The 144179-nt window shown below is 38.2% G+C and overlaps 3 protein-coding genes and 1 long non-coding RNA gene across 6 annotated transcripts; 2 read left to right on the forward strand and 2 right to left on the reverse strand.

Annotated features, from left to right (window-relative positions):
- The first annotated feature begins 29046 nt into the window (after window positions 1-29046).
- Window positions 29047-108102, forward strand: LOC100888624. Of its 3 annotated transcripts, none has more exons than XM_030982679.1 (16): window positions 29047-29708; window positions 30013-32591; window positions 63561-63621; window positions 69028-69114; window positions 72070-72275; window positions 77885-77948; window positions 95963-96058; window positions 96832-96938; window positions 99107-99238; window positions 101330-101421; window positions 102219-102300; window positions 102715-102777; window positions 103241-103337; window positions 103840-103920; window positions 104794-106206; window positions 106789-108102. In XM_030982679.1, exons 2-16 carry the CDS (start codon window positions 32571-32573, stop codon window positions 107136-107138), a joined length of 2952 nt encoding a protein of 983 aa, XP_030838539.1. In that variant the 5' UTR covers window positions 29047-29708; window positions 30013-32570; the 3' UTR covers window positions 107139-108102. The 3 variants fall into 3 exon arrangements, with proteins under 3 accessions (XP_030838539.1, XP_030838540.1, XP_030838538.1); XM_030982680.1 differs by having other exon boundaries at window positions 29047-29703; XM_030982678.1 differs by lacking the exons at window positions 29047-29708; window positions 30013-32591 and adding an exon at window positions 53555-54079.
- LOC105441297 lies at window positions 33301-38169 on the forward strand. Its single transcript, XR_004063685.1, has 5 exons — window positions 33301-33481; window positions 34916-35024; window positions 35260-35396; window positions 35652-35788; window positions 36464-38169. It is a non-coding gene; the product is annotated as an uncharacterized LOC105441297 (long non-coding RNA).
- A 7387-nt stretch (window positions 108103-115489) lies between the features above and the next one.
- Window positions 115490-121833, reverse strand: LOC115918581 (mitochondrial fission regulator 2-like). The gene is made up of 8 exons (XM_030983817.1): window positions 121759-121833; window positions 121164-121274; window positions 120329-120462; window positions 119471-119784; window positions 118745-118944; window positions 117626-117735; window positions 116565-116766; window positions 115490-115696 (listed from the first exon to the last, which is right to left on the reverse strand). Exons 1-8 carry the CDS (start codon window positions 121831-121833, stop codon window positions 115613-115615), a joined length of 1230 nt encoding a protein of 409 aa, XP_030839677.1. The 3' UTR covers window positions 115490-115612.
- A 6123-nt stretch (window positions 121834-127956) lies between these two features.
- Window positions 127957-133913, reverse strand: LOC115923303 (A-kinase anchor protein 7-like). The gene is made up of 4 exons (XM_030983751.1): window positions 133803-133913; window positions 131641-131777; window positions 130746-130918; window positions 127957-128340 (listed from the first exon to the last, which is right to left on the reverse strand). The coding sequence occupies exons 1-4, from the start codon at window positions 133884-133886 to the stop codon at window positions 128081-128083; spliced, it is 654 nt and encodes a 217-aa protein (XP_030839611.1). The 5' UTR covers window positions 133887-133913; the 3' UTR covers window positions 127957-128080.
- Between the last annotated feature and the right edge of the window lie 10266 nt (window positions 133914-144179).

The following is a 144179-nucleotide window of genomic DNA, read 5'->3' on the forward strand; positions in this document are numbered from 1 at the left end:
TGATGAATGCACATTATATGAACAACTTTGACAATTCCCAGTTTATTTCTTGGAAGAACTCCATGGATCAAATCAATTAAAAAAGATGAAGCTTAAAATGTTATAGTTAAAAAAACAGCACATGTTTGAAATTCTAAAAATTCTTTGGTGTCCACCCATAACATGCGTTACCGTATATGAAAAATACAAAATACAATTTTGTTAAGAAAACTTCATTTATAATCGTTCTAATCTTTCACAAGAAAGGCTTTCTACATTGTAAAATTCATTGAATTGTTCAATTTTTAATCAAATAGATATTTTAAAAAAAATTATGAAACTTTGGTGTCCACCCTAGAGGGCTGGGTTTACCAGTTTAACCCTGAGGTCGCCACGAGCTCCCGAGTTTACCCCCGAGTTCGCCACGAGCTCCCCAGTTTAACCCGAGCTCGCCACGAACTCCCCCTTTTACCCACGAGCTCGCCACGAGCTCCCCCTTTTACCCACGAGCTCGCCACGAGCTCCCCAGTTTACCCCCGAGCTCCCCAGTTTACGCCCGAGCTCGCCACGAGCTCCCCATTTTACCAACGAGCTCGTCACGAACTCCCCCTTTTACCCACGAGCTCGCCACGAGCTCCCCCTTTTACCCACAAACTCGCCACGAGCTCCCCCTTTTACCAACGAGCTCGTCACGAGCTCGCTACGAGCTCGCCCTTTTACCCACGAGCTCGCCACGAGCTGCCCAGTTTACCCGCGAGTTCGCCACGAGCTCGTGACGAACTCGTTCACGAGCTCGTGAAGATTTTGTAAGATCGTTACTAGCGTCCTGGAAGCGTGTTACGAGCTTAAAGCCTAAAAAACGATCTTATTAAGCTTACCACAAGCATAATACGAGTTCGCGACGAACTTAAATTTGTATAGGGGCATACTGTTGAAAGTACATCCACATCACGTTTTGTTTCTGTATGAAATGCACATGATATTCCCCTGAAGATGGTATGCTAACAACCCTTATTCACCTAATCCCTGGAAAGGTTAAGATAAGTTTTGGAGTTGCAATTGCATTTTAAAGAAACCTCCTTGAAACCGCACTTGCGTATGTGATGTGCATTAAGTTAAGAGAGAGGGAGCAGTGTTACTGCCATTTCCCCCTAGATCTAAGAGAATTTCATTTTAGATTCATATTTTAATGGAAATCTTGGCCATAATCATGAGATATGTAACTGCTCATTTAGAATGCATGCATAGTGTCAAGGGAAGGGAAATGCACTGATGCATTGAAACTCTATGGTAAGGAAAAAGTGCTGCATTTGTTAAACCAACGCTGAAATCTGTAAATTATTTCATAGAGAACTTGTTGAATGATGTGTAGAGTTTTGGTTGTTTTTATGTTTTCTCTTCAACTCTGCTTTAAGTACAATGCTAATATAACCTACATTTTTCATAGACTCTAACCAAGTTATCTTTTGTTTAATAATCACTTTGTTAAAGAAGTTTAGAAGGAGCTATCCCTTTTATGATAATGCTGAAATTAGTACATTGAACTTTCTAGAGAACATGTCAAAAGATGTGCTGTTTTTGTGTTCTTTTCTTAAAGGGATCGTTTAACAATGTTAAACCTGAAATTCACGGCCATACGTGTTATCAGTGTCTGTGATATGGTGTAATATTGAAACCCTAAAAAAAATTGCGCTTCAAAATGATCAAGAAGTGCCTCAAAAAAGTTTTTTTTTTTTGAGTGACCGGTTTTACCATACTCGTTTTCCCCAATAGACTGTAGTGTTATGAAAACCGTTTAGCAAACGGTTTTCAAAATTTGTAATTCCAATCATAAATAACTTGATAATCAGACAGGCGATCGGCATGTAAAAGTCATGGAGTTCCTGACTGACCTAAAGGTTTATAATTATCATTGCAGCATGAGCTAAATCCAGGATTTTGTTTTATAATCTGAGACAAAGTTACCGGATTCCTTTAACCCTTGTACTCGATTAGATTTATATATATATAGGCTATATGTCCCATGAAATCCAGCCCAAGTTATCATAGGCTTAACATTCAATTAGTTATAGGAGTTTAGAATGCTTAGACTAGGTGCATGATGAAATGATCACATGTGCTACAATGTTAATTGACTAATCAAGGCTACAAATTGATGGAATTTATGATCGACGATAGGCAAGCAGGCTCACGTGTATATGCAACAGGATACAAAAAGGGAAATGACATATGGAAGTAGCTGTCACCCCCCCCCCCCCCAACCCGCCCCCCCCCCCCCCCCCCTCTCTCTCTCTCTTTCTGCTCTGTCTATCTCTCTGTCTATCTCTCTCTCTCTATCCCTCCCTCTCTCTATCCCTCTCTCTATCCCTCTCTCTCAATCCCTCTCTCTCAATCTCTTCTTCTGCCTCTTATTTTAAATATATATTTATCATATTTTGGGTCTTTCCTGTATTTTAGTTACATTTGATAGCAAGAGAGGAATTCAAAAGACAGCAAGTATAGCATTTCATGGCAAATCTTTGAATAGCACAATTCCAATGACCTTACTATTACTTATCCTCAACATAAATATATGGTTTCAATTGAAATAACTTTTTGTCCTTTATGGCTTCTAAGAATATTTCCTGGAAACCTTCCAAATAAATGATTACTTGCTATTAATCAGGTGTGGGTGTGAAACCTTTGAAGATTCCAGTCACGGATGATGACGCTTAATTGACAAATTAATCTTATTTGCCGGCACCTAGAGCTTACGCTTGTAAGTCTTCATCTTGTAATAACATAGACAGCGTGTGAAAACTCTATGGATTAATAACCTTGATCGATCATGCAGAAATAATTATCCCATTACATCTCACCTACAAGGTTTTCTTGCTCTGAATTTCAGAGATATATTACAAACTCCAAACAGATATTGATCCGCTTTGATATGATTCGGCATGGTTTAATTGATTGAATAAGTTTTGAAAAACTAATTTGTGATTTTTCCTTTTTCTTCTTCACAGTAAATGAGATTGAAAAGACAAACATACTCGTAATAAATGTGAATAAATACAATAATGATGAATGTCTGAACTGATATAGATTACAGACTTGCAGAATTGTTGATATAAATATGTGTGTTCTATTTTTTTGTTTAGGGGGGGGGGGGGGGTGTGTGTATTGGGTTTTTACAGTGTGTACCAATCAGAGATGATTATTTACGTCTGGGGACCGACCTTTGAACATCACCATCCGAAAGACGTGACTCGGTTTGGAACCTGCGTGCTTGGCTGAATCAGTTTGTAACTTCCAATGTTAGCTGGATCCCAAGCTTACACCACAACGCCTAGGGATGCTCATCATCCTTTTTATTTCCTTTACCAAGAACACTTCTGTAATACCTCATACAAACAATACGCATTTGAGTTATTGTTTAATACATCTCAAATACTTTGTTGTTTAAGAGTTTAAGATTTATGCATTCAATTTGATTACATAATGAAAATTGTCGTATTTTATCCATCCTGAATGTAAACTAATTTATTTTCTCTCTTCTCATGTTCTCTTTTCATATACCGGTATTGATCATCCATCCATCTTCAATCACGCTAAATGTACGCCCACAGGTAAGTCTGATCATGTTTGTTTGTAGAGCAGCTCACTTAAAGCACTAGCTGCATCTAGAGAGACATGCTTTGCATATGATGAGTAATAATCTTACAAAATGTGCAAGGCAAAGAAAGAAACTCACATGTATTTCACATGCTTATGGTATGGAAACTGTGCACTGCCATAAAAAGCACAAATTTTGATGGTATAGTTACAGACAGATGAAAGAGACAGACCCGGACCCCATTTCACAAAACTTGTCATCAATGACAAATGACAATTTTTGTTATAAGCTAGTGAAATTCTTGCTTCTGATTGGTTATCAGCAGAATTGTCACTGATTTTTGTCATTTGTCATTGAAAAATGGCTTTGTGAAACGGGTCCCTGGGCATCATTTCACGTAACCGTCATAACTACAAGTTCACCGACATCCCATTGTATTGCATCTTACATTTAGTACACACGTTTCAATGAGCTGTCACCGAACTGGTATTTATGACAGTTTTGTGAAACTGTTTTTCCCCAAAACTGGTAAATTCAAACTATTTTAAACCAGCATATGGTTGCAGTTTTATAAAATAAATAGACTAGCTTAGCTTACAGCTGAGTTTTGAATTTATTGGTGTTTTTTTTTCCTGACTGTTAATTCATCGGCTCTCGGCAGACAATGTGATATCTCATCCCTGTGGATAGAATCCAACAGGTGGACACGTTGCTATGCCTGGCAGGCCTTAAAGGTAATACAAAGTTTTGGAAAATTTTGAAAATTGGGTGGATAGTGAATCTTTACAATTTTGATATATTTGGATGCCCCTGTGGATGTATTATAAGCACTAAAAAAATTAGCCCCTAAAACACTTATGTTTTCGAGAAAAATTGAATATAAAAATTTACCGGTGCTCCCGGTAAATTTTGATAAATTTCAAATAGCGCCTATGGCCGTACAATGGTAGCTGCGACCATGAAAATCTCAGAATATGTAGTTGGGATATATATTTTCCGAACAGGAATAGCTAATCGGTCGATTTTAGTCAAGAAACATTGTTTCATAGCTAAATTAATATCTTGACCTTGAGAGGGGGCTATACAACATTAAGAGTTTATTATTTATAATTTCATAACTTTAGACTCGATTTCAACCGCGACAACGATCAATGTATATTGTAGGAACGCATATGCTTCCAATATGTTAATTTGAACCAAATTCATGACCCCATACCAAAACTTTGTAATACCTTTAAGTTAGGATTGTACCTGGAAGTTAAATGTATTAGTAAACTTACAGTTAACAACTAAATTGTTCATACCCTCACTGAGTTTGTCATTTCTTAAGTAGGGCCCATGCAAAAATAGATTTGTCCTGATTAATGTATCTTGAGAATGTGACCTATGTTTATATAAGCAAGTATTCAACAAAGGCCCTAATTCAATTATTCCACCGTTCATTCTTGAGTCACGAAAAACACGAAAAATATTGAATTTACAAGAGCTATGAATAATTCAGTTGTTACCTGTATTTAATAGTTTCTTGACTCCAATAGACACTGACTATAAGCCATTTTCTACATAGTACTGCAGATACATGTAGACATGTGACGTTCTACAGTGTACATCCAATCATTTTGGTTGTGTTTTTAGCCTATTCCAGTAATTCAATGAAACCTATTTATCCCAAGAGCTTTGTTTTAAAAAGGCTAATGATTGTAAGGTTATTGCATTGAATCTCTACATGTTTCAAGATGTATCTGTGAAGTCCTACAATGTTGAAAAATCCTAGTTCATAAAAACACCCTCTGTGGTTGATATTATATTATGCAGAAAATTAATCCCCCTTTATAAGGAGAAAGCTTATTTATTTAGGTTAAATTCTACTATTTTCGGTGTATGAATCTACAGTTTGACACAGAAGATTTACTCCTGCAGCTAGCATCCATGGGAGGAAGATGGAATGGGGGATGAGATGAGAGGGAGAGATTGCGTGAGAAAGACGCAGCTATAATTGAACGGGAGATGTAAAAGAGACGAGGGTGAGAAAAAACAGATCCTGTGAACTTCTTTGAAGAAGCGATAGAAATATATGAGATGGAGATGGCTTATAAGGGCTTCTGGTAGCATGTTCAGACAAGTCGTATAAAGAATCGTCGTACAGGGAAAGGAGGGTTTAGACTAAATATCAAATGTTGTATAATGAACCAAGTTTTGTAGAGGGCAATGGACAAGACAGCTAGCCAATCATCAGTACCTTCTCAAGATAAGTTCCGCCCAGTTATATACAACTTTTGTATGATACGATCTTCAGGCTAGACCAGGAAGGTGATTCTTTATCAAGCTTTTGTTTGAAACAATGCCAAAACGTGCGTTTATTTTATATAACAATTCATTATACAGTCAAACCCGCTTTAGTGACCACCTGTCTACAGAGACCACATTTATTGTTTCCCTTGAAAATGGTTTCTCATTAAAACATGTACTAAAGGAACCTGTACTTAAAGACCACTTTCTTGTCTCCCTTGGGTAGTCTTTATTGACAGGTTTCACTGTACAATACTTCTTTGTACAGACTACAATAAAAATGTATTTTTCTTATCGTATAGGTATACAATTCTCATATAGCTTAGCTATACGATGAACTCGGGTCGTCTGAATGCAGCTTAATCGAGCATGCCATGGCACGACACCCTATCATCCATTTCCATTTGTAATGAAGCAGAGAGTAGAATTTGGTGGTGTGAATCTGATCAAAATCTGGTCGGACACGAGAAAGTAATTTGCGGATGAGCTGATCGAGGCCGAAGAAGAGAATCGTGAAACTCTTATTCGCTTATTTGTAACTGTTGCTCTCTTTTTGCGATTGGTGATACTATATGTTGATGTCTTTTTCCGGGAATTCAGTGAGCATTTTATATTGTTTTGAAGGGAAACATTAAAAGGAATTTGTGCTTTACAAAATATCACTTCTAGAACTCTAATGGATCGTAGATGTTGAACAAATATATAATTGAAGACATTTTAAGAGATACAAGAGAGAGAGAGAGAGAGAGAGAGAGAGAGAGAGGAGGGGGAAGGAATTGAGAGAAGATGAGGCAATTGGGGGTAGAGATAGATAGACAGACAGAGAAAGAGAGGGAGTGAGGGAAAGGAGAAGAGAGAGAGAGATAGAGAGAGAAAGAGAGGAGAGAGAGAAAGAGAGAGAGAATGAATATGAATGGGATTAGAATGGGAAATACCCTAATGCTGAGGAGAAAAGAAAGAAAGAGGAAGAACAGATGGAGAAGAAAGAGAGATTGAGGAAGAAAGCAGAGAGGAGGATAGAGGAAGTTGGAGGTCGGGGGAACATGGGAAACAATTGAAAGAGGAAGAAGGATATAGAAACCAGACAAATATTATGAAAAATGACCAAGTGCAGCACTTGACATTGCAACTCAAGTACACTTCTACACAAATAGTTGTATGATTCAAGAAAATCCCCTAGATTTTCCCTATTCCGTCATTGGAGTTCCTCCTTGATCCGGTCGAGGAGTGGTCAATGCATGTAATACAGACGGAAATGGTTTAAGCGTAGTCTCATTAAATTGTGCTGAGCACTATGAAAACCATTTAATTCTCATTATAAAATATACAGATATTAGATGTGATGAAATTGTTTTGAGAGACTGCGTAATAATTGAGTGGGAACCAGTGTGAGAAAAGGAAGGAAATGGAGTGGATCAAGCCCAGTTATTGAAGTTCATAGTCCCACATGTTCATAACTGTTTACATCCTGATGAATACGAGCGCTATACAAGTGGCCATTATTAATTCTACCATTTTACATAGAGTAACGTAATCTTAATCGGTGTCATTTAGAAATACATTGTTTACTTTCATTACTATCTCAACATGTGACAGGGGTTAAAATGGAAATGAAGAAAAAAGAAGTTATGGGGGAAAAAGGGTGTTATGGAATTGATGGAAACACCAAAGGTGATTTATGTTTCATTTTGCACCTCTGCATTCTGATAATGTTTTCACCTTGAACATGTATTTGATTGTAAGTCTACTTCAGAAAAGAAAATGAACATTTCCTTTGAGAAACTAAGAATAATTCAGCTATTTTGAGCAACTCTTGTGTTACTCATGAAGGGTAAAATTGTCAGACAATAGATAAACCAATTAGCATCTCGAAGAGAAGCAAGGCTCCTGAAAGGTTCCTTTTTCAGATACACCTTTCTAACTGAACAGGAAAGGACGGATTATCTTATATTAATGAATACAGGAGGAATTATGAAGTTATACACACCTTTAAAAGATCCATGAGATTACACAATATCCTTGTACTTTTTTTAGTTAATCTATTGGCTCACGTATCGTGTAATTTATAATCTCTTCTCTAGACTGTGACACCTCTGCCTCGATAGCACTGCCCCCCTCTCCTTTCTGTCTCTTCTTGTCTCTCCATCTCTCTCTCTCTCTCTCTCTCCCCCTCCCTCCCCCTCTCTCTCCCTCCCTCCCTCCCTCTCTCTCTCTAACCCTCTCTCTCTCTCTGTTTCTCCCTTAAGATTCAAGATTCAAGATTCAAGATTCAAGATTATTTTATTGGTCCATGCATGCAAACATTACATAGAAATGTTGCTTCCAATGGCTTTTTTGACAGTGAAAATACAAATGATAGAAAATACAATATAACATTAACAATAGAAAACTATGTACATAAATATGGATAACTATTTATAGTGTGCATATGCCCCTCAATTTCCTATTGCCTACATTTAACATGCGTCATAAATTAAAATGTCTCATAATATAATATAGTATTTCTCGTCACCACCACCCCCCCCCCCATCCGCTAGCTAGCTTCCGATCCACAGATGGTTTTGGATTTGCAGAAAAATAACAGGAATAAATACATTTACATTTAGATTTCATAATTATAAATGCATGACATAATTACGCAATTAACACTTCTACAGTAAAATGAACTCTTAACGATTGAAGAAATCAAGTTAACAATTTACTGGCACAATCGTATGAATAAATAACATGCGTCATAAATTAAAATGTCTCATAATATGATATTTCATTTCCCGTCAGCTCCCCCCCCCCCCCCCCCCCCATCCGCTAGCTCCCGATCCACAGTCTCCAGCTATCCGTTTAATTGCACTTCAATATCAGCTATTGAAGTGCAATCAAACGGACAGCTTTCAAAATCAACAATAGCAGTTTCAAATCCAGTAGGAAATATATTTCGAATCCAGTAGGAAATATACGATTATAAGGATAGGTAGGTAGCCTTATGTATACATTTATCGCGTCACAGTTGAATTATACACATGTATGGAATTAGGGATGAATGAATTACAAGAACGTGAAAGGCGAGTACGGGGAGGGCACAGTCTTATTCCAGAACGGTTGAACCTGAAACAATCATTGAGAAGATGAGTGTTGTCTGTCATTATAACTTTAACTTTTGCAAGTAAGTGTTTTTCATAAAGTGCTGGAACAGGGGGCAGATCTGATCCTATAACCCTCTGTGCGACTCTTCGAGTTCGGTCTACTCTTCCCTTATGCTCGTGTTACCAAAAGTGCAGACCAGATTGAATGTCATTACGCTTTGTTATTGTATGACTTTGACATGTGTAGATTTGTTAGATATTTTGTTTTTGTGATTTTTCTTTGTAAACTCCATAGGATTTTGTAATAAATTCTGTTTCAATTCAATCCAATTCAAATGATTAATTTGTAAAAGTATCAGTATGCAAATAAAGATTGATATTTATGTACATTTACCTGAGCTCTGAAAGGAACTTTTGTTTGAAAAAAATAAAATAAAATAAATTAATGTTCAGATAGATATGAAATGCCTCATTTTTGGGGGCATGGGGAGGGGGGGGGGGGGGGGGTAAAGAAATATTGTATTTGATTTAGCTTTGTCATTGTTTAGCTGAATCATAATTCTCATGTTTTGTTACAGGATTATAATATTATTCTTGGGTAACCTTGGCCATGTCTGGTTTCATAATCTAGACAACTAGTAATTGATCTCATTGTTATCCAGTGAGGCAAGGTTTAGGGGAAAGAACGAGGAAGGGGGGGGGGGGAGGGAGAGAGGAAGGGTAAAAGAACACAAGAAAGAGAGAGAGAGAGAGATACAGGAAGACAGGGGTAAGAGGAAGGTACATGTAGAGAGGGGGGAAGAGGGAGAGAGGTGAGTGTATAAGCATGGACGTACTTCGAAGGTCCATGGTATAAGAGAGAAGGAGAGAGAGCTCTAGTGAAATAAGGGCGCGTTCATGCTTGATTTTGAAGGCAGAATGAGCGATTTGTAATGCTCATCGTAAACGCTCATCGTAATCGCAGTTCCACGGTGCACTGTTCATGCTCACTTCTCCAGGCAATTCTCCTTGGGTGGCCTTCAGCTGGATTCGCAAACCTGTGTGCGCATGCTACGTAGACCCACTAGAGGTCAGTGCGTTGACCCCATTTAAACGCGTTTACAAATTGTAAACGCATCTTTTTGTGAGTTTACGATCGGCGATCGTGATCGCCGTTTTTCGGTGATTCTACAAAAGTGAGCATGAACGCAATCATGTTTTAAACTAAACGCGTAACTGATGCCTGATTCTGGCCATCAAAATCAAGCATGAACGCGCCCTAAGAGAGATAGAGAGGGGTGTTAGGGGAAGGGGTGAGGGATAGAGACAAGCAAGTGGAAGAGAAAGATAGAAGGGGATGGGGGGGGGGCACATAATAAAGAGAAGGAGGATTTGAGGCAGATAGAAGGATCTGTAAGTCCACTTTATTTGCTCATTTTGAAACTGGATATCAAAAAAGTTTTTGACCTTTGCTGATCAGTTTTGGCAATACCGGTAGTCCTGCTAGCCTCCATTCCAATATCCCCTCCCCTTGAAAGTATTCCCATGACTTGACATCTTATTCCTATAAATATTTTTGATAACACTCCTTTCTCAGTGTCATTAAGGAGGGGCCTTTATGATGACTAAATTGAAAGAGGGGGGGAAGGTGGGGGGTATGGGGTGGGGTGCGACCTGGGGTGGGGTGCGACATGCCTAATCAGGTTCTCTACCAAACATCACATAACCAACTCTAGTAGTCCTTGTCATGTAAGTTCTGTTGACATTGACAATGGAATTGAAGGGGTCCTTCACAGCTGCCATCCCGTCGTTGATCAAGAGAAGGTGTCATCGTTTAATCATGGCCACATGAGCACCATCAATACCTGATTCAGAGGCACCAGTGATATGAGTGTTTATGCAACTCCATCCCTTGTTTTTAAATGTCCGCAGGTACATTTTATCTGTTATAGATGTTGTATAGGTGTGTGGCCATTTATGTTAAAACCTCTCTTAAGTGTTGGGAGCCCCTAATTTGCATGCAGAAAACCTATTTTTTTTGCATTCTTTCATCAATATTCGACTTCAAACACATTTGTTTTTGAAAATCTTTGCAGAAATGTGTCTTAAATGACATCCTGTTTCACATTATGAAATTTTGCCATCAAACTTATGGGGCTCCCAACACTTTAGAGGGGCTTTAAGGTAAAAATTGAACCTTTTGGATGAATTGATAGCGGAGCAACAAAGAACTGTAGCTATCTTCCCCAATACTAGCTGTCTGGATGTAATATCGTTCTTGTTTTCACGAAGTGACGGTATAGTGAGGAAAATCGTAACGCAAAGTGAATGCAATTTTTTTTCACTACCGTCACTTCGTGAAAACAGCGACGATATAATGCCTTCTCTTGGAGCAAGAAGGGCATTAGCTCAGAGTGTTTAAAGTCACCACTTTCTCTACAAATTGTATGCAGCTTACTAAGTATAAGCAGGACAAAAGTTATTTTGAATCTGATTTGGCATTTTAGAAATAAATTTCAATATTCATTAATACTCTGTTTTAAGTAAATTCTATGAAGTAAAATTTCTGTATTAAGTATACTTCACAACCATGTTTAAACACTAGGACTTTCCGCTGTTCGAAATACTGAAAAATAAAACGTAGTCTTCAAAATGAAATGACTAGTTCCCATGACAATGAATTATCCTTAACTGTAAACAGTCATCAGAAGGGGTTGTCTCTTTCCAATCAGATTCGTTCTAATTATTTGTAACACCTAGATATTGTAATGGAAAAGGATTCCAAGCCCAGATATTGTATACGGTATTCTAATTCCCACACGATGATCATACGCATGATACTGCAGAGCTGGTCATATTCATATTACTATGATCATATTTATGCCTCTGTCAATACAAGCATTTAATTATACCCCTATTAAGTTGTGGAAGACTATATAGAGCCACATGTTGCTGTATACGATAAGTGATTTATTGTGTAAATATGATGAGTTTAAGTAGAATAAATAATTTCTTGTGTGTCATTATTATCCCATTATAATGGTTCTATGGCAAAAATATATACGTTGTGGTCAGTTCCAAACTATTAAACCTGAAGTCATAATGTTAACACTGGACCTAGCACTTTACCTAGCCTAAGCCCTAACCCTTACCCTGGTCCTAACCTCAAGCTTATTAAATCCTAATCCATAAACCCCAACCCCAAGCCTAACCCTAACCTAAGGCTCAAACTCAAACTCAATTACGACCTCCTAACCCTAACCTAAGGCTCAAACTCAAACTCAATTACGACCTCCTAACCCTAACAAAAGGCTCAAACTCAAACTCAATTACGACCTCCTAACCCTAACCTAAGGCTCAAACTCAAACTCAATTACGACCTCCTAACCCTAACCTAAGGCTCAAACTCAAACTCAAACTCAATTACGACCTCCTAACCCTAACCTAAGGCTCAAACTCAAACTCAAACTCAATTACGACCTTTTAACCCTCACCCTGCCCTGGCCCTTACCACAAGCCAAAGCCTAACCCTAACCCTGACCCTAAACCTAACCTACAAATCAAACTCAATTACGACCTCCTAACCCTAGCCCTAACCCTAACTCTTGAGGAAATGATACTTGAAGAAACTGTTGCCGGTGAATAAATGTGGATTGAGCTGGTATCGGTTCACCTTAGAAGTGACTGGACACCATGAAGATTTCATGGAAACACATGACATCAAGGTTTATTTCCTTGAATCCTTTGTGATGTCATCACTTTCGATCACGTCCCATTGAACATACTTCCATAGTTCTGAAACTGTATTAGTCTACAAAGGAAAGGGGGAAATCCCTCTTTTATCATACCGTCTGTTTGGAGCCAGAAGGGTCTTAAAGGTAAAGACCAGTTTTGGAAACGCCCCCCTCTCAAAAAATGAAATGGAAGCTCTTATTACCAATCATGTGAAAGAATATGTTTTGACTAATACGTAATGATAGAAATTTTGCCGAGAAACCGCCTACTAATTGATATACAGTGTGTATTTGGTAAAATATTATATCTATTTGGACCTGATTGATATTGCGCATGTGTCGCGCACATGTCACATAGTCCCATAAACATCTTTCTGTGTACAGTGCTAGTAACTTTACCAAGACTGGGCTAAATTTCTTATCATTTTGATGATTCCAGAACCTTGCAGCACACACCAATACTTCTATGCTAGATGATCAACCTTTTCTGATCGATTCCACAGCATTTCTTTCACAATGCAATTGCATGACCATAAATGGTCTTTATCTTTAACTCAAATCGTTATAAACAAATGAAATGCCCTTCTGACTGTACACAGATGATACTTACCTCTTTGTTGTATGATTTGGTGACCAAAGTTTGTGAAGATTTTAAAAATATTAGGATATGTAATATTCTATCCATTATTTCTCATATTCTGCACAACTTTATTGATTTCAATTATTACCAAATGGACTGCAAGATTTTGCACTACAATTAGAAAATTTAGGAAATTCTGGGGATATCCTATCTAAAGAAATCTGATGTCGGATCGGAATGCGCTGCAACTTTTAAAAAAAGTCATTAAAAAACAAGACCTTAATTTGTGCACATGAGTTTACAGCCGATTCATCACAAAAAGCGATCAATTGAATATAAAATAATTGCTTAATTTGCTAGGTCAAATATCATACAATCACTTGGTACCACTTTTTATAACAATTTTGATGACATCTGCTCTCCAAATAAATAAAGACAGTTTAAACACGTATATCCGTTCACACCCAAAATGTCTTGCTCTCTATCTGCAGCCTGCTTTGAACGGCATATGAATCGCGACTTTGTATCTGTCCGAACATCGTATAAACGACGTTCACACGGAAAATTTACTTTAAAGCTGTTTAATAAGCTGTTCAGTTAATCAGCTCTAAATACAATAAATTTTAACCGTGTGTGAAAAGGCTGCATAGCGAACTAAGGTCATGCACAAACTATGGTCACACAACCATACTTGTGTCTTTGAAACTAAAACAAGGAATTGAAAGTTCTTCAGATTTGTATAGAATGACTGAATAAGCCATTGATGCTTAATTAATTAACCTGTATGAGGTACTTCGGTTTTCATTTAAGATGCAATACTCATGAGTATACAAATAGAAGTGGATAGATCAAGAGAAAGACAGAGAGAGAGAGAGAGAGAGAGAGAGAATCCATAAATAGACAGGCAGCAAATAGACTGACAGAGGGACAGATAATAAGAAAGACAGACGGAGACAAAGAAGAAAAAAAACCTAAGATACAAATATTGAAGTGAAAGAGAGAGAGAGAGAGAGAGAGAAAGAGAGAGAGATAGATAGATAGATAGATATATATATCTATCTATCTATCTCTCTCTCTTTCTCTCTCTCTTTCTCTCTCTCTCTCTCTCTCTCTCTCTCTCTATATATATATATATATATATATATATATATAAATAGATAAATAGAGAGAGAAAGAAGAGAGAGAGAGAGAGAGAGAGAGAGAGAAAGAGAGAGAGATAGATAGATAGATCGATATATATATATAGATAAATAGATAAATAGAGAGAGAGAGAAGAGAGAGAGAGAGATAGATAGATAGATCGATATATAGATAGATAAATAGATAAATAGAGAGAGAGAGAAGAGAGAGAGAGAGAGAGAGAGAGGGGAGAGAGTAATGGAGAGGATATGATAAGAATATGATTAAAGCCTCGGAGAGGCCAGCTGAGAGGAAGCTCAGATAATAAGGTAGAGACGGTGACTGAGAAAAGGAGGGCGAGAAAGGAGACAGAGAAATGGAAAACAAACCATGACCATCCTGTCCAAATTCATAAAAACGAGTGGTGCATAGGGAAATCTGCAAACGGAAAATTTAATTAGAATGAAAGGAGTGCTTACTCTGGCATATTTCCCAAACGGCTGAATTTCATCATTACCCAGCTGAGAGAAAGTGAACCCTCCCTCAATCGAGGACCCCAAATCTAACATTGAACTAAATTATTCCTGGAAGAGAAAGAGTCTCCCTCCCCCTAAGGGAGGTTGACCAAATATTTAAGGCACCCTCAAACATTTTATGGAGTCAAAATCCAAGCATTAAATACTTTGCAGAAATGATGTATCTTTTAAGGGGTATTTTGACAGTGCTGTTGAATTATAACCATTTATATGTTACAGAGTCATTATCCTAAATGTAAGTTATTTCTAGTCCTCTTTCAAATGAGAAGGCATTCAAGAGCAATCCATTTTTAGGTAGTATTACTGTGATGTTCCTCCGTATTAAAAAAAAAGAATGATAAATCTCATGAATTATTTCTCACATTTCTGAGAATAGGACCTTTATTTATTTATTCATTTATTCGTTTTTATTCAAACAGGGTAACTCTATCAGTAACATGACTGTTACCCTGAGAGGCCTTATACAAAATAATTATAGGTTACAAATATAGATGATATTGAACACAGTCTAAATACATGTACATACTTTATCTTTAAAGGTATAGACCAGTTCTAGCTGGTCATGCCATTGCATTGTTAAAGAAACGTTGTGGAATCGATCAGAAAAGGTCAATCATCTAGCATATAAGTATTGGTGTGTACTGCAAGGTTCTGGAATCATCAAAATGATAAGAAATTTGGCCCAGTCTTGGTAAAGTAACAAGCACTGTGCACAGAAAGATGTATATGGGACTATCCTATATCTATCCAGTCCGGATAGATATAACAATTTATTAAATATATCAATTAGTAGGCAGTTTCTCGGCAAGATTTGTATCATCACATATTAGTCGAAACATATTCTTCACATTATTGGTAATATGAGCTTCCATTTCATTTTTTTGAGAGGGGGGCGTTTCCAGAACTGGTCTTTACCTTTAACCTACACAGTTTATGAAGTGTTGATCTGTACTGAGTGTGATAGCCATATAGCCAGCTGCAGTTTTGATAGCTTCTCATGCACCATGCAAGTAAAAGGTGCTCCAATCGATTTCCAATAGAGTTTCATCTGCTCCCGATATTATGAAAAATTACCCTTTTTTGCACAGGAGCTCCTTTAGAATTTTTATTAGAAAAATGGATTTTTGAGAATGTCACTGGAAATGTCAGCGGCCAGAGGCAGGTTTACGCACATAAACCCATCGACTAATGAGTTCTCTCAACCCCATAGACTCAATAACAGGTCCACAGGTTTCTGTGTCCAAAGGGTTAACAACAATTTTTTTTTAAAGTATTTGCTGGGTTTAGATACATAAAATACTGACTTTAGTCCAGTTTGGGCAAGTAAGTGGCTGTGAGAAATAACATTGTGTTTTTGTTGTTATTTTAGCTGGTGTAGTGTTCTCTGTGAACTGTTTATAAATTGTCCACCTGGGAATGGGAAGAGGAACAGGAACACCTCTTCCAAAAGACAGATCGTTGAGGAACTCTTGCCCTGGAGTCTGCATGTTGGGTTAGCAGAGCTGGGGGGTGTTTCACAAAGATCCTAAGTTGGACTTATCTCTAAGTTGGACTTAAAAATTATGGAAAGCCATTAGCATCTTTGAAAATATTTTGTAAAAGTTATTTTACAAGGCAAAAATGTTGATTCAAATCATTCATATTTTCTATTATCGAGGAGATTTCATGTTCTTAATGTAGAATTTATAAAAAGTCTAAAATACTTGAATTTTTATTTTTTTAATATAGTTAATTTAAGGCTACAAATGGCTCTCCATAATATTTAAGTCCAACTTAGAGTTATGCTCGACTTGGGATCTTTGTGAAACACCCCCCAGGACTTGTGCTTGGTGAATTATTGATAAACATATCTCCACGTGAACTAGGTCAGGGCTTTGACCTCTGAAGAGTTTCCATCTTTCAATAGTGCCAACATGATATATTATACAGTATCAAAAAGACTGTCAGTAATCTTTCTTTCTTGAGTGTATTTGTGTAGTCCTGAAAAAGGATTGTTGGTAATCTTTCTTGAGCTTATAGTTCTAAAGAGAACTATAGTGGCGCCTGTTGTTGAAGAGGATGGGTAGTAGGAGGGGTTCGACGTTTCAAACAGGTTGACTATCCGTTGTCGGTCCTTTTCAGGACTCCCCAATCCTCCCCTTCTCTCACATGGTGCAACTGTAAGCCTACTGTATATCTTGTTTGTCCCTCAAACCAAAGTCCTAACTTCAACCCTGGACCTAACACTAACCCTAACCCTAACCCTAAGTGTAAACCTACAATAGAACCCAGCTGCAATCCAGCCTATAAGTTCAAACCCAATATCCGTTATAAAAATGACACTCATTTGATGCAGTTGTCATATTATCTCCATAAAACCATCTTCATAAATTCTTCATCATTATCATAATAGTAGTGTGCCCCTGAAGTATTGAGCCGTTGTCTAAAGTTCACGGCTAAAGTCAACACTACCTGATCATGTGGTCAGTTGGTTTGAGTCGCACGAGTCGCAAGGGAAGTTTGTGTGGTGATCTTACTCTAGAAACCAATCCCTGTCATATCCTGGGCTCGACGATGAAGGATCGTCAAGGCCTTTATCAACGATCCTCTCCATGACAGTATCCAAGTGCCAGCTGGCCGTTTCCTTCTTTACCCCGGTCTTGTGTTTTTGAATGGATAACCTGGTTTTGGTGAGTCAAAGTGAGAGAGGATCGCTGTCAGCGATCTGATCTGTAAGATGTGCAAATTGGCAACTGTCCTGACAAAGCCTTTTTTTTACCAGTGTTGTACAAAATTGACTTATTTTTTCAGTTAATAGAAACATTAGGGCCCATACATCGTGTTTTAAACCCACTTTAAAGACCATCAATACTACTGGGCCAGAAGGGATTAGACCACACAGTGAGGTCACTGACAGGTGGCTATCTCATTAACTCAGCTCTCAACTAACATAATAAAAAGAGGATCATGGGGGACCAACAGGCACCGATTGGGGAAGTTTTCTAAATAGAGGGAGCAAGTAGCTACAAGTTGGACAGTGTGCCTTTAAGAATTAAGGACGATAGTAGAGGTCCCTTGCCTCAAGAGGTTTTTATATTGTAAGAAAATTCAAAACAAATTCAAAACACACTGAAGACATTTTAGTAGCTGGGTAGCTGGCTTATCGTAGTTATAAGGAGTGTTAAAGTTAGTGCAAATGATTATTTCTATAATCATCTGAATGGCACTAAAAGGGCTCTCACAGACAAAGAGATATTACACAGTGCATTTTATCTACCTATCTCAACTCAGGGATGGGGGGGGGGGGGAGGCTATAATGTCTTCTAAGCGAATGTAGATTTGTGTGACTGCATCATTCCAAAAGTGTTCTGTTATTGGTGTGTATGAATCGACCAATGTGATGCAGGGTACTTTAACAACTAAATTATCCATACCCCTTGTAAATTTGATGTTATTGTGTTTTTCATAACTCAGGAATGAAAAGTGAACTGGTTGAAATAGAGCCTTTGTTGAATACTTTTAGATCTAAGCTTTAATCTGTCAAATTCTCAAGAAACATTAATCAGGACAAATCTAATGTCAAAATTTGGTAAGGGTTATATGAATAATTTAATTGTTATATGTATCTGGCCTTGACTTTTCTGCATCGTTCCAAAACGTTTGATGTATGATGAGTATGAATCAACTCATGTATACAACATGATGCTGTTCACATTAATAGCTGACCTTGGATTTGGCAAGAAGTCAAACAGGAAGACATTAAGAACTGAGTAAGAATGACAAAATCATCACAAGGACTATAAAGATATCATTGTGAGTGAATAGTATCAAGGGAGTGTTAGTCTACATCTCGCAGACCTGATAATGAATCTTGATGTGGTGTTGGGCATTTACTACAACTGGGTGGAGAGTGGCAAATGTTGATGTCTGGCCAACAGTGGTGGTGCCACGGCCAAGACTCAAACCTTTTACCATTTTAATTACAGTATGGTAACATATTAGACCAGGCTTCCCCTCTACATCTGTCACTTTTTACGGTTATTTTGCTATATGTTTCCAAAGGGCTTTGGATATCATTATTCTGGCTTTTAGTGCTGACAACCATAGCGCTCAGTGTGTTCAGTGTCGTAACAGGGAATTGAACCCCATACCTTGTTCAAGGAAAAGAAATCCTACCAGGTACCTACTTAGCTGCACCTGGGTCGAGTGTGGCAAAAGTAGATTGATGTCTTGCCAATGGACATCATTGTCGTAACAGGGAATTGAACCCCATACCTTGTGATCTCCAGTGCATTGACTCATCCACGACACCACAATACCCTTATATATTTAGAAACTAGTTCCTTAACGTTGGGGCATGAATTTGGAACAGTCACCAAAGTTTGATGTCAATGGGAGACTGACACAAAGAGTCAACTCCATGCTGACACTGACAATACCTGTACATGTATCTAGATGTAGGACAGACAATGATGGAACCATACACAGAGTAAATGAATATGAGGCCAAAGGCATTGATAGTTGAGTCATTTGATTTTGACCTTTTGAGCAAAATGTGTGTCAATTCTAGGGATATTATAAGGGTCCTGCCATGTGAGCCCTGGTAGAGATTATGTGTGACACCCATCTTGTCATTAGTCTAAATTCAGACCTATTTGACATTTGAAAGACAATGAATAATGTGAATTCTGTTTTTAATGTTGTTTAAGAATTTAAGCAGGAGATTACAAATTTGCTGGTAAAGGAGATATAATGGTGTGAACAGTGATCATGATATTGTTTAATAACTATATTTACACCAACTTTGATTGGTATTTGAATGATGGCAAGAGTTTCGCTATAGAGAAAACACTATAAAAATGAAAGGAAATCAAAATTATGGAAGGGGCACTTTGAAAGAAAAAGATTGGGGGGGGGGGGAGGGGGTCTGTAACATAGTACAGAGGGATAGTTAAAGTATAAAAACCTGTGTTGGTTTTGTGTACACAGCATAGACTAACTACTGTTCTGTTTTCCAAGATGAACTTTGCTATGCCTGACCTACTTCTTCTGGTGCTTTTGATTAGGTTCAAGGGTTGGGATAGTGTAGCCTGCAGTCCAGGCTTTATTGAATAAGTTCAATGAAAGGGGTCATGTACGTTTGGGGAAGGCCAGAATGTTCCATGTCACCATTTCCTTAAAATCATCTGTTTGGAGGCAGACTCTTCCACAACATTTCTACATATTTCCGATCCACAGTCATAAGTGAGGCTGGAGATCGAACAGAGTCTGAAAATGCAGACTACAAAGTTCTAACGAACTTTCAAGTAGCGACCTGCTATCATGTTTCTGCTTAGGTTTTGGGGTTCTAGTTCGGAAGGGAAGGTAGTCATAAACTAGTGCCCCTCGTTCACAAAGTCATATCGTGTGTAAATTGGAAATTGCAATAGCCACACTGTCAAAATGCGGAAATTATAACAACATTTATGAATGAGACAAGTACTTAAATTGATCTTTGAACACTGTGTATTATGTGAATTGGAAATAGCAATTATGTTTGAAAACATGAGACAAGCCTCGACATTAGCCTTTTCTGGAAGGGGGTCTGATGTGAAGTTTTTACAGTCTGTATGCATGGATGAACCCTATGCAAAATATTCCACAATTTTGGCGTTCCTGACTTAGATTTTGGCCGCCCATGTGTCCTACGAGGTACATGGCATATGTATTTCAAAATGGAGAATATTCATTAAACGGTATGCACAAGGGCAAGGATATAGATTCCTTTTTCATTTCATAGTATTATAATCGATAAACCTTCTCAACCAACAAACATTGCACATGAGAAGGGCTCTGATGGACAAATGTGTCGATCAATATTCACGTTGAGTAGGCCTGATATTGAGTGTTAGCTGACTCCTAAGAGAGTGTATTTCCACTTTAAAGAGAAGGTTGAGTTCTGGGAAGAGGTGACAAATTATTTGTGAGCGTTATCATTGTTATTATGCAAGTGTGGAACAACATCAGATAAGACATGTTCCCTGAAAAGCATGGCTCTTCAAATGCCTTCATATTGTAAATATGGCATGTAACATCGTAAAAATCGGGACGGATTTTTACGCCACGTGTGCGTGTATTGTCCCGTATACATCTTTCTGTGTACAGTGTTTGTAACTTTACCAAGACTGCCAAATTTCTTATCATTTTGATGATTCCAGAACCTTGCAATACACACAAAGTCTTATATGCTAGATGATCAACCTTTTATGATCGATTCCACACCGTTTCTTTCACAATGCAATCGCATGACCAGAACTCAACTTCATCTTTACAAAGAAAAGATCCCCATTATACATATATAACTCTGACAAGAGTGGATTTTCACTTCAAAAAGTAGTTCGACTCCAAAGAGCTTGGATCTCCACTTTTCTTGAGTTGAAAGAGCAGATCCTTGCATTGAACGGCACTACCCATCATACCTTCATCATCTTGCATACACATGACAGCCCTCCTGAGCCAAGACAATGGAAGTGCCATGCGATGATGGACGTGATGATCGATCCCGTCACACCTAGCGTTTTTGACCTAGACCGAATGTAGGCTTTCCCAAGGACTCATGATCCTGTGACGTAAACTATTCATGATCTTACATCCATGTATACCTTCCCCTTGTGAACAAGGCCAAGGTTATTCATGTATTTTTATGTATTGCCTTGGAGGTGTGTTCATACTGTAATGGGTTTAGGAAGTGCTCATTTAATTGTCTTCTCAATTAGTTATCCTGACACAGATTTTGCCCTGTCACTTCATTTTTTTTAATTTTTTTTTTTTTTTTTTTTTTTGGGGGGGGGGGGGGGCTTATAATCATAAAATTATACATGTATTTTCCTATAGATGCATATTCCGTAGGATTTGTTAATATTTCTTGGAGTCAGTGAGAGCATGATATTGTTCATCATTTACTATAACACAAGATTAGCAGATTGTAGTACAATGAAACAGGCTTCAGGGACTGCCTGTATAACCAACTACCTATCATGACCACTCTTTTGTATCCCTAAAACTGTTTCTCAAAGAAACGTGTTTTGAAAGAATCTTAACCCATCCATTGCTTACTGGAACCATGTGTCCACTGTATTAAGCCTATGGCAAAAAAAAAATGATTTCAGTAGTCCATGTGTTAATATAGATTATCTGCCTGTAGAGACCATTTTCATTTTTTCCTTGTAATAATGTAATAATGATTAGAAATCATTGCATTGCAGCTAGGAGGCTGAACTGTTGAGTGGTCTATATGTATATATATATACAGGTTTAGAAAAAGTTTGAGAAAAATCTGATAAATAGTAAGAAAGTTATGAAATTTTGATGACATGAAAAACTTTGAAAATCATTTGAATGTCATTGCCTCACTATCCACTAATTGTTTTCTTTATATTGATAATACAAATTTCCTATTTTCCCCCTAAGAATCTTATTTCTTCACACCAGCATCAAGGTTAGATTGATAGTAATATGTTTTTGTGTGGATGCACTAATATAGAGGGTTTTTTTCTCTAGTAAAATCATGAAAAAATATGAATTTTGATATATATATATAAAAATCAATAATTATGAATACACAATATTCAGGAAATATGTCAATAGTATTTTCTGCTTCTATTGAAAGTAAGTAAGAGTTTACCTGAATTTACAGTAGATTTAACCATTCAGCGAGAATCATGTAAGGAAGTGATATCAGTCTCACGTTTTGACCTGGACAGAGAAAATTAGTGGTTTCCGTGGAAACGCTTGTCAGAATCGTTAAAGTTCTAAATTGAGAAATAAGAGGAGCCCACATTGGTCATTCATATGAAACTAATAACAATATTTCCTGCATTGTTTCACACTGAAATGTAAAAAAAAAAAATACATATGGGGGGAAAGGTGCAGGGAATCTTATCTTATGTTTTAATCATGTAAGTGTTCCTCAGATGAACTATCTCAATGGATCTCAGCAGACCTGCTATTTCTCTTGACCTTTTATTCAAAGTACAAGGGACATTTATTTATTAGGGAGTTATAAATCATGCCATGCATGCACCTAGAGTCTGCTCTAGGCCTGTTTTCACTATCTCAAGATTGCCAAATATCCAGCTATTTGTCCCGTGCGTCTTCCCTATAGACCGAAGATTCGCAATACGCGCTATAACGCTGAGCAAAATATCTTGAGCTAATTTCCCAAGGTCGAGTTTCAGTTTCGAGGTCGAATCTTGAGATAGTGAAGACGCAGTTTGTTACTTCTGGATTATTTCCCAAATCAGAAATAGCGGTTATTTGGCAATCTCAAGATGATGAAAACGCTCCTTTTGTGACTGGATAGATGTTCGAATCACTCCTTTATCTCAGGGGGTTGTGTAATGTTTATTGCTTAATAGCTCATTGAGGCACCAATGATTACGCACCGATAAATTCAGACCAATAAATCTATCCCGGAGGATAGCTCAGTACCTAGCCTCGCATCCAGGATGAGAAGGTCTTTCCTGTGATGATCCTCCAGCCAAAGTGGAAGGAATCTCTAAGAACAGAAAGACACATGATTTGTGAATATGCCAGTTCATAGTTCATGCAGTCTGAGCATGACCAGATAAAGGTCATTGCAGACCAAATTGTGAAATACACGGACACGAAATACTTGATACGTGCTCATGAAAGTTATGTAATCATTATTCATTTATGCACAAGCAGTGCACTCCATGATACACAGGTGGAAGTATTCTTTGAAAAGGGGAAACAAAGGTTATTTATGTAGCACCTCCATCACTGTAGGAGTGGTTATTTCAAAATGTACAAAGTGGGCCCTCTTCATGTTTTGAAGATCGGTGGATATTCAGGGTCATTTGGGACATGTGCTAACCGTGAACTTGTCTATTCGGAGAAGCTTCAAAAGAGCTTTGGTAAAAGAAAACAGTTAACACATGATCGCAACTACTTTCTATGGATCAACTTAAGAATTTCAATATCACCGACCATCACCTTTAGAACCTTACAAATATTATGACGAGGTATTACGTATTGAGTTGATTTTTCTAAAGTAGTTTCAATTGTGATTGAAATATTTCAAAATCACAACAAGGAAGTGTTACTTTTATCCAAATTAGCTCCGATAAACAAAACTGAACACTTTTTTGTTTTGCTCCATTCATGATCTCTAACTCCACCCCAAAAAATGAAATTTCAGAGAAGTATCATTTGCATATTCATACAAATATGAAATGTACTTCTTTAATTCTTTAACATTGAACTTCCTATTTCATCACTTGAATAGAAGTCTTTGTAGATCTTGATAATGATAATAATCAGGGGAAAGAATATTTAAAACATTTCAGTAGTTAAAGTGCTTGCATTTTTAGAGCATTCTAATACTTTATTTTTTATATTTTTCTCTCTTGTTTTCTTAGTATCATTATGCACCTTTGAACAGTTTTAATAGAAAGATGGTGCAACGTGAATGAACTGGGCCATGATGCATGTGATGTATCATGCAAAGCCAAGAAGGGCTGTTCACATTTGAAATATAAGCCAAAGTGCAGATAAACGTTAGAAGGGTTTAACAGATATTCAATGATTTCTGCTTTGTATATGCCTATGATGGCAATGATATAACAATGAGAGATCTAATTTAAAATCACTTTTAAAAGGCCTGCAGTTAAGAAAAATACATTTCATTCATGACTGAAGGATGCAACTGCATAGCAGAAATAAACCTAGAAATATATCTAATTGTAATAAAACAATTTTTTTTAAAGCTAAGAAATATAGGAATACAATTTACATGTGTGTGCATAAAATACCATTAGAGGTTGTGCACAGGAGAAAGGTGGTATGAGATGAATACAAGAGAAATACATATACTCAATGTATGTGTAGACATTTCCAAGGGAAATTTGAATTGTTTTATGCAAATAGTTGTCAGAAGTGTGAATTGGATCACAATATTGATTCCTTAATCCCACGTATTGATTTTGATAGTGCTGTGTTCTTGAGATGCAGCAATTACCTTCAGACCTCTCTCTATAGCATCTGCGCTCGACGACGCCTTCACGATAAACTTAATCCCCAGATAGATTTCTGGTTAGCTCTCTTTCAGTAGCATACCACCTTGATCAATCAAATTAGTTTTATAATTAACGTCCAGGTTTATTATTTGTCTTTGAAAATCGTCATAGTAATGCTAATTTCATTGAAATCATAAAATTGGATGAAAATCGTAGAATTGAGAGGGATATTAAGATTACTCATTCTTTTAAGTTGACATGTAAGGTTTGAATACCAGGAGGAGTCGAGTCGCTGGTTGGTCTGTCCATGGACCTACTACGAACAGGGAAAGAATCATAACTCCTTGTAAGGAGCCTATGTGGGATTAATGATTTCTATAGAACATTGTAGCACAGACATAGACAATGGGAATAGAATTTCATATAATTATAACATACAGAGTTGCAGTGTTAGGATGTATGCAAGATACCGGTGCTGTACACTTTATTAGAATGTATTGAAGCAACCATGTGATGAAAGCCATAGGAAACGGTTTACTTGATCAATTAACTCAGTATTTGATTGTGTCGTGTGAAATAGATATAAGGATGCAACATAATGGATGTTACACGTTTTTTAGCAGTTTTGGAATTTGGTAATTTGGTAAGTCTCATTGTTTTTGATACTTAATTATCTATGATCAATCACAAGTATTGCCAAGTTTTGTTATACCAAAAGCAACCTTTGAAGTTCCAAGCTTTCTTATTTCCTTTTTAACTGAATTTTTGCCAAAGGTTCTCCGAGCTGTTTCTTTCATTTCTTTTGTTTTATATTAATAACAATCTTGATGCTAGATTAAACCTCCCACTTACAAATCTGAGATGCATGGCCCTACGTGTTATCAGTGTCTGTGATATGGTGTAAAATTGAAGCCCCCCAAAAAGCCTATCTGCACTAGTTTGGCCAGGAGGGATTAGACCTCCCTGCATGGTCACTGACATCAAATCAACTCTCAATTTACATAAGAAAAAGGGGACCATGGGGGACCAATGGTCACCGCTTGTAGGCATTGTTTGCTATATAGAGGGCGCAAGTAGCTATAACTAAGTAGTGCAGTGGGGCTTTGGGGATCGTGAAGTGCTTCAGAAAAGTAAAAAACGTTAGTAAAACGGTTATGAAATTTCAAATTCCAATCATAAATATCTTGATAATCTAACATGCGATTGGCTTGTAAAAGTCATGGGATTCCTGACTGACCTAAAGGTTTATAATCATGATTGCAGCATGAGCTAGATCCTGGATTTTGTTTAGAATCTGAGGCAAAGTTACCCAATCCCTTTAAACATAGTTTTATTAAGAGTTGATTAGACCACTGCCATAGCCTGACTCACCCCATGCAAGATTGAAATTAATTATGCTCCGCAGACTCTCAAGCTTAGCCTAATTTTGTCAGCCACTGGCAGCATACATCATGAGCCTATCAAGTTCGTCTAGAGCAATCGTGCAAACCTTGAAGGGAATGTAAAGTTTGTGTTTTTTGTGCTAAAAATGTTTCAGCAATGCCCTGTATGAAAGTATGGAAAGACCACCTGTATATGGGGATCACAATTTCTTTTTTCTTGTTATAATGTTTCCCATGAAAATCTTAACTTACATGTAACCCTTTCGGAACAATCTTTCTACATTAGGCCATTAAAAAAAATATACATGTTTAGCGTCCCCGCCCGCTTTCTTTTTGGGGGCCGCCTCCTATTTTTTTAAATATTTTTTTTAAAATTAAAAAACAAAACATGAAAAAACACTGCCAAAATGGCTCTATTTCTGATAAAAATAAAAAAAATTGTCGGCGGCCATCTTGAAAAAAAAATAGCCCCGACTGTCAGGGAAAATGTACCGAGTGGCCATTTTGAGCGGCCATTTTGAAACAAAAAATAAAAAATAAAAAGGGCCTCCTCCTTCCTATTTTTCGAAAAAAAACAGGACGCTAAACATGTTTTGTTTTTTTATTTGGCCTTATGTGGTACGGCTCACTAAGTTTTTATTCGGAGCCCTGAAAAATATACCAGATGCATGCAAAGAAGGGGCATTATTTCTGCATGCGCTTTGTGTTCATCATTGTTATATGACCACATTGTGTTTGATATGAGAAACATTGAAAAGAAAGTTAAGCCTTAAAATCCTGAAATTGGCAACACATCGAGAGGTTCAAAATGTTTGTAAAATCATACTCTATACTATTGTCAGAGACATTACATATTTATTTGAACAATGTAGCATAAAAAGAAAAAGATTACTATTGCCAATTTCAAGAACCATTTGTGATTAATTTAGTGTTGGATTAGATCCCCACCCGCCTGTAAAAGGCGTATTTCTTGTCTCCCTTTAATCAGGTCTTGCTGTATCTAGCAAATGTTGCGATAGCTTTGAAGTGTTTGTGTATACTACTCCTACTACCTGACCCAGAAGTCTGGGCGGCTTTGATCACATACAATAGAGGAAACCTCAGGACCTTTGATCTACCTAGTCTAGCAATACAGACCTCTTTAGAAATATATCAGTTAGTGATTAGGGTCGGAAGATGTTATCGTGTGTAACAAGCGAGAAGGGCGTTCACTCTATCGATACAGCTACTACTACTTGACCCAGAAGTCTTAGTAGCTTTGATCACATACGATAGAGGAAATTTTGAAACAGATTAATGGCGCCATCCACGTGCTGTAGATCGTCGTCATCGCCATCATCATCATCATCATCATCATCATCATCATCATAATCATCTTCATCATCATCATCATCATCATCATCATCATCACCATCATTATCATCATCATCATCATCATCATAATCATCTTCATCATCATCATCATCATCATCATCATCATCATCATCATCATCATCGCCATCATCATCATCATCATCATCATCATCATCATCGCCATCATCATCATCATCATCGCCATCATCGCCATCATTATCATCATCATCATCGCCATCATCATCATCATCATCATCATCATCATCATCATCATCATCATCATCATCATCATCATCATCATCATCATCTGTCAAGAGCCAGAGGGGCGTTGTTACAGTATGAGATTTGGCTTTCTAGCTCTCAGCAGGAGATATGTCCATTTGCATTTAACGAAAGCTTTGTGAACATTTGTCTAGTTTTCTTTCATTTGTATAATGTAGAAAGAAATATTAATAAATTGTAAATAAGAATAGATATTTGTACAAGAGGTATAATGCTGTGGCGGTTCTAGGGTGCACAGGTGGTTCATACCCCCCCCCCCCCCCTTCTCTGTTAAAACCCAGATTGGCATACAGCACTGTTAATATGCCCCCTATTGGTTTTTGTGCCATTTACCAGATTTTTGACCTGGCCAACAGGCACCTGAAAATGCGATGTACTTTTTTCGTTAGTTTGTCAGAGATCTTTGATGTTTACGCCCTGTTCTGTGGAATCCTTGATGTGCCCAAGTTATAATTTGCTTATGTGCCAGTATATTTTGTTTTATAGCGTAGGTTTAAATTTGTACTGTAAAAAACAAAAACTGATTTAGTTTTTTTAATTTTTTGAAAACTCATTTTCATAGCAAATTTAAATGCTTACACAAGTGCTCTACCATGGACCTACATCCATGCTCGAACATTCAAAGTCTAGCTGCAGTAGAAGAGTAAGATTGCGTTAGGGATAGTTTGTGTTGAAACACTTTATGGTCTGGAATAGGGAGACTACAAACTTCAAGTAGTCAAGTGTCACTCAGCAAGAGAGACAGAGAAAGAAAGAAAAAAAAAGACAGAGAAATAGACAGCTAGATGGATGGAAAATAGAGCATGATACTGTACAGGACTAAATGTATTATATATGACTAGTTGTTACTAAAGTAATGAAAGAGGGATAGAAATAGCTATGGATAGAGAAGGAGAAAAAAGAGAAACAGCCAAACAGAAAGAGAAAGAAAGAGAGAGAGAGGGGGGGGGGGGGGGGGGGAGAGTGGGAAATAGCTAGATGGACGGCAAATGATAGCATGATATTGTATATGATTAAATAATGAAAGAGTAATAGAAAGAGCATAGGAGAATGAGAGAAGAGAGAAATGGCAAAACAGAAGAGAATATAAGCAGAGGGAAAGAGAGAGAGAAAGAGAGAGAATTGGGCTCTTTATGGACATGGTCTCTTTGGTAGAAAGGGGGATAAAATAATTGTGTAGATCCATGGTATGGTAAAGCAGGGTGATTGTGACCTCGTGAAACAGTGCATTGTGGCTAGCCAGGGAACGATTCCCATTGTGTACATCCTTCCACCGCCTAGCTCAACGCTTGAGTTTCACCATTGGTAGGTGGTGGTGGTAGTGGTGTTGGTATTATGGGGAGATTAGTGCGCTGAAGCTCAGTACATGAGCTGTAAACTACACTCTGTGTGTTATCGTGGGCTAACCCTTTGATAGCTCGTTGGTTCTACGTACAGTCCGTCTGGTTGTGGAGTGGGAGGCCTTCTATCCGTCGGAGCCATACAACTTCAAGCCCTGTTGGTATATCGACTTGATTGTTCCACTGGGGTATTAATGCACCAGTGTGTTGGATATGGGAGGCAGTGCAGTTGTTGTATAATCGACGCACATGGGCGATTACGTGGACTGTTGAATCGTGAGCTGAATGTAGTTGCGATTTTCTATCACTTGTGGATTCCAAGACAATAATAGCAACCGTGTTTGGGGTTTTGCTCTTACGAAGGTTTCACTTTCCATGCTGCTATCGATGATGACATTCATAACATCGTGGATGATTGCAGATCGGGGTTGACCTCGAAAAGATTCAATAGACCATTTTCGTAATGTAACCAAATTTAATGCATAGGTCTTTGTGAAGTGCCTCAATACAAATTATTTCATTCACCTGATAAGAATAATAATAATTCAATAGTCATAATGCAAACTGCATATATCAAGTGTTGCTAGGTAGGTCAAGCCATAATGTTTGTCCAACCTGGCAACAACTAATGTATGCAGTTTGGATTATGTCTATTGAAATACTATTATTCTTACCAGGTGAATGAAATAAATTGTATTGAGGCACTTTACAAAGACTTATGCGTTAAATTTGGTTACATTACTAACTAAAATGGCCTATTAAATTCAAGGTTTTTGATAGATGGCAAGGAATCGAGAAGCCGGGTCGCGGGGTCGGTCGGTGGAGATACCAGCACGCAGGATTAATAGCCTGGGATAAATGAGGCAATAAATTGAAGTTCACATAGTTCACCAAGCAAAACAAGCGGATGACATGCCAACAACCTTTTTCTGACAGCGAGGCATGTGTTGAAGAAGCACTGGTTGCTTGTGTTTAGGAGACATGGAAGATATTTGATCGGTAGACTTTGGTCTTACAGCCTTACAGTTACAGGAGAGATAATCTACATGCAGCTCAGCTCTGACTGGCCTGGCTTGTGCCTGGGATGTTAGTTTGGGAAAACACACAGATTATTAAATAGACAATTCAGACAGAGGTGGAGATAGATAAGGAGGAAAAAGATAGTGGGAATAGTGGTCTTGAAGGATTGATATTATTCTCTGGAACACCATTCGACCTCTGCTGTGTATTATTAACCCCTGGTGCCAAGGGTTATGTTTGTTGGAACTATAAGATAGGCCTACATGTCACCCTGGAATGCATCCTAACTTAGTTCAGGCTTTGAATGCTGTAAGTGAGGAGTACTGGTAGTTGATTTAGCGAACTATCCTGCAAGCTTTGGAATACCCCTAGGAACTTTTAGTCAAACAAACTTTATGTTTAACCTGTATGAACTCATCAAGCAAACTGTCCCTACAGCTTTGTGGCTTAAAGTTTGTAGCTCGAACCCTAGCTATTTCACTCATGCTTCGGATTTATTATAGGGCCACCGTTTGGCATCGTCTAAGCATTTTAGAAGGAGGGAAGGTAAACGAAGCCAGATTAATCCTCCAACTCGGTTGCAGCAACGGGACCCACCTCATATCATCAACCCGCGGGTCATTAATTATCCCGAGTAGGCATATGATTTGATTATGAGTGTTAGTTGTCATATGCCATGCTGGAGTGCACCGATTAAGGATTTAAACCAACGATGCGTGGAGGATTCTGACGCCGCATCCAGCCGAGAACTGTAATCTATCGTAATATAGCCGCATCCGTCAGCAGGGGATACAATCGCCGCCGAACAACATCCCATAACTCTCCCATCAAGATCGGCAGGAGGATCGAGTCCTCTCCATCCTAGCTCTCTCAGTTTAACGACGGATGACTTTAAACGACGGGGTGTCGGGAGGAATGCGCAAACGACTCTTATGGTCCCGTTGATCATCAGTGATACAGATACGCAAGGCCAGGCTCGGTGTTAATTGAGAAGTGTTCAGGTGGAGTATCGGTAGTGTGCAACACAGATGCCTATCTACCATTTCGATCATCGGTAAGGAATTCTGGATCTGTAAACTGACGTTTTTGTACTACAGTTTTATTTGGATATATCTCAGATTGGAATTCTGCATTGCATCTTGTTTTGTGTTTCACAATATCATGAACTTGACATTTTCAACTAATCTGAAGACAACTTACTCTTCGTAAACTCATTTTGAGGATGAGCTTCTAGCTGGTCTTACTCCCGCTTGTTTGGATGTGCAACCTGTGAGACACAACTAGATCTTTGGATGTCATCTGCTTGGAGAAAGGAATAAGGAAGCTGTAAGTGGAATAACATTGGAGCTTCTGTGTAATATAATAACATCACCTAGTGGCCGTATGGGATTGGAATATGAAGGATTTTTAAATTCAACATTTATGGAATTTGAAACCCTCAATTTCCAAAAAGGTCTGTTCTGCATATGATTATTTGTTTGTTTTGACTTAGCATTGCCGTTAACAATAGTGCTGGTAGCCTGGGAAGTGCATGTAGGTCACAGCATTCACACTTCGGAGAAATCATTGAAGTTTTTATTATTTGACGTACATGAAGTTAGCGCAAGAGGAACCCTCATATTTCTCCTATTTACCTGTAGCAGTCAAGGATCCTTAACAGAGTATTAGAATTCTGGTGCAAATATTATTCCACCGACATTTCTTGTCATTTTGTAGTGAGCTGTGGTCTCAGCTAGACAGAAATTTGATGAGTTGACCCTCAACATTTCTGACCAGAATGCAGAGTTCTTCCTCTTTTTTTTCTTGGATTACACCTAAAATGATAATTAATCAACATTCCTCCATTGGACATTTCCGGAAGGTTTTAGCGTGAAACGTTGGCTCAAGAAAGATTGATTTGTCCATTGCTTTGATTCATTGATGTATCAAAAGTAAAATCTTGTGATTATCGTTTTAAGACCTGGTATCGATCACTTGATTGAGTTCTAATTACTCTAATGGAAGCGACGGAATCCCCTATCTGAGTTGAAGCCGCAGACAAGAGCGTTTACAACCTTTCTATTTCCTCTTTCGCAACGAGATTGGTTACTTCTCATTTAGACAGACTGGTAGGAATCCCAAGGAGTGAGTGAGCGTATGGTGATTATTACATGCCGAGACTTTGGAGGAACTAAACTGAAAGTCTTGATTGGGTACCGGTAGGGATTTTAGGGGGAGTTACACGGTAAGCACAAGGGATGGTGAAAGAGTAGCCTACCGACTGAACGGTGATAGTCAAGTTCTTCCAGACGAGAGTCCGAGACCCTCATGGGTACATGCATCATTCCTGTGAGTATATCAAAATCTGTTTAACCTACTTCTTCTTATTCTTCTTCCAGTATAGTACAGACCGCCGTTTGCGTATTATATCGTACCTTGTGCTTGTCAAGTGCCGAGTGTACAGTTCAAGCACTTTCATTTCTTTCACACAAATTCTAACTTACTACAAGATATTTAGAGCACTTTGTCTTTGAATATAATATATCAAGAATATGGCTGTGATAAAATCATTAAATTGAAATTGTTTGATATTTGGTGAAACAGCATTTGCCGCATAAAACGACATCCCCTAGGGGTCTGACTAGGGGACTGACTAGGGGTCTGACGAGGGTCTGACTAGGGTCTGACTAGGGGTCTGACTCTCATTCTCACCAGACTGTATCATTTGGAGCCAGAAGAGTGTTAACTCATATACTTTCAATTAACACAAAGTTAATGCCTTTCGGGCTCTGAACTCTGTATTCAAGTTTCAATGGGCAAGGTGGTTGTATATATCCTCCCTATTTTCACGAAGTGACGGTAGTGAATGAAAATCGCATACAATTTGCGTGCAGATTTTCCTCACTACCGTCACTTCGAGAAAACATGAACGATATGTTGCAGCTATGACAGGTTTCTTCTGTGAATGTGAAAATGTAATTCATTGTCTGCTAAGAGCGAGAAGGATGTTAACTCTATGTAAAAGTGAAAGAGCTAACGCCCTTCTTCCATTGAGGAGACCAGTCAGCCCGCTGCACGCTCGCTAATGAGCATATCGTGCGAGCGTTATCGTGCGATGGAAACAGCTCGATGAATAATATCCACAAACGAGAAGTTACGAGATCGTGCGAGAATACTGGAAGGGATGACGTAGACTCTATTTTCTCGCGCATGCTCAGTTTTTGAGCAGCCATGTTTGGGTAAGTCGATCTCCAGAAAATTTCCTTTCGAATGATATGAAATGTTGATATATTTCCGCAAAATTTACGGTTTTACAGCATCATGCAATGAAGCCTAATTTTGAGAAGTTTTCGTTCCTAGTTTTGTAACTAAAATTTGTTTTCGTGAACCTGACCCGTTCGAAACTAGAAAAAGATCATTTGATGTCGATATGTGTTCAGCAATGTCTGAAATTGCCAAATCTGTTGTCCAATTTGAGGTTCCTCAACAGGAAATTAGTGAATTCTGCTTCCCAAATTCACGAGAAAATCATGTTTTCACCGGAAATACGTACTCGAAGTTGGGTGAACTGGCGCGAAATGGTCTAAAAATAGTAAAACGCGCGAATGGGCGTAGTGCTTACCGATTGTATAGTGTTGTCCCACATATAGATTTTCATGGAGTCTTCAGTGCAATTGTTGGCTCAAAGACCGAAACTATTTCATTTTCTGTTGAATTTCAGTTTCCTCATGTGTTCAGGCATCAAATGGGACTGGGATTATTAGTAATAACGTTTTTAGATTGAATTCCAAATAGGATTTGATCTAGACTTCTATTAAAAGTCAAGATGAGTCAATGCTATTGCGTATTGACCAGTAGCACTGCACTGCATAGGCAGGATTGGAATAGATCTACATGAATAGTCGATACACTCGTAACACACAGAGATGCACACAATCATGCCGATGCGGCTGATCGAAAGTTTGACAGTGGACTCACAATTTGAATTTTTAAATAATTCTTTCTAACATCGGAAAGTTGAAAAAATTGTATTTTAATGCTATGTAGGTGTCATCAATCGTCACGAAAGTACCGATTTTGAGTGAAATCAGTTGAGTGTTGTACAGTGGTGTTTGAAATGTTGAGAATCAATAGCACAGCTTTTAATATACAGCCAGGATAGTAATGCACATATATGTGTGGTCTAGACTCTAGTCAGTCTAGACTTACATGGCTGCATTAGCCATTACGACCTTGGCTGTGTATTAAAAGCTGTTCTTTTGAATCTCAACATTTCAAACACCACTGTACAAAACTCAACTGATTTCACTTAAAATCGGTGTCTTTAGTGACAATTGATAAATAGCAATAAAAAATTAAAAAATTCAACTCACCGATGTTAGAAAAATAATTTAAAAATTCAAATGGCATGTCTACCGTCAAACTTGCCGGTCAGCCACATCGTATTCATTGTGTGCATTTGTGTATATTGACTTTTACACAGACACATATTTCCCTAAATAAAAGTTAATGATAATCTGATTTGTGAAATGGGATTCCATGTTTTGCCCAGGGGTAGAGAACTAGTTCTTGCTAGCTTTTTTATTTGTTGAGGAAATCACTCTTGAATGTTTGATTTATTTCTTGTGTTCATTCTGTGTTAATTGTTTTTGTTTTTGTTTTTTTGGTTCCAGGTGCTGAGATGTACACAGGCCCTCATAGAAGTTGTGACCCCGAGCCCTCCTCTTCCAATTGACCCCCCCCCCCCTGATCTTGACCTCAAGGATGCATCCTAGAAACAAGGTAAGTTGTGATTTAATTTATTCTATTCACATGGGAATTTGTTTCCCTAAATAGCAGTCAGTGAAACTATAAAAAAATACACATACATGTATGTTCTCCCATAGAATACAGTAGTGATTTCTTACATGATAAGGAAATCTTGATGCATAACTGTTTAATGTCATGTAGATTACTTTGTATATTCAAACAACCTGCGTTGTTCATTCACTGTCTAATGTTGATAATTTTGTTCCAGGTGCGGAGCTGTACACAGTCCTTCCTACAACTTGTAGAAGATCCCGCACAGGCTTCGCAACCAGTCATGTGACCCCTAGCCCTCTTCCAACTGATCACCCCCTTGATCTTGACCTCAAGATGCCACCTGGAAACAAAGTAAGTTGTGATTTCATTTATTGCATTTACATGGAAATTTGTATCCCTAAAGAGCAGTCAGTGAAATTTCTGATTGGTGAAAAAAGTTCATTTATGTTCTCCCATAGGATAATATAGTAATTGCTCTCATTTCCTCTTCTAATACATGATTAGGAAATCTTGATGCATAACTGTTTAATGTCATGTAGATTGCTTTGTATATTAAAACAACCTGCGTTGTTCATTCACTGTCTAATGTTGATAATTTTGTTCCAGGTGCGGAGCTGTACACAGTCCTTCCTACAACTTGTAGAAGATCTCCCATAGGCTTCACAACCAGTCATGTGACCCCTAGCCCTCTTCCAACTGATTGCCCCCTTGATCTTGACCTCAAGATGCAACCTGGAAACAAAGTAAGTTGTGATTTCATTTATTTTATGTACATGGAAATTATAAAGTGCTTTCTCAAAGTAAATTCAAATTAAACTCATTTTGAATCACATTTTATTGTTTATTCTCGGAAAAAAACAAGATCCTGTTCATTAAAGTTACCATTTATTCAGTAATTATCTCCTCAATGAATGCTAACCACCATGGTAACATTATGGACTTCACGATAGCGTGTTGTTTTGTGAATGTTGACATGACATGGGCGGAGCGAGGGACTGCACAACGGCTCAGCTGTCGACTTCCCTAGAGGGCAACATGGATTTCCCCAAATGGTGTCGTTCTCGAGGGTAGTAGATGGCTGAGCTGTTTTCATGCATCGCAGCATCTCACTCCACCTGAGTGACATTATTAAATAGAAATCTTCTTCCTCAAAAACTAATAAGTGAATTCATAAAATAAAAAATCTTCATTTTGTTTCCATTACTGGTATATAAACAGTGTTCCTAGGTTGTAATCTAACCAAAGCATTGTGAAAATACAGGAAAATTATTTTTATTTGAACTAATATTATTAATCTTGCTCCTTAACTTATGAATGTCAACCGTTTGTCAAGTAAACTTTTGAAGTTGCAAGATGATCAATTAACGTTTTAATGATATATTAAGTCAGTTTTTCTTTGACTCTTATCTTATTTTCAGATTAAGCATTGTGATTTTATCACCATGAGGGATGAAGTAGAAAATTCAGCCTGTACATCACATCAATCGTTCTTGCTGCTGGGGTGAAGGATAAGTTGGCTCCTTGGCCCCATTTATGTACTATGAAATCTAATGCCCTTGTAGCTATCATTACGGAACGTAATACCGATATCTAAATGACAGACTGTATTTGTAGTGGTTGCAGAAAAAAATATGTTAGAAAATTGAAAAACCCAAAAGACACGTAAAAAAGAAATATTTATTTTATTTCTATTCCATTATGACTGTTGTGTTGATAAATTATTAAGAGATTGTGAATGTGAATTAGAATAATTCAATGCTGCATTTTCTGAAGAATGCACTTCAATTCCACCTACTATACCTTTATGCATGAAACATAGATTTGAATTGGCACATTTTGAGCAATCTAGAAGTTATCGTTCCTGTTCTGTTTGTGAAGCATTACTGACTTCTGATGACAAAACATATTTCTGTAAAGATATTCCTGAAAGTGAATTGAAAAGATTGGGTGATATAAATGAAGACTTTTCAGGAACACAAGGTCACCATATATGTAGACCATGCTACATGTATTGTATAAAGAAAAGTAGTGCTAATAAAATGTCACTTAGAAGTATGGAAAATTCGCATCAGAGCTGTGTGCTTGCATCAGATTCGGACGAAGACTTTTTACTCAAAATTCTAAATGTTTATTTGTATATATGTAGACTGTGTCTTGAGGATGGTTATTTTTATTCATAACTGTTTATGAATATTTTTCTGATCTTGTCTCAAAAAGATGTTGTGATGCGCTACAGAATGACCGTGTAAATGAAAGTCCATTATTTGTAAAGGATAAGATTATATACCAGTTCGGTGAGCTTTTGATTGTACATAGAGATGCTGGTAGGAGGGGAATATCTTTTTACAGTGCAGAGATGTATCATGATTATGTTATACGTTCATGGCATATTTCAGTTTCTAAATTGAGATCATTACAAATTGACAAGAATAGTGCCCAAGATGTGCCCAATAGACCATCCTTTTCCTCACAGTTTAGTTCACCTTCAGAGGTGAACATGCAGTTCCGAAATGTTGTCAATAACGGAAATGAATTTCTCTGTAAACAGGCGAAACACTTTAGTTGGAATATTTAACTAATCCTTTATCTGTCACTGATTTTAACTTTGACAATGTATGTTGCTTCTACCGGTAGTGATCATGTTCACCTTGCAGCCTGTGTTCTTTCAGCATTTCTTTCTTTTGCTAAATATAGAAAACCACTTACCAGTATGTATTCATCACATGTATGAATGCAAACATGTGTTATGCACAATACTCTTTATCTGATTTAATGCTCCATTTTGTTTGTATTACATATTATATTCTTTTTTGTTATAATAGTTTATGTTGCACACTTACCGTATTCCTTGTACAGTCTTCTAATATATATATTATGGCAGAATGTAGCATGTACACATGAGCAACTTAAGTTATTTGTGTTATAACATTATTAATTTAACTTAGGATTTTTGTATTTTCCGTGCTTTAGTGCCTTAAACTAGCCAGTACTGTGTGTGTGTCCCAGCTGGACTAGCTTATGAATAATAATAATATCTGCCAAAACATGTATTTTTTTAACCTTGCCAAGTTGTCTCTTGTATTCAAAGAGAAATAAAAAAATAAAAACAATTGTTCAAAAGAAACATCCCGTTTGTGTATATGCGTGAACTGTATGACTGATCAGAGGACTGTGTTTCTTTATTGAAGGCGTTACTTTGTTAACGGGAATGTCAACCTCAATCCTTTGCAGGACCAAATTCATGAGTGACTTCAGTTCGCCTTGTAAACAGAATGACTTGAATATTGCTTTGCCCTCCGAATTTCAAAGGTTTGAAGGGAAAATTGCCCCCGTGTATTTTTAACTTATTTATTTGTGTGTAGTGTCAATCACTGCATTGGACACCGACATGTTCACATATCATTTCTTGGGAAGAAAAAAACAACAATTAAGCAGAGAGATGTTGGACTTTACATTCCTGGCGTATAGTCTATAGTATAAAGTGCAATATTATGTTTTGCAACTTTGTACTAACAACTGTGAACTTCACCATGCCACTAATAACCGTGAATAATAATGGGATTTTTATTTATTTTTTCTTTAGGTGATAAATTCGATGACAATTGCATTTTGCTCAAAATCGCCTACCCACACTGCACAGCTGAACTCGCTGATTCAGACATCGGTGAAGTCGTATAATTTCGTTACACAAATTTGTATGGGTGGGCGCATACTATTCTTCAAATTGAAATTTCTTGAAACGAACACTAAATTTTCCAAAATCAATCGTATCACTACCCATAGTTAATCTTAGTAATCGATAAATACCAAGATAATTACATGAAATAGGGTTAAAATGTTGAAATAACGCCATTATTCGTGCCTAGAAAACAAACCGCGAAGTCACAAGTTCGTTCACCTTTGACGAGTGGTCGTTCGGTAGGTGATCGGAAATCTTCGTATTCATGTATCTTCTTAATGTGGAACTATTTTTTAAAACCGTGAACTTGACCCGTTCGAATCATCAAATAACCTGATCTTCACACCATACAAAGAATGATGTCTAAACTCTCCAAAAATATAAAGATTGATGAGGTTCCTACTCGTTTTATACGTTTTTTATGCATTCACTTTCATCATAAACTCGATGAAAATACGGAAAAAGTAAGCTTGTACTTGACAGGAAATATTTCATAGGGTAATGGAGTTCAGTTTATTTCTAATTCAGATAAATGAAAGAGCAGTTTCTTGTCTTCAATTTGACATATCGTTCATGCTAAATGATTAGCAAGAAACCATTTTGTGTAGGTGGAAACAAGTCGGTGTTTTCAAGCTCGTGTGCTCATTACGTATTCATATTGACCGCTGGGCTTGCATACGAGTACGATAAATACGGGCGGTTTTCGTGCAGCGGCGTACTGACTGAGACAGCATATAAGTACTTACATTGTATCCCTCATCTGTGACTACTTCTCTCAATTACATTCACCATTTATCATTAAAACAACTCTCCTTTCACAATAGCCTCTTAAATGTTGCTTTTATAGCATCAGTATATACTCTGCAGTTCAAAACCAAAATGTCAAAATATGATTATTTTGCTTTCTATAGAAAAAAAGGAATTCCCTCTGTGACTCTGTGGTTTTAAAGAATAAAAAATGTTGTGTGTAATATTAGATGGTAGCTCTGCCAACGTAGTAATGAACCATATAAACGACACATGCACATGATGGTATGCAGAGTACTATAAAACCAAGCATATAGCAGCGCTGAGGGGGTATATAGCGTGTGCCATTCAATATTTCAACTGCGTTGGAACCTGGTTTCGTATTTTTTCCCCCCGCTGGGGTCAAAGGTCGTGGGGGTAAAGAGTGTGAATTGGATGACATAGTTCTGGGCTCTGTCAACAAGACTTTACTTCCGAGTCCTCTCTATCTTTGTTTGTTGACGAATTGATAGTCTCGACTCCTGGCTTTTGCCATGACTGAAGTAGCAATTCTCATCTTCTTTTTAAATATATTTTTCCTGCACATATTGTTCTTTGTGTTTAGAGTTATTTCTTAGCTTTTGTAGAAGTTCTCCTTTTCAGATTAGTGTGAGTTTCTATCACTGCATGGAAGTAGAGATATTCCAATTCTTTGAAAAGTGTAAAAGATATTTCCTTATCCTTATAGCCTACTGATATGGAAGAGCCTATATCATATATAAATTAAGGGCATCACAAATAAAGGGCAGCATAAATTAAGGGCAACCTAAAGTTGCAGAATAAATAATTTTCACTTTTCAATCCTAAATAAGCCCCAAACCACCTTTTTTAGTGTTGAAAATTGTAGGATTATGTTTTTTTCCAATCCATCCTTATTGACGGATATTCTATTTCCCTGCTTGAGTTGTTTTGATACTCCCACCTCAGTCACAAGTAGACATTTTGCAAAACCAACCACAAAACGGTTGCTATCACTTTACACTATGGTTGAGAAACTGAGAATAATGTAGACAATGTTTGCTTAATCGGTGGGAAAGAAAGAAAGAAAGGGAAAACCACCTTTCAAATACCACTTCAATAGATGACTCATACTGCGTGGTATTCATCCATGTTGAAACTGAGTAATGGCTGGCATGTGGTTTAGTATCGTGTGTGGAGTAATGTTCATCGATTAGCCAAATAGAATTCAGGCACGTGTAGAAGGGGATTTTGATGTTTAGATTATTTTCTAAGTGGTAATCACAAGATCTTATCTCTCTTCACATTCACAACCTACTAGAATACAGACAACATATTAAAAAAGGAAATGAACAGTGGCCTGGCATCAAATAGAAATTGTAATATAGATGATTTACAATGATGATTTGTGTGCAGATATTCATCTTGGTAATGAGAGAACTTTGAATGTGAGCATAACGTGCTGTTGTTTATAAGAATTCTTTTCCTGTTTTCTTTTGAATGATGATTTTTCATGATGGGGGTATTTCTTTTTTTTTAATTTAATTTATTTATTTATTCATTTATTTATTTATTTTTATTTTTTATTTATTTATTTATTTATTTTATTTTTTTTTTTTTGGGGGGGCTTCTTACCTAATAGAATCCAACTCGTAAAATTATAAGTGTCATTTTTATTGGTCCATGTGCATTGCGAAATGATGCTTGTGAAGGGGATTATGCGCTCTGTGTTTTAGAGATAAATTTGTTTACATTGTCCTCCGGGTGTGTCGAAGATGTCCATTGAAGGCATTTAAGATTAATTGAACGCTATACCGGTAATTAATAATACCAGACAAAGAAGAATGAAGCAAAATTATGACTTAACTCCTGCACAGCACTGCCTGGTTTCAGTAAAAGATACAAATACACACGCGAACACGATTCTGAATGAAATCAGTAGCGTAACTCGTTTTGGAATTTGGAGTGGATCGAGTTTAAACTTTCATAGTACTTACAAATTTTCTGGAAAAATGTAGTACATGGCCAGCAAAATATTTGATGTTTCCTTTTTAAGCTGAAAATGATTTTTTCCAGTCTTTCTTCAAACATTTCAAAATAATTTTCATGGCTTTGTTTTCCTACATTCTAAGATTAATCTTGAAACAGTTCAAATACTCTTACGACCTTGTCAAAATAATTGATACATTCAAGTTCATTTGATGAAAAGAATTTTTTATCCCATCATGTTTTACTTGCAATTTTCATAACTAAATATAAGTAAGCCTTAATGGGTCACTTGCCAGTGGCTTGACCATTGCTCAGTGCATCAGTTGATGGTGGCAGGGAGGTTGTCATTAAAATGACCCCTGCTGTTCGGATACAGTAGGCTTGTCCCCATCAGCTTGAGTTTTCCAAATAGCCCGCTATTTCTGATTCTGACAATTAGCCTGAAGTTACAAATTGCGTCTTCATCAGCTCCAAACTCGAGCTCAAGAAAGTTTGCTCAGTGTTTGCGCATAGTGCAAGTCTTCGGGCTGGTGAAGATGGACCGGACATATAACGGGCTATTTCGCAAACTAGTCCAAGATATCTTGGGAAGATTTCCCAAGCCCGCTATTTGCGTCTTCACCGGCCAAATAGCCTGCTATATCGTGATCGGGTTAATTTCCAGAATCGGAAATAGCAGGCTATTCGGCAAACTCTTCAGCGAACTGAAGCTGATGATGACGGACCTAGTGAAAAGAAAGTGTTCAGCCGTGAAAGAATGTATTGATGAATTGCAATCAATGACCTCGAAAGGTCAAACTGTGTAGAGTTTGTATTGATTGATATCGTTTTTAATCTAGTCAGATCACCTCACACCAGACATACTGAAAGGTCTAGGTATGTTACTGCTTAAAATAAGCTTTAAAAGAATTATGGATCCTGTAATACTATTGTGCACCCAGCAGAAAGCATTCGTACAGCTACCAAATATATATATTTGGGGGGGGGGGGATTAGGGTCTACAGATTCCTTTTGGGGGCTTTACATTATTATAAACCCTTGAAGAGATTCTTCCATTCTTTTTTAATTTTTGTGTAAGAGCATTTTAAAAATGCACTGTATCCCCTTTAGCTTTTTGAGAGATTCTTAGTTTTTGCAAGTATGAGCAGGACACCAAAATGAATTTGAGTACCGGTAATACTTATTTTTTTAGTTACATGCTGTGTGGAGGGAATTAACTTCAATGTCATGCCAGCATGTACGGTGTAGTCGAAATGACTGCTTGTACATGAAGTTGAAAACTTGTAATTCTCGTTGTTTTGGTCCCATGTGAACCCTCATCAACCATGATCATTGTTTTTAAAGAGAAGGTTGAGTTTTGGGAAGAGGTGAAAAATAATTTGTGAGCGTTATCATTCTTATTATGTAAGTGTGGAAGAACATCAGATAAGACATGTTCCCTGAAAAGCATGGCTCTTCAAATGCCTTCATATTCTAAATATGTCATGTAACATCGTAAAACTCGGGGGTGGGATTTTTACGCCACGTGCTCATGTAGTCCCATATACATCTTTCTGTGTACAGTGTTTGTAACTTTACCAAGACTGGGCCAAATTTCTTAGTATTTTGATGATTCCAGAACCTTGCAATACACACAAATTCTTATATGCTAGATGATCAACCTTTTCTGGTCGATTCCACACCGTTTCTTTCACAATGCAATTGCATGACCAGAACTCAACTTCATCTTTAACTTCAAGGTTTTGCAAAATTCATGTTAAAAACTACCACTCTTCCGTGTGAACATGCCTAATAAGTTAGTAACACATTCCTGAAGTGTCCATGTGGAATTGCTCCTATGGCTGAACCCCATCGGGACGTATCCAGGTGAATAGAACGTAAAGTGTATCACTCCAAGTGGTCAATGGGATTTATTGATCACGATCTATCCACTCTAATCCTGAGCCATCCCTTCTTTGCCAGTTTAAGCGAATCGTTTCGTCAGGTGATGTTTCTGATACCCAATAAGCGTAGGTCCCATGACACTGCACCAACATCGTTCAGGGCTGTATTTTCTCAAAAGTATACAGGATTAGGGTTAGTGTTTCTTGGTTTTAGGTACTTAAAGGTAGGCCTGTAACTGATCCGATGATCGGGGCCGATCTTGAGCCGATCAGGGGCGATCAGATAATAATTCCCGATCGCCGATCAATAAAAATGATCAGAAAAAATCAGCAGAATCAGCATGCCTATACCTACATTATAATCCAAGATGGCGGCCCGCATGTTTTGCCTCTTCTCTTAGACCAATATCATTAATTTCAAAGTCATGAAAAGGCACTAAATATCAACGAACATGGTCTACAACAACTCCAAATGACAAAATTATCCCAGCCATGAATTTTATTGAGCATTTGATAGCCCAAAACTTGACAATTTTCGCTGATTATTTTTGCCGTTACCGATCACAGGTGCGAGGGTTTCGCTCCGATCTTCCGATCCGATCAAAGCCCCAACTTACAGGGTTACTTAAAGGCATTGTTAAACAATGTTTCCAGTTTTAATAATTTGAGATGCATGGCCCTACGTGTTATCAATGTCTGTTATATGGTGTAACATTGAAGCCCTAAACAAAATTCGTCCTCAAAATGATCATGAAGTACTTCAAAAAAGTAAAAATCTTGAGTGATCGTTTTTTTACCATACTGATTTTCCCCAATAGACTGTAGTGTTTTAAAAAACAGTTAGGAAAATGGTTATTGAAATTTCGAATTCCAATCGTAAACATCTTGATAATCAAACATACGATTGGCTTGTAAAAAGTCATGGGATTCATGTATGACCTAGTAAACGTTGTTTATAATTAAGATTGCAGCATGAGTTTATTAAATCCAAGATTTTGTTATTTTGTTTGGAATCAGAGGCAAAGTTACCTATACCTTCAAACGAACCTCAACCAAACTCAAACCCTATGAACTTTAACTGTAATCCTAATCCCCTATAACAACCAAACAATGCATACCGGTATATGTCTGGTCACCAACCATGGACTTCGGGCATCATTACATCTTGACCAGTTAGGGAATTCTTAGGATTACACAGTGACTGACTTGTGATTATTATTGTTTAGATACCCTTCACTTGTTTTTCCTCTTAATCTTTTAACACCGAAAACTATGTATTGATTTTGTATCATTTGAGCCTGACTCTCCTAAAGAAGTCTTTAGGTACAGCCATTGTTAGCTAATCCCCTCTGATAGGATGGAGAAGAATTAGGCTAATCCTGTGTATAGATTGTATTCATGGCATGACTCCAGGCCCCCTTCCTCCAGGATTCTCTCAAGCATAGCCCCCATAGAGTGGAAGCTTTTTGTTCAGATGTTATGTCAGAGATCAGGAGTAAGAAAAAGTGACTGCTTGTGTAACACTTACAAAGTCACATGTATGACACTCCTGGCATTCTAGTATTGGACATATAGTTGACCCAGTTTTAGTGACCCCTGGGCGATAGAGACCACTTATTTTGTTTCCCTTTGTTATTATTTCATATTGAAACCTGTACAAAACTAAAACAGAGTGTCTATATAGAGACGATAGAGAACCTGCCCGTAAAGACCACTTTGCATATCTCCCTTGACTGAGAGTAGTGTTTAAACAAAAGTATAATGTAGGTATTAATATTAATGTGAAACCTGTGTAAGATCGACCACCCAGGGGAGACACAAAAGTGGTCTTTACAGAATGGAAGGCAGGTGGTCTCTGTACACAGATTTCCATTAATCTATGTTTCAAAAAGAAACAAGCGCATCAACAAAGACGGATGGTCTTTCTACAGGTTTTCTGCTATAGAAAGGCAGGTTCCACAGAATAAACGATGGTGAGCCATCAAATTAGGAACAGTTTTGTTTAAATCCTCATTATTTTGTAAAGCAGGAGCCCTTGACAGGAGCCCTAGGTATTGACCTAGAATCTGTTTTTAGAAGGGGTCCGTATTTAATTTTACTTTGTTTAACTCTGCAGAATTCCTGTTTTCATTTAGAGTGCGAATGACATCTTCCTAAACACATTAGTGACAGTACCTGTTTAATATAAACTCTGTTGTGACATACCCGGTAATATTGAATGATAGCTTGAAGATAACTCTCTTGGGTAAATTGTTATCAAGTTCTGAAGGAGAATATTGACGTAAATACTTGTCCTTCATCTTTGCATTTTGACAAAAGTTTGTTTACCGTACCTATTGCCTTAGGCTTGTCTGACATATTATTTTTACATAATTTATGAAATAGTTGACAAGCATAATCCCTAAACACATGTATTTTGTTGTTTGGAGAACTGTTTTCCAACTAGTTAAATGCAGAAACACTCATGATTTTGAAAACATCAGAAAACTGGTCTGTTTAAATAATTAACGCTTTTTTAAACTCCAAGAAATGTCAACAATTTTAGAGCGACAATTGAATTGGAAGGTAGCATACTTGTATGTTTGGGGTGTCCACTGTCCAGCCAAAAAAAGGTCAGAAAATATTATTTTTGTTTTGTTTGAGCTGATGACTCCAGACTATTTGTAGACATGTGTTTTTGGAAAGTATTAAGTGTTGGCACCACCCACTCGACTAGTGATGAGGCGTAGAACTGAAGAGAATCCATCGGATGGTTAGAACCTGAAGCGAGGAACACATTCTCTCTTCTTCCAGGGCTTAGAGAGGATTAATTTGTTGTCAATATTACCCCCATCTTCCTGACTAAATTGCCTTTGAGCTAGACAAGGGGGATGATGTGGCGTAGAAGGGATGACGTACGGTTATTGTCTAGGATGGTTAGAGGGTATTTACGTCATCTTCGTAGGTGCGAGGGAGTAGCATCTTCGGGCAAAAGTGTTGAACTCTCGATGCCAAAACTCCAATATTAGGCCTTGTATTTTTTCTGTATTATCGACATGCTTGGACAGTATTATGAGGTAATCCCCCAAAGTTGTTATGTTGGGATGAAAGGGCTCCTAAAATTCTATGAGTCAAGTGTTTGTACAAAATGTGTTTAACATAATTTGCATGTACTTGTACATGTATGCTGATTGAAGAGAATTTTGTGTGAGACAGATAGGTAGGTAGGTAGGTAGGGAGAAATCAAAATAGAGAGAGAGAGAGAGAGAGAGAGAGGGGGGGGGGGGATAGAAGGAAGTAGAGGGGCACAATTTGTTAGAATTTTGTCTGCTATATTGAGGGCACTCTTTCAATTGACGAACAATCCCCCCCCCCCTCTCCCACATGGTGCACCCGCAAGCCTACTGTATATCTACATCACCATGCAAGCAGATACTTATAAGCAGCATCTAACAACTTAGAACTAATTGAACAGGTCCCACACCCCACACAAGAACAAAATAGGGGCTACATGGAAGGCTAGAGTACAGCCTACACTAGCTACAGTGATTATTGAAGTAGCTGGGTGGGGGAGGGGGTCACCCCTAGTCCCTGTTTAATGTGTAGAGCCGAGGGTTATTGAACAACCTCCCTTACAAGCTTCAAGGTTACTGATCTGTTTCTACTGATCTATTTTTCAAGCGTGAAAGAAAAGGGAAGTTGTACAATAGACATCATGAAAGGAATGTTAATAAAACATGGCTTGACAAAATGGGTCGCAATACAACGATCTTCGATGCCCATTCAGGGTCCCTGTGAGATGTAATAGGATTAATCGATCTTTAGCCCATCATATAAAATGTCCTTGTTTAATTATTCAAAATGAGAAGGAAGAGAGGAGAACGTGGAGGGATTACATTGGTGTCTTTTCAAAAAGATTCTTGTAATGTTATGTCTAATATTGTAGTCTGTTGGAATATATTAGCACAAGGACAGATCTTCTGAATATATTATGTCTGTAGGGATTCAGTTCAGTTCAGTTCATTTTATTCAAAACCACACAAAGCATGATATAATCTGTTACATAAAAAAGAGACTGGTAATAGTACACAATCAACATATTCTAACTTGATTACAGTGAAAGATTAAAGAGATTATAACTGCATTTACGCTGCAAACAAAAATCATTGACTTTTCTCACATTTTGGTGTTTCATTGGAAGCTTCTATTAAGCAACTACTAGTAAACATGACAAACCCAAATTGAATTTTTTTATTTAAACGTCAGCAGAATTTCACCAGTTTTTGCAGTGTAAATGCTTGCTCTCAAAATGATTAAAATTAATGCTTTTTTTTTGGTCAAGTGACTCTCCTTGCTTCCGTGTTAACGCATGCAGAGCAGCTGATTTTCTGCTTTCATTATATTCCCCTTTAAAAGCGCTCAGAGCAATTGTCATCTGATCCAATGTTAGAGCACTTATGAGATATGTTCCTCTTTAATGTTTGTTTTCAAGGTGATGTTATTCCCTAGCAACTAAGAGTCCACTTGCTCCAGCGAAGAATACATGGCAACAGAATAATTCAGTTGTATTTTAATGATTTATGAGAATATTGAGTAAGACTCATGCACACTTCGCATAGTTTTTCATGCAATTCGCAGTCAGAACCCTTGATCTTTGTTGTGTGTAATTGTGTCTGCACGGTGAGACTATGCGAACATCATACTGCATAGGCTCTGTACTATACCGTAGCTGCTCCAGACACAGCTAGCTAGACTGACAGAGCTAGGCTCTGCTCAGGGCTTTAGGAAATATTTTGTTGCTGAGTGTAGTATATGAATATATGCCTACAGACTAGTTTTCATGGCTGTCTTTAAATCCAACAGATTTTAGATATCTAATGACACCAGATTTGCCATGCAAATTTGAATTGCAATACATGTATTGTAGCATAATTTGTCTTTGAAACAGTGCTGGGCTTTTTTGTGCTTCATATTATGGAAAGTCTACAGGTATTCAGATTGTCTGCTGACATACGTTACATAGGTCATAAACTACACTCAGCAAAAAAAGAAAGTGGATACTTCATAAAGTTAATATTTTCAAATAAATATTTAATATAAAATCTTCTTTTATATTTCAAAATAAACATATTAATCCTCTTTAAGATGATATGCTATTGGAATCGTATCATTCACGCATGAGTAAGCATAACCATTTGAAATAAATGAGTCTCTGAAAGAAAATTGCCCGAAATGGGGCATCTGGGCTTTCAAATGTTGATGAGCATTGGCAATTTTCTCCATTTCTATACCTCCTGTAGCCCTCCCCTACCCCTCCCCTACCCCTTCCCCTCCACTACCCCTTCCCCTCCCCTCCCCTCCCCTCCCCTCCCCTCCTCTTCTATAACATCTTAATTAGAGGAAAAGACTTTTATTACTTAATTGGATTTCATTTGCGAATCATGTGGATGTGGTTTAGGTGATAAATATATCCCTGGATTCAGCAGCGGTTAACTGATACTCGGTCACATTTTATTGTAGAACTTTTTTCTTTTTGATGAATTTCTGCAGTAATGTTTAAAAGAAACACTCTGTTAAGTCTGGCAGCTAATCAGAGCCCTTCTGTTCATTCTTGCAATTTACCCTGATGAGTGTGATGAGTGCAAGACGAAAAATGTCAGTAGTATCTTCAACGCTGTTTTGATGTCATGTTTACATCTATTTTTCCATTCATACTCTTAAAATAAGTATTATCTTTTCAGTGATGAGATGTTTGTGCTTATACCATCATACAGATGTACAGGAGATCTATAAATACCTACACCTGTAGATACATTAGACGTGACTATGGTAAATAATGCGAAGAGTGAATATGATTTTGATTAATACTTATTTTTTGTGGAAATGAAAGTAAAACAGGATTACAGTTCAATCAATCGATCTTATTTACTGGGTGTATAAGCCACAAATATGTTTAAATAATTGAAATTTCTCCCAGGAAGCATTACATTTATCAAAGGAGACCTAGCTGTCGAACATGGAAATTACAATCAAACAGGAGGCTTGTATAGTGAGGAAATGACATTGAATAATAAATAGCCCCCTCATTGAAATCACATAAAGAAAGCCATCTGCAGGGAGATCCGATATGCAGTCTTTATATCTAGCAGGTGGGCTCTATAAAAGCAATACATGTTTGAATGAGAAAGACAATTTAATGGAAAAATGTATGTGCCCTGTGTAGAATAATAGTAGTCTCCCTATACATGTTGACTGTAATATTAACGTGGAAAGAGGAAAAGAAAAAAACTGATTGAGACAAATTTTAACAAAAATTTTTTCTGAATCAAAAAATGAATATTGAGATCATGCAAACATAAAAACTGAGAATTTCACCAGAACCCCCCCCCCCCCTCCCCTCAAACAAAAGCAAACAAATACTACCAATCATTATGAAGATTGTTAAATGTATAGGCTTAGGTTTGTATTGTCTGAACTTAATTTGTATATTTTTTCAATTTATTATGCATGTTTTGAATTCAATATAATTGTGAATTATTTATTATATCCCTGTTGTTGTTTGTGTTATGCCAATGACTATAACCATATGCTGGTACCAGCATATTGCCCATAAAAACATTTGTGTAAAACTGTAAATGTAGGCCATAGAGGTCACACATTTGAATCAGCATTCTACAGAATCGGCTGTACAGCACATGCTTCAGCAAGAGAATTGCTCTGCAGTCAATTCAACAAATGCTTAATTTTCACTCTTGGAAAAGACTATACCTACCCCACCCCCCCCCCCCCCCTTCCAACAATAAAATATAGCCACTACTTGGCTATTCACTGATCTGCCTCCAACCATGGACCTACTATAAGGCCCATGGTCCAACTTCCGGTCTATCCCACATGAGGACCTTGAGCGATTGATGCGTTGACTCAGTAATGTCACTCAGACTACGCATTACTTGAGGGATACGCTACGTGACCCTGAGCAATCATCCCTTTAGCAGTGCATGACCATCAAGATCTGAACAAGGCCTGTGATCTGTGAGGTTTCACCTGGATGGCCACAGGACAGGAGGCCATCTGGACATGACTCCTATTATTACCAATCGGGTGTAATAACAGCAACAAGAAGAATATTATATTATCATCTAATTAATTATGCATATGAAGATATTCCAAGAAATTGTTCTTTGAAATCTACTTTCCACATTCATTCATGAACAAAAAATCAAAAGGAAAACACAAAAATATAGTAACAAGATCTTTCTTAGAAATCTGTGCCATTACAAAATTTACAATGGCCTATGAAACCTAAAGTATACAAAGGGTTACATTAAAATATGTGAACGATCGTAACTTTCCTTTGAGCAATGAAATACAGGAATGTATATATCATGTTAATCTGTTTCTTTTGTTCTAGCAGCTATTTCTTAGAAATAGCCAGGCTGTATGTCTCCCTTCACTATACAAGGTTACAGGAATGTTGTTGTTGATTGCATCATTAAGAAGTTTCTCCCAGTAATTTCCAAACGAGGTATCGTATAACATGGACGAATGCTGGTTCGTGCAAATAGATGTTTTAAGAGTTTCAGATCGCATAAGGGGTAAGACATGAGGGGTATTCTTTTTTAGATCTGTCTTAATTGACCAGTGATTGTGAATGAATTTTTATTGCTGAGCTAGTTCTGTCCTTGGATTGAGATCATGTAGCCATGGTAGAGGGTTTCCCTAGGATTTTCAAAACCTTCTCAAATCGGAGGGTTAGTTGGAGCATCATTTTGTTCAGTTTTTTTCAAACTTTTTTCGTTTGAAAGAGAATGAAACCTGTTTGCTTATCACTGTGACATTTTACCAGTAATGATACTGAACGCAGTTAATGTAACAGAATCAATACACATGGGTTAAATCAAACCTAAGCCAACTCATTGTCTAGAAACTTCATATTTGGATTTCACCCTGTTTTCAATAACTAGAAATGGCTATTAATTTCCTCTTCCCTCCCCTCCAGAATTCCACATTCGTAGAACGAAGTTCATGAAATTGCATGTTTTTCTTGCGGGGTTTTGTTAATGGATTACTTGATAAGACTCTGTGAAGATGGAGACCTTTGACTGCTATCCTTCTATAGGCTCTATCTTCAAGGCATACAGTCCAAGCCATAGCAAACAGCGTTATCTTCCGAGCTCTGACGCACTTTAATGGATTATCAATCGGGTCAATGACGTGTGTCATGTGCTAATGAAACGAGAAATCGCTGATACTGGCTAATAGTGGTGGAAATTGTTAACACAGGTAGTTGATCTGCGCAGTTGCACTGTTAAGTAGCAGTTGACGTAACCCTCTTTTGTTCTGAGTAGGCAGTTGAGACAAAGAATTAATTTGATGATGTTCTCATCTCTTTCATCTCTCTGTAATGAGCTTCCACGCAACGTGCTTTCAGTCAACGTGAGTGTGGAAATGTGACTTTGAAACGTGATCGGTGAAAGAGCAGAAGAGAGAGAGAGGGAGATAGAGAAATCAAGAGGCCTTAACACTAAGTTTGTTCGCTAACGACTTCAAGGAGAGTATGCTCATCTGGTTGTATAGCCACGTGATAACTAGTGATGTTGTTGTTTAGGAGCTCATTAGCAGCCTACCTGTTCGGCCTTTAAGCTTACGTCATTAGCGATAGCGAAGGTGGATGTGGATTAACTGTTTCGTACTGGACTCAGCGGGGGAGTGTCGTCGTTTCCGTCTCGTCATTGGTATTAATTTCTTTGCATCCATCGCTGACTACATCTGTTATGATTTGATATTTTCTTTGAAATCTAACATTTTCGGTTGTTACCTTATGGTAGCCTTAGCGAAAAAATTAAGTATTTTCTTTTGTGAAGACCACGGACTATTCACTATAGACGGCTGATTTGTTAGGATGTGATTTCATTTGATTGTGTGCATTGTAGTTACCTGTGGATAACACATTGAAGAAACTGTATTTGCTAATAAAGTGAGATCCTGCTTTAGTGACAACCTGTATATAGAAAGACCACCTGTGTATGAACTTCACGTTTTCGTTCCTATTGAGTAGTGTTTCTCAATGAAGTATGTACTAAAAGAACCTGCCTAGAAAGACCACTGTTCTTGTCTCCCTTGGGCGGTCTTTATATACAGGTTTCACTGTACAGATCCAAGTATATAATGATTCTGATTCTCTCCATGTCTGAATAATGGATCACTGAACATATGCAAGTTGATTTGTTTGAGGCTTCTTGATCTATGCAAGGAACTTGATAAGAAACGGTGAGGAATCGAAGCCGATACATCAAGGCCAGTCTTGCTCCCTGTACGTGTATCGCTGTGTGAGGGAGAAGAGGCAGCTAGTGCAAGCAGATATATGTGAAAGCTGAAGTTCTGCAGAGCCAGGAGAGAGGATATGCACAATTATATTGCTGTACGTGAGGCATGTCCCGTGATTGTCACATATCGTTGCGATTTTGTTGACTTGGACACAATCTGTCTAGGACAGACAGCGACCCCCTCCTCCCTTTTTTGGTCAAAAAATAGTAAAATCAATATTTTTTTAACATATACATTTATGTAGCTGTGCAAGCTATTAGATTTGATACTTAAATAGTTCACTGTTTATGAGACTTGCATCAAAAAGCTTTGTTGCTTTGTAGTTTGGAGACTACCGCTGGGAATTCGTTGACTGACCTGTCATTTTGGGGATTTTAGTCCCATTTGGCCAGGATTTCTCTTTGTGAGGTCATCGTGTGTAGGAGAGAACCCATGACAGTAGGCTGACTCAAGCTACAACTCAACTTCCCTTTTGTTTCCCCTCCGTTCCTGTATCCCCCTGCAAAATAAACAACCTTGCCAGAGCTTACAGTTCCTGTACACTAGCTAGCTTCCCCCTGTCCCCCTTCCCCCGTAACTTCGTGCCAGACCCCCTTCCCCCCTCCCTCCTGACAATCATCTCTAGGCTAACAGTGACGATTGAAACGACTCGTCGCTGAGTAAAGCGCCGGCTATCACTTTCTCTCCGTTGCTGGCTGCATAGCTGATAGTCTGTTGTGCTTGCTTGCTCAGTTGTCGGGTGCTAGCTGCCAGGCAAACTCCGTACACCAGCAAGCTCTCCAAGAACTCTCTTTGGGGTTGCTCTGCCGCTTGGCAGACGGACGGACGGACGGAGGGCTTGCAGAAACAAAGATCTTCTCTTGGAAAGACAACTCTTTATTGCCTCTTTTGCTGCTCCTTGTTTTTAAAAATGCTGCATTGAATAGTACTGATGAACTTTGTGGAGCTTGAAATTGAACTACATTTACAACGAAGATCTGTACTAAAATGTCTGTCATTGGTGAACTTAGCAATTCTTGATGAATCTCTGTCATCATCAGAAACTGGATTTTCTTGCATATAAGATTCTTATTCAAACATTTTCAAGATTCAAGACATCATTGGAACTTAAGGAATTCAGATACAACTGAAAACGTTCTGCAGATTCACTTCTATCTAAAAAGAATGCCAAGTTACAACAAGCACAAAAGCTGCTTTACTACCTGTGCAACATAACTTAAGGCAACATCGAAAATTTAACAAAAAAACTTATGACAGCCATTACCAATCCACGCTTTGGATCGCCCGATTCTGGGCGCTATACGTCGGGTATGAACAGCCTCAACTATTTGAGTTCTAATAACTGGTGCGCTCTCGCTGGCTTCGGGAAAGGACAGAAGACCAAAATGTATGACAAGTTCATGCACGAGAGGATCTTGAATCTCCTCCTGGAGGTAAGTCCTTCTTGCGCTTAGAATGTTCAGCAGCTGTGTGTAAAGTCTATATGCTCTGTTAATATCCAACTGCATAAGATCTTATCTTACTTGTTGATAAATGAAGGAAATCCGTTGAGAATCAATCGGGCTTGTGTGAAATGTTGCTAGGAGCAGAAAACAAATGTATTTCGATAGAGAGCTTAAATGCCGTACAGTGATCAGAACCTTTTCACTTTCTCTAGTAGCCTTTTGATCTTTCTTCTGTCATCTTCCAATTTTTAAGTGAAAAAAAAAATATGGAGAATTAAAGAAGGCACATATGAAATTGAATGCAAGAGACAGTACTTTGATGTAGTATGGATAGCTGATTTCTATCATTAGTGTCTTGTAGTAATTGTTGTAACATCAATCTATAGTGTCAAAGCAAGGAGGATATGGTCAAACATTTGTGCCACATACTGGTATATCGTTTCCCTAATAAAAAAAAAAGAATAGTCTCAAACTAACCGAAGAATAGTGAATACAGCCCCCCAAATATGTTTTCATCTATCTTTTGTCCCAAACCATTATCCTAAAAATATATTTGTTGTCTTTTTTCATTTTTTTCATTTTTTTCTCCATAAGAACATAAGAAGAGTAGTTTAAGTTTCAGGAAATACTATAAAAATGTAGAGAAAATAGCCAAAACTTTTTATATTTCATATGTGAAAAACAATCAGGTTTGCCTTTTTATATTGATTTTAATTCTTAACTGAAAAGAAAACCTACAAATTGTTATCATACCAAAATAGTATTGAAGCAGAGTATATTAAAGAGGCCACATGTGCACACAAACCTTGTGTGACTCGTAAAGTGATAGTCAAGTTTTATTAACCAGGGTTAGGTAAGAATTATTGTTTGTATAAGAGGTAAAGCTTAAATAGATTAGACTGATCTTATTTTGTGGCTGCTGATTCAATTGCGAAGCTTTCAATCGCAGGAATGATGGTTCTTGCAAGGTTTCTATGCGATGTAGTTGATATTGCTGCCATTATATTGATGCATCAGAAAAATTTGGAACGCTTCACGATTGCAAGTGGGTTTCAGACTAGGTTTATGGTTAGGGTTAGGACTAGTCAGTGTTTTTTTAACTCAGGGTAAATTCACTTAATGTTAATGTACGAAATGGACTTTGAGGCAGTTGTAAATTTAGGCATGTGCCACACACACATGTCTGCTTCAGTACATGTGCAGGTGAGACGAATGTGCCTCTCTTCTTCCTTGTCTTTTCCCTTGACAATTTCATGATTACATTATTACTTTAATAACAATGGGGCTGGTAAATGACATACATAAATAATGCTTTGATCTGACCTAATGGCTCTTGTGGCTGAAAAACAGACTAAATTAGATGTTGATGAGATACGATACAGGCATAAAACTTAAGAACAATGTCCATGAAATTTGCAAAGGTGTTATGTACAGAATGTCTGTAGGAATGACAAGTTCGTAGTTGTGTAAGTGAGGGTTTTTTTTGGCAGTTTTATTCAGCTGAAGTGTGTACAAGTTCGTAGTAAGGTAAGTGAATTTTTTTTTAATTTGTCAGTTTTTTGAAGCCAAAGCGTGTTAATACCTGTACCTGCTTTATTGATAAGCTGCATAGAAAGACCGTTTATACAATTATTAGAACAGACCTTTGTTTTCCTCAAATGTTACTCATTGAATAGTCTTTTAAAGTCAGCCTGCATGCTCTTCTATTTCCTTTTTAATGGTCTTTATATGTAATAAAGATAATAATGAATTCTTGAATAACTCATATGACTTTCAAAGTGTGTAAAAATAATTTTCTTGATGTGCTTCTAAATAATGAGCTTATGATTACCACCCCAGCATAAGGTCGTGAAGCATTCAAGGAATTTCTTTGTAACAAGCCCATTTATTTCGCCTGGGTAGAGTGTGGCAAATATTTATCTCTTGCCTGAGGACATTAACGCTATGGCAGGGATTTAAACCCGGTACCTTATGGTCCACAAGCTCATGACTTATCAACAAGACCTCAGCACCATGACCACGTACAGATTTGATTGTACAAAGACACAGGATGTTGAATCCGACGTGACTTGAAGAACCGATACTGTCGGCAAGCAATGGGGATAAGAACAGATACTTTGGGGAGGCAGTGGGTGGATAAAGTAATAGAATATGACCCGGGCGGGGTGAGCCTACATACATGACCTTGGAGTCTAAGTGGCCGTGACTTCATATTTCCACTCATGATGCTCTGACACTCTTGTGGAGTCATCTTTGGTGAATGACAAGTTTTACCGTAATTCACATTTTCACATAGGTGAAAGCAGTTGGATTGTTGATCAGTTTGGTTTAAATGATTAAATCTCTGTCAAGACTCACAATAGACCAACTGAAAATGAAAAAAGATACCCTTTTAAGAACAATAATAAGAACAGTTTTAAAAAGTGCAAGATCACACCAGATCTTGTCTGTTTCATATTGGTTTATATGAGGCAGCTATGCCATGCTTTGCAATGAATGTCATATAATTAACAAGTTTTTCATAAAGTAGTTTTATTGAATATGCTGGTCCAAATTATCCATCTACTGGATGATACGCAATTCAGAATCAATTTAAGTCATTTGTTTTTGACAGAATACCATTCTACTACCAGAACTCTAGATTAGCTCTAAAGAAGCAAACCTCTTGCGGAAGATTTATTGGTGATGTCAAGTCTTCTGTAAAGTGGGATTGAAGCTTAAATGTCAAGTAGCGGTAGATGTAAAGGAATCTTGAGGGCAATCAAAGCCAACCGACCAACCTGCAGAATGATGGGTAGTGGAAAGTGCTACTAGTGTATCATCTTATATCAATTAACCAACCCTATCATCTAACAAGCGCTTCAAGTGTTTCACGTCGCGGATCCCAACCGGCATTAGCGGTTCCAAGAATGCAGAGGGGGTACGGGAGACATGTTGCAGTTGCGCATCCAATGTCGTTTGAGCCGCGTCAAAGCGTAGTTAATCTCTCCAACTTAAGCTGGGGGGATCCGTGAGAGCCTGGATGGGGGTAATACATACCGATGGAGGACTACGCAGAGTCTGTCAGCTGGGATCACGTGGAGGGCAAGCCAAACGTGACTTCTGTATTTCACGTTGTGCAGGCGAACGTTGGGGGGGGGGGCTGTCCCGGGCTCGGCTCTGTCGTTGCACTTCTCGAATTCAATCTTGGGCGATTAGGAGCAATTGAGAGCTGATGTGTGAAGACTTCTGAAGTGCATTGGATCCCTTTTTTTTCTTCTTCCTCCGCCTGAAGTTTTTTGTCTTCTTTATTCTACTCTACGGCTCTCTTTATCCTCTTTTTTCCCTCTCTTTTCGATCTCTTTCTCTTTCTTTTTCTCTTTCTTTTTTCTGTTTGATATTCTTTATCATGACCTCTTTCTATCCTATCAGATGTTCTTTTCAAGCGGTTCTTTCTTCTATGTATTTCGCTGACAGTCAGAAGTATGTTAAATCATAAGGAAATACTGCCTTTCTGGCTATCAACAGACAATGTAACTGTGTTTTTTTTTAACCTTCTTCCCCCCCCCCCCCCATATATTTTTCCATGTGCTAATTTCATTTCATTGAAGTCTTTTCATTTCCCCCTTTTTGATAATTCATTTTGTTCCCTTCGTCAATCAACCCATCCCCCTCCTCCACAGTCAACCTTCAACGTGTAAACCACTGTCTGCATGAAAATCAAAGCTCATAATACACAATGCTCACTCCCGTTTAAATCATAATGTGCTGTCACGTTCTCGACAACATTCGGTATGTGCTAATGAAGTCCTCTCTCATTAGCAAACTCCCAGACTCTCGCTCGTCCTCTCTCTCTCTCTCTCTCTCTCTCTCTCTCTCTCTCTCTCTCTCTTTCTCTCCCTTTCTCTCTCTTTCTCTCTCTTTCTCTCTCTCTCATACTATGCGTATATTAGCTCTCACATTCTCTACAACATTCAGTATGTGCTAATGAAGTCCTCTCTCATTAGCTAACTCCCAGACTCTCTCTCTCTCTCTCTCTCTCTTTTTCTCTCTTTCTCTCTCTTTCTTTCTCTCTCTTTCTCTTTCTCTCTCTCTTTCTCTCTCTTTCTCTCTCTCTTTCTCTCTCTTTCTCTCTCTCTCTCTCTCTCTCTCTCTCTCATACTATGCATATTTAGCTCTCACATTCTCTACAACATTCAGTAGGTTCCAATGAAGTTATCTCATTAGTGAACTCCCTGACTTAATCCTAGCCGCTCAAATGACTGATTTTTTTTAATGCAATTACGCAGCAAATTTGTTTAATGCATGAGTAGGAGACAGATGGGTCGATGGAGAGAGTAAATGAGGAGGGTAAAAGAGATAGAGAGAAAGAGAGGGAATGAGTCAGACAGGGTATACAACAGAAAGTGTAAAAGATACATGATTATAGTTTCATAAGGAAACGAATTGCTGTATTGCTATAAATCAGTAATTAAATCTAAATGGTAATGATAACTAAAATGAATATACAGATATTAAATATTCGGGGGGGGGGGGGGGTGGGTATGCAATGACAGAAAATTGTAAAAGAATTTCTCTAATCCAAAAAGAAATAAGTGACTTTATAATGTTGTGAATCATTAATTGAATCTAAACAGTAGTGACGAATAAAAGTTGCCCCATATTCACCGGGAGGGTGAGGGGCAAATAGAAAGTGTGAATGAGAGAATCATTTATAAATCAAAATAAATAAGTGACTTTATTGCTATGAATCAGTAATTAAATCTCAATACTTCTGGTTATAGATTAATAGGGAGATGATTTCCGTCATGCGTACATGACGCGTCTTGTGATGGTGGCCAGCAAGGAAATTCTCATTAAATCCTGAACCACTTGATATCACATGGAGTTCCCCTTCATGTTATGAATTCATGACTAGTGTTATTCATGTCATGTCGGCTACCTCGGGGGAAAATGTAATCTACTATCCTGACCGCCAGAAGAATAATTGTCCTTAGAAGCTAGAATTTATATTACTTTCCTTCAAATAATGGTTGAGATGACACGGTATAGTGGTTCATTCACTTGACTCTGAATCCAAGGGTTGAGGGTTCCAATTCCAACCTCCAGCATTAACGTCCTTTAGCAAGACATTAAAGCACATTTGCCACTCTCCACCCAGGTGTAAATGGGTACCTGATATGCCAGAGCACTACCAATGTGGCCACCAAGCTATGACCGGGGTAATAATGCAGGACAGCCAGGGGCATCAGCAGGATAAACATGGATGCTATATCAGAATCCACCATTATTATTATTATTACTAGAATTTAGGAATACGACGTATGTATAGATGAAGGCATACCTACATCTATGTTGTCTGCACAAACCTAGAAGGGGTATAAATCATTCAATTAATGCAGACTTGAGACCTTTTGACTCTAAAACAGACAGCTAGTTTATGGGTTGAGATTCAGAATGGAGAACTTGTTTAGTTTTACACAGACTCAATGAATTGAATTAAATTGATTTATTGTCCATACAAAATGGAAATTTGTTGTTCACTGGTACAGGTGTGTTACAAACAATGTACATAATTATACAGATTAATAAACATAATAACAACATACATGTAATAGCAATGGCGTTACATCCAACAATACAATGTGATTACTTGCCTAGGAATGGAGGAAAGCAATAAAATAATACAATGTCTACAAAACTTGCCCTCGATCGTTTTACCCTACTGTTGTAAATGTGAATCAAATCCGGCACAAATGAACGTCTGAAGCGTTGCTTCCAACTGCAAACATTTTCATTTTTCTAAATTACAACACACAGACACAGAAAGGCAATGACATTCATATGCACATGTGGGACTACATACATGTCGTTAATACGTAGGCTACTGACATAACAGCTTAGATCCCTCGTTTTTCTTTCATCATTTCTCAGCTTTGAGTATTCTTTACAAACTGTATTCTTGAGCTTTCATCTCAAATTGTTTGATTGTTAGAGAATGTTATTTGTTTTTAGTGCCAGAACATGAAACAGTCTTTAAGCTGTATTTGAAGGGTTTAATCAGTTTGCCGGGGAATTCAGAGAGCTGGCTGCCGATCGAGCTTCGTTTATTTGTCATAATCTTCCCGCTCCCCGCAGAATAGATCCTCGGATCTGTCGGCATTAAAAGCGCTGTAATCCGTAAACTTTTAACCTCCCGGGAAAAGTACAGCCTTGATAGAGCGAAAGAGAGAGAGAGAGCGGAATATCATTGCCGGCTCATTATTCTGCCTCAATTACACCACATGTTTAGCGTTGTGGAAGTGTCTCTTGCTCCAAAACAATGCTCTCTATTCCATTTTGATTAGTTTTTAATGTGTTGTTGCTCCAATGTGTGTAACCTAGCTTCACTTTCATGTGTTGCAATTTTTTTCTTACAACACATTTTATTTCAAATTTGTTAGTAAGCAAAATGTATTTAAGTTTATCGATCATGAAAGATTATTTTGCTGATGTGAAGAGAGAGATTATATATGTTGTTTTTGTGAGTTGAGAAATATTTGAGTTGCTGTCAGTAAGTAAAATTCCAGAAAATGCTGGGTGAATCTGTTTTTCTTTCAAAGATACATATATCAGCATCATGATAAGCTAAAAAAAGTCAATTGTGATTTGAAGTGAGGCTATTACCCTGCTCTGAAGGAATACAAACACAAAACAGGAGATGTTATTGCGCACTTGTGAAGAGATTGAAGTGAAAGCTGGCTTCATCACAATAGGAAGTTATTTCTTAAGCAATCTTTTGATTGATGCAGATCCTAAAGTGTCACATAGAAGCCAAGATATTTGTTTGATTGCTTGACTGGCACAGGATATTCATCGTTAGCTGTTTTCATGAATTAATAGAGGATCTGTTTGTGCCAGCAGTTCAAGATTCAAGTTTATTGTCCAGAATAAAATAGAAATTTCTTTTCCTTTGGTGTTACATACAATATAAACACAGGTATAGACGTGATTTTGTATGTTGAGAGACAGAAATGTGTTAAATTTTGATAAATTTCAAATAGGTCCTACAATGGTAGCTGCGACCATGAAAATCACAGAGTATGTAGTTGTGGCATATAATTTCGGAACGAGAATAGCTAATCGGTCGATTTTAGTCAATAGACATTGTTTTATAGCTTAATTAATATCTTGACCTTGAGAGGGAGCTATTCAACATGAAGTGCTTATTATTTACAATTTCATAACTTTAGAGTCGATTTCGACCGCGACAACGATCACTGAATATTATAGGATCTTATATGCTTCCAATATGTTCAATTGAACCAAATTCATGACCCCATACCAAAACTTTGTATTACCTTTAATGTTGTGCAAGAATGATTCAACACCATGCCAAGCTCTCACCAGAGGGGGGTATATCATAACAAGAACATTATTCTGAGTCACATCATAAATGCATTCGCACATGAAGAGCGAACTGATATATATATTAAAAAATACTGATACAAGTAACTTCCTCCGAGCAAAAAAGAAGAGGAGAGAGACAGCTAGAGGGAATGAGAGAGAAAGAGAAAAAAGAGGGACAAAGACAGAAAGAAAGAGAGAATGATCGAGAGAGAGAGAGAGAGAGAGAGTGAGAGTTAACACAATTAATGCTGAGTTTTTTAAATGAGACTTGATCATGCTTGGACACGTAGGCCTCCATGTATTGGTGAATAATGGAGTTCAGTCAAACCTGCTTTAGTAAAAGACCACCTTATCTGTCTCATTTGAGTGGTCTTTATATACAGGTGTCACTGTACTGCTAGGAAGGCATGTGATTGCAACTTGTCTTCAGAAAAATTATTGAACTATATTGACACTTTTGGCATTCAATACTTAAATGGGCAGTCCTGTGGTACTGGGCAAGAACATTTAGAATCATGTAATTAGGATGATTATAATTCCATTTGACAAAACAATCAATCATTTTTATAGCTTGGATGCTACACTGTTTCCCATTTTGCAAACTCTTAATACACAAAGTTCTACTCAACTAAGGTGAATTATCTGAAACATCGTCATTTATTGAACAAATTCCAAATTTTTGATGACGTAGTCAACAGACGACACACCTCCATTCCCGATTCCTAGCATCTCTCGCCAACTTTGCTTTGTTTGATTTTCTGTTTTACGAAGTATGGTGAACCATTCGGAGAAGTAAAGTTCAATTAATTGTCGCTGTGTCCGTTTGGCTATCTCGTAGTTGAAGGTTTGCCAACTTTGAAACATGTTTACAACTGTTTTTGAAGTGTTTTAAGTCCAAATCTCTTAGTAGATCAAGAGCATGATAATATTTGTTTTGAAACAGATGTGGGTGATTTTGCACGAATCTGGTTGGATTCATTGCAGGATTGCTGTAGATTTATAAGATGATACGTTATCATTTCAGTTTGCCTACCCGCTAGGACATCAGGACCAAATGTTCAAATGGACAAGCAAAAATTAATAGAACTTTGTCGTACTGTAATCCAATTAAATGCACAAATCTTTTTTAAGTGCCTTGACATTACAAATCATCTCATTCACTTCTTACAAATAAATGAATTTCAATAATCAGAACGCAAATTGCATACATTAGTTGTTGCTAGGTAGGGCAATCATTATGGCTTGTCCTTTTTTACAACACGTATGCCATCATACTTAACAGATCAATAAAACAGTTTGTAAGTTAGGTTTTGTGGAAGCAATACATCGTGGTAATAGTGGTAAGAGAAGTGCTTTGCACAAACTGGACATGACTTTAAACCACAGCAGGATTATTATGACGTCCGTTAACTTCCGTACTCCAAAAACCTTCCCCGGCGCCATTACGGTATTCCTTGTAAAACATTGCCAACCAGCTATGGGGCAGGAAGGAAGTGGCTCAATTAATTGAGACATTATCTGTAATGATATTAACCTTTTTGTTTCGGGGAAGCCCTGAATAGTTATTGTTTAATGTGACATCATTTCTGAAGGATGGTTGAGGAGGAGATGTAGAGACTGTCATTATTATTCTTTTTGTTGTAAGGCCTGCTGAGTTTAATTTGCTCTTTTCTTCTAGCACCTTTTCTGACAGTGGATGTAGATATTGCACTCCACTGTAAACAACAAGTCAACGATACACCTGAGATATTGCCTAGTCTAATATTTATATTGGCATTCGATTGAATATATTTCCACAAATACACCATGTATGTCTTAATATCCTCCTTGAATATTTCTCTGCAGTTGAACTTGGCAACCTTGAAAATTGTGCTTAAGGCTTTCCTGACATAGCAACAATTGATCTATTTGTATGCATTAACTCTCCTTGATCAACAATAATTATTTTTAAAGTGAATACCAAAGAAAATCACTGACCACTTGAGAAAGAAATTGTTTATGAATTTAAAGATATTGGTATATTTTCTTGTTTTGAGCGGAATTAATGAATTTCATAGCATTTGTTTGATAAAGTTTTTCTTTCTTTCTTTGTTTGTTTCAGCGGAGAGGTGGGATATCTTTTGACCGTGCGGATAAGACAGCTCTTTATGTTCGAATGCTTGGTGAGTAGAGAGGGTGCACATATTACACCCACAGTCTTTTCTTATGTATTTCCTCTTTCCCCTTTTCTCCCTCCAAAAAAAAGCTAGACTCATCGGTCCAAATTCACAAAGGAGGTTAAACATAATCCATGGTTTAAAAATTAGTGTTAAATAAGCGTATCTTGTCTCTGACTGTGTCGCGCTTATTTTGCGCTAATTTTAAACCATGGGTTATGTAAATGAAGATTTAAACTATGGGTTAAATGTAACCTCCTTTGTGAATTCATGCCATTTATATGTAGACTCTAGACCATATCTATACCCTGGTTCTTATCATATTGTCTGACACATCTTTTTCTGCCTCTTCCTCTTCTCGTAAATCAATGATTATAAAGCTAAGAATGACATGGTGACCTGACAAACTTGACCTAGTAGAGGGGCAAGCAAATTGACATTAATTAGCTCAAGGGTATACCTCTTCCTGCCCCTGATCAACTGTCTGTCTATAGACCCAGTTAGGATGACCCCCCTGACTCCTACCCCCAATAGACATTAGCCCAGGGTGCGTTCAAGCGACACTTTTTCACTTTAGAAACACGGATTTCAAAGACGTTTAGTTTAAAACACGGTTGCGGTCAGGTGATTTCAATTGATTTTTCGTCAGTCGTTCAAATAAACGTGTTTTAAAAACGCAAACATGAAACGCTGAAAAAGATGCATTTTGTAATATGATTCTACAGAATCACGGTCACTAAAAATCGCTTAACAGCACCCTAAGTTTTCAACCAACACTCCAAATTTGTCCTCCTCCTCCTCATTGGGTCTAATACCAGTTTTCTCAAACCTGCCATGTTAAGCATGCTTAAGAATACTTTCGCCCCTTCTTGGGATGATTTGTCTGTTTGGAGCCAGAAGGGCATTAACTTAATGCCCTTCTGGCTCCAAATAGATGAATTAAGACTGGCCCCTGCTCATACAGTTTATTTCTGTATGGAAGTCAACATTTATTTATATTTTTGTTTAATTAAAGGGGGACATTTTCAATGGTTGTAATTATTTTCAACACAGAAACCCAATTTACGTTACCAAGTTAATCACATCATCTGCTGAAAGCCAGACGCAGATAAATGTAAAATAAGTAAAAAAAAAAAAAAAACTGAATCGCTTTTGGCTCCTACTCCTAGCTGACATTTATGATGTCAGTAATTTCAGCTAGCAAGTGAGAAATGTGCCAAATCCTTGTTGTCTTAATTGTTTGTACAAGGCTTAACAGTCTTTTGGTCCCACTAATAGCCCCCCCCCCCCTGAACCCCTACCCTTCTGGTCCCTATTCCACATATTAACTAGGAACATATTAATTAATATTCCACTTCACACAATGGCATCTCAAACAAATGTGTGAGTAATTTATAGTGTGGCCCACAAACCGAGCGCCTGTTTGAAACATGACCCAGAATCATTAACAGAAGAATGAGCCCAAATTGGCAGCCTTTCCTCTGCTTTAAAGGTACTTGAAATATCTTTGTGACATAAAACTATCATCCATTGTAAATGATAGCCAATAATATACAATAAATGTTTGCAAGTGTAAATATCCAGTGTTGTTTTTTAATGCCACAAAATTCAGACAAATTTGGAACACTTGCAAATTTCTCACAGACTCATTCACAAAAATTTCTAGTTTGACAATACTAAGTGGCATGTTAAAAAATCTTTGTTGGCTGTTGAATTGATCTAGGATTTGTATAACCATGTCAGACAAAACAAATAAGAATAATAGCATATTAAGAGAAATGTAAGAAGAAGACCTTGATTATTATTTTTCCTGAACCTCGTTTGCAAACTTAAGTTAGCATAAAGTATGAGGAAAACGATCTAATGATCTTATTCTTTCAGAAATACTTCACCTTTAGACATTTCTTTGTTAGCTATGATATTTCAAAGTGATTCTGTGTCTTTATAGATATTCAGGGCCAAATTTCATGATGTTTAAAAAATGTTATCAAGAGGACTACTCAATCTTTTAAGCAATAAGCGTGTTTGTGTGAGAGCGATACAAAACTACCTTGCGCAACGCATCCCCATCAAGCTTTGTGAAGACTGTTTGAAAAGGGTTCCACTTGTGAAATAGTAGACTGGATATATAGGAACTGAAAGTAACATGATGCAAAAATCAAAATATGTTTTCCTATTTTAAGCAATCTTGTGGCAATAGTTGTTTCTGATCGAGGGATACTGATTCTAATATTACTTGTGAAGAAACTGAAATTTGAAACGAGTTTCACTGTTGCGGCTTGTTCAGACATGGCCCAGTAACCACTGCACACAACAATGGACTTGTTATAGATTTTATGTTGTTAGGACGTTTTCTGAACATGTAATAACGTCATCATATAACGAACGCAAGGGTTTGCCGTGTCATGTCCGAACAAGCCTTAAAGGGGAAGTCCACCCTGAAATTAAGTTAGTTTTAATAGGAGTAGAAAAATGAGAGAAACAAGTCAGTGAAAGTTTGAGCAAATTCCGATTAAAAATAAGGAAGTTAGGATTTTTTAAGTTGTGATCAATCAAACACAAATTGGCAACTCTATGACGTATCATGCGAGCTCAACTTCCATTTGCTCAGTACTAAAAAAATCTAAAATTTTCATTTTCCCTTAAGAAAAATTTCAACCATACATGCACCCTAAATATAATAATTGCAAATATGTTTCTATACTCCCCCTGCAAGGAACAAATATATATTCCGTCATCAATAACGAAGAAAACATGATTCTATGGAATATTATGCACAAAGCAAATGAAGGAGAGCTCGTATAATAAGTCACAGAGTTGCCAATTTGTATTTGATTGATCACAACTTCAATAATTCATAACTTTCTTATTTTCATTCAGAATTTGCTCAAACTTTCACTCACCTGATTTTCTTATTATTCTGCCTCTATCGAAACAAACTTATTTTGGGGGTGGACTTTCCCTTTAAGTAGTTTTGGCAAAAGTATGAAAAAAAAGATGCTTTGTACATGCTCCTGAAGTCATATCAGAATTAATATACTTGAGTAAATTACCGTAGTAAGTTATCAAATAAAATGGATGGTTTAATGTTGAACATTGGACAGATTTACAGAGAAGTTGAAAGAAGGGCAGGAAAGAAATTTACCTGCGTAAGACAAGTTTCACTTTAGATTGTGTACGGGAATTTCCTTTTACATGTATGTAGATGATGGCGGGTTTTGTAAAATATTGATATTGAGAATTCAATGCCTTCAAGTTGATTAGAAGTGAAAGGAAAGGAAAGAATTTACTTTTGTGGGGGATGACTTTCATATTCATAGCATTGTTTTTATTGAATCAGTTTAGATTGATGCACTTGAATTCCTTTTGTGATGGTTGTGGTCGGAAGTTGAACATTCAATGTGAAGCATGCAAAGTACTTACGGAAATAACCTATTTCAATTTAGCAGGGGACAAGTTCACCATGTCCGGAAGTTTATAGGGGAAAGAGTCTGAATTAATGCTTGTAAATTCCCTTTTTGTGCTAGATATCGGTAAACTACTGGTCATCATAAATTCATAATAATCAATTATTACTTGCTCAAAGATCAACTGTTCTCCTCAAAATCCCCTCGCACATGACACTTGCTCAAATCAGCTAGTATATAAACCTGTCTTCTTCATATACATTCACAATTGTATGGAATAGTTTATTATACAGAATACTGAACGAATCATTTATTCAACAGATTCCCCCCCCCCCCCCTAAAAAGAATTAATGAATAAATAAATTCAAAATTGGTAATCCCTTGCATGCAACAAATTGGTCGATGGTTGCCATGGTTATAATGCTTTGACAGTGACAACCACTTTGACAGCAACTGCTCTGAGCTTCGTACTGTCAAAGATGTAGGATTAGGATTAGGATTAGGGTTTTGATACAGTCTTGGTTTAGCTTTAGGATTAGTGTTAGTGTTAGGTCCTGGGTTGAAATAAGGAATTTGGTTATTGTAGGATTCTGCCACAGAGCAATTTCCACTAAAGCATTAGTCGTACAACCCATGCACCTCGTATTTCCAAGGTTCAAACACGAGACTGCAATGTGGAAGTTGTGTGACCTCATTCTTTCACTAACCCAAGAACCGTCGGTAGCTTCCTATACATGGAACTTAATTATGACTTTGATGTTAGCGAAGGATTATCTCGGTCCTGTTTGGGTTCGGAGCATGACAGACGCAGGATTTAGATAGGCCGTCGGGGCTATGTCAGGCCGAGACACAAGGTCATAAACAAGGTCAGGGGCGGAAGGCGTTTTGAAGGAATAAGGAAGGGAAGGCATTACATGAGTGATGCTTGTTGGTTTGCATGAGTTTAAAGGGGCATTTCGTAGTAGTTGCCCCTAAATTATCCGGTAGGAATGTCGAAGATAAGACCTACATTATTCTCTAAAGGTTTGCATTTTGGGAGTTAAGGTTATGAATTGCATTTCTACATTGTACTACCACTGAATGTATGCCTACCACTGCACTGCCATACCACTATATGCCACAACTAATCAGTATCCTCTGTCATTACCCCTACCACTACCACAACCAGCTACAACTATCCACTTTTATCATCACTACCACTATCCACTACAACCATCTGCTACCACTTGCACTACCACTACTGCTACCATTTCTATGGCTACTCCAACCACTTGTACAAGTCCTACTAACATTATGACCACTTGTGCTCTTCTAGTTTCTATCTTTCTTCTAAAGCTAGTATTTAAATTGCAACAACCTCTAGTTTTTTTCTTCAAATTCTACAATTGTTTCTACAACCAATGACCCTTCTGCCTCTTGACTATCATAAGTAAATTTCTTTTATGTTGCATGTACTTGTAACTCCCACTACACAAAACATGTGATGATGAGACTCAAAGCTACTGACACTAATGACTCACAAGCACCATAGGCCTGTCTTCATCAGCTCAAGTTTGCCAAATAACCCGCTATTTTCAGACCCGTGATATTATCCCAAAGCTCGAAATTGCGTCTTCACCAGAATGTTACGTTCATCACTAACTAGCTCGGACGGGCGCAAATTAGCCCACTATTCCCCAAATAGCGCGATATTTTGGGAATAAGACCAAGATTTCTCAGCATATTTTCTCGACAAATATCTCGCTAATTGGAACTGCAGGCTGATGGAGACTCAAATTAACTGGTTAATTTGCGATCGGGTTAGTTAAAATGGCGGGTTATTTGGCAAACTCGAGCTGATGAAAGCAGGCCTCATGTGAAGAGCTTCCTCAACATAAATGCACCAACCATTCAGCGTACGCTCTAATTAGTTTGTGATTCAGTCATAACCAGAAGTGCATTATTAATTGCAGCAATCACTATCATCATTATTATTATTTGAATGTTCACTTTTTTGTCTTTTCAGGTGATGTGATAGTTCACGGCAAACTGGTGACAACGGAACCTATACCGTTTCCCCGGGTCCCCGAAAATGTATATAAGGCACCAGAGAGTAAGTAGACATGTAACACGCTTTCACTTTTTTTTTAAATCAGCAGTTTCTTCTTCCTCTTAAAAGCCCCACTGCACTACTTATAGCTACTTGCGCCCTCTATAGGTGAACAATGCCTAATTGGTGCCTGTTTGTCCCCCATAGTTCCTTTTTTCTTATGTTAATTGAGAGCTGATTTGGTGAGATAACCACCTGTCAGTGACCATTCAGGGAGGTCTAATCCCTCCTGGCCAAACTAGTGTAAAGGGGCTTTAACAGCCGGTCTCATATCACTCATACTAGTAACTGCACCTTTAAAATCAGTTTCCTGACTTATTTGGAAAGGTTATGGGTATTGATACTAGACCTCCCCCCTCACCCCTCCCCAATCTTTTTTTTTAGTAACTATCTTACTACGCCGATTTGTCTGGATACGCCCCCATGATGCCCCCTGTCGTGCCTCATAAGCACCGGTGCGGCAGAGGTTCATGCACGGCTTCATCTCGCATCCAGTTTCCGTCTTTTTTTGTTTTCCAAACATATTGGTCTCTTGCTTCAATGAATAATAGAATGATGCAGTGGGTCAAAGCTGCATGTTCAATACAGCATAACTAGAGAGAGCCTTACCCAGACAAGAGGATGCAAGGAACATCTTGCATGATTTCTCCCTGTATTTCCACCATTTTTTGCATTAGCTACCCTCCCCCCCCCCCCCCCCCCCCCCCCCCCCCCTCTGTCTCTCTCTCTCTCTCACTATATCTTGCTCGCTCTTTCTCTCTGCATTCTTTCTTTAATTTGTGTTTGTATGTCTATTTCCAGATCCTCTCTCTCTCTCTCTCTCTCTCTCTCCCTCTCTTTCTCACACACACACACTCACTCTCTCTATCTTTGCTATCTCTCGACCTCTCTCTGTATTTTTTCTTTAATTTGTATTTGTATGTCATTTCTTTTCTTTTTCTTCATAATCTGATCTGATCTCATCGGTTTTACTCCTCTCCCATTCCCCCATCTCAATATCTCTCTTCTCTATCTCTTCTTGTAAAATTCAGTTGACTGTTTGATTGCACCCCCATAGACTTTCTGTGTAGTTATCAATGAAGATATCAGTTAGGGTTAGATTCATGTAGGGGCCTCTCATCATGGTCCATAAACATCACGCCTAGAAACATAACAGACTAACTCTTTTCATTGCAATAAACAGAAGATAGATATCTCAAATAGTCTACTGCTATCAATATTTTAACTGTGAATTCGCAGAAATTGTTTTGTCATTGACAGAGATAATATCTGACCACATCTATTTCCTATTGTGCAATGAAGGCAATAGTTTTTGCCATATCATTGATCAATATTATATGACGTAGTCATGTGGAGATATATAGTATTTATGTTTTATCTTCACAACTGGATTACTTTTACCACTGTTATGTAAGGTAACTGAAAAACAAAAACAATAATTAAATACCTGAAAATCTTGATTTGTATACCTGGGCCCCGTCTTACAAAGAGTTACGATCGATCCAAATCAATCGTAAGTCCTCCAATCAATCGCAAGTTTGCACTCTCCTATCTCTTATGTACATAGTTACGATTGATATCAATCGCAAATAAGTTACGATTGATATCAACTCTTTGTAAGACGGGGCCCGGGTATGTATATTGACTTCAGAACTTTGTCAGTCCTGCATAACATGAGGTTCTTTTATTCATTTTGAAAATGTGAAATTGCATAATCTCCCTTAGCAAACAAGCAAAGCCGCTGCTTGTCGGGCATTAGGTGGTATAATCTTACTGTATTTAGTGAAATGAGTGTATTTTCCTGTTCGTTCGTGTGGCCCAAGCGCTGCGCCCCCTGCAAACCATCGAAACCGAATCCGAGTCGGGTTACTGTGTACACTCGTCGCATTACAAAGTTTCCAGAAATTCAAGAACGGGAGGAAATCCCGAGCTATCTTTCCTGATCCCTAATATTCCATCTTGTCCTGCAAGCTTTTTTCCCCTCTCTCTAATGCCCTTCACCCAGGCCATGTTTCAAGAGTGCATATATTTGCTCTCGACTCATAGGCCATACGTAGAATCGAATGACAGGGACTAGAGCGAAGTAATCAGGCTCTTAGTGACATGCGGGAGCTGTCAAAATAGTTGTAAATAGTGGTCAATGTTCATGATGGTCTTGTAAAAGTGAAAATGTATAAGATGTATGAAGAAGAAGAAGAAAGAGGATGATGGAAAATAATATGAAATATGAAGGATGGAACAAGATGGGAAGAAAGAAGAGGAGAAGGAGGAGAAGAAGAAGGATGATAAAAAGAACAAGGAGGAGAACGAAAAGAAGAAGAAGAAAAAGGAGGAGAATAAGAAGGAAAAGAAAAGGAAAGAATCTACAATAGAAGAACAAGAAAGGAATTAGTAAAGAAGAACTGAAAGAAAAGACAAAGACAAAGACATATAAAACACAAAATGCATAATTGTTGAAATTCATAATTTTATCACATTCTTAGGAATATGGAACTGGGAAATACATTATATCTCGATTACTCTCAATGTTACCTACAATTTTTCTTTAGATATGTATTTAAACAAACTTAATTAACAGACATCACTAATTATTATGCCTTTTGCATTCTGGGCATGTCTTTTGGTGCCATTACATTTCACAAAGCTACCTAGTCCTGTTTCTTCCTCATTTATGATCCAAATTTACAATGAAATTCATACTAGAATTAGATTGTCTTATTTATGAAGAAAATACCTTATTGCAGATTAAGCAAACAATGACCCAAGCAAACATGTTTTGAATGTTTAAGTACTCTAGACTTAAATGTCTTCTAATTGTTTAATACTCATTTTAGCATAATTCATACAAAAAACTCATCAATACTTTTGCCTTACAACTCAATGTAGCTTTGATGCTCAAATGACTACATATAACATTTTGTATGACCCATTTTTAAACTCTCTTTTTTTAATCTACAGTTTTGCCCTGCAACAAGATTCGGCGGACCAGCCTACAGACGCCCACGGTGGCGGCCATTGAACCCTCCCCGCCATCAACGTCAGCTTCGCAGGCGAAGCAGGCGAAGAATGATGACGGTAGCGACGACCGGGCGAAGTTGTCTACTGTCCAACAGCGCACACACCCTACAGTACTCCTCGATGCTGCCTATCACGGAAATGCACATGTAAGAAACCTTGCCATTCCAATGCTCTTTTTTAATAAGAAATTGATTCCAGGGCCCTGCGTTACAAAGAGTTGATATTCATCGCAACTTCTTTCAATTGATATCAATCGCAACCATATACATAAGAGATAGGAGATTGCAAACTTGTGATTGATTGGAGGACTTGCTTTATATATGTATACAGTGTATGATTGTTTATATTTTTGAAAAGGCAGTGTGGTTTTCGCTAGATTCTGTTAAAATTGTTTTACGTCATTTCAAGAGCTGATCATTACCTTTAATGTCCACTGTGGAAGGGTCTCAAATGGAGGGCATCTAGGGCATCTAATCTAGATCAGTGGTTCCTTATAAGATAGCCAATATTGACACCTACCCGTCTTTGTGTTGTCTGATGGCTATCAAGGCAGATAATGGAAGCGTTTTGTTGACGTCAATGCAGGCCTTGCCAAACCAAAGACCTGTTCAACAATGTGAGGATTTGTCACAAATTTCTGCATTTGTGGTTTGATTAGATAGGTTTAGTCAGACCTCGTGTCCGGCTTTGTAATTTTTTAATCATAAATTGTTTGTATGTGTTTCGTATTTTTAATTAATTTTCTTACACAGACCAGAAATCTTGTTGGCCTTATTGTTTTTTAAATGGGTATTTCTGAATATTGAAATATTCATCAAATTCAAAAATAACAAATTAGATGGTCTACATGTATATTCACATTTGAATATGCTAGATCCTTTAAACAAGGGCTGTGTGTGTGGGGGTGGGGGTGGGGGTGGGGGAGGGGGGGTCACCTTTCCTCCCACCCGCCCAACCCTCTTTTTTTTTCTTTGTCATCAGAGATATCAAGTGCAAATCAACATCCCTAATTCTGATGACCTAAAAAAGATATTTGATGTTGGCAGTTGCAAGAATCCCCCCCCCCACAAATTTATGCTCAATAACAATGCTGGAGTAGCAAATGTTTAAACACCTACATCTAATGGGTATGTTTTCAATTTCAAAGCTAATGTACCATGCAATTAAATATAGTTAAAATGATGAAAAGTTGAAATATTCCATAGAATAAGAAGGAAAAAATAATTAACAAAGTTGAATGCAGGGCATTAGACTCATGATTGCTATTTTTCCTGGTTATCACTCTATAAGTTTGTTTTACCTTGGTATCTGAATATGTGGTGTACAACCTTGGGGGTTTGAAGGAAATTCATCTCTGACTCACTTCGGCGTCACTCCCATGTCGATGAAAAGTGAACTGCTGTGGTTTAATGAACTACACATGTAACAAAGTAAAAACATTCCTGGTCCATTTGTAACTTGAACCACTTATACACAAGAGAGGAAATCAATATACAAACTTTGGATTTAGAAAGAAAGAAATTATTAGCTGTACAGACTACAGATGGCATAGGCCACAGTAAGTGTAGTAAGGAAGAACATGATTTGTCTCTATAAGTTTACAAAGAAAATTAAGAAATGTATAATTCCTACAGATATGATCTGTTTCATACGTTTAAATAAATTTAATGTTAATTGTTATTGTATAATTGTTTAAAATTGGGCATGCTACAAGAGTCCTATCTCGCACCCCAGGGCAACGTGTCTGACACGGCCGGTTGTAGCAACTACTCCGAAGATCAAGATTTAATCTTGATCTAAGGAGACACGAACGAACGAACAGATATGATTAACTGTGACTTGTTGAGATATATAAAGATCATAATAAATGTCAATTTAAAGAAATTTGTTTGGAGATTAGTGCAAAGGTGTGTTTACATAAATACACTTTTTATTATGATGAAGTCAATCCTGATTTTATAATCAGGAAAAGTTTCGTCGGATACATATGTAGAATGATGATGTAGAATCTAAATCCAGTGTCAAGTAAGACATTACACCATTGAAGGTGCTATGTAACAAAACCGGAACTGTTTGAAAGAGAATAAATGAAAAATACCAATTAGTTAGGAGCTGCAACAAAGCTATTTCCAAATGTTCTTTATTGTTTCCAAGCTGCCTGTCCTTATTAATCAAATCACTGGCCTACATTGTAGTATGCTAGCATTGTAAACTTTTACAATAGCATTATGGAGAAAATCAGCATGAGATTTCTGCTTTGCTCTACTCATTAAAATAACTTACGTATGCTACCTAGACATCACAATATTTGTTATTGTATTCATATTTATAAACAAACCATTAGGAACTAAAACATAAAAAGGGCTAATATACAGCCCCAAATGGAATGTGCATACAATAGCACAACCAAAAATAGTGTATTTGATTTGAAGCATAATGGTGTTTGGCATTCTTATTTTCTTAGAAAAAAAGGGTCTAGATTGCATTTATTTATTAACAATGGGATATGACCTTATATACAGCTGTGATGCTTTAGAATTTAAATGAAATTTAATAAAGTGATTAAGAGATAGGTGGAGCGTTTGTTATGTTTCTGCTGCAGTCAAGCTGCATACATCAATTCCCTTATACTTGTTTCAATCATACTTAGGGCATAATAATAATAATAACAATGGGTTCTTGTATAGCGCTCATGTCAGTCAGATTTGATCCTCCTGGCGCTCCTGATTGCCATGTTGCCATAAAAGTCAAGAACTGCTTTGCTACTACTTAGCCGTGGGCTCAATAACCTACCTATGTGTATGCAAGACAGAATTAAGGATCTCAAAAATGTATATCGACCCTGACATTTAATCATATCTGTTTATTATTATTTGTTGATTGCACATTGAGAAAACAATGCAAACTCACATACGACATGAATTTGAACATGGACTTTGTGAAGTAACCCCTAAAAGTTGTGAAAATTCTGGATTAACGCAACAAAAATATTAAAGCCGTAATTAATTACTGTCTAAACCAAGTTTTAAACAAAATAAAAAATCTACCTTCTAGAATATAAAACAGTTTTTGATTGGTGATTAAAGTGTTAAGAAATGTAAAGAAGTTGATGATATTTTTTTCTTCAAAGTACTTTGCACCATTTTAGTGCATGCACTCTGGAAGTTTGGTATGACAGTTAACCTGGTTCCAAAATTGGTGAACTCTCCCGGATGAGGAGCGGAAATAGGTCCAATTCTTCCTGTTCATGGTTCCCTGGCTCGAGGGACTTCCTATATGAAACACAAATACCAGAAGGTTTTTAGCCATTCTTCTTGAGCAAAGAAGTTTGTCTTTTTTGTGGTTGTTCTTTTATTTTATAAGAGGGTAAAAGAAGTAAGATTTTCTTTTCTTTGGAAAAAAAGAAGACAATTAAGCTAGCTTTTTCTTGTGCACCTATGAATAGAAATTTGAGACTGATGGGACGATACAAAGTCTTCATACTACTACTATTATCACCACATCATCGTTATCATTATCATCATCTTTATCATTTTTTGTGTCAATAAGAAATGTAATATAAATGAAAAGGATTAAAGATGTTGCCTACTTCCCTATCAAGTTCAAGTAGATCATTTCATTTAATAAGTGATAAAAAAAAGTAAGATATGTTTTCCTTAGGAAAAAAAACAAGACAAGCTATATTTCTTTTATGCACCTATGAAAAGAAATTTGAGACAGATGGGACGATAATAATTTCTCTTATTACTATAATTATCATCATCATCATCATCATCATCATCATTATGTAATTTCATATGTAATTAAAAAATCAGTCTACCCATCTTCAAATTGATGCATAACATTCCATAGCTTTTTAGAACAAGAAGAAAATCACCATACAAAAATTTAGGGATTCATGATCAAGAATTAAAGAATTGCGAAAGCTTATCATATCTCTGAAAACAACAGATGTTTGTTATTCAGGTGAACATGTAGATGTATAAGTAGGATGCCCCTACCTGTACTTTTCTAAGGCTACCCTCGTCCTTCGACTCAACCATGATATAGTTTGCTTTTCGATAGATCGGCCACGGAGGGAAAGGTCAAAAGCAAGTGACCGATTAATGAGACGGTGAGCAGGGATTGACCAAGATGGGTCATTTGAAGTCAGACCGCTTGGTTATAATCAGTATCTCCTTGAACTATCTCAGCAAACAATTGAAAATCAATCGCAAGATCTAGTTCTTAGTTATAGTTCCCATTGTCTCTGGCTTTAAAAACGTTTATTGATCTCAAGTGGTGCCCCACATACTAACATCCATGTATGTATGCAAGCAGGAATGTTTGACTGCTAGTTTGCTGTAATACTGGAAAAGATGCACAAGGGCAGTGAGCTTGAATTAAATATATGGAAATTATTGCGAGAAAGTTTAGTCCTTTAAGATTTCCAGTGAACAAAAAGTGATCTTTTCACTGATTTTAGGCATGTGTTTGGACAAAGTTTATGGAGTAGTAGGTATCTCAATAGTAATGTTGTGTAGTTCTGTACAGTAGCACGCTATGAAAATAATTTAATAATATGTTGAAGCTATTGGTCGATTATATTTCTCCTAGAACTCTTACATATTATCTATTTAGATCCAGAAGGCTGTTGAATCATATACTTTAACACAGTGTTTATAACTTTCTGGTTCTCAACAAAAAACATAACTTTAATCACTCACATCTCCTGCGATTATATTTTGTTTGCTCTGCTCAATTAATCATCTATCCCTTACAATTTGGATTGGTTTTGTCTCTCAAAAAAAGAATGTGTTATCCTGGATACGGCTCTAAGAGAAGAGCTGATTGGTTGCCTATATACATTGATTGAACAACCTACCTTTTTATTGATTTCTGTTTTCCATGAATTTTTTCTCCATACTCTATCCTAGCTATATCGAGCCTCAGTTTTAGTCAGGAAACTTCCTGAGCGATCATGAAATATTCATTTCTTGACGACAGGTGTTTTGAAATGCCTAGAGCCCTCGCTTGATTTGTGATGGACAGTCAAAGTCAAAATCTAGCTTCCATTGAATGCTTAGTCTGAATAAAGATGATGTCATTGATTTGAATTCTAGAGAAAATGTGATAAGCATGACTGGAAGCAAGAGGAACACTTAAAAATTCAAAATTAGTTTTAAAATAGAAAATGTTCAAATTTCATGAGTTGTTCAGTTCCACAAACAGCCGTGCCACAAAATAACTGAATCACATCTGAAACAACACCTGATTTTTACAAGTTGCATATAAGGCCCATTTACACAGCCCGAACATCATTGTGAAAATCATCAATGTTTTTGACTGCCATTTATACTGCTGGAAAAACTTGTGACAACCCGCCGGTGTGGGCTCATTCCGATAATTTGTTGAGTAGTATGCATACAAAACCTGTTGCTATAGAAGTGAGGAGAGTCACGTGACAAAAAACAGAATAATTTACTTATTTTTCAAGAGCAGGCATTTACACTGCAAAAATTGGTGAAATTAACAAATAAAAAATAAATTATTTTGACTTTTTTTGTGTTTGCTAAAACTCTGGAATGTGAGAAAAATCAACTTTGCTTGCAGTGTTTCTTGCCATGAGAATCATTGTCATTAACGATTCATGAAACTATTGAAAGTTCCATGTCAAAAATGTTTCCAATCTCACAGTACTCGGTTTAGGAATTTGGATTATTCTTGTTCTCCTTGATTAATCATTGCATCTCTGTTTCTTCTTTCTTTATTTCAGCACATGCTTCAGAAGATCGGGCACTGGGACTTCAATATTTTCAAGTTTGATGAAATGTCCAAAGGTAAGAGCATCTTCATGTTCTTGTGATAATTGAGAAGTTAATTGCATTTTTAAATGATGGAGAGATGGAAGAATGATTGGCAGGTGGATGGGCATGTGAAGTGGAGGAGAAAGGAGAGGATATATGAGATTAGACGATGAGACATGCGATTGAGGGAACGAGCGACAGAAGGGAAGAATGATTGAGGGAAAGATTGAGTGAGGGATCCAGTGATGGAAGGGTAGAATGATTGAAGGTTGGATTGATTGAGGGATGGAACGGTTGAGGGAAAGATTGAGTGAAGGATAGAGTGACGGAGGGGTACAGTGATTGAGGGATAGAACGATTGATAAATAGAGCGATGAATTAGTCTTTGATTGAATGATAGTCATGATTGGACGATGGCTGAAGTGAATTAAAGCTGATTTGGAAATTTGTGATGGCTTGACGAAGCGATGAATGAAAGAATAAGTAAATGGATGACTTAGCAGAATGAAATATGCCGTAACCAAAACTCATAAATGTTATCTACTTGTAATTAACATGAATGTGGAAATATGCATCATAATAATGAGCGTAGAAATATAACTTTATATTGAATAACTAAATCTATGCAATAATTGTCAGCATTTTCCTATGTTAAGAAAAGAGCCTTGCATATTCTGGCTGAATGAAGCAGAGGAAAGAAATGTGTTGTAATCTGCTGATGATCAAACGTTGAAGGAAGACGTCGTGTTGTAGATGTTCTTGGTAGATAGTGTGAGGAAGCAATCCAGAGCTAGGATCCATGTTTATAAGATGCGATCGTTCTCATAGATAATAAGCATAGCCAAGAGGGAAGAGGGATGCATTGTTATCACAGTGGCATGTTGACATGGACGGCTCATGAAGAATTACTCGCAAATGAAAGTTTCGATTGTACTATTCAACATTACTGCAGGCCTCCCCCCTCCCCCAACAAAGAGTTTAAAATGAAATTAAACTGTTGGAGACTGTTGAAGCATCAAATATAGTGGATAGCCATAAGCATATTGCCAAGGGGGGGAAAGATGTTAGTAGTGTTTTTTGCTGGTTATCTTCAGAGATCAAAATCCTCTCGTCCCCCGCCTACAGTTTTGTAACGGGATTTCAACTGAATATGAGTTTGGTCCTACGAGCATAGAGATTGAATATGATGAAGAAATGTTCATCAATAATGGAATAGGGTGGTAATTAATTTCCATACTTATCTAAAATTTAATTCATCTTCAATTATGCTATAAAATCAGTATTAATGGAAGGATTAAAAATAGTTGAAAGTGGAGTGACATGTTCACTTAGTGTATGCAAATGTTTTTCCATGGTGCCCCTTCTTATTTCAGAATCCTGGATACACCACTGCATGTATCCTTATATTTCAATGCCGTATCGGGCTCAGGTGCTCCTCGTTCATTCTCACCTTGCCAGCGTATTGAATGCATTTTTGTGTCGTTGTTGCCATCAGCGTATTATCATCATCGGTAATTTTTCACTCTTCATGCAGCCCGGTGCAACAACCCCCTCTATTTCTCTTCCCTTCTTCGTCTCCTTTCGTCGGTTTGTTTTTGGCCAGTTTGCCCCGGAGCTGTGCGCTTCCCATCGCGACTGTCAGACGGTGAAATGGATGAGGGGATAACAGGAATATGAGCGAGTTCCCAGTTGCTATGGCAACCACGGTGATGAATTTTGCTACCGTCAATAACAAGCTCACTTTTGCAGGTGTTTTTTAGACTAGTGTTATCTCTTGATGAGTTTATTGTGTTACAGTGTGTCCTGGCATTTCTCTCCCTCTCTCTGTCCTTCTACTTTCTCTGTATGTTTTTCTGAAGATGATCATAATGGTGCATCCATGTGCTGTCGTGCCGTGACGCTCCTGGCGCTCGATCCAACATTAATACCCCGGTCATAGCCGAGCAGCTAAATATGTAGCACTCTTGCACATTGGGTATCCATTTACACCTGGGTGGAGAGTGGCAAATGATGATCAATGTCTTGCCAAAGGATGTTAGTGCTGGGCTGGGATTTGAACCCTCAACCCTTGGATTAAGAGTCAAGTGAATGAACCACTATACCACACACACCACAACACCTCTTGATCTTTCTCTCTCTTTCTCTCTCTTTCTCCCTCTTTTTTTTCCTCTTTCTCTCTCTCTCTCTCTCTCTCTCTCTCTCTCTTTTCTCTCTTTTTTTCTCTCTCTCTCTCTTTGCTCTCTCTCTCTTTTCTCTCTCTCTTTTTTCTCTCTCTTTTATCTCTCTCCCTCTTATTTCTCTCTCTCCCTCTCTCTCTCTTTCTTTCCAATTCTTTTTCTCTGTTGTAAATTTGTTTTTGAAGTGATGTAATGGCTCTATTTATGATAACCTTCTATATAAACCAAAGAGTCATGCCTCATCTTCAGTCTGTGCACAGCTAAGTCAGGAGAACCTTATCCTGTGGTTATATTGACAAAATATTTAATTGTGTCTTTAAAGTTGGGAACTTTATAAAAGAAAAACTGAAAATATAGACATACTTACTGATGTCAACCCAGGAACAAACGTAGACGATCCAAAGTTTGATTTGCTATTATTGAATCTAGGGTTTGCCAATTTGACCCATAAGCAGGTTAAACGCAGGCAGCGGTAATTTGTATTCTTTTGTTTTGCTTTGATAGATGATATTGCTCTTCCAATTTAGAACACCCTCCGGTCATCCTAGAGAACACTTGTTTAGACGTTTCAGTCTGACCTGTAATTCAGTTTTTCTGATTTCGCTTTCATAATTCTTTTTTTTTTACTTGATGATTCATTCTTCCCTAAGCCTATTTTAGGTGAAGCAAATCTTTCATTATTGGCATTTTGTCATTTTTTATTTTGATATATTATTATAAGGCATTTAGGATTGTTTTACAATTATATATTAATCAGAGTTTTGACCTGTGAGTAATGTTAAGATAGAGCAAGATAGATATCGGCAAGTCAGTGATTTCTTGATAGAAGCATAAAAGTCTTTTAGATTAAAACCGTGGGACATGCATGCAGGGAGATGGAGAAAGAGAACTTATTTCTTTCTTTCTTTAACTAGTGTAATTTTTGCCAAGGTGCACGGCTACATTTAAAGAAGGAAGAGAAAAAGAGAGAATAGATAGATAAGAGAAGACCTACTTGGGAGAAAATAAGAACCGGGTGAAGGAGATTGAGGAGAAAATGGAAATGCAGGGAAAAGAAACAGATATTGTCAGGGATAAGAATATATAAAGAATGTTTAGAGAGAAAGAGAGAGAGAGATAGAAAGAGATAGAGAAATAGAGAGAAAGAGAGAGAAAAAGAGAGAGATAACAAGAGAGAGACAGAGATGAGAGAGAAAAGGAAAACATGCGCAGATGAAGACCGCTTTGTGAAAAAACTTCAGTTTCAGTGTCAACAACTAGGCACGCTCGTTTTGACCGCTACCAAAATATTGAAGTCGAGTAACGTTATACTGTCTCCAAATCGATATCTTGTATCGCTGCGTTTAAACGTGACCACAGTTTAGAAAAGTGTCAGCCTGTAAATAGTCCGTCTTAGAAATCTCTGAGTTTGTAATTACACGCGAAAGCTTTACCACAAAGTAATTTCTACTTCAAGCAAAGCTGCCCCTCGACCATGTTTATTTCCTTCCTAACAATCCTGTAGCGCAAGTAGTCATGTGGCTCTATAGACGATGTACATGTAGATCTACAGTGTAGGAACACTGAGGTGAATCACTTTTCCAGAGTGTTGCAGATTTGCAGTTGATATATCAAGCCCATGCTTTTACAAACGCATTAAAGAAAGAAGGAGATATGACCCTCAATTAAATCTTCAAAATCCCTTTTATAATATGGAATATATACAGACTCAAATACTGATTTGATTTTCACTGCCGTTTATGCGGCAGCATAGCATGTGATAAATAATGATAGCTGTTCACTCAAAACCACATTACTGTTTGTTCTAATATATTTATTCATACTGTACATGAAATAATTGAAATTTGGAATATCAGATCACAGATCAAAAATCAGTTTTTCACCTACCTCCTCTATTGTTTTGTATCTGTGAACGATCATGATGTGAAGCTGTGAACATGCAAACAAGAAAGTCACGTTGAAGGACATCTATAAACATCTCCTTCCTAAACGTCCTTGCTATTGTCTGTGTCGATTCAAAATATCAGCCCTTCATGTGAGGACACCATCCCCCATGTGATCAAGAGGGGCACATCCAGAGGGGCAGTTTGCGAAACCTGTCGCCTCCCCCTGTAAAGAGAGGGGAAATTAATGGTGAAGGCATGCCCCTAGCTGAGCCCCTGTATGATCAGGTGTTTGTTTGCAATGGGGGTCCTGCCGACCCCTTCCCCATTTTCATCATGATTACTATGGATCCCTTGCCAACTTATGATTGGACGGGACTTGCTGCTATTATAGTTTATGGTTTATGTATGGACCTACTTCGTAGTAGGTTCATGGTATATGTAGGTTGGTCATTTGTTTGGAAAGTGCTTGGGTACATTAGAGGCGTTAAAAGGATGGGTGTAAGTCTATTTTGAAATTTGAAGCAGATTAGAAATTCTTATGAAAATTTCTCTGAGATCAAATGCTCTGCATAGTGCAATGATTTTTTAAATCTAACATTGAAGGTTGTTACTCATTTCAAACAATCATTTGATATGTTGTGAGAGAGTTGAAGAAAGACTCCTGCATTAGGAAGCGTGGGCTTACAGGGGATTATTTACACATTTGTTTTAAAGATTCATGACAGTTAAATCTATCCAATATATCTTTGTAAAGGATGCCAAAATGTAACCACATTCATAACAATGTTATAAAATCCCCCTTGCTTTGAGACAGTAAAAGTGTGATTATCCATAAGTAAAGAAACCTACGTGTAGCGTCTCACCCCCCCCCTGGATCCCTAAACTGAAGTGTGTGTGCCTGTCATGCAACATACCACGTGGAATCTACAATACGCATGTTCACCGATGTTTATCAATCGGTGAGGGACAATATCACGGAGTGTAGACCGGGATACAGAAATTAAGAGACGGCGGGGGAAGGGTATCAGATTAGGGTCGATTCGAGGGACCTACCTGTCTGCCGTAAAAAAAGATACGTAGAGTGAGTCAACTTGTAGAAGGGGCATCACCATCTCAGGGTCTCCCTCTCTCTCTGGGTCTCTCTCTCTCTCTCTCTCTCTCTCTCTCTCTGGGTCTCTCTCGCTGGGTCTCTTTCTCTCTCTCTCTCTCTCTCTCTCTCTGGGTTTCTCTCGCTGGGTCTCTTTCTCTCTCTCTCTCTCTCTCTCTCTCTCTGGGTCTCTCTCGCTGGGTCTCTTTCTCTCTCTCTCTCTCTCTCTCTCTGGGTCTCTCTGGGTCTCTCTCTCTCTCTTGGGTCTCTAACTTTCTCTTTTTCTCTCTCTGGCTCTCTCTCTCACTCTCTCTCTCTCTGAGTCTCTCTCTCTCTCTCTCTCTCTCTCTGGGTCTCTCTCTCTCTCTCTCTCTCTCTCTCTCTCTCTCTCTCTCTCTCTCTCTCTCTGGGGGGGCAATCCTCACGGGGAAGGGGTGTCATTCATCCTCCTTCATGAAACGTAGTCTGTGTTTATACTATCATAATTCATCTTATGATATACATTGTAGGAGTATCGTATATATAGCTTGACAATAAGATGAATGTCGTATAAAGAAACATTGTATAACGAAAAGCCTGTTTGGGCACAGTTTTGAACAAAAAATTAGATAAAGAGTAAGGACCCGCTCTACTCTGAAGATTGGAGTTTGGTTAGGGTTAGGGTTAGGGTTAGGATTAGGTCATTTATAGCGTTTAGTCTAGGATTGAAGTTTAGGATTCATTTAGGCTTACAAAATGATCGTTGGAGCTGGAGTCCTACTAAGAAATTTAATTTTCCCTAGAGGGCTTTGATAAAGAATGTGAAGAAACATGAAGGGAATGTAGGATGGGAGATGTAACGGAACAAATATAAAGAGAGAGAGAGATATAGAAGTAGGACAGACAATGACATCGTGGGACTATTCTGCCTATAATCAATGGAAAAAAATTAAATGTTTAGTAGAAGTTTGTTAGAAACATAATTGTGTGTATACTCATGAATGATGAATTTATTAATTGATACACAGTTTGATTTAAATCAAGATGGTTGGTCTGTTTTAAGCATCATTTCAAGTTATATATGTTCTGCTTATCATGGTTTAAGTTGTCACATTTTGAAAAAGATCTTTGGTTAAATGTCTTCATCAAGAGTCTGGTTACATGAGACTAGAGGCCGGGTCTTGTGACACGGAGTGTACTGGAGGAAGCTAATCGTTCTGAATTTGTTTTGATCATCGTCATGGGGATAACTGTCATTTGGAAAGACTATCCTTGCGAAAGATGGGATGTGACATATGCGTAGTGTGATTCTGTGTCCTCAGGTTGGGATGCGACCCCCCCCCCCCCCCCCCCCCCCCTCCCGTGAATCCTCATTCATCCTGTTTTGGCTTATTTCATGAGAGCTCACAAACTGTTTTGTAATAGCTCAAATGGTAGCAAACCTAATTGTCAATCTTATTGAAAAGAATTTTAATTTTCCTTTACTTAGATTTTCCAATTTCTCTTAAAACATGAAGCGATGATTTTCATCTAATTTTCATACCAAATTGATCAAACAATTTGTACTTTCATAAATGCCTTATGAAGGACAGCTTGGGGGAAAGTGTTCTTCCATGTGTCTGCTTCAAAACCAGAATGTTTTTGCAAAAAGTGAACAACTGTTTTCACAGCAAGAAAGTCTCATGAATGTTTCATGATATTCAATTCTATGTTTCAATTATTTTACAGCTTGAAACGATTTTGTTGGATGTTTGGTTGAATTTTTTAGTTGCATTGAATAACTTTCTTTTGAACATGAGGCTTTATATTCAAGCAAAAAAAGTTTGCAACTTAAATTTTTGACCTTCTCAAAGTACTAGTCATTGATGAGATACACCAGATGGAAATTGGGTCGAGAGACGGCTGTCCAGAAACCTCAATATCAACCAAGATATCTGTGTCCAGGTTTGAGACATAAATAGCCCTGGTGATGACAAGCAAACTAGTGGAGAAAGACGGTAGAGGATGAGTCAAAATCAGTGCGGCCCTAGGTACAGTCCACGCCAAGATTTCATTTGGTCTCTTTGTGTCCTCTTTAAGGACAGTAGGGCGCTTTAGTAACGAGACGGTACGCACAGGAGACGGTAATGCGAGCGAAAAAAACAAACTGCGCATGCGCGATTCTGAATTATCTCCGTCCCGTCGATTTTCGGAACGGTACTCGGCCAACATAGCGTTCGTTCCCTAAACACGACGTAAGAGAGAGAGAGCTGACAAATAATTTGTATCTAGATCTAACAATGCAGGGCCTACTGAAGATAAAAACAGGGAATCTACTAGTGTTTCCAAAGCTGTTCGGTATCTATACCTCAATCTACAATAAATTGATGGTTTGGCCGTTTAGGCCTACTTTGGGGGCCCTTTTTCATCGTTATGCATGACGTGCCTGCACGCTGCGCACTACAGCCCACCGCCGGGTCTATTGCCCCGGCGCTCCGGCCAAGCCTCGAGGCCCAAGAGCACTAGCACCAAAATGCAGCAGGTGTGCAGTTCAGCGCGGCTTTGCGTCCCCGTCGCCTTTAGCAGACAGCGAAAGCGCTTAAACATCACGACGGTAACAAGAGTGCGAGACCCGTCACAGTTGGTTAAACACTCCGTCTCCTGTGCGTACCGTCTCGTTACTAAAGCGCCCTAGTGGCATTTTGGAAGCGAACCCTGGGGCTAGTTTCTTGAAACCGTCACAAGACTAAGGGCGCGTTTATCGGGGCTTGCCACTAGATATGTACATATCGTACCCCACTATGGAACCCCACTATCATACCCCACTATATGATCGTGATTTGCGGGATGTCGCGTTTATCGTCCCTTCATGATTCAAAATAAAGTCCTTGTGTCTGCCCAGCTGTTTTGACCCGGGGAAGCAGACAGTTTCTCGGAGGTCAACTTGACACGCATGCTTGTACACAACACCTGGGTGGTCCTATTTGTATGTGAGGTTCAAAACAGCTTTGCGTTTATCGATCTCTCAGAAACGTGATTCTGGCTGTATGTCACATATAAAACACACCTTTTTGCGTCTTTAGATATGCCCATATCTAAAGCCCTTTAAAAAAGGCTTTGCGTTTATCACCTTCTAAATTTGCCTGAAAGACGTTTGAGAAACCTGATTCTATCCAAAAATCTGGTCGATAAACGCAACCTAAGTTTGTAGACACCTCATTGAAATGCAGAAACATTGTTACATGAACATTATGAAACCTTTTCAGAAAGGCCACCATGTTTATAATGTTCACTCTGTCTGTTATCCTAGGTGGCGTTAATCCCGTTGGATACAATTAGATTTTGTCAAAGCACACATTTTCCAACGGGTTAAAAGGCAGGTTTCAATCTATCAGGATTAGTCTGGGCTAATGGGAACACAGCATGTTGTGTGCAGTGTCTCAGTGATGGCCCTGTTATGACAGGTCTAGTGACATTGATCTCATGGGACTCTTGCATATAAAAAAAAGAGGCATTAGACGATGGGAACAGTGCTCCTATATCATGTGCTGTTATGACAGGTCTAGCAACATTGATCTTACAAACTGCTCACCAATTGGTGGCTATCCGCAAGAAGGTAGTAAGAGCTTTTCTGAGGCTCACCTGACAAAGTAACAAGTAATGTATGCCGAATGGATTCCAAGTATTGAAGTTAATTGATTAATAACAGGTTAAAGGTACTATGTCCCTTTTGCAGCCAACCTCAAATGCTGTAGAACTTTGCAGGAATTATGAATATGTCATGTATGTCCTATCTGTGATATTTAAACGTTAGCAGTGTCCTCATATTCAAATTATGCAAGGAAACCCGTTTACTTGCTAGACTTCACTGTCAGACACTATTGAGTGACTGACTGGCTTTTTTTCTTCTTTGGTAATAACATACATGAAAAAAGTTGTAAAGGGTACATGAGCATTTGTCTACATCAATAACACACTTCTTGTGATGGCCAAGATTAAACTGATTGAATCTTTGCGCAGCATAAAACATATGACCATTGGGTACAATTGTCTGAAAATCAAGACTATTACTTTTGGGCTCTATAGCCCTAAAGTCGATTTGACAACTAATAGTCGTTATTTTTCCACTTGAAGACATTTTCAAGCCCCACCTTTTTTAGGGAAGTTCTAAATTAGTATTATCTTTCAAATGCAGTTGGAATTTAACTTTTTCATTTTTTTGGGCCTGCAAATGGGACATAGTACCTTTAGTGGAATACCTCATCGCTGGGTCCCCAGGAAAGAAACATCCATAAATTTGAATATGTTTGTCAACCGGCCTCTTGGAGCAGTGCCTCAGTGTAATGTGCTGTTATGACAAGCCTAACAACATTGATCTTGTGAGACTGCACACAAAGCTAGTAACCCCCTTTTTGCGAGCGGCCGATCGCATGGAAGAGGAATATGATCAGTAGCTTTGCAGTAAGAACAGTGTCTTGTTATCACATGCTGTTATATCAAGTCTTGCAATGTGTCTCTCATGATTCTCATGTATATGAAGAAGGTTGGACGGTATGAACAGTGCCTCGTTCTATTATATTAAGTATTGCAATGTATCTCTCACGATTCTCTTGCATATGAAGAAGGTACTGAAACTCTGATGGTATGAACAGTGCCTCGTTCTGTTATATCAAGTCTTGCAATGTATCTCTCACGATTCTCTTGCATATGAAGAAGGTATCTGAAATCCTGATGGTATGAACAGTGCCTCGTTCTGTTATATAAAGTATTGCAATGTATCTCTCATGATTCTCATGCATATGAAGAAGGTATGATGGTATGAACAGTGCCTCGTTCTGTTCTATCAAGTATTGCAATGTATCTCTCATGATTCTCATGCATATAAAGAAGGTATCTGAAATCCTGATGGTATGAACAGTGCCTCGTTCTGTTATATCAAGTCTTGCAATGTATCTCTCGTGATTCTCATGCATATGAAGAAGATATCTGAAATCCTGTCGGTGTGAACACTGCCCCTCATGCTGGTCAGTGCAGCTTTGATATGCCCTGCTTGTGAATCACGTTTCCTGATCAAACTCCGACACGGAGGAAGCAAGGTGACAGTTCCTAACGGCGCTGATAGTCAGTAGCTAGGGGTGCAATGCGCTCCTCTTAAAGGGATCGTTTAACAATGTTAAATCTGAGATACACGGCCCTACGTGTTACCAGTGTCTGTGATTTGGTGTAATATTGAAGCCCTAAAAAAATTACGCTTCAAAATGATCAAGAAGTGCCTCAAAAAGTAAAAATCTTTGAGTGAACGGTTTTACCATACTCGTTTTCCCCAATAGACTGTAGTGTTATGAAACGGGAGACCGTTTAGCAAACGGTTTTCAAAACTTGTAATTCCAATCATCAGAATCAGAATCAATCAGACTGGCGATCGGCTTGTAAAAGTCATGGGGTTCCTGTATAATTATCACAGCAGCATGAGCTAAATCCAGAATTTTGTTTCAGAATCTGAGACAAAGTTACCGGATCCCTTTAAAGCATTTTAGGCATTCAGTCAGGGGTGATATGTTTCTTATATCAAATACAGTTACACCTGTCTATGGAGGCAATCCGAGGGAAACAGAGAGAGTGGCCTCTATAGACAGGTGGCCTGTTTAGAAAGGTTCTACAATACACATTTCATTCTTGAGGGAGACAAAATACATGGCCACTATAGACAGGTTTGACTTCTATTATTTTGTGAAATAATATACACCTGTATGATATAACCTGATCATACTGAAAAGTCAGTAGAGTTGACAATGAAACTAAATCCTTGCATTCATTTGGCAACACGATTAAGTCTATCAGTAATTTTAACAATGTCTAGTCATATTTACAATATGAGGGCATTTTAAGAGTAATCTCCTTTTTTGTGAAATTTGGTTTATATGATATTCTTCCTCATGGGAATAAAAATAAAATAAAATTCCTCTCAGATTATTATTATCCTTGACCAGAACTCGACCATCTCTCTTTAAAAAAATGAGGAAATACTTCACAATTTTGAATGCCCATTGTGACATTTACATTGAAACCGAAGATCATATCCTTTTCCTTTGCATGCAATAAAGATACTTTAAAAAATGATGCCATACATAAAATGGAATCAAAATATTATTCTAACATGATGACGTCATTGAATTATCATGTAACAACCCACAATCTCAATGCACTATCTAAAATTTATACTTCCTTCCTGCAAAGGCCATTGCATTGCCAATTTAATGACAGGCATATATGTAACATACTGAATCGCTGTATACTACCAGTATGCATGCATATTGTGTTTATAGGCCTATAGCTATTGTGAGAAAAAAAACTTTTTGTGCAGCAGGTCAAACTTTTGTTTTCAATTGTGAGGCCTGATAAAAACCTAATTTATCATCAGGCCTGATAAAAACCTGATTTAATTCGGTTTCCCGATTTCCCCCTTATTTTCTCTATTCCCTATTTTTTCCCAATTTTCTCATTCGAAAGGGGGGAATATTGTTAGATGTCATTTTTCCCTGCGAATCCTCTTCTTTTTTTTTTCTAGTGCTCACTATCACCCCTGTATCATATTCATAATTCAAATTCAAATTCAATGCATTTATTTGTCCAAAGTATGTCTAACATGGCTATTTGTTTCGCTCAGACATAGTTTACAAAGAATATAAAAATGATACAAAATATAGATACATTTTGGTGATCTTTTTTTTGGTATTTATTATTTAAATATATATTTATATTCATTTATATTGTGCATTAAGTGAAGACTTCAGCACGCCTTATAATATATGCTATTATCACTACCTGTGTTCATTGGATATCAAGACCGCAAACATGTGCACCATCTCCACTCCTTCGGGGAGGAGCATTAAAACCCTTTTTTAGTTGCTTTTTAAAGATTTGATTTGCCCTTAGCCCTGGCTATGCATTTTTTTTCTTCAAAATTTTAAGCCCACTGTCAGGTTTAAATTTAGTGAATATAAATGGTAGTCATGCTTATGGTAATGATTTGGAGGCTAGGTACATATAAGCGATACAGAATATTCTTTTTCAGGCACTGGTTTAACATGTGGCTGTGCACTGTCGGATCAAAGAGATTACTAAACGCTCTCTCTCTCTCTGTATTCCCACAAGCGGAGGTAAACCAGTCAGATAACGCATGTGTGTCTGGCCTGGCCTGGCGCATATGGAGATGAGATAATTTGATCCCCTTGGGATTAAATAATTAATGAACAGTGATTTGCACGGACAAAACTCACCTGTCTGTGCTCCTAATTAGCGCTAATCTGTATCAAAGCCTATTCAGACTGGATGGCAAAATGTATGTGCAACTTGTATAGGGTATTATAACGAATCATAATAATAATGGGAGCGTACGTGTATATGAGAAGGAATATTGTATCAAGAAACAATGTGTGAATATACGGGGTTTTAAGAGGTCAGTGGACTGTAAAATGAAAGTTGAACACAATTCTGTAAAGCCTTGAGTTGAGCCTAGCTCTGTGAGTGTCTGTCTGAGTCAGGAGCAGCTATAGTGCAGAGCCTATGGGGTGCAGTAGAACAACGAGTCTTCATAGTCTCACTGCTCAGACACTATGTTTAGCATTTCTACTGACAAGGGTATATGTGCCTGCATGCACACTACTTGTTGTAATATATCGATGATTGTATTATTGTATGACTCAGATAAACATCCTTTCTGGTTGACCTTCAAGCGTGAAATAATCTAAACTAAATGTACTTTCATTTCCTGGAATTATGAATTACGATATTATTTATATTTCTCTTGTCTGTACTCTACTGTATGGAATGAATTGGGACCGAAAATAGCTTTTTTCATTCATTTTGTATTCATTGCGGATTTCTTGCTATTCTTTCCTTTTTTGTGTCACGCAATCATCGCAATGCTGTTATTATAATGATTAAAATGATTACATACCTATTACAGTGTAATATACTTTACATTTCTGTATTTGATAATACAGGGGGGTGTTTCATAAAGCTGTTCGTAAAGTTACGCATGACTTTACAAACGACTTGTATATGAAAAGCCAAATGTGATGCTCAATCATTATTCATTATTATTTATTAAGTTGAACTGTGCAGATGTAGATTAACATTCTGATTATAACAACCATTTTTAATGCAAAGTATATTTTTTGCCATAATTTAATTGAGGTTATTGGAATATCAGAAAAAAGTTTGGGCATCCTATCTGGCACTTCATATACAAGTCGTTCGTAAAGTCATGCGTAACTTTACAAGCTCTTTATGAAACACCCCCCAGAGCTCAGTGAATATGTTTAGGACCTTTGTTGTGCGTAGTATCCACTCATTTACACGTTAACAAACATGACATATGTGGCGGCTGGTTAACCCGGCATTTCTGAAGAAAACCTTCACCTTCATGAAAAAAGTTTGTTGACCTCAAGGTTGAGGATCGTCGAGAGTATGACATTTCCATCTCATGAATCATGCATGTAGATAACACATTCAGATAGCAGAGTTAAAATTGAAATTGAAATCGATATAAGAGACATCTTAAAGCCCACTTAGTCTGGATGGAACCTGGCCAGATGGAATACAGAATCAGTGGGAGGTTATACCTTTGAGGGGCTTGCTCCCTCCCACCCCTCTCCCAGAGATCGAGGGTTGTCCCATGACAGAGCAACTTCTACATGTCAGCAGCCGGTTGGAATACAGTATCACTATCAAAGGCTATCATCATAAGTGAAATGGTATGATGACTGAGCTCTGTATGCTACTATGCTGGTCATGCCACTCAAGAACAAAGAAGCATATCTTAGATGATCATTTAAAGCCTATCTACACAACAAATCAGCTCTCAATTAACATACAAAAAAGGGCATCATGGGAGATCAACGGGTACCGCTTAGAGGGCGCAAGTAGCTACAAGTAGTGCAGTCCCCCTTTAAAGATTTCATTCATTGCTAACCTGTTCCATTAGTAAACACAGCATAAATGCTGTTAGAGATATCAAATCTTATTAATACTGTATTTCAACATTTGTACTTCTTTTGTTTTCGGTGCACAAAGAGTAGCTACAGGTACAGTTTCACTTCATTTATGTTGAGATAACTGTGATGTGCTGGCCATGACAAGGAAAGTGTTTTATTTTATCAATATCAAAAGATTGTCAAAAGTTTGCATCTTCTGATATTTAGCTGAGAGGTTTTAATTCTTATGACATTATGTCCAAGGAAAAAGAGCATGCCATACATTTCCAATTGATATTTAGAGTATACCAATTTCACACAATCCATTTCATCCCAGTATAGCTTCCTGAGTAAGCTGCCAAAGGGATTACCCAACCAAGTACCAAATGATAAACTAAAAATGAAAACTTTTCTGAATGGATATGATTTGGAAAAGTAACATCCAATTGGTTCCGATTTATGCAATATGACGTTGCTTTTATTTCACAAAGAAAATGCTAAATTTCTAGTAATGCTCATTGTAACAGGATTTGACTGTAATTCCCAGGGACTAGCTAGCACCCCCATCCAGGGCAGTGGATATACTCAGACTGCTGGGTAGAGAGAGAGGGAGGGGGGTAGAATGACTGAATAGCTAGCTAGCTAGCTAGTCAGCCCGCCTGCGCCTGTGGAGAGAGATTGAATCCAAAATCAGCAATCCAGGGTCAGAAATGAAATTATGCGCGGGGAGCACCTGGGTTTTTTTTCTTCTCACCTCCAATGATTCTCAGAAAATGGCAGATCATTCTTATGTCATGGTGTGTTAAAGCATCAGGGAGCAAGCAGTTATTAGTAACTGTTGCAAGTTGTCACAGATAAATATACATGGAGGTCCCAGTCTCCTCTTTCTATTGATTCCTTGTATGTTTTGTTCATGTTTTATAGCCATGAAGGCCTATACTTTTAAGTACATGTAAATGTATTTGATCTAGATTGATGATTCATTTCTCAATCAGGGTGCATGCAGTCTATAAGCAAAGATTCAACATGTAAAATTGGAACGTGGGAGGAACTGATGTATTGTATGCAAAGCACAAGGTCCCTTGTGGCCAGGCTCTGTTTAGATGCACTCTGCTGCAATCTGAAACATATTTTAAGACTATAATATCATGAATAATTTTGGTTGAGATTCAATATTATCCTGTCGCTGATTATCAAATCTGTCAAATAAAAATTGAAAGCCGTCGCTGATTGTCAAACCTGAAAATCGAAATTCAAAACCGTTGCTGTTTCATGTTGACTCCCTTTGTGGACCATGCAACCTGCTGTATGCAAATGTTTGTCTTATAGTATGGCAAGCTGACGTTAGTTCTGGCATCGTGATGCTTCCGGACTTTGTTTTGTCAAAGAAATGAAGAAATGGGATTAGAGCTTGTATTGCTTTGGGGTTTTAAATCAGGGCCCCATATAGCACAAAGGTTTGGGAGGATCAGCTGCACATTTGAAAGAATGAGTCTGATTGGTTGATGGTCAGCCTTGTTAACAGTATGTTCATGCAACGAGTATCTTGATTGGCCATTGCCATCTTGCAATTGATTGGGAATGGATTGCACAATATTGTGTTGGCTCAATGCAAGATGAAATTTACAAATTTCATAAGGTCAGACATCACAGGAGCAGGTGTCATAAAATTGTATCATTTTCTCTCTCTCTCTCTCTCTCTCTCTCTCTCTCTCTCTCTCATGTGCTGCCTGTATATATGAAACATCTTCTTTGATAATTATTTAGGCCAATATGTCTATCTCCCAACAAACCCTTCTCTTGAATCTTCCTAATTATGAATAAAATGTGGGTGATTTTTAAATTGTTGTTTGTACATTCTTTATCCTTCAAAAGTATACAAAGTGATTAGGCCTACATTGTAATATTTGAGTGTTGTCCTCGTAATGTACTTTAATTTGAGGGTATTCAACTTTCAGTCTCTTCACTTGAAGTGGAGTAGGGTTCCCCTGAAATTGTATCGAAAGGCTAGGCTAGGAGACTTCAACAACGTTCTAGAGTAATACACGGGGGAGGGGCTTTTATGGGGCTTAGAGCTCTTGCATTCTTTTTATGTATGTGCCTCACTTGAATTCATTTATAGTCATGAAAAGTTGGGGGAAGGGGGTCTCAAAGAAATTTTTGAGGGGTTTGAGCCCCCAGGCCCACTTATGTAACGGAACGCTACTGATAACATGTGACAGTTAATATTGAAAAAAGAAAATGTTAAGACAGAGCTGAGTAAAGCAGATGTCGAAGTCTGAAGTTGACTTGGGTTGACATATGACTCTGTATCGAGGGGTTGGGCAAGGAGATCGAGCTTCAGAACGTTGGATTACCTGTGAAAGTGGTTTTGAGGAAAGCCAGAACTGAGTTAGGCAGATGTCAAAGGAAGTCACAAGCTGCGGGAGGAAATGACCCCAAGGTTGGTCCTGATCCGTGGAACTTCCTTAGTTCAACCGGCTGTGACACTCAGAGAGGGAGGGTTGTGGGAATGGTCAATCCAACAGCCATCTGGCTGATGATTTCTGGTTCTAACATAGAGGGGGCTGTTGTGGTGGCGACTCCTCCAGGGAAACGGTGGGTTGGGAGTTTGAGGGCAGGATGATTTATTTTGTTGTGGAGGTTTGGGTGGCTAAATGGGGGGGGGGGGGGAGAGAGGAAGAGGTGATGATGAGAAGGAGGAGGTGAGGAAAGAGAAAGAGGATGTTGATGATGGTAGTGGTGGAGATGAGGAGGAGGAGGAAGGGGGGAGGAGAAGGAGGATTTTGATGATGATAGTGGTGGTGATGATGAGGAGGAAGAGGAGGAGGAGAAGGAGAAGGATGACTGATAAACTGTGATGTTATGAAAGAGTAGGAGAAGGTATATGAAGGAAATGGAACAATGAGGAGGATAATAGTTCTAAGGAAGACGATGGTGAAGATGACTGTTGTAGTAAAATCAGACATTGCAACAGAAGGAGTTTGAAGATGGAGGCATGGATGGTGATCCTGTGCTGTAGGGCAGGCAGGTAATTCATCCCTCAAAGTGAGTTTGTCACAAGAATGGCCTACACCAACAGGCATCTGCCAGGTGAGCCCTGCTCCTGCCCAGGTGATGATCGTTACCATAGCAACCCATCCTGAATGCAAGCCAGTTGACACGTCTAGCATTTCCTAGAGAGAAAGAACGCAAGCTGGTTATTCTGGAGAGGAAGAGTAGAGACAGGGAGTGAGACGTCAGTGATGATATCAGAGAATACAAAGAGGAAATTAGTCATGGTGTGTGCGAGAATGATAATATTATGAACGAGGATGATGGTATCGCTGACGATGATGATGATGATTAATCGATTACTAAGAGGATGTTGCACACATGGATGATGGTACTACAAGTAGATCATATTGATGTTGACATAGACAGCCCCTGGGCGATCCTATCTGCAATGATATTTGCAATGACTCCCGGGACAGAACTCCTAAAAATCATGATGAAGATGATTGATGATATCTAGATGATAGGATAGACATGATGTTAATGGATGACATTGATGAGGATGATCTGTTTGACATTTGATATTATGGCAAGAACAAAAATAACAAAAATGAACATAATAATGTCAATGATTACAAAGAAGTAATGAACATTACATGGCTGTCATACAGCAGAAGGAATTTCAACAGGAACGATTTTCAGAAGTCTATCTCACAGGTTTTCTTGCTATTGATCAAAATCTTGCAAGTTGTCTTTAAAATTTGATGCAGTGAAGAAAACTGACATGGACTATGTGGAGCACTAAGAGATTAAGCACTGGTGAAAAAAAGACTTCAAACTATATGAAAATGATGGCATAGAAATTTCAACAGAAAAAGAGATAAGAGCTCCTGTGTAACAATAATAATAATAATAATAAAATAATATATGATGGCTAATCTTGTGTTTATCTTTCCTCTGTTTTCAGGCCACTCATTAAAGATGGTTCTCTTTCATTTGTTTGAGCAATACGGCCTGACCAGACACTTCAAGCTGGACGGCTGTAAGCTCATGAAGAGTTTTGGTAAGTATACCGCCCTCTCCATCTAATCAGTAAACCAATCACCAAGATCTATTTCTACTCTGTGCGCTGGAGTGCCATATTACAATCCCCTATGCTTTGATGACGAAAATATTGATAATTTTCTTGTATACCGTAGATACATATTAAGTGTAAGGGGAGCAGTGCTTGGTCCTTCTTTTGTTTAAGATACTATGTCCCTTTTGCAATAACCCAATTCTTGTAATGGCGAAAATTAATCTGATTGAATCTTTGCGCAGCATTAGACGTACGACCATTCGGTACAATGGTCTGAAAATCAAGACTATCACTTACTGGCTCTATAGCTCTTAAGTCGATTCGACAACTAATGGTCGTTATTTTCCCACTTAAAGACATTTTCAAACCCCCTTTGTTTTAGGGAAGTTCTAAATTAGTATTATCTTTCAAATGCCGTTGGAATTTAACCTTTTCATTTTTTGGGCCTGCAAATTGGACATAGTACCTTAAACATGTATCGACTTGACCCTATTACATTGTGTAATACCCAAATAGGTAAGGGGGAGCATCTTATATGAACCTAGATTAGCATTGTGCAGGTGCTGATCATTTATTGTCTTGGATTATCTTATCCTAATGGGGAGTTCTTTTGAATTTGGACAGATTGTATTATGATCATACCATACCTGTACATGTACATTCAATTTGTCAAATTAACTTATTGTGTTTAACATACATATATAGCTTGTTTATCAAGTGAGTCTTGACAATTTTGCATTGAAAATTCTTTTTCACAGAATTGATTGAGGAAGCATACTACAATAAAAGCAAGAACCCGTACCACAATTCTATGCATGCAGCAGATGTTTGCCAAGCTATGCACTGCTATCTACAGGAAGAGAAGGTAAGAACACCACTCCTGATACCATTTAATGTGTTTATACTTGGTGAGGAGGAGGAGGAGGAGGAGGAGGAGGAGGAGGAGGAGGAGGAGGAGGAGGAGGAGGAGGAGGAGGAGGAGGAGGAGGAGGAGGAGGAGGAGGAGGAGGAGGAGGAGGAGGAGGAGGAGGAGGAGGAGGAGGAGGAGGAGGAGGAGGAGGAGGAGGAGGAGGAGGAGGAGGAGGAGGAGGAGGAGGAGGAGGAGGAGGTGGAGGAGGAGGAGGAGAGGAGGAGGAGGAGGAGGAGGAGGAGGAGGAGGGAGGATGAAGGATGAAGAAGAGGAGGGAGGGAGGAGGAGGAAGAGCATGATGAATTGATGATGAGGAGGAGGAGGAAGAATTAAGGATTGTAGTGCCAATGTTCCTCCTTACTCCAAACAAGTGTTACAAGCTTTTAGTTGCTAAGTTTCCACCATCATAAATTGAAGAACAAGCAGACACATAATCTTCTTCATTAACATCCTCATCACTAGTATCATCATCAACATCATGGCTTTCATCTGGTCTGATGAAAAAAAAGCATCTCATAGCTAGTGATGATAGTGATGATGCTCTCTTGTTCATCTCTCTCTGGTTCATCAGAGTTCTTCGTGGGCACACATGAAGATTAACTAAAAGTAAAGTAAGGTGAAAAGCACTCGAGGTGTTGAGAGAGATTACTGCAATAAGACGTGTGGTGACCCTCCGTTTCCTAATGAGTATATGGATCATTTGGAAACAAGAGACGGCTTTATCCGCCATCAGAGCAGCTTTGATGTTTTTCAGCTCCGTCTAATCCTGCCAAATCTAGAACATCCAATTTGCTAGTTTGCCTGGAGATATTTTTCTGTGATATCTGGATTGTATCTTCCATCTCCCATCTCTCTCTCCCTCTCTCTCTGACCATCTCTTGCTCTCACTCGCTCTCTCTCTCTCTCTCTCTCTCTCTGTCTCTTTCTCTCTGTCTCTCTCTCTCCATCTCTCTCTCACTCTCTCTCTCTCTCTCTGCCTCTCTGTCTGTTTCCCTCCCTCTCTCTCTGCCTCTCTGTCTGTTCCTCCCCCTCTCTCTCTCTGTCCGTCATTCTTTCCTCACTTTCTACCTGTATTTTGTGTTTGCCCCTCTCCTCGCTACTCAAGCGGCGTCTTGTTTTTGTAATGAGAATCTACCTGATGACCGTGAATCATGGATGGTGATTTGAAGGCACGTGGTTGGGTTGGGAAGACCCTCTTGACTCACATCCCTTATTGTATTTGATCTGCGAGACTCGGCTGTCATCAAAGATCTCCTCTTGCTCAGTGATGAGATGGGCGTGGGAGGGTGGGAAGGGTGGGTCAAGATGGGTGAGGGCAGGGGGAGGGCGAGGGGAGAGGGCAGGGGAGAGGGCAGGGGGTAAAGGCAGGGGGTGAGGGCAGGGGGGCAGGGGAAGAGGGGTCTACAAGGAAGGTCCTCTTATTGCACTTGATCCATGAGACTTGGCTCTCTTCATGCATCTCCACTTGCCCAGTGATAAGATGGGTAAAGGATGAGTGGGTGATGATGGTGATCATGGGAGGGGGTAAGGAAATCGGAGGGCAGTACTGGAAAGGGGATTAAGAGGGGCACGGTAGGGGTGGGTAAGGATGGTTAAGCAAGATTCCGTCAAATTAGATCACATATAACAATAATATAGTAGGTTCTTGTATAGCACTCATGTCCGCAGTTATTACCCCGGCATTAGCACGGCTGCCATCGTGGCGCTCTAGCAAATCAAGGAATTAATTCCTGCCAGGTACCCATTAACCTCACCTAGATTAATGTAGATTAATGTCTTGCCAAAGGACATTAGTTTTGTTGCAGGGATTCGAACCCCGTTCCCTTTGATTCACTGTCCAGCAACTTATCCACCAGACCACATCACCCCTTTATCAGTAAAACTCTGCTGTGTTTCATTGTAACCCTGAAGGCGACGGGCAATATAAAAAAATAAGCTAATACAATCTAAATTAATCTATCATCTCCTAGTTACATGTATGTCACTGAATTGTTAAATATCAAGTCTCAAACTCAAACATTTATGTTGCAAATACCCATATATAAAATCAAGTGCAGTAGAATATATCCACATAGTTATTGCGCTTTACAAATGAATGTATTATTATTATTATTATCTTTCAGTTGCGAGAAGCCTTGAAACCGATTGAGATCATGGGGGCGCTGTTAGGGTCAGCCATGCATGACCTGGATCATCCTGGTGTAAATCAGAAGTACCTCATCAACTCCAAACACCATCTCGCTGAGCTCTATCAGGTTAGTATTACACTCCTCTTCATAATCCTTAAAGTGTGTAGTCCCGTACATGCTCTTTTGACGATTGTTTGGCCATTGCTACCCTACACTAACCACATTCATATCTCCAACTCTGAACCAAAGGTTATACCTACTATGTAACCCTATCCCTACACTTCACATAAAACCGTATCACAACCCCTACCTTAACCTAATATTTTTTGATAAACATACAATAGGGAAAATGAGGGTTTGAATAACCCTAACACTTAACCTAACCTGAAACCCTATAACAACCTGACCATGGCCCGACCGAACCTTATACCTTTGACAAAAGAAAGCCTGTAGCAAATGATCCCTGTGTAAATGTCAATACACCATTTAGCATACCGGTATACAATCAAACCTGCTCTAGCAGCCACCTGTCTATAATGGTCACCTATATTGCCTCCCTCTAGAAGGAAATGTGTGTTGAAGAACCTGTCCAGAAAGGCCACCTGTCTACAGTGGCCACTTATCATATTTCCCTTGAGAGGCCTTAAAGGTACTATGTCCCTTTTGCAGCCAACCTCAAATTCTGTAGAACTTTGCAGGAATTATGAATATGTCATGTATGTCCTATCTGAAATTTAAACATTAGCAGTGTCCTTATATTCAAATTATGCAAGGAAACCTGTTTACTTGCTAGACTTAACTGTCAGACACTATTGTCAGTATTGAGTGACTGACTGGCTTTTTCTTCTTCTTTGGTAATAACATACATAAAATGAGCTGTAAAGGATTTGTCTACATCAATAAACCACTTCTTGTAATGGCCAAAATTAAACTGATTGAATCTTTGTGCAGCATAAAACGTACGAACATGCGGTACAACGGTCTGAAAATCAAGACTATTACTTATTGGCTCTATAGCTCCTAAGTCAATTTGACAACTAATAGTCGTTATTTTCCCACTTAAAGACATTTTCAAGCCCCATTTTTTTAAGGGGAGTTCTAAATTAGTATTATCTTTCAAATGCCATTGGAATGTTATGTAACCTTTTCATTTTTTGGCCTGCAAAAGGGACAGAGTACCTTTAATGGACAGATTTGACTGTCTTTTCTTTTTTTCTTGTCAGATATAATCAAAGTTTTCATTCCATCAATTGCTTTATCGTTGAGCTTGTATATTAATCAGGTTTCTGTTTCTGGTAGAGAGGACCAGTATACCGTAATAGAAATTCCCAAGCCAACTCCCAATCTTCCCCTGATGATCATAACAAATATGATGTTATGATGTTACTTCCCTATTAAAGTTTACTTTCTTTTCTGTGAAGGTTACTATGTTTATTCAGCATGCAGGAAATGATGTGGCAAAATAATAAATTTGCAGTTTCATATGCCTTGGCTTCACATGACTGTATGTATTGCCCTCTTCAAAAGGTAGCGGCTCTCATAGCATTCAAGCATAAACTATGCTCCATTCTTGCTGCTATTACATTGCCCATCGTTATACAGCACTGAACGATTTAAATTGAAGTCATTCCTATGAAGTACCCATTATCTACACCTGGATTGAGACAGATAAATGTATATAGAATGCCTTATTTATGACTCTACATATTAAAGCTAGAATGCTCAGTCTTGTTATATACTTTGCTGAAATTAATGGATTTTTGGTTTACCTGATGGGTAAGAATGAAAGTAGAGTCAAACCTGTTTATCATGGCTACCCAATGAAAACACGATAAGTGGCCACTTTAGACAGGTGGCCTTTCTAGACAGGTTCTACAACACACATTTCCTTCTAGAGGGGGGCAATTACATGGGGTACCACTATAGACAGGTGGCCATTATATAGAGGTGGCTGCTAAAGGAGGTTTGACGGTATATGCCCAAAGATGAGCATTTTGGGGGGGTAATAAAGATTTATTTACAATGTGCTGTATGAAAAGTGTCAGGAGTCACGAGACTCATGAAGGCTTTAATAGTAGTAGGTAACTGGTCTTTGATCATGTAATTGTGAGCGAATTCATCCAATGACAAATGACATTAATAGACACATCATAATTGTTTTGTTTTATTATTAAATGTCACATTCAAATTTTCCCTCTCCATATTTTTCTTTTTTAGAATTCCTCAATTCTTGAGAACCACCACTGGCGGGTGGGCATCTCAGTTCTAACAGAAACAGGCCTTCTAGACCATCTACCCCCTGAACAATGGTAAGTCGCCTCTCATTGGCTGTTTTTATGATGATCCCAAGTGGTAACCAATCGCTACTGCTGTTACAATGTACATAAGGAATGTTTGGATTTGTTTATATATCTATTATTTGGGGGGAACTTGTTCAGTTGTTATGATTACTTCTTTTATGAACCGAATCTTGTTGATAGCTGGTTTGAAAGAAGAAAAAAAAGGTGTCTTTTTGTGATTAATCATGAAACCATGTACAATGGTAGGCCTTCTCTTATTGGCAGTTTCAGAAGGTGTTCTTAACTTTTTACCAATCATGAGTGTTTTTACATAAATAATGTTTTATCGATTGAAACCTTGTAGGTTTAGTGCACATACTTTTATCAAACATACATTTTGGAATGGATGCGACTTCAGCATCAGTTTCATTTGCTGCAATGGTTAGCCTTTTCTGAAAGTTCCTCTACCGTAATCTCTGTTACTTGAACTCCTAGTCCGATAGATGCACATTTGTGTTTGTTATTTCCACCAAGGCTAATTTGATCTTTTACTATAATATGCTTGTCCAGCCCCTTATTTCAATTGAAATTATTTGTTTAGTACATGGTGAACATTTTAAAATAACTTCAAATGGTTCCCTCTCAAAAATCAATTTACTCTTAGTAGCCTCCACTATTTTGAAATTATTCTCTCTCGATCTCTATGACAATTCACATAGATTGTGTTGGGGTTTTCTTTTTTAGTTTTATGTTTTACTTTGTTATATCCAGAAGAAATGCAAGTCATAAGTGTCTCATGATTGAACTTCTCTTATCTCTCCACACAGGAAAATGTTTGTGGATCATATACGATCGCTTATCCTGGCGACTGATATTGCCAGGCAACAAGAGTTCCTTTCTGAATTTCAGGTGAGTTGATTTCTACTGACTTCTCAATCTCAGAGCATTCCCCAAAGGAAGCCATTGTTGTAATGCATTCCAAAAACAGCTATTTTAAAGATAAACAGTTCACCTGAAACAAGGTATTGTAGTTTAAAGTCAAACTGATCATAATTTTACGGCCTTCATTTCTTTTTACATTGGTAAAGAGTTGGTGCCACATTAACATTTGAATTGTTCATTTTTAATATCATTTCTCATTTCGAGAGTACTGTATCTGTCTGCAGTCCATTTAACCAAACTACATTCACCAATCACTTTCTTTCAGTTTTCTGATTATTACTTTGATGTTTGCTATACATGCTGTTGGGAAAAGGGTCCACCATTTTGTGCTTTGATATGGAAAAAGAAAGTTATTTATGATTCTTCTTTTCTATTCTACAGAATATACTAGAAAGGAGTGACCTGAATCTTAAGAGTCATGAAACTAGGAAATTTATCTTACAAGTAAGTTACCATGGGGATCTACTAAAGGGCATGATGGTGGTGATGATGATGATGGTTATGATGGTGGTGATGATGATGATGATGTTGGTGGTGATGATGATGATGGTGATGATGATGATGATGATGATGATGATGATGATGATGATGATGATGATGATGATGGTGGTGGTGATGATGACCATGATGGTAATGATGATGATAGTGATGATGATGATGGTGGTGATGATGATGGTGATGATGATGACGATGATGATGGTGATGATGGTGGTGATGAAGATGATGGTGGTGGTGATAGTGATGGTGGTGAATCTTAATACACTGTTCTAAATTATAGAAAAGTAGGATTTATCCATCAACTTCAATATAGGTACTTCCTTTTTCTGTCATTCAGATCTTCATCACTCATTAACTCTCTCTCTCTCTCTCTCTCTCTCTCTCTCTCTCTCTCTCATCCCTGCTTTAGATTGCTCTGAAGTGTGCTGATATCTGTAACCCCTGCCGACCATGGCAGATCACTGAGAAGTGGGGCAATGTGGTGTCCGAAGAGTTCTTCAGACAAGGTAAGAGCTAGCATGAACAGCGCCCTCTTGAGTCTTGATTCACTGGTCAGAAGGACGAGTGAACCACTGCCCCAAATGTGCATGTCCAAATGAATTTACAAAACTTGAATTTGATGTTGAACGTTGAACAATTTAAAAAAAAAAAAATTTGTCTAGATGAACAATTGAAAAATTCAACCATGATATTGAACTTTTCTCATGATATTTAAGTTGGATACATGCCTTGTAAACTTGTTAGCACCGTGATGGATAAAATGATAGAACTTGATTTCTTGTTTTCCAGACCTCCTTGATAATCCACTTTACTTACAAAAGCACTGCGATAATCCCATCTGAAGGATTCAAAACATAATCAAAGATGTTTCATAATGTTAGGCATTTTTCACAAGGGCCTGACCTCAACTTTAGAGGAAGCAAAAACACCCTCAAAAAGTTTCCTTTTTAAACATTTTTATATTTTTAAATAAAAATGGTGTAATATTCTTTTTGATCTCCCTTTAAGGTGACAGAGAAAAGGCTGATGACCTGCCAATCTCCATGAACTGCAATCGACACACAACAACAATTCCACAAATACAATGCGGTAAGTTTGATTGTATTTTATTCTCCCAAGGGTTGTATATATCATCGGTGGGGTAACAAAACCTTGTATCTCAAAAATCATGAAATTTCAGGAGAGCACAAAAACCTTTCCTGTCTCAACAGATTTAGTGCTGTGACACCGTCCTTTGTTTGGAATTTGTGAAAAAACCGAGACAGGAGGCGTTCCATGGATTTATCAGGTGGTGTCGTAGGCCATTAGGTACAAAATTATGCAAAAAAATAAATATCTCAAAAAATTGAGATATGAGGTTTTGTCACCCCACCGACGATATGTGTCTCGATCCTTAACAGGCTCCGGCAAAAATTTTGGACGGCCACAGTGAACTTTTGTCACAAGTTCAGTGTGGCTACCTTCATGGACGCCTGTATCATTCACTTTAAATGAATCTGGCAGTTCTGGGGTCTGCATCCTAGTGATTTGAGAGTTCATGAAACTGAAAAATTCTACGATTGATGTTGTTGTCCTCATACCAATGTGCATCTTGGGTTCATTTTCTCAATTGTACAAGAAATGTTGATATCTCAATATTTACATGTAATATTCAAAACAACTTAGTTACTCACATCCCTTGTAAATTAGATGTGTTCTGTGTTTTTCATGAATTAAAAATGAAAGATGAATTGGTTGAATTAGGGCCTTTGTTGAATACTTTGTTGAATAATTTAATCACATCCTCAAGAAACTTATATGGGGACAATTGAATTTGTTTACATACTGCAAAAGTTACAAAACTTGGTAAGGGTATGAACAATTTTAATAGTTGTTTGGGATACATTTTAATGTTGTTTACATGGGGATTTCTCTTGGCAAGAGTTTAATTGTAGACGTATTGTTTTTGTGTTTGCCTTCCAGGGTTCATAGGCTTTGTGGTTGAGCCTCTGTTCAAGAATTGGGCTCGTTTCATGCCCTCGGCCCTCTCTCAGTCAATGCTTCACAACATGAGGGAGAACAAGAAGGTTTGGACGGGAAAGAGAGAGAAAGAGCAGGCAGCTAGCTCAGCCCAAGCCACAGCCCAAGTCCCAGCCCAAGCCACAGCCAAACCAAACAGTGCAATTCAAAGTTCCTTGAGTGAGACGAAGAACTGTCAAGCAGAAGAGAAGGTAACGGAGAGCTCGGTGAAGAGCGCAGATCTTAGAGAACCTGAGCCCAAGACCTTGAAGCTCAGTCCGGCAGCAGAGGAGAAAGTAACAAGTAAAGCAATGGAGAGTGGGAATGTATCACTCACTGGGAAACACAAACATAGTGCAATGCGGGAACCTCGTCACATGGTCCAGGTGCATGCGCATCAGGGACAAGAACGCCCTCACTCTGCAGTGCTTTCACCACCAACGCATCGTGCTCTGAACGTGCACAGAGCGGTCGATGTGACGCTATCAGACTCAAACACAATGGGTGTTCATTCTCACAGCGCAGACAATCTACGTAGTGCCAGTTCGACCACCGCTGTCTCGATGCATTCAGCGTTGGAGGCGAAGCAGAGAGACATTAGGTCACCTAAGGTCAACAAGCGTGTCAAAAGTGCAACGGAGAACATGCTGCAACCTTTTAGTTTACGACTGTCACGCTCTCCGAACACGTTAAGAAAGGAGCTACACTTTGAAGACCCATGGAAAAAGATTGAAAAGTCACCAAAAAGCCCCGTACAAAGCCCGCCACCGTGCATCGAATCGCCTTTACTCCAACGTGCCAGTCACCCCCTCAAAATTAGCCACACATCGCCGGGATTATCGGACAGTAGCGTACGCAATGTGGACACTCATGGCAATAACGCAATAACAAAGCCAGGACACGGCTTCAACAACAACCTGGATTTCTCTATGCCTGTGGATGTGAGATCCACATCGCTTCATCATAACATGTCGCACAACAAGCAGCACGACGGCTCTGAGCCACTATACTGGCAGGAGAGAGGTCTGCTCATGTACTCTGAACAGAATAGCGTTCCTCAAGGCAACTCCAAGCACTTTATGAAAGCTGCTACGTCGCCCTCTAGCTCGCACCGCCACACCACCAGCAGCAGCAGCATGTTAGAACATAGAACTAAAGCCACACCCTCAAGTCTCTTGGTGAGACCTACGGAAGGGAGAGGGGCTTCCCCCTCGCTGACCCCTTCCACTTCACAGCATGCTAGGATAGAAGGGTATTCATCATCTCTCTTGGTACCTAGTGATTCATCAGGGAAGGATAGACCGAGGGAGAAAGGATCACCATTCATCAGGAAACGCATTGTGGAGAATAAAAGAAAGAAAGACTTGCAAGTGCCAGGTAGGTTTATGTTATGTCAGTCTCAGGTTATGTCATGTTCTAAAGGACATTGTCGGCTTGTCAAGGCCCTTTCTTCCACTGTAACAGGGCAAAATAAAGTCTAAAGTCTAGAGGTGTACACAGTACAAGTAAAACACTCTTGGGAGCAAAGGCTCCATGTCTGTAGCTGACACTTCATTTTTACAACTTATTGACTGCAGTTGTGATTTGTTTTATATTGAGACAAGTTTCATTCAATGATAATAATTATGCTAACGATTTTCAATTGGATTATTTAATTTTCTTTCTTTGTATGGTAGGAACATTCTGTATTTGATGTGATTTTTTGTAAAGACCATATTCCCTCATCTCAATATGCTCTACACACTACACCGGGTAGGATTCATTCCTTGAATGCACTGAGCGCTACTGGTGCCGTAGCTAAAGCCGAGGTAATAATATCCAAAGTCCTTTGGAAGCACATAGAGACATTGTATCGAAATGTAATTTGCACTATACAAGAAAGGCATATTATTTTTGATATTACACTTATCATAGAGTTTCAATGATTCATAGCATACTCATATTTGATTTTGTTTGCAGTAATCAGTTCTGGGAGTCTATCACCACGGGTGCCGCCGAGAGGCATGCTGAACATCTACGCTCCCACATCACCTCCCTCAGACCACACCCCTACATCCCCATCGGCCTACTCCGTACCCTCCGCCCTGAGCCCCCTACTCCAGGACTTCACCAGTAATCAACTAGCCTCCATCGCCCGCCGCAGGCAACACATGCAGGAGGGGGACCAACCATCCCCCTCCTCATCCACCGCCTCCATGGGCGTCGCCCCTCTTGGGGACCGGAGTCCACGGCTGCAGCGCCACAGGGGGGAGCCCAAGTCTGGTCAGAGCACTAGCAGCACCCATGACAGTACCGACCTCTCCAGGTGATCGCTGATGATTGGTAGAGAGCGCCGACACCCCCCCCCCCCCCCCACTCTTCATTTATTTTATGTCCTTAGAGGGTTTCGAAGTTCCTAGTGCCAAAAATAATGTTGGATGTAGGAGAATGTGATGAGTTAAGGTATACAGCTCATTATATAAACGACCAAACCAACTCGGTTTATAAGGATGTAGCACATATTTGCAGGCTTTGGGATTGGATCATCATTTCTTATCAGGTTCAGATCATCAAGATTGTTTTATTTGGGGAACTGTTCCTGTGTTGTAGTGAAGTGGGGTACAATAGGAGGAGATGGCTTAGCCTGTGCTATAAGAGAAGAGAAGGAAGGTATCTTACATGTGGCAAGATGTTGCTTCCTGTTTGACAGTCAGCCTGTATATAAAGACTACATGTACACAAGACAGGTAGCAAAGAGAGACTGCTTCATTCACATACCAGTGGTCTTTATTCACAAGCTCATTTTGATTTAGATTCGAGCAGTTATTACACCAACTCCATGCCGTGTGCAGCAATTCCAACCTAATTTCTGAGAGGGTTGCAATTTGTTTGGACAAGAATTGCATAGTTTATCATCCTTCATGGACCTTCATTTTAAAGTTATACTCATCAAGGATTTTCTCTACCAAATGAGTGAAATGAATGAAGCATTATGGGTCAAAAATTGTGCTTGAACGTTCATTTATAGACTTGGGTGCTCAGAAGCTGACAAGTCATGTAGTCTTTATATACAGGAGGTTTGTTGGTTAGTTTATGACTGGATGATGCATGTTTTGTTTTGTTATGTTTTTGTGGCGTGCGGGTCAACCACGAGTCTGAAGAAGGATTGGTTTGTTCAAAATTTGTTGAATTTGTTTATTATCCATGAAATATTGTTTGATGTTAGGTAAAATGTAAAGTGAACTTCTCCTTGTTTTATTCCTTAAAGGAAGGAGTATTGAGTTACAGGAAGAACATGTTAGTTTGGTCGTCAAAGTTGGATTAATGTGCCTGTTTAACTATAGAGATAAGTGATAAATATGTGACCGAGTTTGACTGTATTAAAGCGACTAGTATTGTGCCGTGTTTTCAGTGTGTTCAATTTTAATGTGTGAGATAGGTAGCAGAGAGTAGAGGTGATTGAGAGGTTTGCTGAGAATGCTATCCCATAAAAGGGAAAGTAAAGATGTACAGTATTTGAATTTGCAAAAGAAGAAATGATAACATTCTGGCCCTTGGTAGGATTAACATGAATGTGTCAGAGCAATGCTAGACTGAGATGTAAACGATCTGAACATTGCAATAACAACGGTTGAAATTGAAGAAGGTTTTCATCGGGTCAGTTAATTTATTGATACTTTAAGTTTGTAACGCCACAAAGCATACATCCACCTTTGTTATTATCATATCTCCAAGTCATTTATATTAAATTGGCTTGTTTGTATGTGTGTTCTCAGGAGCACATTTCTTCAGGGAACCTTCACATTGTTGTCTGAATTAATTGACAAGTGCTAGAATTTCAGACTTGCTGCAGCTAGCACAAAGCCCATATTTTCACTTTGCAAGTATTGGACTTGTGTCTTTTGAAGATTGAAATTAACATATATGTGACAAGAATGGGTATTAGAGAAGTATAAGTTTAGTGTAAAAACAGTATGATTGTTTATTAGTCACTGGCAATTGAAAATGCCCTTGGTGGTGAGTAATACCTTTTGTTAAAATGAACGAGCTATCAAAGTGAGGAATTTTATTTGTTTTTTCCTTATTTACATAAGGGATAAAAGCAATGGATAAGACCACTTGGTGGGAATAAGTGTGACCTCAGTAAAAGAACTACCGGTAAGATATTGAGCCTGGTTGTTCTTTGTATGTACATGACATGAAACGAAAGGGTTTGTGCGATTTTCGGGGTTCAAAAAAAGGGTATTAAAGCAAGCAAGTGTGAAATATGCGGCTCGCGTAAGTTGCTCTGCGTTTTTTCGTCTTCGTGACAAAGCTTTTAGGTGTTAGTGTAGACCGAAGGTTAACGCTCTGGTGCCAATGCAAGCATATAGTATCGTAGTTGCTTCCACTAAGCTCCATACATGTAGATCCATCAATTTAGATAGTCTACCAATATATTTTATGTAAGAAACCTGTAAAGAAGTCTTCTTTTTTAAACCTATAACATCTAAGAGAGAGTTTAGAGATGGTTGAATTAGTTGCTTCTGTGAATGAATTTGCTCTGCTTTTTCTCCCCTCTTTTCTTCCATTGTATTTTTACTCTGTATACTCTTCAAACAAATTATGCTTCCCCTTACATGTATGTCTGTTTGTTTGTGCGTGCATGTATGTTTGTATCTACATTTGTACTCATCATGATTGTTCTCCTGATGTTTGGTTGTTTCTGTTTGCTTCTCACCCGCACTCACACTTTCTTTCTTTCTCTCTCTCTTTCTTTTTGTCTCTCTCGCACATTTTTGCTCTCTTTCTCACCTTTCTCTTCTTCATATTTTCTTACTCTTTACATCTCACTCTCTATATGTATCTCTCTCTCTCTCTCTCTCTCTTTCTTTCTCTCTCTCTCTCTCTCTCTCTCTCTCTCTCTCTCTCTCTCTCTCTCTCTCTCTCTCTCTCTCTCTCTCTCTCTCTCTCTCTCTCTCTCTCTCTCTCTCTCTCTCTCTCTCTCTCTCTCTCTCTCTCTCTCTCTCTCTCTCTCTCTCTCTCTCTCTCTCTCTCTCTCTGCAGACTTGTTTTGCCCTATCTCTCCTGCCCCCGTCTCTTCCCTCACCCTCTTCTACTCTCCCTACTTTCATTTTGTCAGCTCTCTTTAGAAGTCGAAAGTAAGACATAAATCAAGACTTTAAAGTGCATGTAAACGTAGCTAATATATTTCATTGTTTTATGATGTCTTTATAGAGTATAATATTCTTATCCTACATGTAGAAATGAGCAACAGATTAGAGTGTCTCTGACATTCTCATGGTTATGATCACTTTTATTGATGAAATCAAGTTTATAGAATAGTATTAATTGAAATTAATTTCAAATCAGAATTTCTTTAATTCTTTCTCTACAAGTACACGTATGTAGTAGCTGCTGGCCGGTCTAAGTTTACAATCAGTGCTAGTATTTAAGTATTATTGAGACATTTAGAAATATTTTTCTTTTTGTCATTTTGAATTAACTACAGGAAAGGTACAACTATATAACAAGAAGGCTGCATTCTAGACAATTTTATGTACAAACATGTTACAAATGTGTGTAATGATTTATAGAATGGGAAATAGCTGCTTTTCCTCTAACGTCTGTACTAGATCTATGAGCTGCTGGTCACAAAGAGAAGGATAAATAAATTGATTAATTAATTAACATATAAATAATATTAATTTTGTCTTTTTTATGTTTGAGGTATAAATTTGTCTGAAATGCTAATGTTATTGACATACATGGTGATTATGTCAGTGGCAAGAATGCATTTATCCATTGGGACTATAGAAACGCTGCACAATTCAATGTACTAGCCCTAAATATTATGAAAAGGAGATTTTTGAAAACTTTAGGAGGAAAATAGAAAGAAGTGAGGTTTACAGATCCACTACCTGTAAGCCTATATGTTATCTTACTTGAATCGTTTATTATCTTTATACCAGAGGTTCAAAATATAACATGAGGATTTATGCCCACCGCACACTACACGATCCAACTACAGTCCAAGCTTTGGAAGAATATACAAAAGCATTTAATACAAACATTCAAACTTTTGAAATCTTAATGACCGAGGATCTGAATACCGGTAGTCTTATGATTAAGACTTCATGCTTCCATTGAAGAGGAAAAGCTAAATCAGCTCAGAATAGTAGTCACATCAGACTAATAGTGTGATTGTCAACGATTTGAAGTTTATTTGGCTTTTATTCTGACTCGAAGAGTTGAATGTACTTGAATTCCAGTTGTTAGTATGACTATCATTGTTTAGAACTGAAACCAGGAAGATGTTAGAAGATTTCTTATCTAAAACAATTGCCATTTTTTAGAAAATCGGATCGCAGAACGATCGTGTAGTATGCAGTAGGCTATCCATGTACATGTATATACCAATATACATTCTAAACTAAGTTAAATGTGCCAATTTGTGGTTTATGCAAATACATTGAGATTGCCATTACTCTCCATATAATGTCTTTATGCCATTTTATTTAAACTTTAAGCTATAAATATAAGCTTCATGAACCCCTTGCAGCAAAAGGTGTGATATACTAATGTACACAAAATATTAGGTACGTTTCTGCTGCAATTGTCACCAACAAATGTGAGTAATTTTAAACAGACTGAAGATTTTATTTCTCAAATTTTACTTGATGTTAAAGGTCACCATGTACTTTTGCATCTCAATGCAAGTTAAGTAGCATGATTTTGTTCTGCCTGAGGTTTATCATCACAATCAGACATCGAGCTTACTGCAACCTTACTAGGGGTCCCAGGGTAGATCTTTCTGTCATGCTAATGGTCCATTGCAAAATGTTGGCAGTTTTTTATTTTACTGGTCAATTAACGACAAGTCAGAATATATCAGGAAGCTTTGCTCAGCAAAGGCTCAACACATAATCTATATCTGTGTATTATAAGGTACAAAAATGTGAAGCTTATAATGCTGCTTTAAAAAATTGGTTAAAAGCGAGGAAAAACACCTGGCAGTTTAGCGCAATATTTGTTAACTAGCCTTTAATCTTTGCTGGTCATGCCTCTATTTTGTCTCACTTTCTAGTGATGATATTAAGCAGTATTTTGGGGGTGTCGATCGCTTGGAGCAACGGCATCTCAAGGGATATTTGTGTGTGATAGACAATGATACATGTACATGCATGGATGGCAAGATCTCTTTTATTTCATAAGCCCTCAAAACAAAAACAAAAAATCTTTCTTTCTTTTTTTCCTCCTTTGGATTTTATATGTGTGTGTTATAATTCATATGCATGTATATGTTAAAGGTCGAAGAACATAATTTAACCATTTACTAGATATTCTAGTTATACATGGATATTTATTATAGAGAACTCTGATATAACAAGGACATTTTGATAGTTCCAGCTTAACAATATCTTGATACATTTACATACACGTATATGGAGGGAATTTTCGTTGTCCCAAGATTTTTTGTTATATGAGGCTCTGCTGAAGAAGTACATGTTTCTTTAGATGGTGTTTTATTGAGGCTAAGCTTTTAAGGACTGTTTTTTTTTTCTTTGTCAACATTATTCTGAGTCTTCTAAGAATTTTTTTGTTTTTGTTTTTGTTTTTGTTGGGGGGGGGGGGGTATCCATTTATTATTTCAAATGTGCCAAATGTTATAATAGATAAAACTCAGATATTTTGGAACATGCTAATTGATGTAAGTAAACATTGGTAGAGGTTATTTTGAACTTCAAACAAACACAATGAAATGGGGATGATTTTACTCCTTTCTTTTTTTACTCCAAAATCGAGGTTTAATTTTTCACCTTATTCTTTTTTTCTATATTTTTCATTATTTCATTTACTTGCAAGCAATTTCTTTGTGCCAACTATTTGCACTGAATTTTAAGTGACAAAAGCAATACATTTAGATCCCCAATTTGTTATTGTCAAATGTAAATGTCCAGTGCTTTATCCACTTTGAAATTTGCTAAAAGTGCATCGATACACAAGCAAAATAAGATGATACTATATATTTTGTGAATAGAATTCTCTTTTTTATTCACTGCATGTTTCTTTTCCGGTTTGATTGTGGATAATTTGGTCAGTTATTGATTGTGAGTTATATAACTAATTATTAACTTATTTAGTTAAATAATTATTAGTTTATAAGAATGACTAGTGCACCACAAGGTAGTGACTTTAACTGAAATTTCAACACTTCTGTTTCAAACAATGCATTTGCGTGTTGGTTTTCTGTATGTATGTACTTTCGTTTTTGTTGTTTAATTAATTGTGGACTGTGAAGTATTAAAGGAAGAACTTTGATAGTTTCCTAATTCTACAACATGGCTATGATATTGTGTATTATTAATCAAGTCATATTTATATATTGTATCTTTGGATAGGAATGTACATGTATGTATCCCTTTTTCTTCGTTGTTTTGATTTGATTGTTGATGACTCCTCTTGTGGATTTATATATTGATAGTTGAGGGAAGAATAAGACATCTGATACATTCCAATGATAAGGCTTCTGTATATATCTTATTACTGTATATAATTATAGTATGTTTTACTGTGTGTAATATACGTAGATAAGAATGATGACAAATATTGTACATACTTATTTAAATTTCTGTTTGTGTAGAAGAGAGTAAGAAATTTTTATCTCAAACTTTTTCCATAGACGATTTTTTCCTCATTGTCGGTCTGTTTTTCCCCCCTGTTCAAACTTGATAAAAGATAGATAAGAGTTGGACAATTTGCATAAAAATCTACATTTGCACTGTTGTATTGACCTTTAAAAGGAAATAATAAATACTGTAAAGATAAGATGAGAATTAAACTGTTTTCCTGTGTTTATTTCACGTTTTCTCTGAGTCAACTATTAATAGTATTCAAGATGGTTGCAGACCTTATAACCTGAAGTTCCATGAATCCAGTGGTATATTGAAGAGGTTCTATTATTTGGGACCTCCCACCAAATAAAGTAATCATTTTTCTGCTTCTATTATAACCCAACTTAAAGGTATAGACCAGTTCTGGTCATGCAATTGCATTGAGAAAGAAACGTTGCAGAATCAATCAGAAAAGGTTGATCATCTAGCATACTATAAGTGTTGGTGTGTACTGCAAGGTTCTGAAATCATCAAAATGATAAGAAATTTGGTTAAGAAAGATGTATATGGGACTACAGGATATCTATCCAGGCCGGATAGATATAATAATTTACCAAATATATCAATTAGTAGGCGGTTTCCCAGCAAAATTTGTATCATTACGTATTAGCATGGAGTAGGTCCATGGTATTAGTCAAAACATATTCTTTCTCATGATTGGTAATAAGAGCTGCCATTTCGTTTTTTGAGAGGGGGCGGTTCCAAAACTGGTCTTTACCTTTAACGTCAGGGTAGACTTTCCCTTTAATATCCATCAACACTAAGCTCACACATACTGCAAAATAACAAAATAGAAATACATTTACAATTATAAAAGTTGTTTATTAAGATATCAGAAATATTTACAACATAGAAGTTTGTTTCTGTTTAGTAGACATGACTATGTACAGATGAATATATTCAAAACAAGAAATCTAAGATAATTATGATGCGTCACATGAAGACCGAACATAACTTTAAATAACTCTACCAAAGAATACATGTACATTTAGTCTCTTTTGTATTTTGATTTTTGTTTTTATAATGATATAGATATGATTAGCAGAAATGTGTATACAATCCTGCAATGTAACCCCACTCCCAAGTATACCTAGTTATACACCACAAAAGAATGATATACCTGCCAAATAAGTTTTGTGAAAGATGCAACGGCAGAGTAATAAAGCACAATTTTGTGCTGGGATCTAGGCGAACTCAAAACTAGGGAGTCAGGACAACTCAGCCTCAGCAGAAAGCATGGCGGGGTTATCCCAAAAAAGCTTAATTGATCGTAATCAATTTTTGCATTAAATTCATATCATTGAACAACCAAATTCAAGATCATTTGATGGGGAAAATGTAAATCAGTTCCTCAACAGGTAATGTTGAAATATCAAGAGGTCAAATTCTATAAAACATGAAAATTATGTGTAACAGGAAATTCCCTATGATGGTTGTATCATGAGGTCCACAGTGGACTTTATATAACGACATTATTACATGAAAGTTTAATTGTCATAACTTTTTTCTACTCTTTACTGTGAAAAATAAAAATGAGACTTGAACACAACAATCTTGCTTGCATGGCATAAATGTATGCGTTAGAGTGAAAAGGATTCCTTTCAACAAAACCAACACATTTTCGTAAGACCATCTTGATGCATATAATACAAGGAACAAGGTTTTAAAATAAGGGAACACAAAAGGGGTAAAACAAACACAAATCGGGTAGTATCAGTTTAACTTGAACGAATCAGAGACATTACATGTATACTATAAGGAATAAAAGTGTTAATAATTGACATAACACATGAACTCTCCTACAGTTTGTTTCTCTCTTTCTCTCTCTCTCTTTCTCTGCAACTGATAAAAGATGTACTTTTCTCATCCCCTTTTCTTCTAGAAGTTGTAGCGCATAGTTTTTTTCTTTCTTGCTCCTAGATCTCTCTCTCTCTCTCCCTCTTACTCCCCCATCCCCCTCTCCCTCCCTCCCTCCCCTCTCTCCCCCTCTCTCTCTCTCCCCTCTCTCTCTCCCCCCTCTCTCTCTCTCTCCCCTCTCTCTCTCTCCCCTCTCTCTCTCTCACCATTAATTAGTTATCATTCCGCTCTTTGAGCTCTCTTGAGTAGGGTATAACATCTAATATCTACTGCTTTCACCGAGTGTCTGTCCATCATGTATTGACATCTGCAAGGGGGCGGGGCTGCCTGATGCTGGGCTGCGCTCTGAGCGAGGGCTTCAGCAAATGCTGTCCAAACTTTATGCAGAGAAACAAAGAGAGAGAGAAGGCAGGAGGAAGAAGAAAGAGAGAAAAGAAGGAGAAAAAGGAAGGAAAAAAGGAGAAAAAGGAAGGAATGAGAGAAAAATTACTTGGATTTAAACGTTAAAAATACAGCACATATGATTTATTGTCCTGTATGAGAATACACATTGTTACAGAAACTTTACCAGCCCCCGCTCCCTCCCCCCCCCCCCCCCCCCCTCCCAACAATAAAAAATACTTAATAAATTGACAATAAATTGACTCCAAATTATTTGGGGAGCTGATTCTGACCAAAGCAAAATCCTTGAGCTTGCATGCAAAGCAGAACTAGATTAGGATAGTCACATCGGTTTTAATACTGCTCTTCCTGTTTTCAATGCAATTATTGATACCACAGCATCGCTAGGAACCCATTTAATGTGCACCTGGGTAAAGAGAGACAGATGTGGCCAAATACCTTGTCCAAGGATGAAAGCACCAAGCAAGGATCAAACCCGGGGACTGTTTCACAAAGAATAAGATCGACTTTAAGTTGGACTTAACTATGGCAGGCCGTTCATGCCACTGTTTGCTTAATGCTATCACAATAATGATATTTAGATAATATCTTTTCCTTCAATAGTGAATTATCAAAAAATGTAAATTCTGTAGATTTGTGACCATGATTTGTATGTCCCTTGAGAGACAAATGCCAGTAAATGGTGAGAGCAAACACTGGCAAGAACGGCCTGCCATAGTTAAATCCAACTTAAAACCCCCTGGAACCAGAGTCTTCACCAATATACTACAGTGCCTAGGAACATTGTAACATCATGCGATGCACAATACTCAAAGAATGGAGTATCATTCTCATTCTCAATACCTTAGGGCTGGCATGCCTGGCAGGACTCCACTTTCCCACGGGAGATCCCGAGCTGTTGATGTTCTCCTTGTTAGCCGCCGTCGGGCTACAGCTGAGACGGGCGTGGGCAAACTTCTTCTTCAAGGCCCTGGCGATGATGGAGGCTGGGTCGTTAGCTTCAGAAGATTTGGGTTTCTTCCTGACGGGGGTTCCGCCCGGTGACCTGTCAAGAAAAGATAGGAAATGTAATGTCTTCAGTTGTATTTACCCTAGAAATAGGAGGTTGACAAAGAATTTTGACAAAAATTATACCTCCTTTCTTTATTTTTTTCTTTTTATTGACTAATGATAAACATGTAACTGAGTAGGGTATTGTGCAATATTTTTGAAATGATTTTACCGTAACAATTGATTTGGGATGTGTTTCTCTCCTATGAACATGAACATATAGTGGTGAGAGGGTTTTTTATGTCATAACATACGATTTGCGAAGATCCATACAAAATCTGGCCTATTTTCACTTACTGTACCTATTTTCATGTGTAACAAAACAAATGTCAGAATGTATTCTTCCAGTTTCACTTCCATGTGTTTTTCACATACTGAACCTATTTTGACCTGCAAACATACATGTGTAGTGAAACCTGTCTATAAAGACCACACAAGGGAGACAAGAAAAGTGGTCTTTGTGTACTGGGGGGTGTTTCATTAAGCTGTTCGTAAAGTTACGCATGACTTTACGAACGACTTATATATGAAAAGCCAAGTTGAACTGTGCAGATGTAGATTAACATTCTTATTATAACAACCATTTTTAATGCGAGTATATTTTTTGCCATAATTTAATTGAGGTTATTGGAAATATTAGAAAAAACTTTGGGCATCCTATCTGGCACTTCATATACAAGTCGTTCGTAAAGTCATGCGTAACTTTACGAACTCTTTATGAAACACCCCCCCAGGTTCCTTTATTATATGGTTCAATGAGAAACCATTTTCAAGGGAAACAAAAAAATGTGGTCTTTGTGGACCGGTGGTCTTTCTATACAGGTGGTCACTAAAGCAGGTTTGACTGTCCTTACCTTGCTATTGACTTTAACTTGACCGTCCCAAGTCCCTTCAGTATATCAGCCATGTTTGGCATACTATCTGATCCTGTTTCCTTGGGTTTGTTCTTGTTCTTAGCCCTGTTCTGTGATCCAAAGGAAGAAGTAAAAACAAAGAGATGTTTATATGTCTTTAATAATATTACATTTGGTACTACTAAGGTCTTAGTCTTCAACTTAAAGATAGAGTTGAGTTCTGGTCATGCGATTGCACTGTGAAATAAACGGTGTGGAATCGATCAGAAAAGGCTGATCATCTACATCTAGCATACAAGTAATGGTGTGTACTGCAAGGTTCTGGAATCATCAAAATGATAAAAAATTCGGCCCAGTCTTGATAAGTTACAAGCACTGTACACAGAAATAACTTCAATAAGTATATGGGACTACACAAACATGTGGCATAAAAATCGGGACAGATTTTTATGCTGTTGCATGTCATATCTAGAATTTTCAGGCAACATTTTTGATCTGATGTTCTTCCACATTTGCATAATAACAATGATAACGCTCACACATTATTTTTCACATCTTCCCAGAACTCAACCTTCTCTTTAACTTATGAAAAGCAAATCAAAATTACATATGTACAAAAGTAACAGACATATGGTTAACAACTAAATTATTCATACTGTACCTCTTGTAAATTCAATGTTTTTTGTGTGTTTTTCTTGACTCAAAAATGAAAGTGAAAGGTAGACTGGTTGAAATAGGGCCTTTGTTGAATCATTTTGGATGTAAGTTTTAAAATGTCACATTCTCAAGAAATATAAATTAATTTTTGACACACTTTTAAAATTTCAAGAACTTGCTAAGGGTATGACAAATTTGGTTGCATCTGATCGTTAAAAAAAAAGAAGCAATTCTTATTCACTGAAGTACAGTATACAGGAATTGGGAATTTCAAAGTGTCTGTGGTAACGAAGCATGTTGCGGAACAATCCAACAAATTTAATAGTTTCTAGCAATATCAGAAACTTGTGATAAAAAAGAGAGCTGAAATATGATTCCATGCACCAAAAAAAGCCTCTCTGTGAATGTTCTCCTACTTACTCTAAGAATAAAATCAAAGTTGAATTTAGCTTTTAAACTTACCTGTTTGATGAGGTCAATTGCAGAGAGTTTAGGAGCTGAGATTGGAGGGGGAGGTGGTGGTGGAGGCGGGGGTGCTCCACATGGGGGTGGTGGAGGGGGAGGGGCAGCACCAAATGATTGAGGAGGTGGTGGTGGAAGAGGGGCCATCGTGGGTGCTATGCTCATCCGACTTACAGGAGTACATGGAGTGTGAGATGGATCTGGAAGTGAGGTGGAAAAGAATAAAAATTATATTTACTATTTTTAAATATAACATTGAGTTCTGGTCATGCGATTGCATTGTGAAAGAAACGATGTGGAATCAATCAGAAAAGTTGATCATGTAACTTATGAATGTGTACTGCAAGGTTCTGAAATCATCAAAATGATGAGAAATTTGGCCCAGTCTTTGTTAAGTAACAAGCACTGGACACAGAAAGATATATATAGGACTACACAAACATGTGGCATAAAAATGTGGGCCTAATTTTTAAGCTGTTACTTGTCATATTTAGAATATGAAGGCATTTGAAGAGCCATGCTATTCAGGGAACATTTTTTAATTGTTTTCTTCCACACTTGCATAATAACAATGATAACGCTCACAAATTATTCTCACCTCTCCCCAGAACTCAATCCTCTCTTTAAGTAGTATTATCCAAATCAAAAACTAAGCTACTAAGATATTGTACAGGAATGTAATCAAATTGGTATTCATTGGACCAAACGCAAATACACAACACCCACCTGCTTGTGGCAGCTGTGACTGCATGGTGACAATCATGGCAATCTGTGACCTCAGTTTCTCCAGCTCATCTTCCAGCGCCGATATCTTCTTCTGGGCGACAGGGTCGTCGACCTTTGCATCGGGGTCAGCTTCCTTTGACCAGGGAGGAGACGCACCACCCTTGGGAGGCGTCTGTGGTTCTATTGTAAATGGGAGAGGGGATTGGCTGCAGGTGGGGTCCGTTGAGGAGAGGGAGTTGTGGGTGGGGTATGGTGGAGGGGGCGCACAGTCATGGTGATTCGTCGCTTTGTCTTGTTCTTGACCGGTCGATATTCAGACCTGTTTGGAGATGAAGAAGAAAAGTTTAATTCAAACTCAAAGAGGAATTTGTTAAAACTATTATTCTACCTTTCAATAGAAGATGAAAAGAGTGTGAAGAGAAGATGTGCTGTTATTGTAATAAGCATCAGCATTTCAAAACTTCTTCTCAAAATGAGGAAATTAAATTAATTTTGCTTATTTTGTTGCATTTGTTGATCTTTTTAACTGCTTAGCTGTAGTTTTTGTTGTGTTTTTAATTTGCTTTTTAGTAATGAATTCAACACTCCAATATAGATTATCTAATAGCTCCATATATATTATAGATATAACTTCCAAATATATACATAACTTCTAAACAAATTAAGATATCAAAGTTTGGTACAATCATTTCTACTTATCAAATTAAACCAGATCCTGGGTCTAAAATCATGTATAACTAAAGGAGAAACCTCTTTTGTAAGACTTGATTTCAAATGAATGCCTAAACCCAGCGTTGGATCTAAATTTAGTAGAATACGAGCCATTGAATTTTAAGAGCCTCGTGTGTTGTTTCTCACCTGGACCTGATATCTTTATCTGGTGTTGCCATGATGATCCAGGGTAGATCTGACAGAGTAGGGATAAAGGTCGGCTCACAATCCTCTTCAAAGAACTGGTGACGCCATGGTGGGGGCTCAGATCGACGAAAAATCTGTAACGAGGAAATGGTAGAATTAACCATGTATCCACACACACACACACAAACAAAAAGTTCAAATTTAAAGCCCTGGTTTTAGAAAAAAGGTTATCAAAAAGGCACACCAAGATGGTATAGAAACCCATTGATGAAAGAAAAGAAAGTGTGGAATTTTAAAGTAGCTTGCCTTGCCCCAAGACCACATGGCATCTCATAGTCAAAGAAAACCAGAGACGAGACACGCGAGACTGCCGACACGAGCTGTGACTACAATGGCTACAGCTAAGGTGTATTGCATTGAGGTACACTGGTTCTGGTTGAGGTCGATAGCTTTTTATCTAGAAAGGGATGTTGTTTCACTACCTTGGGCCCTTTTCTCCCAAGTATATCTTTTTTATGTCACCTTTTCTTTTAAATTGGGGAATTTTCTTTCCAGATTTTAGTCAGATGAAAATGAAGAGAGAAACATCTATCAAAATGTCAGACTTTAAAACAAGATACCTTCATAGATCTACATGTACAGTATATAAATGTGTGCAATGTTAACGACATTGACTGCAAGAAAAAATGTGTGAATCACTCAAGTGATTACCGATAGATCATTCGAAGCATGCAACTTTTGTGAATCTTACTTCTAATTTAGATATTCGCAAACATTACATGCAAGCCAATGTTTCTTTACTTCCTTGCCTAGAAAGTAGAAATGTTAAGCATACCTGGAAGTGAACTCTCTGTATTGGAGCCAGCGGAAGACTGGATCCTATTGCTCTGATCAGACTCCTCCTACGCCGTCTCTTTGCAGGGAGATGACTCTGTGACCCGATGACCTAAGGAAGAACAAAATATAAAGACTTTGTCAAATTGGATGACGGAATAGATGAAAGATCATTCTCCAGATGGCTGAAGGATCAAAAGTTCTCTAATTTATGACTGAATATATTTATGTAGGCATTGAAATATTTGTCTATTTTTTTCACAAAGCCTCTCAGAAAAAAAAGAAAACAAAGCATTTTCCCTTTAAAGCCTATCTGCACTAGACCTAGTACGGCCAAGAGGGATTAGAGCTCCCTCAGTCCCTGCATGGCCACTGGCAGTGGTTATCTCATCAAATCAGCTCTCAACACTTCATGAATTAACATTAAAAGGGGGTCATGCATGGGGGGGGGGGGACAAACAGGTACCTCTTAGTCTTAGGCATTGTTCGTTATAAAGTAGCGGACGCAAGTAGCTACTACAAATAGTGCAGTCTCGCGCGTTAATAATCTTCGTTTTGGGGCTTTAGAAGACTCAAATCATGATTTTTTTACTCACCTCCTGGTCATCTTGTGTATTTCCGAGGATGTGTAGAACCATTCTGATGACATGAAGGATAGCTGCGTCCAACATCAAGACCAAGTACCTTCCAAACAACACAGAATTAGAAGAAACGCTTCCACAATTTACAACGCTACACTGTCTTGCTTCACTTCCGTCATTACCAGAAAAATGCTGAAAGGAAAGAGAACAGCAATGCACAATTGCACTATGGTCAGCGTTCTTGAAACGTAAATCACATGTTATCTGAGTCAAAGAAGGTTATTTGCGAGGTTCGTCAGGTATGGTGCGGGAATGGGTAATTACCAAAGCATACAGAGTCTAGACCTAGACCGAATTTTCCGTCTCTTTCGTTCGTTAGCCTCTTATTGGGGTAGGGTCGGCTCTCTCTTTAGAGACGGAAGCCGTTTATACACATGTCCTTGCTAACGCCACGGCCAGTCCTGGTCGTAGCGTTTTGCCCCCAAAATCCCCCAAAATGTCATTTTACCTCGAGCATGTTATATTGTAAATTAGGCCTAGGCTATAATAAATCAGTTCCACTTACCAACTTGACTGAAATAATCAGTTTAATAGTCCCTTTTTAGGAATTATGGGTCAAAATCGAAATCCATTTTGAAAATCGTTTTCAACATGGATTCCGATTTTGACCCATAATTTCCTAAAAAGGGACTATTAAACTGATTATTTCAGTCAAGTTGGTAAGTGGAACTGATTTATTATAGCCTAGGCCTAATTTACAATATAACATGCTCGAGGTAAAATGACATTTTGGGGGATTTTGGGGGCAAAACGCTACGACCAGGACTGGCCGTGGCGTTAGCAAGGACATGTGTATAAACGGCTTCCGTCTCTAAAGAGAGAGCCGGCCGACCCTACCCCAATAAGAGGCTAACGAACGAAAGAGACGGAAAATTCGGTCTAAGTCTAGACCTAGATCTAGAGTCATAGACAGCAATAACCATCTGATTTGGGTCATTTCTTTAATAAAACTGACATTTGTTGTCATTGGAGCAAGACGTAGTCTCAGTGGAACAACCGACGATTAGAGAGACTGAAGCTTTCGGTCTAAGAGAGTCAATGCTAATGCGTATTGACCTCTAGCACTGCAGGCTTAGCGCCATATGCACTCAAAGAAAGTAGCAATCACAGACGCAAACATCAATACATGGGACTACGACAACTCAAGCAACATAGAGGGGTCTACTTTTAGTGACTGTCGAAGCCTATTTCTCAGGAATTTCAACATCTACAGCTCATTTTACTTTCATCATTTCTCAAAGAATTAATACATATGAATAAAATTACTGTATATATAGAAATACTTACTTATTTAATGATCTGTAACAGTAAACATTCGGGATTGACGACTAGCGCTCGCTTAGCTTGGTTGACGGTCCTAGCTGTTTAAACGCCCGCGACATAACGGACCAATAAGAATAGAGTAATAAGGAACTCTGACCAATCAGAAATAAGTAGGCGCCGCAGTCCACCATTTTTAAATGCCGATATGAATATTCACCTCACAGATCAGTATCTTTCGCCTGCCAAATATTAGAGGGTTTGGCTTTTTTTATTAATTGTATCTATTTGAAAAATAAAGAATTTAAACGTTTTGATAGCATTAAATCATACGTTAAACAATATACTCAGGAAGTAATTCGAATAGCCTACAAAAATGGTACATAATTTTCTAATGGTTATGAATGTGAATGAATTGGCCCGTGTAGACAATATTTTGATCACATCATGATCACAACAAAATAATAACTCTGAGAACCAAAAAAAGCTGGCGGAAAAAGGGAGAAAATTTTATTTCCTCGTTTGGGGACCCCAATGGAAATAAGCTCTCGAGTTTTCGTGGGTTATCCTGTTCAAGCTGACTTAATTTTGATCTGTTATTATTGTATATTGATGTACGATGGAAGCTTGAAAATCAACCAATCAATCATCAAACAACTGCCAAGTTTCCCCTAAAAGATTAGGATTATTTTCTGCTTGTCTTACGGTTCCTCATTCTCTCTTTGTATTCTTTCTCCCCCCCCCCCCCCCCACTTCCTCCCTACCTCCTCCTCCTCCCCCTCCACCCCCCCCCCCCCCCCTCTCTCTCTCTCTCTCTCTCTCTCACTCTCCCCCTCCCCTATATCACATGATCACGCTAAGCTTTATTTATTTGGGATATATATACGATAGGCGTACAATCAATGCACAAACAAAAAAATAATACAGCAATAGAAAGGTGTTGTGAATTTTAATGTATTTATTTTTTAATAAATCGTTTTCAATCTACAGTTTAGGAATTAAAACAATATTAATAAGTATTACTCTATGAGTTACATTTTTTTTTAATCTGTTAGAAATAATAAACCACCTCTTCCCATATTATATCAACAAAATGCCTCTAATTCATCAAGGGTAATTCAAATGTACATACATGTATAGAAAGCAGATAGGTTGATAGGTTGAAATTCTTTATTATGTTGCAAGGGACAAGCACCACATATACGACTTTATTGTTCTTTCTTACCAGTTTCCTCATTCGTATCATATATATATATTTGTATTTGTTGTTCATCTTTCGTTTTGTTATTTGTATGCTCTTCACTTATCGGCAGGCTTTTGTGATTTCTCTCAAGGTCCTGTGTTTTATACTTCAATTCAATTCGTTTTATTCCATTCGTCATATAAAAACATATAATTTAGATGGACTCAAAATGTATAATAGAGTAGAACATCAAGGAGGAGGAGTTGGTATATATAAAGTGCGTCCCAGAAAAAACGAAACCGATAATTGTCGATGTTTTATCATAACTTAGTCACATTTATAATCAATAAATGACACATATTTGGAAAGCTTAGATCCCCCTCTTTCATTTCATGCAACTCATAATGATGCATATTTCACGCATGAGTGATTAAAATCAATTTGAAGAGAGGAAACCAAAAAGTAATTTGGCGGACGGTATCTGAATTTCAAAGACAAAATCACATTTCTAGAAAGCCGATTTTATGCCCTTTCATAATGACACCTCAGTCAGGAAAAATGAGCTAGGAATAACAAAGTTCTGTTTATTTAAAGAAGTGCTTGCATTTCCATAATTTTAGAAAACAAATTCGTTTTCACTGGCTACCTGCCGTAGCAACAAACGGAATTAACAACAGACTTAACTCCGTTTCGTTGACAATCAGCCGTAGACGAAAACCTTCCCACCTCGTCTACCTATCATATTCCCCCCACATTACACAGTAAAAACGCTGTTTAAAAAAGTGATGTTCACTTACAGTTGTACACTATCTTAAACAACAGTTGATCAAATTGTAAACAATGTTGCTCGAAACAGAAGTAATTTTGTTAAACATTCGTTGTTTAAAATTTAATGACTGCTATATTTACTATACGAGAGCTTTTAGACAGTGTTGTTTACATATGACGTCATGTGCGTGTTGGCTAAAGGCTTTATTTCACATTGTTATGTTTAGAAACAGGTTCCTTGAAACTAACATGCAATTGAAATTGACATGCCACTTAGATATGCAGTGCAGCTGTTAAGGCACAGCTCATTGTTATTCATATTAGATGCATACACACAATGCAAGTGTATGCAAGGGTCTTTTGCTGACTACACAGATTGATACATATGTAAAAGCACATGGACATTGAGTCTGGATTAAACTACCAAAGCAACCACACGTGTTTCTGCAGGCTCCATTTTGTTTGTCTCTATACTTACATTTATTTAGCTTAATAGTTATTACTTTCCAACCCACAACACAACATCATGGCCGACCAAGCTACCGACGCGCTTCTAAGTGACTGGGGATTCAATGGCTTAATTGAAATCACTTTTCTATTAACTACTTTGAAGTTTTTAGCGTAAGTTCACAGTTAAAATTTTCGGTATCTGTACGCAAATGTCAGAATACAGGTAGACTTAAAATCGTCGCGTACGTCATGCAGTGCGGCACTGATCGCGCACTCGGTTATAACGTGTGCTAAATTCCTTGCCATAGGGATTGCATGCATCCCTATATTATGCAGTTTATACGTGCGTGCATGCGCGCTCATGTTTTGGCGCTAATTCATGAATTGCAGAATTACCCTAGTCTTCATATACCTATATAGAGACCCAGAAGTAGTGGTGCACTTATTCAGAGTATCAAACCCAAATTATACCCCATTATACAACCCTTTTGTTGTAAACAACCCCACTGAACAACAGCTCCTTTTTAAACAACTTTCTTTAAACAACCCAGTAGTTTAAACAACCCCAACTGAACAACAGCTCCATTTTAAACAACTTTCTTTAAGCAACCCAGTTGGTGTAAACAACCCCCACTGAACAACAGCTTCTTTTTAAACAACTTTCTTTAAACAACCCAGTTGGTGTAAACAACCCCCACTGAACAACAGCTCCGTTTTAAACAACTTTCTTTAAACAACCCAGTTGGTGTAAACAACCCCCACTGAACAACAGCTCCTTTTTAAACAACTTTCTTTAAACAACCCAGTTGGTGTAAACAACCTCCACTGAACAACAGCTCCGTTTTAAACAACCGTCTTTAAACAACACCGGTTGTTTAAATTGTGATTTTAAACAAGTTGTTCAAAATGTTGATCAACTAAGTGTTTAAACTTTAAACAACTCGAGTTGCTTAACATTTTAAACAACTCTTAGATCAGGTCACCCGTTAATCAAGAGTTGTTTAAACTTTTAAACAACTTGTTCACAAAAATTTTAACTGTGTATAGTGAAGACCTTTAAACAAAATTCCACATTTATTTATTTCATGTCAATTCATATCAGCAAAATATGTACAAACCAATGCTTCTTGTATCAATTTAAATGGACACACAAACAAGATTAATGTATTAGGTTACGAGAAAGTACCAAATGAAATGAAGAAAAAAAGGTAAAAAGAAATGGTTAAATATGCCAAATTACCATTCCCTTTTTAATAAATCAGACCAGTGGGCCATTCTATATCATTCCAAATAAATGAATTCTACATTTGATAAGATGAATAGGGTAAAAAAAGATTTTCGTAAATAAATCTACATGTACAAGACATAAATCAGGACTGTTAGGCCTACTTTGTTTTCTAAAAAATTATGAATTCACAAATAAAATTCAACAGTGAGTCTATAAATCTGCTTATAAAAATAGTGTTTAATAATAAACGATGCATTAAAATACACATTGTCAAATGAAATTAGTATAATTTTCTTTTAAATTCAAGGCACAAGCGTTGCATGAATACTGTAATTTTTCAAAAAAGAAAGATTTCTTTAAAATGTGTATAGTTTACGGCTTGAAAGCCTTATTTTCCCCGTCATCTTCGACAAAAACAGTTCTAATCCTCACCTCTTCTTATCCCCGATTCCTAGCTATGCTCGTAGCTTTGCTGCTCTGATAACAATAATTAAAGAGAAGGTCGAGTTCTGGAGAGGTTAAACATTATTTGTGAGTTTCTTCATTCTCTTTATTTCAGTGTGGAAGATTATCATAAACAAAATTGTCCCCTTATAAGCATGGCTCTTCAAATGCCCTCATGTTCGATATATGATAAGTAAGCACCTACAAGTTGTGGACCACATGTCATGCCACATGTTCGAGTGCATATGACCTTTAACAAGACTAGACCAATTTCTTAACCTTTCGATGATTCCAAAACCTTGAAGTACATCAATCTTGATAATATGCTGCAGTATCAACCTTTTTTTGGATTATTTGCACAATGTAATCGCATTATCAGAACTCAACTCATCTTTCAAGAATTTTATCAAAATAACAGGTATAAAATTGTTGAAATCATGGATTTTGTGAATCGATCGAAAACCACAGTACCATCAACCCACTTTTAAGAAATAAACAGAAAGGATCTTTACTTAGTTCAAATAAATGAAATTCTACATACACAAAGAAATCATTGCCATAACCTTGACCAAGTTATGAATGTTAACCTTTAACATATATTTATATGGGTCACTTGCTGATCGCACTTCAAACAATTATCCTTTAGATCAACATCATAATCATCACAATGCATCATCATCACCACCACCAATCGACGTCATCATCACCATCATCCCCATCACCAGGCGCGGATTCACGGGGGGGGGGGGGGCGACGGCCTCCCCCTCCCCTCCCCCTCCCCCCTTTGCACAGAAAAAAAGAGGAAAAAAAGAAGAAAATGCAGCGGTTTAAAGCGTCATATATAATGAACGAGTCCTTAGCAAATGTTGACAAATTTGTGATATTTGCAAAGAGCAATGTCGCAGTCCTGAGCCTATGGCCTTGATAGAGGTATACCTTCATTATTAAAATAGCACCTCGTGTTCTTTGTAGTAGTACCCGTCCTCGCTCTTTGGTTTGCTCATGGAGCACAACTGAAAGCCGCTGACCGGTTGGTTCCCGAAGAGCGTATCGCTGTGATCGCAGTAGAGCTCCGACCTAATGGAACGCACACCCGTCTTGTACACACTATCGCGAGAGAGCTTCACCACGGTGAGATGGGGATTGAATCTCCGCGTATCGGTGGATTTGATGCCTTTTATTTTGTAACATTCCTTAACGGTTTCTGGAAAGGAACAAAAATGAGAAGAAAGATTAAATTTTGGCTCCTTTTCTACCACAAGCTGATATAAAAATTACAGGTGTTATTTATCTTTAAACAATGGTATCAGTCAGTTGCGTAATGAGCAAATACCTTTTGGGGATCAGTACAAAATCCGCATCACCACCAAGTAGCATAATGCAGGGGCGGCGGAGCGTCTCCCAAAATAGGGGGAGGACAACAACAAAAAAGGGCACTTTCTGGAAAAAAGTGGCACCTACAAAAGAAACAAAAAACATACATTGGTATATACCCCTACATCGTCATGATTGTGATTACACTACCAAGAATGACAATATTTGTACTGCTTAAAATTAAGCAACATAACTTTGTAATGGTCTGAATATTAATTTTCGAGCGAGCGAGCAAACATTTCAACATTTGTGAGGTCCCAGTGCGAAAAATTACATCTTATAATTCCAGAAAAATTTGTAGAAAATGTTCATATAAATCATTGACGCCTAAATTCCAGTGAAGACAGAGCCTGCCAATCAAAGGGTTGCCTGAACCTTGAGATTGTTTCATCAGTCATTCTCCGCTTCAAACCATCTCTCTTAACATTATTAAACCCCGATGAGTATTAAGCACAATCTAATGAAGTAAGATTGAAAAGATCTTTTACAAGTAACATAATTATAACATTTATAAATGCGAGCGAGCTCTAGGGAAAATTAAAGAAAAGGGGGCTCTTAATCGCCTTGAATTAGGGGTGCATGTTATGGAGAAAGGAAAAGTACGCACTTATCAAAAGGGAAAAGGACAGTTATTAGAAAAGAAAAGGTGCTCTCGTGAGAGTAAAAAAAGGCATTTATCAGAAGTGAAAATGGCACTTCTTGCGCCTGAAAAGGAAAACTCAACAGAGAAGAAAAGAGAGGAAGGACAGTTATTAGAAGCAACAGAGGCACTTGACCTATGTAAAAATGGGCTTTAGGGGGGTACCTGAAAAAGTGGGGGAAACAGTGCCCCCCCCCCCCCCCCAAAAAAAAAAAAAAAAAAAATAGGGAGTGATGCTTCTAGCATAATGGGCAAAGGTGAGAGAAAATACCCGGAAAATCATGTTATTTCAAAAACATTTTGTATATGACTGGTATCGAATAACAAATAAACCACGTTTGAATTTTATTTGGGGGTTAACTGCCCCCCTATCAGTATGCCAGTGGTAGCAGTTCTAATTAACACGGTTTCTGTGGGGGTATGGGGCACAGTGCCTCCTACTTTTTCAACTGCCCCTTTTTACATAGTAAAAGTGTCTCTTTTACTTTAAAAAGTGCCCTATTTATTTGTTTAAGTGCCCATTTCCTTTGCAATAAGTGTCCATTTTCCATTCTCAAAAGTGCCCTTTTTTAATCTCTAGTAAGTGCCCCTTTTCACTTTTGATAAGCGCCACCTTCACCTCTGATAATTGCCCAATTCAAATCTAAGAGTTGCCCCTTTTTCCTTTGACAAGTGCCCCTTTTCCTTTGTAAGAAGTGCCCCTCCCCCTTTTAATAACTACCCCTTTTTAACTCGGATAAGCGGACCTTATATGTTCACATGTGCCACCTTTCCTTCCTAATAAGCGCCATTTTTCCTTTTGATAAGTGCCCCATTTAAACAAGGAGCCCCTTTCCCTTCTCGTAAATTCCCCTTTTCATGAATGCCCCTTTTCACCTATGAAAATAGTTACTTTTTATTCTCATAAGTGCCCATTTTCATCTATTGTAAATGACCCTATTCAATTCTGAGAGATACTCGTTTTACTTTGACTAGTGCCCCTTCCCCTCCTGATAAGTGCTTTTTTTCCATCTCTAATTAATGCCCCTTCTACTTTGTCACATTTCCCTTTTCCTTCCTAATAAACGTTCTTTTTCCTTCTTATAATTGCCCCTTTTCATCTCTGATAAGTGCCCCGCTTATTTGAACATGTGCCTCTTTCTCTTGTTAATAAGAGCCACTTCCCCCTTCTCATAAAAGCCCCCTTTCACTTCCGATAAATGTGCTTTAATATAACCCCATCAGGATTGGGGTTTTCCTCTTCATAAGATGTAATTTTTTGCACTGCGACCTCACAAATCTTACATTTTTTCCTCGCTCGCAAATGAATTTTCAGATCATCACACCCAACTGCAAAGTATGATGCTTAAGCAATATCTTATATGATGTCTAAAGAAAAAAAGTAATTGAAATCATCCATGATAATGTAATCACAATATAGGGGTATATACCAATGTCTACAAAATTTGATATTTTCGCTTTGAGATTCCGCTTTGAAGGTGCCCTTTTTCCCAGAAAGTGCCCTTTTATAGGTGCCCCCCTCCACTTTAGAAGTCGTTCCGCCGCCTCTGACAAGAGCTATATAAATCCAGCTTAAAATTTTCACATGTATATACCTGCCACTTTATCGAGAGTGTCGAGGATCCCATCAATGTCTCTGATCTTAGCGAACACGACCCGATTGTTGAAGTGTCCTAACCCTTGGAACGATATATTGAGTTTCCTGCGCTTGATCTCTGGTATCCTGTAACCGAGTAACCTGTTACATTCTATCAAGGCTACTTTAGCCCTGAGAGAGTAGAAACAGGGACAAAATGGTTACAAACGTACATTCCAACACTCAATACCATGACCGTTACAGCATTATAGCATTTGTTTGAGACTTGAGCCTGCAAAAAATATTATATAACCATGATTCTGGTGGCGGAACCAAAGCCTTGTTTTTAATGACAACATAAGTGTAATATGCTTTGTATCTGTAATTTCTGTATCCTGTAACACGGCACTAAGCAAAAGGCCTAGTTGCCATTTATGTACACATAATAAATGAAATTGTGTCATATCTGAACGACCCTTAACCCTAATGAGGCCGGGGGGGGGGGGGCATAATGGTCCCCCTCCAGAATTTCTGTAACGCTTAAAATTGCCCTTCTGACCTGTCTCTGCTCTCATCACTATTTTTGTATGAAATCATTATTTAGACTTAGGCGCAAAAGGAACCTTATAGGTCCCATGGATAATAACTAGTACCAGTGAGTCAATGGACCAATGTGTATGTCCATAGTACCGTCAAACCTGCTTTAGTTCAAACGCCCACTGCACTACTTGTAGCTACTTGCTCCCTCTATGTGACAAACAGGCCTAATCGGTGACCATTGGTCCCCCATGATCCTCTTTTTCTTATGTTAACTGAGAGCTGAGTTGATGAGATAACCACCTGTCCAGTGACCTTGCTGGGCGGTCTAATCCCTCCTGTAAACTAGTACTGGTAAGGTTAAACGAATATCTGACCTGTCTACATCATCATCAGTAGCTAGATGCATGACCATAATGGTAAGATGAAGCGATGGTATAGGAACCATAGCTTCCCTCAACCTCGTATCTCCATCCACCATTGTCTGCTGGACATTGTGGAGGGCTTCGTGAATCTAGATGTGACACAGGAGAGAGAGAGAGGGAGAGAGAGAGAGAGAGAGAGAGAGAGAGAGAGAGAAGAAAAAATAATTTCAGACGTTCATTTCTTTTCCAATCAATAGACAAGATACAGAAAAGGAGAACCTACTAGTCCTGTGTATAACTCACCTTGGTGATCCAGGGGGAGAGCAGGCCTCCCCCCCCCCCCCCCCCCCTCCGGCAAAGAGAGAGAGAGAGAGAGAGAGAGAGAAGGAAAAGAAGGGAAAGAGGAGAAAAAGGGAAAGAAAGAAGAGGAAGAAGAAAAGAAAAGGGGAAAACAGGAAAGAGATCGGGGGAGGGGGGGCCTTGCCTCCCAGCTGATACCTCCCCCCCCCCCCCCCCCCCCCCCCCCATCAAAAAATAAGAGAGAAGGAAGGAAAGGGAAAAGAGGTTATAAAGGGAAGGAAAAAAGGAAGAAGAAAAGAAAAGAAGGGGGATCTCAGTTGCAATTTTCCCGCCAACAAGTTGTAGTTCGGGGGGGGGGAAGGCCCTTGCCTCCCCCCCCCCCCCCCCCCCCCCCCGCCCCCCCCCCCCCCCAAAAAAAAGGAGGGGAAGGAAGGGAAAGGAAAGGGAAAGAGGAGAGAAAGGGAAAGAAAAAAAGAGAAAGAGGAAAGGTAGGGGAGATTAGTTACGATTTTTTTCCCGCCAACAAGACATTGGTCGCAGATCGGGGGGGGGGGGGCACTGGCGTACTGATGGGATGGGTTGGGGGAGGGGGCTTGGAGGGGGTGACAAAAACCCCCCAAATATAATTCAAACGTGGTTTATTTCTAATTCGGTACCGGTGATTTACAAATGTTGCTGAAATTTCCGAGATTTTTCCTCAATGTTTAATCAATTATACTTTTGTATGCGTTTGTTGGAAAATGGCAATTCATAAAGAAAGAAAGAAAGAACAGTAACCTGCCTTTGTAACACAAAATAAGGTGTCCACATATGCTCATCTGACCGTGATTAAATGCCTAAAACCCCTGAGCTTCCCGGGGCTCTGCCCCTGAACCCCACCTAGTGCCCTAAGGCGGGCACCTGGATGCTAATCTGATGGTAATTTAATGAATAAAACCTTTGAGCCCCTGGGGAATCCGCCCCCTGGATCCCACACCAATTAGTGACCTGTCAGTGTCACAAATAAAGTATCAAAATAAACTCATCTGACCGTAATTTATTGCCAAAAACCCCTGAGCTTCCGGGGGCTCCGCCCCTAGACCCCACGCCTATTCGTGACCTGTCAGTGTCGCAAATAAGGTATAAAAATATGCTCATCTGACGATAATTTAATGTATAAAACCCCTGAGCTTCCAGGGGCTCCGCCCCTAGACCCCACGCCTATTCGTGACCTGTCAGTGTCACAAATAAGGTATAAAATGTGCCCATCTGACCGTAATTAATGCCCGAAACGTCCGAGCTCCCGGGGGCTCTGCTCCCTGGACCTCACGCCAATTCGTGACCTGCCAGTTTCACAAATAAGGTATCAAAACATGCTCATCTGACCGTAATTAATGCCCGAAACGTCCGAGCTCCCGGGGGCTCTGCTCCCTGGACCCCACGCCAATTCGTGACCTGCCAGTTTCACAAATAAGGTATCAAAACATGCTCATATGACCGTTATTAAATGCCTAAACCTCTGAGCTTCTGGGGGCTCCACCCCTTGACCCCCGAAACGTTTTTGCTCATTTCACCACTGCCGGTGTCACCATTATGTACAATATTTGGCTCGCATAATTTCAAATTTGCCCCCCCCCCCCTAAGAAATCCTGGGTCCGCGCCTGCCTTGGTTTGCTGTGAAGTGGCATGGTTTAAAATTATTGTTTAAAGACATTGTTTAACAATGTTTCCAGTTTTACAAATATGAGATGCGATAGTGTGATAAGATGTTCCGTATGAACATCAGCTTATTTAATCATATTGGTTACATGCCCCCCCCCCCCCCCCGCCACAAACACACCCTTAATCCGCAAATGATTACTGAAAGACTCCATAAAACACCAGCTCTTTCTCACCTCAGGACTGCCCACCTGGATGGCAACAAAGTAGTTTGGTCTGCGCTCCCCGGTCGCCACTTGAAAGACAGTGATGATAAACATTGAAATACAATGATAACAGTTGAAGAACGTTCGCTTATCACCCCATTTTTGTATGGGAACCAGGGGGGTGTTTCACAAAGATCCTAAGTTAAACTTTTCTCTAAGTTGGACTTAACATTCATGGAAAGCCATTAGCATCTATGAAAATATTTGTAAAGGTTATTTTAAAAGGCACAGAATGTTGATTCAAATCATTCATATTTTCTATTATCAAGGAGATTTCATGTTCTTGATGTGGAATTTATTTTTTTTAAAGTAAAAAATACTTGGATTTTCGCTTTTGAATATATTTTATTTTAAAGCTATAAATGGCTCTCCATAATTTGTAAGTCTAACTTAGAGTTAAGTTCAACTCAGGATCTTTGTGAAACACCCCCTGGTGTCACATACATGTACATGTATATGGGTGAAAGGAAGAATTCTACCGGTATGCGTAATATTTTTTTTGTACCTCTTTCATTTCCCTTGAAAATATAAAATAAAATATATTTCTTTGATACTTCACTTTTTTAATATCCACTAAACAATATTAAATATTACAAGTACATGTAGAAAGCACCTTTACAAAAAATGCACAACAAATAAATGCTGCAGACGACATAACATTGCCTTTATAGCTGAGGCAGTAAGCCGTGCTTAATTAATGAAAAGTCATTGTGAATATGCATATCAAGTCGATAGTATGTCAAAGCTTTAGATTTCAATTTTCATAGAGTTATTACTCCTCTGAAAGACACTAATATAGCATATAATTTATATTATTATAATGGCTTTTAGAGTACAAGTCCACTCCAAAAATAACTTACTTTCAATAGAAGCAGAGAATGAGACAAACCAATCAAAACAAGTTTGAGCAAAATGAACTCGTCCAATCATTCACATTAGAGTCAATAGGTCCGAAACATCTGAAATTTAAAAAAAACAAGGTCAAATAAGCTCAATGGTCCTTTGGCAAGTGATGCGGATTTTTTTTTCTTTCTGCCCCCCCCCCCCAAGCATTTTGGCTTATTGTGCCACTGGTCCCTCGCATTTCGTCACCCCCCCCCCCCTCCGGCCATGAAAAGAAATAGCCGCCCCTGTTAATAGTACGAGTATGTTCCTTTTTCTGTCTGCGAATTTCAGGCCCATTGTATTATTTTCATCTTTTTCTACATCAACCCGAATCCGCTGTGTACAAGCTTATTTCTTTAATTGAGCGCCCAATGCCATCATAGTATTTTCACTCATAGTAAAATAGTGATCGATTTAAAGGGATGGTTGAGTTCTTGTTTAAGACCGCAAATGCCTTCAAAGTGCACGGTTATTGCTCTTATTCTTGTTTTTGACATTTCTAATGCCCTTTTAGGATATTTCAAACCCCAAAATATGTGAAATTTTAGATTAAATCCGATCATACCAATTCAGCTCCATCTAAAAAAAAAGGTGACCGCTAATTTCGAACAGGTGCATTTTCAATACACGGGTCGGCTGGTAAAAGCCAACAAAAAGCCAACAAAAAGCCAACATTGGCATTGGCTGGAATAAAACGTATAAGGCGCTATCTCGTTTTTCAACGGCTGGTTCAAAATTATCGAATATAATTTTGTGGGGGCCCACATAATTGAAATGGTTATATTTGTAACACTTCAGCCATCTCTGAACCGATTTCGATCAAACAAAGATGATTTTGTCATTTAATCTATATGCTCTTTCAAATTTACCACTCAATTTTTCATTATCTCACCCTAAAAAATATTGCGTGTATAGTGCCCTCAATACCAAAACTCAACTATCCCTTTAATGAGAGTAAAATCATGAATCTTCTGTAACATTTCATTGCGGTGTCTAGTAGAAGAATTAAAGTGTTAAACATCTAATGAAGAAATGGAACCTTATGAATTTTGAAAGTCAAAATCAACACGGGGATTGGGATCTACACGTTTATTATCGTCAATGTGGTTATGTTTTCTGAAGTCATGGAGAACTCTTATTTTTACCCAGGGGCTGATCTATCATTATGGATTTAGTTTTATTTTTTAGGGGAGGGCTGGCCATAATTCCATTAAAACTCCAACCGAAAATTATTGTCACAGTTTTCATGGACCACGAAACCAATACAGATTCAAATGATTTGATTTCTCATGCGAAACATAAAACAATAAATTATATTACAAAAACAATATGCAATGAAACAAGACAAATACAATAGTAATGGCACGAGAAAGAAGGAACCAACTCAGAAGCAGAGCTTGATGAAGTATTAGTTTCTCAAAGGCTATATTTTACAACACTATCATACCTCTTGTAATATATCAAATGGGTTATGGCAGAATACCAAGACATATCATGGTAAACGTCGACTGTCTTAATTAGGCCCGCTTTTTGTTTTATATTTATAAAAAAAAATGATTTCAAAAGCTCATCCACGGTTCTTTCGTTTCTACACTTTGCAGATGACTCAGGCATCTTCTGTTTTCATCCCAACCCTAGAATTCTTCTTGATTCCCTTAATTTTGTATTGCAATTCGTAGTTGAGTGGATACAAGCAATCAAGTTGTCCCTGAATTTTAATTAGACTATAATTTTATGATTTTCAGCAATACACTTTCTGAGCTACCAGGACAAGTTTTGCTTAGTGGCTTTATACCCTTAAACCACATAAATTCCACTAAATTTATTGATCTTTTTATTGACTGTAAACTAACATGGAATACTCAAATTGATTATAATATGCAAACTGATGTACAGTTTAGGAACTTATGTGTAATCAGTAAGTTAAAATCTTACTTTCCATGTCATGACTTTAAAACATAATAATCAACTTTGTTACTACCATATTTAGATTACGAGGTGCTAGCGAGGGGAAATTGTTCAAAAACAAAAATCGATTCGATTTAATGTTCCAGAAAAAGAGCGATAAGAATAATACATCTGGCTGATTTTCAGGCACACACTAACATTTTATTCTAATTTATACAATTAATTCCTCGGAATTTTCATCTATCAAGCTAAGCAAGGATGTTCCCAATATATATTCCCTCCCATGTTCGCTATGAACATCATTATTATGCTCATATTCTCTTAGTATTCGTATAAAATAATGTCAAAGTTGTACTTTTTACCTACCGGTAATTTTCGATACGTCCCTTAGGCACTCCATCCCCATGTATTGTCTTATATATCTCTATCTCCATATCTCTCTATCTCCCTCCCTTTGTCTCCCTCTGTCTATCTCTCTCTCTCTCTCGTCTCTATCTCCATATCTCTCTATCTCCCTCCCTTTGTCTCCCTCTGTCTATCTCTCTCTCTCTCTCGTCTCTATCTCCATATCTCTCTATCTCCCTCCCTTTGTCCCCCTCTGTCTATCTCTCTCTCTCTCTCTCTCTAGTCTCTATCTCCATATCTCTCTATCTCCCTCCCTTTGTCTCCCTCTGTCTATCTCTCTCTCTCTCTCTCTCTCTCTCTCTCTCTCTCTCTAGTCTCTATCTCCATATCTCTCTATCTCCCTCTCTTTGTCTCCCTCTGTCTATCTCTCTCTCTCTCTCTCTCTCTCTCTCTAGTCTCTATCTCCATATCTCTCTATCTCCCTCCCTTTGTCTCCCTCTGTCTATCTCTCTCTCTCTCTCTAGTCTCTATCTCCATATCTCTCTATCTCCCTCCCTTTGTCTCCCTCTGTCTATCTCTCTCTCTCTCTCTCTCTCTCTCTCTCTCTAGTCTCTATCTCCATATCTCTCTATCTCCCTCCCTTTGTCTCCCTCTGTCTATCTCTCTCTCTCTCTCTCTCTCTCTCTCTCTCTCTAGTCTCTATCTCCATATCTCTCTATCTCCCTCCCTTTGTCTCCCTCTGTCTATCTCTCTCTCTCTCTCTCTAGTCTCTATCTCCATATCTCTCTATCTCCCTCCCTTTGTCTCCCTCTGTCTATCTCTCTCTCTCTCTCTCTCTCTCTCTAGTCTCTATCTCCATATCTCTCTATCTCCCTCCCTTTGTCCCCCTCTGTCTATCTCTCTCTCTCTCTCTCTAGTCTCTATCTCCATATCTCTCTATCTCCCTCCCTTTGTCCCCCTCTGTCTATCTCCCTCTCTCTCTCTCTCTCTCTCTCTAGTCTCTATCTCCATATCTCTCTATCTCCCTCCCTTTGTCCCCCTCTGTCTATCTCCCTCTCTCTCTCTCTCTCTCTAGTCGCTATCTCCATATCTCTCTATCTCCCTCCCTTTGTCCCCCTCTGTCTATCTCTCTCTCTCTCTCTAGTCTCTATCTCCATATCTCTCTCCCTTTGTCTCCCTCTGTCTATCTCTCTCTCTCTCTCTCTCTCTAGTCTCTATCTCCATATCTCTCTATCTCCCTCCCTTTGTCTCCCTCTGTCTATCTCTCTCTCTCCCTGTCTCTGGTCTCTATCTCCGTATCTCTCTATCTCCCTCCCTTTGTCTCCCTCTATCTCTCTCTCTCTCTCTCTCTCTCTCTCTAGTCTCTATCTCCATATCTCTCTATCTCCCTCCCTTTGTCTCCCTCTGTCTATCTCTCTCTCTCTCTCTCTCTAGTCTCTATCTCCATATCTCTCTATCTCCCTCCCTTTGTCTCCCTCTGTCTATCTCTCTCTCTCTCTCTCTCTAGTCTCTATCTCCATATCTCTCTATCTCCCTCCCTTTGTCTCCCTCTGTCTATCTCTCTCTCTCTCTCTCTCTCTCTCTCTAGTCTCTATCTCCATATCTCTCTATATCTCCCTCCCTTTGTCTCCCTCTGTCTATCTCTCTCTCTCTCTCTCTAGTCTCTATCTCCATATCTCTCTATCTCCCTCCCTTTGTCTCCCTCTGTCTATCTCTCTCTCTCTCTCTCTCTCTCTCTCTCTAGTCTCTATCTCCATATCTCTCTATCTCCCTCCCTTTGTCTCCCTCTGTCTATCTCTCTCTCTCTCTCTCTCTCTCTCATACTTTTCCTCTCTCTCTCTCTCTCTCATACTTTTCCTAGAGCTCCTGTGCTGTCTGTATTTTCACTCCCTCTACTCTTCCTTACTTCCGGCTCCGGTCCTTTTGTTCTTTCTTCTCCCTTATTTTGGACGATCTTTTCATATATGATTGTGGAACAGATTTGAGCATTACCTGTTTAGTCAAGGTAAACTAACTCATTTAGACAATTCAATCACTGTGTGTTATCTCTTTATACGATTTATTCGATAAATTTTTACTGTTTTACATTAGTGCTTTATGTTTGTATAATTATTTATGTTTTTACGCAATGTACACAATTCTGCATTTCAGCCATCCGGCTGCAAATGAAATTTCAATAAAATCATTACCATTTCCATTACCATACTACATTTACATATATATATATATATAATTTTATCTAGACGTCTGTCTAAATTCTTTGTAAAATGTGGAACAATACATAAACTTGAAAACTTGAAACAGACGCGGTAAACTCTGAAAGAGTACTCTAGTGAAACGTAGAGACACGATGTTTGTCGTTCGACAATTTCTCAAAACTCGTACCAAGGATGGTATAGGTAGATTACAAAACAAAAACAAACAAAAAAAATCATTATATTAACCGGCCATGAGCCAAAATATGAAAGAACTGAAGAATCGGGGACTGAAGAATACCCCCACGACCAGGCCGACCCTGATTATAGTGCAATATAACTGACATTGTTATGCAAGATGGTTGACAATACTAACGTTTCGCCTTTTCAGCAGGGCTCCGTGCTTAAATGATAATTAATTCTGAATGACACATGAGTAAATTCTCCTTGCTAAATCTTGCTCACTGTGATTCGACTCGAGACTGTGCATCAAATGACAATCGTCTGTGATTTGTCTCTATGCTAGCATTAGTTATATATGAATATAAGAATATAATAATATATATAATAATATATCTGTAAAGCGCTTAGAGACGTCCGAGACGTATTAAGCGCTATATAAAAGCTGATTTTTATTATTATTATAAAGAAATAACATTGTAGAACTAAAGCCGGAAATAAAGTATGAACGTCTACTGGTAAGACTCACCGATATAGCGGTACTGTAAGTCCAATGTCCGATGTCAGTCCAATGTCCGATGCGATGCTGTGTAGCTCCTGATATATGGAAACAGGGACGTATATTGTATGGCAGCTTTGTGATGAACTAGACGTTAAAGAACTTGAAACCGAGCAGGGAGCCTCAGCATTCTGATTTCAAAACGCAGTTTATCCCGATACATATACAGAAGGGAGACGGGATTAATTGCGAAATGTTTGCTTCCTGTTATGTTCATGAGTGCAGGCGCGGATCCAGGATTTTCAAATAGGGGGGGGGGGGGGGGGGGGGGGGAAATATGAAAATTGCGCGTACCGTTTTTTCAACTCAACATAACAATACTGACAAGGTCATATTAGAAGCAACATACCGGTACAATTTTTTGACATTTTCATCGAGGGGGGGGGGGGGGGGGGGGGGGGCTATAGCCTCTTGCCCGAAAAGTAATTTTCTGGTTTCACAATTCGGCTCGTGAGCGAAGCGATCGAGCAAAATTTTGAGCATATGTATTCTGTGAAAGCGTTATTTATTACCAAAAAAAAACAACGAGAAAATATATCGAAAATTCATATGTTCGGGCAGCTCGCTGCCCCCCCCCCCTTACGCGCGAAGCGCAGAAGCTTTGATGTTTCATGAAATTATTAGAGAAAGAAGACGATTTTTGGTACCATTCTCGACTCTTATTCCTTGTCTGAATTCAGTCCCCCCCCCCCCCCCTCCCGCGCGAAGCGCGGAAGCTTTGACTTTCATTAATTATTAGAGAAAGAAGACGATTTTTTGGTACCATTCTCGACTCTTACTCCTTGTTTGAATTCAGTTCCCCCCTCCCGCGCGATGCGCGGAAGCTTTGACCTTTCATTAATTATTAGAGAAAGAAGACGATTTTTTGGTACCATTCTCGACTCTTATTCCTTGTCTGAATTCAGTCCCCCCCCCCCCTTCCCGCGCAAAGCGCGGAAGCTTTGACCTTTCATTAATTATTAGAGAAAGAAGACGATTATTTTTGGTACCATTCTCGACTCTTATTCCTTGTCTGAATTCAGTTTCCCCCCCCCCCTCCCGCGCGGAGCGCGGAAACTTTGACCTTTCATAGTTTAATGAAATTATTAGAGAAAGAAGACGTTCCGTTGTACCGTTCCCAACTCTTAATCCTTGTTTAAATGCAGCGTGGAAGCTTTGATATTTCATTAAATTATTAGAGAAAGAAGAGGGTTCGTTGTTCCATTCTTGACTCTTAATCCTTGTCTGAAGTCAGTTTCCTATCGCCCGCGCCAAGCGCGGAAGCTTTGACCTTTCATAAATTATTAGAGAAAGAAGACGATTCGTTGTACCGTTTTTGACTCTTTGTCCTTGTCTGAATTGAGTCCCTCCCCCCCCCCCCTCTCGAGCGAAGCGCGGAAGCTTTGACGTTTCATTAAATTATTAGAAAAAGAAGAAAATTCGTTGTACCATTCTCGACTCTTAATCCTTGTCTGAATTCAGTTGCGGCCCCCCTCCCAAGCGAAGCGCGGAAGCTTTGACATTTCATTTAATTATCAGAGAAAGAAGACGATTCGTTGTACCGTTCTCGACTTGTCAGAATTTAAAAAAATGTTTCCTTGTCTGCTCCTTTTTCGTCCTCTTACTGCCATTACCACCCTTGGCTGCGCGCCTGCTTTAAAGGGAAAATGAAACAATCATGATTGTAATAGCACACAATTGGTTAGTAGAAATTAACGAGAGAAAAAAAAAAGATCTATTACACCAACCATGGATAAATCACGCCCTGGAGCGTCAGATCATAGTTTTGTGTTATCGGGCTAGGGCCGGGGAGTAGCGGCCAATGTAGAATGCTGACATTATGCATTCTAGAAAATCCCTAAGCCCAATATGTACGTTCTTTCCGCTATATTTTTTTCGAGCTATATTTCTAAATTTCCTGGGGGACGTGTCCCCCTATCGGGCCAGGATTGCCGCCCCTGTCTATGATTACTACGAACATGAGTTCAAATACAAGAACAAGCGAGTCAGTATGAGCTGAATTTAAATGAAGGGCAAAATAAGAGTTGTAAAGCGGCCCTACCGTTAATTTCAAATTATATGAGTATATAGCTTCTATTTAAAAGACATCCAAAATATGGTGCCCTTTTCAAATTGCTCACTAAAGATTGATGACCTTTGTAGCGCAGGGGCTGTTTTTAACGTTTAACTTTGAATCCGCGGCTCTAGATTTTATGCGGCCGGCCCGGCCCCTCTATTCAAGAACGTTTGTCAAGCCTTCTGGAATGACCCCAAATCTCCCGATTACAGTTTTCCCTTATTCGTCGTTACTGTCACTTAGCGCCATTTCCTTTTCTTTTCCCCTTTCTCACCCGACTTTTCTCTTCCACCAATTTTGTGTATTACGGGCCGGACTTTGTTGGGAGATTTTGGGAACACAAATTCGGTCCCTCCGACCCCGGAGTGGGAGGGAAGGGGGGGGGGGGCGTTCTTCGTGTTATTTTCTACTTTTTTTTCTCTCTTCTCCTTTTTGTCTTCTCTTCTCCTTTCTTTTTTTCCTCTTCTTTTCTTCCTCTTTTTTCCTTTTTTTTTGCGCCGCCAATAGGGAGGGGGGCCGCGGCCGTTTCGGCCCCCCCCCCTGGATCCGCCACTGGAGTGGAGGAAATTGAAAAATTTGAATAAGCTTCCAAAAATAACCTAGAAATCTTACAACCAGAATAATGAAAGAAAACCAACAGGGATAATCAATTTGCTTCTAATACACTGGACTGAGTACGTTTATAATATTATACACGAAGCGTTTCATGTCCAATCTATAGGCTGTTGATCTCTGCCCTGGATTTTTTTTTTTTTTTTTTTTTTTTGTGGAGGGGGGGGGGGGGGGGCCGGACGGTATTTATTTTACAAAGTTTAAGTTGAGCCGTTCTCTTTGTTTAAAGATAAAGACCAGTTCTGGTCATGCGATTGCATTGTGAAAGAAACGTTGTGGAATCGACCAGAAAAGGTTGATCATCTAGCATATAAGTATTGATGTGTACTGCAAGGTTCTGGAATCATAAAAATTACAATAAATTTGACCCAGTCTTGGTAAAGTTACAAGCACTGTACACAGAAAGATGTATGGGACTACGCGACAAGTGCGCGATATCTATCCGGTCCGGATAGATATAATCATTTTCAAATATATCAATTAATAGGCAGTTTCCCGGCAAAATTTAGATCGTCACGTATTAGTCAAAACATATTCTTTCACATGATTGGTACAAGAGCTTCCATTTCATTTTTTGAGAGGGGGCGTTTCCAAAACAGGTCTTAACCTTTAAAAGAGGGGGCATAAGAAATTGTTGTTGCAGTTTATTCCATACCAGAGGCGGCGGAGCAACTTCCAAAGTGGGGAGGGGGCACCCTGTTTTGTTATAGATATTGGTATATACCCCTATAATTATTGGGATTACAGTACCAGGGATGATTTCAATATTTTTTTTTCTATTTACATCATATAAGATATTGCTTAAGCATCATACTTTCCAGTTGGGTATGATGGTCTGAAAATTCATTCGTGAGCGAGCTAAATTTTCAAGATTTGTGAGGTCGCAGTGCGAAAAATTACATCTTATAAGGATGAAAAACCCAATCCTGATGGGGTTATAAGCACATTCTCATAACGGAAGACTAAAAAGACCTTTGATAAGTTACATAATTATAACTACGAACGAGCGTAGCGAGCGAGCTTTGGGGGGGGGGGGGAGAATTGGGGCTAAAGGGGCATTTATGAAAAAGGAATAGATTCCTTATTAGAAAGGAAAAAGGGGCACACTATATCATGTTTAAAAGGGTAATTATCAGAGGTGAAAAGGGGGCACTTATGAAAATGAGAAAAGGGCACTAATGATAAAGGGAAATGTGCATTATTTTGTTGAAAGAAAAGGAGCACCGACCAGATTTTAATAGGGGCATTTATCGGAGGTGAAGGGGGAAGTGGCTCTTGAAAGAATTGCATGGTTTTACGTACAATTCAGTATTTCCCTTTTTGTTTTTATTGAGGTACGCTTTATTTTGCAAAATGCTCTTAGTCTGTCCTATAACTTCACATATTATTTCATCTGTCATCCCTCTTGACTCCCAATACAAACAGATAACACAATAACACTTCAATTATTTGGGGATAGCCTGACAACCACTAGAATATTGAGATACGCTTTATTTGCAAAATGCTCTTATTATCTCGTGTTTTCATACAGCATAAAACGTCATATTCCTACTTTATTTTTCAAATTTCTATTAGGCTGTACTATATACGAAATCGTATCCCATTTA

Source organism: Strongylocentrotus purpuratus, unplaced genomic scaffold (genome assembly GCF_000002235.5).
Source record: "Strongylocentrotus purpuratus isolate Spur 01 unplaced genomic scaffold, Spur_5.0 spur5_scaffold_13, whole genome shotgun sequence".
Classification (NCBI taxonomy): domain Eukaryota; kingdom Metazoa; phylum Echinodermata; class Echinoidea; order Camarodonta; family Strongylocentrotidae; genus Strongylocentrotus; species Strongylocentrotus purpuratus.

What these genes read in the sequence shown, in the direction of transcription:
- LOC100888624 (XM_030982678.1), top strand. Translation starts at nt 53,897, where the DNA reads ATGACAGCCATTACCAATCCACGCTTTGGATCGCCCGATTCTGGGCGC. An exon ending in AGTTCCTTTCTGAATTTCAG is followed by an intron (nt 102,301 to 102,714) that starts GTGAGTTGATTT and finishes TCTATTCTACAG; the next exon opens with AATATACTAGAAAGGAGTGA. An exon ending in CTAGGAAATTTATCTTACAA is followed by an intron (nt 102,778 to 103,240) that starts GTAAGTTACCAT and finishes TCCCTGCTTTAG; the next exon opens with ATTGCTCTGAAGTGTGCTGA.
- LOC115918581 (XM_030983817.1), bottom strand. Translation starts at nt 121,833, where the DNA reads ATGTTGGACGCAGCTATCCTTCATGTCATCAGAATGGTTCTACACATC. An exon ending in TACAGAGAGTTCACTTCCAG is followed by an intron (nt 120,463 to 121,163) that starts GTATGCTTAACA and finishes TCCTCGTTACAG; the next exon opens with ATTTTTCGTCGATCTGAGCC. An exon ending in AAGTTAAAGTCAATAGCAAG is followed by an intron (nt 116,767 to 117,625) that starts GTAAGGACAGTC and finishes TTTTCTTGACAG; the next exon opens with GTCACCGGGCGGAACCCCCG.
- LOC115923303 (XM_030983751.1), bottom strand. Translation starts at nt 133,886, where the DNA reads ATGTTTATCATCACTGTCTTTCAAGTGGCGACCGGGGAGCGCAGACCA. An exon ending in TCCAGGTGGGCAGTCCTGAG is followed by an intron (nt 131,778 to 133,802) that starts GTGAGAAAGAGC and finishes TGTCACATCTAG; the next exon opens with ATTCACGAAGCCCTCCACAA. An exon ending in CACTCTCGATAAAGTGGCAG is followed by an intron (nt 128,341 to 130,745) that starts GTATATACATGT and finishes GTTCCTTTCCAG; the next exon opens with AAACCGTTAAGGAATGTTAC.